This window comes from Barbus barbus (assembly GCF_936440315.1).
Source record: "Barbus barbus genome assembly, chromosome: 44".
NCBI classification, from domain to species: domain Eukaryota; kingdom Metazoa; phylum Chordata; class Actinopteri; order Cypriniformes; family Cyprinidae; genus Barbus; species Barbus barbus.
In genome coordinates this window covers 18,413,162-18,534,001 of record NC_136722.1, presented here as the reverse complement: position 1 = coordinate 18,534,001, position 120,840 = coordinate 18,413,162, and the positions used below count along the sequence as shown (strand labels likewise).

Genomic DNA, 120,840 nt, shown 5'->3' with positions numbered 1-120,840 from the left:
TGCTTTTCACAGTATAGTGTCCCCGTCACTACACTGGGGCGTTAAGACCCACACAGACCACAGGGTGAGCACCCCCTGCTGGCCTCACTAACACTTCTTCCAGCAGCAACCTAGTTTTCCCAGGAGGTCTCCCATCCAGGTACTGACCAGGCTCAACCCTGCTTAGCTTCAGTGGGCAACCAGACTTGGGCTGCAGGGTGATATCGACATGTTTTTACTCCAAATTCACATAACATCAGTTGAGCGTTTGAAATAAGTTCCTTTTGTGATCTGACATGGTTTCATTAAACAGAATGAGGCAGAAATCATGCCACTTTATATTATTACAGTGATAAAGGCTATGTCGATTAGCATTGCATTTTAAACATACTTTATTCATCATTCATTCAAATGCATCATTCATTCATGAAAAATACCCGAGATGGCTGCGTGAGGGCGCTCTCTGGCGAAGAGTATGAATGAAAAGAAATTACATGAATTGAGTATTCGTTATTGCTAAAAAAAATAACGAGTAAAAATAGCTCAAATAATTAAGAACTTCGAGCCAAACATTTGCAAATCCTTATGTTTTTCTTCAGTGTAGAGAAGCGTAATTTTTTTCCCTTTTCTTGCAGCTATATTTATTATTATATTTATTCTTAAATACTCAGTTTTGTATATTATAGTGAAATAGTGTTATTAGAAAAGTAATATTCCTTTTGATTAATGTTTTTATTTATTGGTATATAAAAACACATTTTTTGACCAAATCGTGCAGCCCTACACGTACAGAAAACCTTTTTTTTTTTTTTATAATGTTTGGCCTTTTTTCCAAATAAAGAAAATGTTTGTCTGAAAACCATAAGGTTCGGATTTTGTGTGCCCTGTACAGAACATTAATGTAAAAACATTCAGTGTCTGTAGCACCAGTGCTATATACAAAAAAATTAACGTACAGCCCTGATATGATATTTATTGTTTTTACTAGAGGAAAAAGAGGGGGGGGGGGGGGGGGGGGGGGGTGAGATGTCACTCTTGCCTGTCTTCAAAACTTGAGAGCCCTGGCAAAGGTAAATAAATAACTGATATTTGAAAAAAGTACAGTGGCTTCTTTACTCAAGAAACACTATGTCATAAAGGCTAACGTTTTTTGTGTGTTTGAAGAGCGGATAAGTTAGCATTTGCCGTCTAATAGTACGTTTTAAATATATCCTGTGCATAGCGGTTCATCTTTTATATCATGAGATTTTGGCCAAGTGTATTAAACAACAAGAAAATCTAAGCACCCATATAGCAACAATAAACGTTATAACCATGGGCGGCGCTAGGGAGGGGCTAGGTGCTCCAGCACCCCCAAGAAAAACCAAAGCACCCCCATAAAAAATGAAAGAAAATAAAAACATTTGACTCATTACACATGCATAACTACTACAATGCAATAGGCTACAACGTGATGTGATTTGCAGTCGCATGTAATATCATATATTTTGTTTTAAAGATGGATCGGTTCAATTGTGCCAAGTAGGCCTGCCCCGACTAAAAAAATTTCTAGACAACTAGTCGCACGTTTACATTAAATTGATTAGTATAATAACCTAAACCATCCTTTAATATAGGCATTTAGGCTAGCCTATTCCGCACTCACGCGCATGCATAAAGCTTGCCGCAAAGCACCGGCTAAAGTAATGATTATGAATGCATCGGGGAAAAAGAAGGCATTTGAATTATTTATTAATACGTGATTTCTCAGTCAGTGTCGGCTGGAAAGATGAAGTAGCCGAATGCCATTAAATGCCTGACTCGCCATAATGGGCGTGCCTTTAATAGAGAAATGCATATGGTTGTGACAGTGAGGAAATGTTCCCACTGGTTAATCGTGTGGGAAAAGACAGCATGCGATGATAGAAAGCACATCCAAAAATGACGGGAGTATTTTAAGCTCATTCGCAGGGGAAAAAATAAATAAATAAATAAATATAATTATTGCGCGGGCGCCCCCATGTCATACAGTAGGCTAAACGCGATAACACTCCCACTCCTCAAACATTTGAAATGCGCCTATATAGCAATTTTATTATTCATATAAAAAAATAACAACATGTTTTAGCTTACTATTAATTGCCCAGCTCCCACTCATTGATCTAGCACCCCCTCTGCACCCGCGTTCAGAATTCTCTGGCTCTGGCCCCGCCCCTGCTTATAGCCTGTAAGTTGTTGAAAGCGTAATGTGATGTTGATACACCTGTGACAGACAAAACAGATCTCCATCATTCGCTGGTCAAAAACGTTCATTCCAGCTTGATTGTCATGATAAGTGCAAGTGTTGTGTGTCTGATAAAGCCACAATACCAACTCTTGCGACGCAGGGTTTAATTATTTTTTTTATATAATTCTCCCTTCCTATCTTTGAATAGCCTACTAAACTAGCACCGCCCATTTGAACTTCTACTTAAACTAAGTTAGAAACGTGTGTGGCACCGTTAAGAACAGAAACAGGGAGGAGACTGAAGCAGTCCCGGCGCCATGGGCGGGCAATGGGGGGCCTGGCCCGCCCTGTGAGTCATTAGTGCCCGCCCTGGACGAGCCTGCAGAGTAAAGAAAACTTTTTACTATTCAAACATCAGTTATTATTTATTTACCCTTGCATTGAGAAAAAGCGGAGATCTGTTTCCTCCAGGCTGTACACGGCGCTCAATCTGAAAGGAGGCGGGGTGGAGTTACGAGTAGAGCCCTGCATTTTGGCCTTGGCCCGACGGGCCCCGACTTTTTTATGCCTCTAGGGCCGGGCTTTGGGCCAATTTCCACATCATAGTTCAGACGCGGGCCGGGCATCGGGCCTGTTTTGGGTTTCTCCTTATTTTATATTGTAGACATCCATTGGCGATTAAAAAAATCACCGCGCTGGTGGAAACAACAGGAGACCGTGCCGCGACTGAGAGCAGCTCGATGGTAGTGTCCCACAGCAGCAGCAGGTGCGCAAGTGACTTCAGCACAGATGAAGAGTTCTGCGTTCAAATGCATGCAATATAGGCTAAAGCTTGCTGCAAAACCCCAGCAAACATAACCATGAATGTGTCTGCGGGAAATAGTAAGGAGATATTTGAATTATTTACTAATAAACTAATGTTTTCTGAGTCTGTGTCGCAAGGCTGACTCGCTGTCTCCTCATTAGAGCGCCTTTAGAGAGAAATGCATCTTTATTGATTATGATTAAAATTATAATAAACGAGTTTTTGTTTTCATTTTTTTTATTTCGTTAAGTGATCATTTAAAGCTTTCTATAGATATATGTATCATGTCTGTGAGGCATGTATTCGCTCAGCTTCGGTTCATTTTTGTGAAGCGCTCCTGTTCAAGACGCAGAAAGCGCATCATGCTTGTTTTCTTTGTTTTATAAAAGAACTACCTGTTGTTGGTATTGTGAGTGCATACAAATACAAGTAGACCCTTTACAGGTCCGAATGATGTATTACTCCTACCTTTATCAAAAAATAAATAAATAAATGACGGCGTAGGCTATTTTAATTTAAATAAATCCATGTCCTGCAGAGCAGGCTTTAGCTTCCACTCTCCGCACAAACTTAGATATAGCGCACATTTTTATTATAGCGCAGGTTTAATGTTTAAACATTGTTTTATACTTGAACTGTTTTAGTATATCTATAGATTTTATCTTAGGCAGGTCGTGATGATATGAGAAGGCTAAATTTATCAAACATAGGCTATGATCAGCTCATGCCGCTGGCCACTTGGTCGTTACTTTAAAAAACTAAAACTTATTACGGCTATTTAACGAACAAAAATGCTCCAAACCTTTTTCTAAATTAACTTAATAAAAAAAACAAAACGAAATATGATAATTTTGCCATTACACACAAAACTGAACAATTTTAATTGCCGAAACAGTAGTATAAACTGTTTTAGGAGAAGGGGGAAAAAAAGACGGGCTCGGGTTGGACTCGGGCCAGTAATTCTGATAAACTGTCGGACGTGGGTCGGGCTAGGGCCTAAATTTGAGGCCAGTGCAGGGCTCTAGTTACCAGCTTTCGCTGATATCTTGAGGATCCAATGGCGTTACGAAGTTTTACTGACAAGCTCTTTTTAATCTCCTTGCTGAACGTGATCGATTTCAAAAGCGAAAGTGAAACCAATAAAACAGCGCACATAAGAAAGCGATTGCATGCTTTAGCGAGCGTCAGCGACTCACCCCCCAACACACACACACACGTGATTTGTGCCCCCCTGGAGATTCAAATGCCCCCCTGATGGAGGTGCCCTGGCGCCGGTGTTCTGAAATATTCGGTGTCTGAGATTTTCGGTGACGCTGGGCGGAGCAAACATGAATATTCATGAGTTTCCTGTTTCGCGTTAAAGCGCTACTGAAAATATTGACTGTTTTCAGAATAAGAAATGCTTCGAAGTGTGAAGTTCAGCAGGTATTTAGGCTACTGTTAATGTTGGCACAATAGTTTGTAGATTGTGTCGTATGTTTAATTATTACAGCTATTAATTTGTTGATGTGCCTGAGGATACACTCCAACTTACTGAGCCAACATACATTTTTGTTTCTGTACCTAATTTATTTTAACAATCTTTAAAACTGTTAATAACTGATATAAATGTATCTTTGCTGTGTTGACAGTTTCAGTTGTGATCATTCTGGGGTGATTATTTTTGTTTGCTCAGTTGGTAGCTTATATAACATCAACACAGCTTTAGTAATAAATTCATGTTTTTGTAATATATTTAAATTATAATATACACATTCTTAACACAGTGTTTCAATTGGTTAGAGACATGGTGTGATGATAAAACATAAACTGTTTATGTGGCTATTTAGCATTTATGAATACAATAAAGACAGCAGGTTATTTTGGTGCTAGTTTTAATCGCAAATGTGTGTATAGGGAAGACGATATAACCTAAGCCTTTTCTACCCCCCCCCCCCCCCCCCCCATTTCTATTCTATGCTATTCTATTCTATTCTATTGACTGAATGGCTAGATGACAGAGACCAGTGATGCAGAATTACATGTAATGATCAATTATATATAAGACTCATTTATTAGATTTTGCACTGCTGCGTTGAAGATGGATGAGGCTAAATTCAAAGCACTGACAGACTTTAAAAGATTTGGAAAGATACCTCAGGGTCTTTCCAGACAAGACAAATTTAAGTGAGTGAAGTGACATTCAGCCAAGTATGGTGACACATACTCGGAATTCGTGCTCTGCATTTAACCCATCTAACATGCACACACACAGCAGTGAACACACACACCGTGAACACACACAGCAGTGAACACACAAACACATGAAGCTTTGTATTACATTTACATTACATTTATTCATTTAGCTGACGCTTTTATCCAAAACAACTTACAATTGCTATATATGTCAGAGGTCGCACGCCTCTGGAGCAACTAGGGGTTAAGTGTCTTGCTCAGGGACACATTGGTGTCTCACAGTGGTTTCGAACCCGGGTCTCTCACACCAAAGGAATGTGTCTTATCCACTGCGCCATCACCACCCCATTTTTTATTATATAAAAATAGAAGGTACTTTGGCAAAAGTGGTCAGCACGAAAAAAAGTGCCCAAGAAATTTTTGAAGAGCTCCACAGCAGCCCAATAGGTGCTGACTGTGGCATTAAAAATCCCTGGATGCCATAAACAAGTGCTTTTATTGGCCTGGTATGTCTGTGGACATAAAAAAAAATGGGTGAGTTTAATATGTGAATCCTTCGTCATGTTTTCGTTCATGATTCCAGATTCAAGATTTTTATTCGTCGCATACACAATTATAGAGAGTATAACCAGCAGTGAAATGTAAGGTTCATACATCTATTATTCCATCAAAACTGATTTGATTTTAGGTCAAACACTGTGCTGCTTGTCAAAAAAGACAAGTGCTTCTCTGAAGAACCCAACAGAATATACCCCTATCGTGGTAATTCATGTTTTTATGAAAAACACAAGGAATATTTTTGTTACAGCTATTTTATATAGTAAACATGACTGTTTATTAGGTGACACAGCATTGGGATATTGTGGGGATGGATTTAGTGGGAAAGCTCACACACCAACGAAAGAAGGCTAGTATACCTGTGTGATGGTAGATTACTTCACAAAGTGGTGTGAGGCTTTCCCACTGAAAACCAAAAGTGCAGAGGAGGTAACAGCCTGCATAGAAAAATTGTTCTACAAATTTGGTGCCCCTAAAAGACTCCTAACAGATCAAGGCACTGAAGCCCCCCCCCCCCCCATTATGTCTGGTCCACATACACATTTGTACATAAAACTTAACACCAAATCATTGAATGGCTTTAATGTATTCAGCATTATAACTTCATTTCTTTATAGTAGTAACTGTGCAAATTAATATGTGGTATGTTACTTTAGCTACTTAAATCATGTGAAATGATTTTCGCTAAGTACTACAATCTGTTATTTACCAGCTGAGCAAGCAAAACTAAATTTTGTATTAGATCTTTATGCCACCTTAGATATTTGTTATCAAGTTATCAAACAAAACTTTAAAAGACCCTGGAAAGGGTTTATAACACATGTTAATGGCATATCCTAATGACAGGAAGGCAAATGAATTGCTGTAATCATGAAATCAAACATAACATACACAATATACAATATTGTTCTCATATGAACAAAACTTCAAAAGCTAAAAAAATTAAAAGAAAGATCACTGTAGATCGCCACTGACACTGAAACATATTTACATAACGTCAAACTTTCTGTGCTGTGATGATTCTAGAGTGCGCTGATATTTTCAGTAGCGCTTTAACGCGCAACAGGAAACTCATGAATATTCATGTTTGCTCCGCCCAGCGTCACCGAAAATCTCAGACACCGAATATTTCAGAACACCGGCTCTGGACTGAAGGGATTTAACTAACAGTCGACTGTGACATGTCAGGACGAAATGCTGTGAGTATGCAGCTTAATGCTTTTTGGACAGAAGAATTTGATCCTTCTGGAGATCTAGCCTACCACATGAACTGAATTTAATACGGCATACTGCAGACTATTATGTATAGTACTACGGTGGTTTCACTTTCAATACAAATTTTGGACAAAACGTGTATTTGTGTAAGTGAATATTTTCAAATTCACCGTGGTTCGAAGGTGGTGCAAGTATTTTTGTTCTCTCTCTCATTCAGATACCTCAAATGTGTCAACTTGTTGCAGCCTGCTGTTACGATTCTTACACAGCAACAGCTATTCCTATTAAACCTGTCTGAAGCGATTGAATACATCTTTGGTTCATAAAGAGATTAGTTTAAGAAGATATTCCTAAGAAAATGCAAATAAATATTAATATGATTAAGCATCCATGTTTTCTTACAATTTTGTCAATGTGTCAACTATCTTTGTGCAAAAGTTTTTTTAGTTTTTTTTTTTAAACAGAGCTTTATTATTTTAAAGCTCCCAAAAGTGCACTTTTTCCACAATTTATCTGCCACTCAGAGTATGTAATGGTATAAAGGGAATCGCATGTAATTTGTTCAGTTAAGTAAATAAGGTTACTCGTCCAGATAAAGTCGCTCTAAATGTGTAGGTGGTTTGAAATGTTTTATATCAATCTTTAATTTCAGTTTAAAACAAGTTAAAAAGATTTCCCCCTCAAAAGCCCTATATACTGGTCAAATTAAGTAGGCTATCATCAGGACAAGCAAATCTTATATAACTGGTTTTCTTTAATGGCTATGTTTCATAAATATATTTAAATATACACCTTTTACCTGCAGGTCAACAGGCATCTCGTGGGTTCTCCTGCTGATTCCTTTGAGCACGGCAAATAGAGGTAAGCACTTTACACAAAAGTAATGCAAGTTTGATTTCTTACAGAATTACCACAATTTAATATCAGGTCATATTTATTGTTCCTAACAAATAATTTAAAGTTCTGTTCTTTTTATTGAGGTTTCACAAAGTGTAAGGGCGATCACACAACATTGTTCTGTCTGGACCCAAAGTATCAGATCGAGGGCAAAGCGGAGATAAATGCACTTTGGAAAAAAGATTCTGGTGAAAGAGTGATCTGGAAATATAACGGAGACAGCAAAAAAGGAGATACTTTCATGAACAGGACAGTAAAGTTGAATGATGATTTATCCCTTTCCATTAATGGATGTGATCAGTCAGATCAAGGCATATACATTCTCTGTATCGATGGAAAACAGAGCTGTGAAGTTACGCTATTTGTCAGAGGTAAATAAATCATTTTCCAAATTAATATTTTTATAAAAAAATATTTTATATGTCATTAAATGTGTCATAAAATATGTTTACAGACTCAAAACAATGTAAACAAAAAACATCGACAGGTTTGTAAACTTTTTTTTTACTGTTTTTATTTCTGTAGAGTCTTGCTGACACAGGGATTAATATTTTAGTATTTTTTTATTAAACTGTTTCTTAATGCTTTTAGTAAGATTAATGAATTGAGTGAGCATCATTAAACAAAATTGTTTTTTATTTTCCCACAGAACAACCAATTAGAAGCACTGCATTTCCTAGTATGGCAAACCAAGGTATATAACATTATAAACAATAATTATTTTTGTGAGCCATCACTTTGCTTTCTCAGAGTCTTTACCATATGCTTTTCCCCTCTTTCTGTCTTAGCCGCCAAAGATGAAAGACATCTGCAAACTGAGACCAGTCTGCCTAATACTTACATCAGATGGGTTATTTATACATGTTTATGTTTGGCTGTACTTGTGGTCTTCTTGCTGTTTATTCATGTTATTCGTGCATGCATCCCGAAAGAAGAAACAAGTAAAAATGACAAGTCAGTATCTAAACTGCTCAACAATGATATACAGAGTACCTATGCCGGTGTATGATTTTAAATTTAATGTGGACACAACAGCATATCGTAAGGATGAACATCAGAACCAAAATGTTAGGCTCAAAAAAATAAAATTAAGATTTGTGTCAGGACACGGTCACATTTTCATAATTCTTCTGACGTTAGGACAGAAATGTTATGCCCCAATATTCCTGAATTACATTTATCCACCCTTTTTTTCGATATTGGGCAAATTTTCTCTCTCTTACCGTTTGTGGTTGTATTGTGTTTTCTTGGGGCCCCCAAGGACCAATGATGAGAGCAAAGGCAATGCAACTAAAAACAGAAAGAGAAAGACATTTTGCACAATACCAAACAAAAGGCTGGTCAAATGTAGTTCAGGAATGTTGCCAATATATATCTACCATTGTAGAGTAGTTTGTCAAAATATGAAAACAGTAAATATTTGTATATGCAAATTTTTCTTTAATAAAGAAAATAATGACTATTGTTTTACTTTACTTGCATGTGTTTTACTTATTCCAGCAGCACATTTGTCGCTATGATTGGGGTCTGTAAATTATTTACTTAGTTACTTACATTATTCATTTAGTTATAGGAGGCTGTTTGTTGAAACTGAAACTGAATGAAGACAAGACTTTTCTGTAAATTCCATAGCAGGAGCATGTTTTTACCTAACAGTCCAAAAACAAAGCCCAGCTTTTGTCAGTTTGCACATGACATCTGAATTTTCCCCATGGCCTGCAACAACAAGCATGAAGTTGTTCATTTACAATGAGTTCATCACAAATAAACAATGATTAACCAATTTTTAGGAAATAACTGTGTGACTACATGCTTATTGTTCCAAGCTATGAGGAACAATGTTATCTTTATTCACTAAAACACTTTTCTTTTCTCTTTAAAAAGCACCTTCAAAACCAAAAACACTAATTCTACTCACACTAGACCTAACATGCACACTTCAGTTAAGAACCCAGGTGAAAAACAAGTACACTTCCATAATGTACTTGAAGTGCTCTATTTTCATGCACTAATTATGTACTTAATATATTAAAAATGATCCTTTAGTACTTCTTAAGATAAACTTAAGATCATCTAAGTGTACTCAACTGTGCTATTTTGAGACACCATGAATATGAACTAAAATGCACTTTTAAAATACTATCTTTGCATTTAAAAAATGTATTTAGCTACCACTTGTAGTACACTTGAGCGTACTAGTGAATGAAAGATGGGTTCAAGTGTACAAACATCATACTCGTTCTTTATAGACCATGTTTTTCTATGACATTAATCCGCTGTTTGTTTAGTTTCATGTAAGGGGAAGGGGTGTGTGGTCAAACATCATATAAAAAGCTAAAAAAACAACAACAACAAATGGTTGTAAAACTTATTAAACCAGACTAATTTGTGTACCATCTTTCCTCATAATGGACAAGGAAGGCTTGGGTCTATTTGCTTGGAGTGAATTCATTTTCAAAGAAACACTCACGCAACCCAACATGTAACACTATCAGTCCCTGCATTCATTAACAAGGCGTTTTATTAAAGGTTTTGTGTACCTACATCATAGGATTATGGATGGATATATATATATATATATATAATTTTTTTAAAGCACAAATGTATGATATGGCACCCACAGAGTAATGCCAGTCAGTCACCAAAAGCAGACAACTATGGCATAATTCTAACATTAAAAAATATATGGCATAAATATTTGCCTGCAATAGCAGTATTTCATCAATGTTTTTGTGTTGACAAAAAACGTTAAATCTAAATAGGTTAAAGTTTCAAAACAAACAGATCAAGCAAGTTCTTACAGGAAGGACATTATAAATTTATACTAAACAGGGCATGCTATAAAACGAAAGCTAAACGAACATTTTATTGTTGTTACTGTACATTTTTATATTTAAAATATAATGGCTTAGGGATCTCTTTTAATCTGTTTGATTCCGGTCAACACTAAAGGCTATTGTCTATTGCCTGAGAGTTAAATGACGACTTGTTTATATTATGGGGGAAGTCGTGGCCTAATGGTTAGAGAGTCGGACTCGTAATCGAAAGGTTGCGAGTTCGAGCCCCCGGCTGGCAGGAATTGTAGGTGGGGGGAGGGAATATCCAGCGCTCTCTCCACCCTCAATACCACGACTGAGGTGCCCTTGAGCAAGGCACCGAACCCCCAACTGCTCCCCGGGCGCTGCTCTGTCTGTGTGTGTGTGTGTGTGTGCGTGCGTGTGTGCGTGCGTGCGTGCGTGCGTGCGTGTGCGTGTGCGTGTGTGTGCATTTTGTTCACTACTCACTGCTGTGTGTGTGCACTTGGATGGGTTAAACGCAGAGCACCAATTTCGAGTATGGGTAACCATACTTGACAATACGTCACGACTTTACTTTTACTTTTGACTTTACTTATGCCACTTCTTGGAAACAGAAACTTAAGCTGCCTGGAACTGGCTTTCCTTTAAATCACATGACAGCAATTATCAAACAATACAGATCACAGCAGGACATTTCACACTTGTTTTTCTTTCAGTTTTGTTTTATTTGTTACTTACTCTGACTTTCAAGTATATACACACACACACGCATATACAACTCAAGTCTATTCCATATGTACTGTATATAAACAAGCTGAGATCTAAACACATAGAAATGTGAGGTTACAAAGAGCTGCTTTTATGACTAGCCTGAGATAAAGTATGTCTTTATGTAGCTGTCATGCCCCAATGATATTGTTCAACCCAACAGACTACACAAGTAATGTATAGGTAAAATATTTACTTTTTCACTCTACATACAGTCCAAATATTTGTCTTGGTAAGAAGTTAACCATAACTTTGTTGGATAAATTCTGTCAGAAAGTTGAATACTGCTCATACGGTTGAAATGGCAGCATGCATTCAGTGGTGTGCGAGTCAACCAATAGCGAAATGTTTTGGTCACGACACACCCTAAACCAGAACAGACAAACATCCTTTTCAAGATGATAATCTTGAACAACAACAAGCTTTTTTTATAGTTTAGAAATGTTTTTTAGGGCTGCCTTTTATCATATAAATGACTAAAATACAAGTTGTTCAACTGACATATAAAATGCACCAAACACTAAGCACAAAAAAAACTATGTGTGAGGTGCTCACAATTCAGGGAACCATTTACCACGGCCTAAATAAATGTATGGTTGCAAGTTAAAATGCAAGTTATTAAGCTGAACACAAATGCTTGAACTTAATACTGTTTGTAATGTAAACTCAGATTTCCGCATTAATTGGAAAAACAAATTGTACTAAATTAATAAAATGATCTTGTTAACATTGGTAATAAGGCAGCAGATTTATATTTCTCTCATTCATAGAACTAGTTAAGGAGAAGAGGTGAAAATGTTAAAATTATTTGTGTATTTAAGTGAAGGGAAAGACCTGCTAATATTTAGTGTTATGTCTGACATTTAAAAGTTTAAAAATGTTTCTAAAAAAAAAGAGATAAGGTTTTTGTGGTTTCCGTTGTGCTGAAGAGTAGAGCACATGATGGTAAATACATCGACTGCACTAATGCCAGTAGCAAGTAATATCCTATTTGATTATTAAATGTACATGCAGAGTAAGTTACATTTAACACGTGATATGCTAGCTGTTGATTACATCTGAAAGATCAGATTAACTGATTTCAGAGCCACAAATCCATTAGTTGGATGCGCAACATTATTATTTTTGATTAACCAAATTAATGTTTATGATACAAATGTTAGTTCTTCTCAGTGTCGTTTGTTGGTTGAACATAATTTTATTATAAGTTGTCATAAAATGTTTGATTCAGTCACATTATTATTATTATGAGCCAACATTATTTTTAGAGTTTACAAATTGAGTCTCCCATACACCTACTCCATCTGATCAACTGATAATATTCACACTCACTGTTTGAAAGTGTTTTTTATGAAATTATGGCATCATGCCTGCCAAAATATTAACCATCTCTCAACATTAAAATCACCTGCAAAACAGCCTGTAGTGCACAATAAAATATGGCCTAACACACATAGCTACTGTGCTGCACTCTAGAGGCACATACTGCAAAGTACAGTATCAACAACTACCTTAACATCAACCCTGTAATATGAATAAGGCAATACAATAATAATTATATTAATGTTCATAATTAAAAACAACCAAAAATGCAGTCAAGTCGCACTAGTGTATCACTTACTATATAGGCCAATATTAGCCAAGACTGTTAGCTTCCAACTAGTTGTTTTTTGTTTTGTTCCTGCTGAAATCACCTTAAATTAGCCTAAGCTGGTTTGTTGGTCATAACTGCTCTCTCAGTCTGATTAAACAGATCTAATGGCTGGTCTTAATGGGGTTTAGTCGGTCTGGGAGAACATAGCCATCAAGCTGTTTTTTAAATTTTTTTGGACTGAAACAGCCAAATAAACAGTAAACATTGTTGTTATTTATATCGTAGCTATATAGGTCACACTGTATATATCACTTTATTTAATGTTATTCCTCACGATCGTTCGTTTACTCCCTCCTCTGCTGATTTTCGAACTGCACTAAAAGTCACGCCTTTTACGCTTTCCTTGCTTTTTATATGGTTATGTTCCAATCGTCCGATGATTCTCTAAAAACAGCGAACTTCGAATAGAAGTCGAAGTCCACATGATGATCTTCTCAAGCGAAAATCCACTTCGAAGAGAGCGTGCTCCATGTGTTACAGATGACTTCTTCTTCGATTTTATGGCGGGTAGCACCAACATTGAGGTGCATTATCGCCACCTACTGTATTGGAGTGTGAACCAGAGTTTACCCTTTTTATGTACTAAAAAAAATAAAAAAATAAATAAAATAAATAAATAAAATAAAAAAACTAAATTCTCTTAATCAACTCTGTCCTCTTGAGATAAAGAAATAAACTTTCTAAACCATAAGTAACTATATTTTTAAGCTTTAATTCATCTATTCCCATCTTTCTAAGTTCATTTTCCATTACTTCTCGTTCATTAGTATACTTTTGACAAACACAAATAACATGTTCTACTGATTCCTCTGTTCCACAGTGCTCACATAATCCTGTTGGATGTTTATTTATTATTTTTAAGGTTTTATTCAGCATAGTATGTCCAACCCTTAATCTAGTTAGAATATTTTCCTCTTTGGTGCTTCTTTTAGTTATCCTCACTACTCCTACTTCTCGTTGTATTTCATAAAGATGACATCCTGTATTTCCTGTGTCCCATGTATGTTGCCACTCCTTCGTGATATATGCTTTAATTACTGCTTTTGCTTCATATTTACTAAGTGAAATATTCATGACCTCCTCATTTTCCAAAGCCTGTTTTGCTAAACTATCAACCTTTTCATTACCTTTTATCCCCCTATGAGCTGGTATCCACATAAATATTATCATGATGTTCATCTTCTTAAATTTGTAGAGATTTTCATATATCTCATTTACTATATCCTGAAGACTGTGAGATGTGAATGATTTCAATGATTTTAATGCCGAACATGAATCTGTACAAAGTATAACCTTTTTGATTTGAGTGTCTTCTATCCACTGTAGTGCTGTTGCTATTGCCATCATCTCTACTGTGTATACTGATAAATGATCTGATGTTCTCCTATTAACAGAAATATTTAAGGATGGAATACTGAAAGCAAAACCTGTTCTCCCTGTATTAGGATCTTTAGAGCCATCAGTATATACTGGGACAAATGCTTGATATACAGTTTGTAGTCTATCTTCAACCACAGCTACAATGTTTCCAGATTCTTTCATTAACTCTAGCATATCAAAATCTATGATTACTGCAGGAAACAACCAAGGTGGAGTTATTGATAACGATACTGTAGGAATGTATCTTTTCTGACTTAAAATAATTTCTTTAGCTTCTTTGTCACTATTCCATGCAAAACACCTCTGTTTAGACCTTTCCTTTTCCCAGCATGGAAGGAGTACCTTTACTGTTGGATGGCGGTCTTCTGAATGGCCTTGAAGATTTACCCAGTAGTTCATCATTAACTGCTTTCGTCTGATTTGTAATGGCATTTCACCCACTTCAACCTGAAGAGCAGATACAGGAGTCGTTTTAAAAGCACCACAACAAAGTCTCAAAGCTTGAGCCTGTACCACATCCAACTTCTTCAACAAAGTTTTTGCTGCCGAACCATAAACAATACTTCCATAGTCTAACACTGATCTTACCAGTGCTATATAAATACTTTTCATTGCCGTTCTACTCGCTCCCCACTCTGATCCTCTTAAACATCTCATCACATTTAAAATCTTTTTACATTTAGTGTCAATTTTTCCAATATGTTCGTTCCATGTTAATTTTGCATCAAACCACACACCCAGAAACTTAAAAACTTTAACTTGTTCAATAGTATGTCCATACATCTTTATCCCTGTGTCAATGCCTCTTTTCCGAGTGAACATTATTGTTTTTGTTTTATCTACTGAAAACCTGAATCCCCATGCATATGACCATTTTTCTACTACTTCAATTGCCTCTTGTATTTTTCCTATAATATGATTTATATTCCTTCCCCGTTTCCACAATGCCCCGTCATCAGCAAACAATGAACAGCCAATGTCTCCTTGAACTTGAGAAAATACATCATTTATCATAATTGAAAAGAGTATTGGACTTATGATGTTGCCCTGGGGGGTACCATTTTCTACCATATATCTTCCAGATAAGATTTTCCCAATTCTGACTTGAATAAATCTATCAAACAAAAAATCTTTAATCCAATTATAAATTCTGCCTGTTATTCCTATCATATCAAGTTTGATCATTAACCCCTCTTTCCAAACCATGTCGTATGCTTTTTCAACATCAAAGAAAACTGCCATCACTGATTCCTTATTAACCTGAGCTTTCTTAACATCTGTTTCCAAACATATAATGGGGTCCATAGTTCCTCTTCCTCTCCTGAAACCACTCTGATGAGGTGATAGAATTCCTCTACTTTCCAAATAAAATGCTATTCTCTCTGTAATCATTCTTTCCATTATCTTTCCTATATGTGAGGTCAATGCTATTGGCCGATAGTTCTTTGGATTTGACTGGTCCTTTCCAGGTTTCCTAATAGGAATAATCACTGACTCTTTCCATCCAGAAGGTAACTTTCCTTTTTCCCAAACTTCATTATAAAAGCCTAACAGTTTTATAGATGCCAAAACACCCAAATGTTTTAACATTATGTAGCAGATTTCATCCTTTCCAGGAGATGTTATTCCAGCTCTTTCTATTGCCCTCTTCATTTCTTCCATAGTAAACGGAGCATCCATTGTACTATTAGTTTCCTTCTGCCTCTCAATCCTTCCAGAATAAACTGATTTTGTTAATTCCCTTCCTCTCTTTCCCTCCTCAGTTAGATTGTTTGAGCTATGGATTTCAATGAGTGCCTTTGCTACCATTTCTGCCCTTTCTTCATCCGATGCTGCTGCCTTTTCCCCCACCTTCATAACAGGGTATTTCCATTTTCTTCTGATCCCTCTCATGCTTTTAATCATGTCCCATACCTCCCCCACAGGTGTTGATCTCCCTATTTTATTGCAAAACTTCTGCCAGCTTTGTCTTTTTGCATTCCGTATAATTTTCCTAACCTTTGCTTGCATTTGCTTATATTTAATTAAATTTTGAAAATTATGAGTTCTTCTTAAAGTTCTTAAAACTTTATTTCTTTCTTTAACTACTGCACTGCATTCATCTGTCCACCAAGGGACCACCTTCCTCTTCATTTGTCCATTACTTTTAGGAATTGACTCATTAGCAGCTTCAAGCAATACTGTTTTCAATTTTTTATCAATCTCCTCAATATCTTCATTTAAATCTATTTTATCTATTTCCCGCTCACAAATAAAACTAAACGTTTCCCAATTAGCACGATCAAATATCCACTTCCCTATTCTTTTCTCTTGTGGTTTATTTTCCTGTAGTAATATTCCACAAAATACTGGATAATGATCACTCCCTACTGATGTTTCATAAGTTACATCCCACTCACATATCCCTGCTAAATTATTTGACACCAAAGTTAAATCCAATACTGACATATTCCCTGTGTGCACATCCAGTCTGGTCCTTTTTCCATCATTTAAACAAACCAATTCCTTTTCCTTTTACAATTGTTCAATCACCCCTCCGTTTACATCTGTTTTTGTTCCTCCCCATAATGTACTATGCGCATTAAAATCCCCACAAATCACTCTCTTATTTCCATCCATTCCTTCAATTTGCATTAAATCATTCAGATCTAACTTCTTACAAGGATTATAATAATTAATAATTATGAGCTCTCCTTCCTTTGTCCAGATCTCTATGACTACGTATTCATGCTCATTTCCTATTCCTATCTCTCTAAATGCAATATCTTCTCTAACAAATGTTACACACCCACCCCCTACTCCTTCCCTCCTATCACACCTAACACAATCATATCCAACTAGTCTAAAATCTAAATTTGGTCTCAGCCATGTCTCCTGAATACAAATAACACTAGGTTTGCTAGATAGCTCTTCTATATATTTTTTAAATTCTTGTCCATTGGCCAACAAACTTCTAGCATTCCATTGCATCAAGAGGATCATCATTAATATTATCCAACCCATGCTTGTTCCTGGCTTGCTTGAGAACTAAGATCATTTCTTACTTCCTCCCATGTCAGCCCACTGATATTTAGATGATGTACTGCAGCTTTCACAATTATTTGTATTCTTTCTGTTTTAGATTTAATCTCCATTGTAGCATTAACTACCCCTGCAATGAAAATAACTAGTTTCTTTAAGTCAACCAATACATTTTCTTTATTTACCTGTTCTATTTCCTTTGAGGTATGATTCTCCACTCTGTTTCTTTCATTTCTTCCTTCTCTTGGATTCACCATCCTCACAGCTTCTGCATATGTGATCTTATTCTGAGTTCTTACCTGTTGTATTTCCCTTTCCTTTCTCAACACTTCACACCCCCCATAAGCCACACTGTGATTCCCCCCACAGTTACAACATTTTGGCTGTTCATGATTACACTGCGCATATTCATGATCTTCTCCACACCTGGCACATCTCCTTCTACCTTTACATACCTTGGCTGTATGTCCAAATCTTTGACAGTTGTAACACCTCATTGGCTTTGGAGTGTATTCTCTCACATTATAGCTCAAAAATCCTAATGTCACTTTTTTGGGTAGGAATTCATCTTCAAAATCAAGTACAACATACTCACTGTCTTTCCTCACCCCCTCTCGAGTTATTTGTATCCGTCGAACACCTTTCAGAATTCCTCCTTTTAAGTTTGATTTAATTTCATCCATTGAGACTCCTACCGGGACTCCCCAAATCACTCCTTTACTCCACTTACTTTCCCTTTCCACACGACTTGTATTTATTACTTTAAATTGTCCTATTTCCTTCATTCTTCCAGCCCTCTCCCTCTGCTCTTCATTTCTACAAACAATCAGTAGATTTCCATCTCTCAAAACCTTTGCCATATGTATGTCTCCAATCTGGTTTCGCAAAATAGTTGTCAATTTCACTGGACTCATTGCTGATATTCCCTTCTCCTCACCAAATCTCAGTATAATTTTAAATTTCAAACCTTCTTGATCATTCTCCCCCACTCCTCTTTCAAAACTTCGATTACGCCTGGTTTTCTTTGCTCTAATCTCCTCAAAATTATTTTCTCTTTTTTCCCTCATTCTTCCACTTCCTTGACTTGTTTCCATACTATCATCACTGTCCCACTATATCAGAATCCCCCCACTCTGGTCCATTCGCAACACAGCTGTGCTTACCCGCCACCGTTTTCTTCTTTTCATTTGACTTTCCCATTCTTATTATTTTTCCGCTTTTCTGACCTCCAGTTGATAAACATGCTTTTCTTCCAAGATCATCTGTTAAATTTCCGCAATTTGTTAATTTATAAGTTTTAACCATAAAACTCTTGTAATCTCCCGCCGTTCGTTTCGTTCAAAACCTTACGACGGTTAGACGTCACGTCCGCGTTCACTCCCCGCCGCCAGAACCTTCTTTGCTCCACCGTTACAGCGACGCTGCTTTACACCGGAAGCGACTTGTTACAGTGTGGATGTGAGCGTCTCTTAGCGGCTTCCTATTTCATTTTAATGATATAACGTTAGTAGTTTTGTTTTTGAATTCAATCTGTATTTATCTGTTGCTTGCTACTAACTTACTCTGTCAACATAAGCTTTTAGGAGCGCGAGAGAAACAGAAGATCATGGAGGTTTAATTGTTAAAGTACTGTAGCAGCTATATAATAGCCTACTGGAAATATTGTATAATGTCCAATGTTCTCGTAGGATATTTTTTTTATTGCTCATGATTCTTTTGCATTGTAGGGTCTAATTAGGTTGAGCTGTTACATTTGAAAGATACTATCATATATATGTGTGATATATTCAGACGTCAAGAAAGTCTCAGTCCAGCTCATTTCATTACATATTCCACACAAAAGAATGTTCTTGCTGCCAATTGTTTTTATCATGCTGATAATTTTGTTTATTAAGTTAACATTATCATCTAACATTTAAAATTGGAAATACATTTTTAACAATCATCAACTCTTTCAAGTGTGACTTTTATAAACCTGTTAAATGAATGTAAATGAAATATGAAATAATTAAAATAAATTTACATTCTTTATTGTCTCTATAGCATATACCCAAGTATCACAGTGAAAGTCTTGGATGCAATTATGTTGTGACGGGAAAGACCAGAATCCACAAAACACTTACTGCATAGTATACATGTAATGCACTGGATTCTCATAATTTACATTACTACACAGAATGCACAAGAACATAATATACAGAATATGTTTAAAATTCATATGTTTTAAACACTGTAATGATCCTTTCAACAGTTCCTGTTACAGTATAAGTTACAAAACAGTGAATGAGTATGTTATGTAATGGAGTGCAATATCAGTCTTTATGGGGATAGTCCATCCGAAAAAATTTAAATTTTCATGACATAAACACAAATAGTTTTAAGAAAATAACCATCTCTGAGAATCCAAATCACACAAGTGGATTGTAACCCATGCACGTATGACAGTTAAACGGAAGTGATTGTTAATAGTCAAAAGTTTAAATTATTAGTGTTTTTATTATCTGTTGTTTTACTTCAAAAAAGATTGATTTAACCACTAAGGTCAGATGAATTACTGTCACGGTCACTGTGTGTGGTTTTTAAAGCATCTTTAGGACTCACAAAGATGGATTATTTGCCTAAAAATCGTAATTTGTGTTTACCTGTCCAGTAGAAAGAAATTAACATGCATTTGGGACAGCATGAGGATGAGTAAAAGATGAGAGACGTTTTATTTTTGGGTGAACTATCCCTTTAACAATCATATGCTGTTGGTATGCTAATTCAAGATCAGCATAATAAGAATAAAGAGCAACCTCTTGTGTATTTGTAAACTGTGTTTGTTTTAATCTAGAGCTCCAAAGAAATTAAAATATTTGCATAGTATCAGGTGTCTGAAGATCAAGATCCCAGTCATTCAAAGGTGATCTGAACAAAATAAGATTCTTGTCTGATGGGGGCAATAGATCTCTGGTACTACACTGCATCCTCTGGGTCAGCATCAGAAGTTTGTTTATGGAAAAGTTGCTCCGCTCCCTGGAAATTGAGAAAGATGTATTATAGTCTAACAATACCAGCTGCTTTGAACTCCCATGACACATTTCAAACTTAAAATATTTCAAACAAATAAATACACAATATAATTATTTAATTTTATTTGTATTAGTCTGTAATACCGTTGTGTAACCATTAGATGACTGTATAGCGCTATATATTCATGACTGTGTATACCCTAGTTGCTGGAAACAGATTTCAGTCATAATTATTTGTATGTATTAGGTTTTGCATTTGGATACATATTTATGCATTATTAAAGACTTTTTGTCAAAGTTTGTTTGTCTATTATTAGTTGGCCCTCTGTTGTTTGTTTGAATATTTCATTGTAATATGAACTAATCGAAGCAAATATGATCTAACTGAAGGCTATAACTGTATGTAGATAACCAGGTCCAGAAATGATTGGGCTAAATCAAGGCAATTTACCGTGAGCAGTGTTGGGGGTAACACATTACAGGTATCGCGAGTTACCTAATAATATTGCTTTTTTCAAGTAACTAGTAAAGTAACGCATTACTTTTTAATTTACAAGAAAATTGTAAAAAAAAGAAAAAAAAAAAGTTTCTGTAGTTCTAGACTAAATGTGAATGTGCAGTAATTCATCTCACTCTCAAAAAACTATTTAGTATTCATCAAAATGAATTAAAACAGTGAAATACAAACCTGCGAATATGATGCAAACCTGCAATAATTAAATATGTCAAACAACACAAATGTATCTAATCTAGGGCTGTGCGATTAATCGAAATCGCAATTGAGACGTTGCGATTTGCTAATCGCAAAGCCTGAGATGTGGATGCGATATTACTCTGATCCAGATCATATGCATGACTGCCAGCCTTGAGTGGAGGTCTTACTAACCAATAGAGCGAGCACCTCTGTTCTCCCCGATAAGCACTGCTCTAGCCAACTAAATAAACGCCCACCATTTAAAAAGGGTCAGATCAAAAGTTAGGCAAATTAAAACTAAAGAAAAAAACGTATGTAACTTCAGCTTCGAAATGACAGGTAATTTGCAAGAGCATATCAAGAGCTCCCTTATCAGTTCTGCTTTCAGTACTGGAGAATAAAAGATACTCGTACTGGAAAGTGAATGGATGGCAAGCAATAGAACAACAGTAATTCCTGTTGGAATTTTTTATTGGTTTTTATGGAAATTATAAGAATTTCTGTGATGGTTTCTATTGGGGTTTTTTTTTGGGGGGGGGGGGGGGGGGGGTCAGCAGGGTAACAATACTCATACTGTGCTGCACATTATTGACAACACTGAGCTGAAGCTTGACTTTGCAAATTTAAAATCGCAAATCATATCGCAATCGCAATATGTAAAAAAAAAAATCACAATGAGATATTTTCCCCAAATCGCACAGCCCTAATTTAATCCCATTTTATTAACCAATGTCTTTGATTCTGACCTTTGATGATACAGTTCAACCATACTAATAAAGCAAAAATGACTTTTGATAAACTAACAATTGGGCTTCATTGTTTTTTATTGCTGAAGAGTGTTGAACCTGTCACGGTGCACACACGAGGAGGACACAGGAACACGCAGACGAGGATGCAACTCAAAATATAGTCTTTACTGAAGACATCAAGACAAGACATGGCAGGACAAGGCGAGGCTTACAGACAGGAAACACCAGGGGTAACGAGTAGACCAGACGAAATCTAATAGAACAGACAGGACTAATATACACAGGTAAATCAGACAATTAAACAAACCCGGCTAGACAAGAATCAACCAATGATCACATAGGATGAGGACCGGAAAACAACCAAATAAGGACACAAGAGGCAGGAACACATGACACACACGACAGAGGACTGACAGAACCCGCTTCTCCTGCGTTCTACTTTACAGACGATCAAAAACTCATTAGCCAATGAGAACACACCGCTGCTAGCCCCGCCCCCACAAGAGATTTGTGCCAGAATGGCGAACGAAAACTTCATAATCATAAACGAAAACTTTAGAAGCTAAATGAAAACTCTGGAAGCGTATTTGTAAGCAGATCAACGAATGAAAGAGGAGAAAACAGTTACAAAACATGCAGTGTATTAAAAACAAAGTCAAAAATTGTGTATGCAATTATTTATTTTTTCAGTTTCAAAGACATTTTATTCCGTTTCAGTTTATATTTTCATGTTTCTTGAAAAATAACATTCATTTTAATTGGCACAAAGTTAATAACATATACTGCATAGTTCAGAGTCTTTGTAATGTGTTTAGAAACTATTCTCAGAATTCTCTTTACACGGACTTTAAAGAGGTTAAAACAATTAGGAATGGAATGCATCACAACTTGTGTTGGTATAAAATAAGTCCAGTAGGGGGCATTAAGTCAAATGACATACAGTAGTAATAAGTATAGGCTACATTGAAAATGATCACTGTGAGGGCCAACAGAGGGAGACAGAGAACAGAGAATAAGGTCATAGACAAACATTTTCCTGAAATTGAGAGAGAAATAGTTAAGGCTTCTTGTGAGCATCTTGCTGTTCTCCATTGCTTTTCTTCCTTACATCAGCAGCTTTAAAATGTTTTTAAACGTAAACAATGTCCTGTCTCCTGAATTTGTATGCCATTCATGTCTGCCTCTCCTGCCCTGAAGAATAATGGAGACAGCTAATTACAAAACAGTGGCCATAAACCAGGAAGTTTTTAGCAGTGGATTAAACACAATATTAATTTGCACACAGTGTAATATTTTATCAACATAATGTAGTGTATTCTATAAATTTAGCTCCTGTATAGTTTACAATAGAAGTAGAGTAGAATAGAAATAGTCAATCGTTGAACTTTCTGTTCAGCCATGCTTTTTAAGCTGATTGATTGAAGCTAAATTGACAACAAGTAAAAAATAAAGTTGAGGTAATTCCCTGGTAAAAATATAGAAATATAATTTAATTCTCATAATACGCAAATTCACTGAATTAGATATTAAAATGTTAAAAATGTGATGTCTCTTGGACATAAATAGCAACCTTCTGATAAGGGGGTACGCAATAAGCTGATAAGCACGCTAAGAGTAAATTTTTTTGGACATTTAACAAATTTTGGATTTGGTACCATGATAAACCATGTTTTATTTTTGTTATGTGTTTAATACCATATTTTTAAGTTTTTGGACATGTACAATGGTAACACCATGGTTTTTGAATATGCATCAAGATAACGCCATGCTTTTTTGAACATTTACGTTAATACTGCCATTTTGGATATGTATCAATATGATGCCTCAATTGTTTGGACATTTATCATAATATCATGGTATTATTTTCTTTAGAGTACATTTGAGTACCATGTAAAAGCATAGCATAAATCTCTTATATTACAACCAATATACTGACAAAATATACAAAACAAGGTAGCAGTTAATGTATTTACATGTGTTTGCACATGTACCAAGGTAATATTATGTTTTTTTAGACTATGTACTATGGTAAAAGCATTTTTTTGTGTTTTATATTGTAATGCCGTGTTTTTTGGATATGTATCAAGTTGCTACCATGTTTTTTGGACATGCACTATGGTAATACTGTCCTTTTTGTGTATGTACCAAGGTAATACCACAAGTTTTGGACATTTTCCATGGTAATACTATGGTATTCTTTAAAGTAACTTTAAGTACCACATAAAAACATAGCATAGAGATATGGTAATCATCATGTACCATGGTATATATATCAAGGTGCCACAGTATTACCATCTGATACTATCATGCTACCCAACCCAGCATTTTTGTATAAGTAAACAAATGCCATATCCCCAGTTATAAATAGTATGTACATATTTGTTGTTTTTGGATTTGAGCTTTTTGGGCCATCAATATCAACATATACACTCCTGACTGACCCGGGCACGTACGTCCACTCAGAAAAGAACAGTTTCTCAGTGAGTGGCTTCTGTTACAGCAGGAGATATTGATGAGGCCAAAGGAGAACGGGACAGTTAATAGACTATAATCGTCCTGACTGGTAATCAGAAGGAACTTCTCGCTGTGCAGAAACATTGACAAACAGAGGACTATCTGATAAGTACAGCTGTTCCTAATGGACAACATGTTTTCAAAGACTCCCAGACGCTGTATGTGTGATCAGGGGTCAATGACCGGTCATAACATCCCAAAAGGCCATTTCTATCTCTCTAAAGGACATGCCACCCAGCAACAAATACCAGTAAATAATTTAGACAGCATTCATTTGAAATGCCTGTGTATTTCCATCCAGTGCAGGGATTCTGAAAGCAGATTTGCAGTTCCCAAGAGTATAGTGTGTGGAGGTTTCCACTTCACTGGCTTTTGAGCACACAGGTCCAACACTCATTGGTCGCCACATCCACAGGCTGACAACTCACCTCTTGTCACAGGATTGGATGCATTTCATTTTGGCCTAATACCCATGTCAAATGATTTAGCTGAGGTATAGAGGTCAACAGCACTGATAAGTCGGGACGAATCATGATGGATCATTGCCAAAGTGAAGCATCTGGAGATTCTTCGGGTGAAGGGATAGGGCACAGGTGTTAATTAGCAAGTCAGACATTTGAAGTTGTATAATGTAGGCAAATAACTTTTAATTTACTATGTTCTTGAAGTTGTGACAAAAGAATACATTACCACAAATCCCTTGACAAAACCGTAGCTCTCAAATGGCTTATTTTGCATTTTCTGAGGAAAATATGGGTTGTGCTTGCCCTTGCAAAACGTCTTAGGTTACTTGTGTAACCCTAGTTCCTCGAGGGAACGAGAAGCTGCGTCAACGACGCTTTGGGGAACGCCAACAGCGTAACCGGCTCTGAATACCAATCAAATCTGTCCAGAAATGGGAAGGGATGTCACGGGCGAGGTGACGTAATGACCAGCTGGTACAAAAGCACGTGCGGTGAAACCGGCATCAGCTTATAGAATGAAGCAAGCGCTGGCAGGGATGCCGGAAGTGTGGCTCCGTGACGCAGCGTCTCGTTCCCTCGAGGAACTAGGGTTACACAAGTAACCTAAGACGTTCCTCTTCAGGAACTCGAGCTGCGTCAACGACGCTTTGGGGAACGAGATACCAATGGCTCCAGACTTCCGCACCCCTGCCCTGTGTGTCCAAAAGAGGCGCACAGCTAGGGCAAGAGAACGGAAGAGACTGGAGTGGCTCGCATGTCCAGGCCAAGGATCTGACTAAGGTCAGAGGCGTGGACCAACCCGCAGCGTTGCAGATGTCCTGAATAGGGACAACTGCGAGAAAGGCCTTGGAGGCCGCCACACTCCTAGTGGAATGAGCCCTGACTCCCATCGGCGAGGGGAGGTCAGAAGACTCATAAGCCATGTGAATGGCATCCACAATCCACCGACTGAGGGTCTGCTTGGAAGCAGGCAGACCCCTCTTAGAAGGACCGTAGCACACTAGCAACTGGTCCGTCCTTCTCCACATGGCAGCTCTGTGGACGTGCTCGCACTGGACACATACGGTTTAGCTTCAGCTGGTCAGGCTCCCGAAAGGGAGGAGGACTAAGCCTCAGTGCACCACGGAGGAAACATGTAACTAGGGGTTGTGCGCCCACTGTCAATCCACCAAGAGGGGTGTGGTAAGCAGAAATTGCCGCCACATAGACCTTCAAGGTGGAGTGGGCTAACCCTGCGGAGAGTCGAGCCTGCAGGAACTCCAGCACTGTACCTACTGGGCAGTTAACTGGGTCGAGCTGGCGATCTCCGCACCATGAAGTGAAGAGTCTCCACTTCAGGGCATACAGTTTCCTCGTAGAGGGAGCTCTGGACTGGAGAATGGTCTCAACAACCTCGGTTGAGAGACCAGAGGCTATCAGCTGTGCCCCCTCAGGGGCCACACCCACAGCTTCTATAACTCCAGGCAGGGGTGCACAAGGGTGCCTCCTGCCTGTGAGAGGAGATCCCTCCTGACTGGAATCTCCCATGGAGAGCCGTCGAGGAGGAAAATCAGGTCCGAGAACCATACTCGGCCCGGTCAGAACGGGGCTACCAATAGCAGCCGGTGTCCGTCCCGGCGCACTCTCTCCAGAACTCCGGGGAGCTGAGCAATCGGGGGAAAGGCATAAAGACGAAGCCTCGGCCACGTCTGTACCACGGCATCCAGCCGCTCGGAGCTGGATGACGTAGAGAGTACCAGAGGGGACATTGCGCTGCCCGAGTAGCGAAGAGGTCCACCTGAGCCTGGCCAAACACTCTCTAGATCTGCTTCCCCACCTCGGTGTGAAGCATTCATTCCCCGGATAACAGCCCCTGCCTCGACAGGGTGTCTGCTCCCCATGAGGTACTAACTCAGATGCTCAGAAGGGAGCGGCATGCTCAAGGTGACCCTCTAAGTTGAGGGGAGCAATGCTAGCTCTACCAAGGCAGATCTCTGGAGAGCGGAGCACTTAACTCTCTGCCTGAGAGGGAACTCAAGACACTCAGAAGGGAGCGGCATGCTCAAAGGTGACCCTCAAAGTTGAGGGGAGCAATGCCAGCTCGACCAACCAGGAGAGCTAGGCCTCATAGCCCACACAAGGATCTGGTGTGCCAGCCTGTACAGGGGGCGCGAACCGCAGACCTCCTTGGTGGTTGCTATAAGAGACCACCGATGTGTTGTCGGCTTGCGAACTAACACATGGCAACCTCTTAGGTCTAGGAGAAGTACTTCAGAGCCTGAAATACGGCCAGCATCTCGAGCCTGTTGATGTGCCAGGCAAGATGATGACCCCTCCACCGACCGTGGGCAGGGTGGCCACTCATGACCGCTCCCCAACCGGTGAGGGATGCGTCCGTCGCTAGCGTACGCGGCCACAAGGAGCTCCCAACACCAGGCCCTGGGACAAGAACCAAGGTTGTCTCCACATGTCCAAGGCACGTAGGCACCGCCGCGTGACCTTGATCATGCGAAGCGGGTTTCCCCTCGGGGAGAACCCCTTGGTCTTGAGCCACCACTGTAGGGGTCTCATGTACAGCAGGCCAAAAGGTATCCCGTTGGACGCAGCTGCCACCAGACCCAGCAGTATCTAAACTGCTTGACAGTGAGTGACTGGCCTTCTTTCACCCTCCTGACTTTCGTGAGGATTGACTCTATCCGAGCAGGAGACATACGTGCCTGCACCGTGGTCAAATCCCCACCACCCCCAGATAAGTGGTTCTCTGTAATGGAGAAAGCACACTTTCCTTGGGGTTCAGTCTTAACCCCAACACTTTTAATTGAGCGAGAACAACACCTCAATGTTGAGCCGCCCTCCGCTCTGATAGAGCGAGAATCAACCAAAGGTCGATGTAATTGAGTATGCGGGCGCCCCGTAGCTAACGCGGCGCCCACACACTCGTAAAAGTGTGGGGTGAGAGTGCTAGGCCGAAGGGAAGTACCCGATATTGGTAAGCTTTTGGCCCCAAAAGCAAACCTCAGGAACTCCCTGTGAGTGGGAAGGACGGAGACATGGAAGTATGCGTCTTTTAGATCTACGTGTCAAACCAGTCCTCGGACTTGATCTGAGATACTTACCTGCTATCAGACCAGTCCTCGGACTTGATCTGAGTACTTACCTGAGCATCTTGAACTTCAGTCTTGCAGACTGAGCGGTTCAATTGATGCAGATCTAAAAAAGGGACGCAAACCTCCATCCTCCTTGGAACTATGAAGTACCGGCTGTAGTACCCGGACTCTCTTCGGAAGGAAGACCCACCTCGATGGTCTCTTTCCTTAAGAGAGTATCTACCTCTTGTTCCATTACCAGAGCCTGCTCGGGGCCCACAACGTGGAATTCACCCCATTGAATTGAGGCGGACGAGAATCAAACTGGATTCTGTAGCCTCTCTCTACAGTGCGCAGGACCCATCGAGACACATTTGGCAGTAGTATCCACGCTGCAAAATAGTCTACTAAGGGAACCAGTCTCTCGAGACTGGCCTCTGGTGTAACCCGGAGGGGTGGCGAGCATCTCAGCTCCGCTACGATACCGGGCGGAAGAGACTGAGATATGCGCTCGCTGGAGACCGCTGCGCCCTGAAGCACCATAGGTGGCAGGGTTGGCAGAACGATCTCCTGAGGGCGCTGGGGGGGGCGACGATCGCCGTGCGATCGTCGCTCTACCTCAGCGGGGGCTACCCTCATAAGCCCTGATCCCACTCACATCAGGGCTTCTTGGCCGAAGACGTCTTCGCCTGCTTGGCTAGGAGGTCTTTTACCGCGCACCCTTCTTACCGCCCCAACCCGCTCCCGCGGGGGCACGCTTGCCTATACGAGGAGCCAGCACGCGGCAGGGGCTGCTCTCGCCCAGCAGCCCCATGAGCTAGAGAGCGGCGAGGAAGAAACCGCTGGAACGCCGCCACCTGCCCCCTGAACCAAAAAAGGCCAGGCGGCAAAGTGGGGCGTCCAGAAGGAAGGCCCTGTCACGGCTTACCATAAATCCGACAGGGTCCACCAAAGATGCCTCTCCGCCGCCACCAGGGCTGCCATAGATCGCCTTGACGGTCTCCCTGGCGGCGCGGAGAGACAAATCAACGGTTTTGCGGAGCACACAGATGTGCTCCGCATTAATCCCCCGCCCTCATCCAACTCCTTGAGCAGGTCAGCCTGGCATGCCACCATGATGTGCAGACATAAGCCAGCCCGACCTGCTGACGCGTACCCTTTGCCTTCAGAGACGACGCAGCGTCAGGGGACAGATAACTCGCAAGCGTCTGTTCCACCCGCGGCATCGCTCTGTAACCGCGCTCACTCGTCCCCATGACACTACCGAAGTAACAGAATGAGGGGACGAAGAGGCGGGCCGAAATATTTTCCCTACAACCTCGACACCTCAGTGTGGAGGTCGGGGAAAAAAGGGGCAGGCTCAGATGTGGAGGTGAGTCTGAAACCGCAGAGAACGCAGTATAACCCTCTCTGCGGTTCGACAAAACACTCCACAGGCTCCTCATATGGGACGACAGAGTGGGTGCAACATGCTCGACGCCTCCCATGTCAACCTCCTCGGAGGAAGACGCGAGAAGCGCCGATGCCGCTGCCCGAGGGGAAGAAACCGCCACGCGTGCTTCCGGACTCGGGGAGCGGTCGCGGGATCCGGCAGGTGCGGATGGAGAAAAAGACTCGCTCGTCTCAGATCCCTCTGCCAGATCCCGTTGCGAACCCCACGAACGCAGTCTCCGCTCCACCTTAGCGGAAGCGGGTCAGTGCCGCGGGGAACGCTAGTGAAAGAGCCCTCTCCGGAGAAAAGAGCCTTTCGGGAGCGAAGCACACGCAGAGGAAAAGCCTCGCAGTGCGGACAATCAGCCCCCTCGAGGGCTGCCTCCGCATGCCTCGCTCCCAAGCAAAGCACACACAGACTGTGTGTATCCTCCGTACACAAACAGCGTTTTGCACGGAGGAACACACAGCCCGTATTGCTCCTCACTCCTCTCCCCACTTCGCTTTGACATGTTTTTCAAACAGACAGACAGACAGACAACGGTAAATAGGACTCACCAGTCACAGAGCGCTTCGCTGAATGACAAAAAGCTGATGCCGGTTTCACCGCACGTGCTTTTGTACCAGCTGGTCATTACGTCACCTCGCCCGTGACATCCCTTCCCATTTCTGGACAGATTTGATTGGTATTCAGAGCCGGTTACGCTGTTGGCGTTCCCCAAAGCGTCGTTGACGCAGCTCGAGTTCCTGAAGAGGAACTAACTGCCACAATGTAGGTTGGTGTATGTGGTTGCCAGGGCATTGTTATGCAGTTGCTAAGGTGCGCTGAGTGTTTACCTGGGTGGTTGCTAGGTCAATCCAATGTATGCTGGGTGGCTATTTGGTGTCTGAATATTAGACAAATTAAATATTGATTTAAGGTAAAAAATATATATATATATATATATTATTTTTATATTATTAAGCTTCCACTAGGAAATACTGCAAATTAAAACTATTTAAAATCATTTTTGTTAAAGGGACAATTCACCCAAAAATATATTAACCCTTAAGCCACCCAAGATGGGGGTAAAATGTTGAGGGTAAAAGTTTATTCTACAAATTTATAAATAGAAATTGATTCTGTTTATTCTACTACATCAGTTGCTCACCAATGGATCCTCTGCAGTGAATGGGTGCCATCAGAATGAGAGTCCAAACAGCTGATAAGAACATCAAAGAAATCTACTAGTAATCCACATGACTCAGTCCATAAATTAACATTTTGTGAAGCAAAAACCTGCATGTTTGTAATAAATTCATCATTAATTTGTTTTTAACTTTAAACTATTGGTTCCGGCTAAAATACGAATTCTCTGTCCATAATATTGCTCTGTCCATAAAAAGTCATCTTGTCTGAATCAGGAGAGAAATACGCACAAATGAAGCACTGTTGTTTACAAACAAAAACAGTCCAAAACACTCATATTTTTTACCTCAGAAACTGCAGTTTAAAGCTGAAATGCCTAGATGGATTTGTTTCTTACAAACATGCAGCTTTTCATTTGACAAGACATTAACTGATGGAATATGTGGATTACTTTGTTTATTTATTAGTTTATTTAACAGGGACAATGCAGTATAACATCGCTACAATATCAAGCAGTCGATGCCAAGGCTAGTTTGCAGCCCCAGTCCCTGGTTAGGATTTGTTTAACAACAATCACACAAAAAAACAAGCAAAAGTAAAAAATAAAAATAAAGAGCTGAGACTGTGTACGACCATCAGTGTTCACAAACCTGCTTTTGTTTGAACCACTTTTTCAAATTTCTTTGAAAAATGTTCAAGTCTGTTTGCATTTTTATTTCAGCTGGCAGGCTGTTCCAAAGCAGTGTACCTTGAACTGAAAATGTGGATTGTGCAAATTTAGTAACTCTTTGGTACTGTGCAATTCTGATTAGTTGTCTTAGTGATCCCCTTACTACTCCGTTTTGATATTAGTTGGCAAATGATTTCTGGAGCAAGATTATTTACACATTTAAAAACCATTTTAACAAGAGGCAAATTTATAAAATTTTAAAAACTAAGCAAACTATATGTGACCCTGGACCACGAAACTGTAAATTTTTCAAAATTGAGATTTATACATCATCTGAAAGCTGAATAAATAAGCTATGCATATTACTATTCAAAAAGCAAGTTTTTATATATTTACGTTAGGAAACAAAATATCTTCATGGAACATGCTCTTCAATTAATATCCTAATTAAATTTAGCATTAAAAAAAATGGATAATTTTGACCCATACAATATATTTTTGGCTATTGCTACAAATATACCCCAACGACTTAAGACTGGTTTTGTGGTCCAGGGTCACATATTTTTGTAAAATATTACAATGATGCCATCTATTTGGTTTCTTATCCAAAATGTTTAGTGTTTGTTTATATAGAGACCTAACAGGTTGAATGGTCAGTTGAAAGACTCCAGACAGTCACACAATAAGATAAAGGCAGCGGCTATTTGCAGCGATAGATGCTATTCACACTAAGTGTAAATAGCATATTTTTTTAGTGATATATACTATTTACACTAAGTGCAAATAGCAATGGATTCTATTTACACCGTGAAAATAGCAGTATTTTTTAACGATATGCTAATTACACTAAGTGCAAATAGCTAATGATTCTATTTTACACTATTTTAAAAATTATCTGCACCGCAGTATTGTAGTAATAAAACATTATAAAACAGTACCCAATAATAACATATTGAATGTAAATTATAGTTTTAATTAAAATTATTAAATGGATGCCACCTTATTGGGACAATAAAGCCCTACCTACCCGATACTTTTATTTTCAACTTTTTGATTATTTCCTTAATTTTTATTGAAAATAAATGCCTTTCCGATGCAATATGAGATTTCAAAAGGGAGAAAAAAAGTTCGGCAAAAGGCGGACTCGAACTCGGGTCGATCGTGTCAAAAAGCATGACTTCATAAGTGGGAAATAGGACATTTCTGATAACGTGTGAAGGCAGCATAACTTCTGTGGACTTGAACTTGAAAAGTAGTGTCTATTGATGTCTTTCCGTGGTTGAAACAAGATACCTTCTGATGTTCATTCATGTTTATTTTGCGCTATAACTAGTTAAGAGGTAGAGATGACATGCCGCTTGACCTGAGGCATTACAGCAATCTATCACGACACATTAAAGACCCACAAAACTGTATTTATCGTTTGAATTTCTTAAAAATTAAAATATTTGAAAGCTGAGACTTTGTTTCATACCTAAAGTAACCTCCTCTGTCGTGTCTGTCAGCATGTTTCCTCTTTGCACTACGATCTATTTTTCACTGTGTGAGAACATGATGTGTGGCGTGAGAGCAGCATGGCTCGTCGGACCTAGCAACAGTAACTAAGGGGGACGGGTCTTTGCGAAGGATCAATTGCATGCAAAATTTGTATGTAAATGTGTACATTAACAAACACTGCTAATGAGCATGGGGTAAGAGGACTGGAACATCTCCGCCATGGCAGTGTGCCATCCACTGCTATCCTTTATTCCCTAGACTGGACACCATCATGTCAATGAAAGCTGGACAAAAGGCCTCATCTTCATCCAAACAACTGTTATACTGAAAGCAATGAAACTCCATAATTAGGCTGCGTGAATTACCAAGAAATTTCATTTGTGACATTCTGTCAGTTCGATTGTTGTTATGGAGTTGATGGCACATGTAAACGTTGCATGAAGAAACAGTGCTTTGTAAATGACTTGTGTGGATGTGGAGGTCTGCAGCAGCCTGAAAACGAGAGTTGTTATTCTCTGTTACTTTTTACTGTGCCTCCAAGGAGAAGCATGTTCGCTCCTTTTTGAGGATACAGGAAGGCGATAAGACAACAGACAGCAATAGAACAGGAAATGAATCAAAACAACATCATCTGCTTGTGATATCATCAGTGTTGATGTGAAGCTGATCTGTTGATCGGCAAGGGAGAAGTGTAATCGTATTTCACTGGTCCAAATTTAGCATCTCGTTATTGTTCCCAAGACCCACGGTCATAAAAACAAACCCTACCAATGTTATCTACATTGCACGAGCAAATTATTTTGGCATATTAAATAATTTCAATTAGCACAGTGTAAACTAAATACGTGCTGAAAATTAAATTCAAATTAAATCAGCTACATTAATTGTGCCAAAAAAGAATCACTACAAAGTTGTAAATAAAGATTATTGGAGTGCATTTTACAAAAAACAAATAAATACCATTTTAGTCTTTCTACTTTAAATTTTGCATTTGATTCACTGTTACTTGCTGTTTCTTTCTAATAATTTTGAAATTTACAAGCAAATTTACAGTGTACATCGTAAATGTACAATAAATACAATTTAAAAACAACTTTCACATTTAATGAAAAATCTCAATACAGTTTACAAGAAACATTCAGCAGAAATGTAAAAACTGCAAAAACTGAGAACAATTTTCCAATTAAACAATGCAGATGGTTAAATATATTAAACAAGAAGTGCACAACATTATGTCCTCTGTTTGTACATTTTTTTTTACATAATGCATCTGTCAAACACACCAGATTCTTCACGGACCATGGCCATCTATAAAAATGAAGGCAAACTGTCCTCCACAATAAACTTGGAAACCCACCTTCAATATTTAATTGTCAACTCACAATTCCTTTCTGCCAGCTCTAATTAAAGCTCCATCTTTTCTTCTTCCTTTAACAGTCTGATAATGATGCTGAATACCCCTGCCCGTGGCATCTGTGTCACTTTAAATGAACGCAACCCCAGACGTGGTTTCCCGGGGAACTCTTGCTCTTCAGGCCTGGCTGTAAGAGATCCGATCTCCTCTCCAACCTATTGTGAAGTCTCTAGACCACAGTACCCAGAATCTGTTTGCAGAGCACAGCTCACACTGAAATGTCACTTTCATACGCACTCACACTCGCTATTTTGTCAGTTCACTTGACCTAAATCTGCATCCAACTGTCTACTGGATTAATTATGTTTTTCAGTTGAATGAAAAGAGCAAAGACAGCAGGATTCATTGCAGTGTACAATTTTCCAACCCCTCTGACAATGTGAGGGAGAGCAACACAAAAGCAGAAATAATCAGAAACACCGTCAACACCTTCTATTTAAATTATTGATCAGTGGGATATGAAATAAAAGAGTTTAACAGTAACAGTTTAACAGAGTAATAACAGCGAGTCATGGTTTGGTTTATCACCGGACACATCTTTTTGTGGGCAAAATATTTATGCCACCCACATATTTCATTCATAAGACTACACTGCATCTCCTCAAATAATGAATTACATTCACATGCTAGAATATACATATCTTTGAAAAAGTATCATCTTATATCTCAGTTCATGCTTTTTTATACTGTGGCTTTTCTTCAAGATATAAAAGAGGAAGAAAAAAAATCCCAGGGGTTGTATAATGACAAAATGGCATTATGTAATTATGTAAAAATAGCTCAATATCGGTGCAAGAATTTTTGCTTTTTCTTACAATCACCACTTTTCATTTGAATGCACGTCTGATTTTTACAGTTACATGTTTCTGAAGTAAGACATATTCTCCTGAAATGAGTCCCAGGCTAATGTGGACACCTCTGGCTGTAATTTCCTCTTTATAAAACCTCACATTTGAGTTTGGTATAGAGGTGACCCACTTTTTTCATTCATCCAAGACATGTTGGTGAGGCGGCTGAGTTTTCATGTGTTGATAGCACGTTTTACATGCGTTTTCATGAACGTCTAAGAAAATTGCTGTAGGCCTTAAGTAGCATTTATATAACACTATTATATAATCTGACTTTAACGCAATAAAGAGTTTACAAAAAGCAATGTATATATAATCTGTATTTGCAAAAATGGAATTGTAGTTTTTAATGGCACCAATACTATCCCACTCACAGAGGTTTGGTTTAATGTGCTATTTTGGTGGTTTATAGCAAAATTTGCTATGAAACAAGATTTTGCATTGTATATTGAAATACAGCATTGTGCCTCAGAGATGCTGAATCCTCATTGTGTCTCTTGCATGTCAATCTCATGCTTCAGAAAGCCTAGTCCTCTTCAGCGTAAAGCTTTTGAAAAATACTGAGTTGTTAGCCGAGGGGCAGTGAAGTAAGAGCGTGATTCATTTAGCTCCCCTTCTGGATGTCTCACACCACGGTGGTCTCAGTCTGTAGGAAAGACTGGGCTCTGGAGTTCCGATGGAATTGGGCCATGTTTTCTGTACCGTTTCTGGATATGGATGAACTGTGCAGACGGTAGTCTCGACCGATGTAACGCTTTAAACGTAAACTCCGCCACTTCCTCTTGAGTTCGCTCTGGACCTGCAAAGCAGCCAAATATAACATGTATTAGCATGGTCTTTAGCATTAGCACAGCCACATACAGGGTGATAAGTGAACATGAAAGCAAGATTGAACCCATTTATGCATAAAATATGTGTCTAGTTTTATTGTAATTGATAGGGCACTATTATTGCAAACATAAATGTTTGTAATCTTTCATCAAAATTTAATTAAATTTGCTCTGCCTCAGAAAAAAAATTGTTTTCAACCACAGAGGCAACTTTTGCAAGACCCAAACAAATCATCATACATGTTTATCTCCTTCAACATCCTTTTTCACTCAGAAATACATCACAATACAGAAGTAAAACGGGATGTGAATGTTTGATATTGACTTGAATGTGAAGGAAAACTACTGCTCTGTTCCAAAACCTAGAGAGCTGCCTGAGGATGAGGCATTTTAAGGCATCATATGCATACAAATGAAGAGTGTTCTAACGTTATCATACTGCCTTTTAAAATACCTTGTTTTGACCAAATTCAAAGGAAGCACTGTACGTATCTTTAATAGAGATGCCAATGCCAGAATGCATTGAGACAAGCTCAGTTTAAAAACAAATCAAGGATGGCAGATGAGGTGGAAAAAAAAATGTTGATTATAAAAAAAAATGCTATCAGATACCAAAAAGCATTGTCAAAAAAGTTCAGTCTAATAAATATTTTACCCAATGTGTAGGTGTATTTTTGTAATCTTTAGTTGTTTGTATTCTATACAGTACTATTTGTATTCAATTACAGTTAGGATGCAGTCTTAGAAGTCAGCTGCCTATGTAGGCAGTAAGCTCAGGTTTTGGAATAGTGAGATGCATCAAAGATCAATAAAATTGCAGACTAACCTCACTGTTCAAAAAACAGTACAAAATCGCAACAACCAAGCCCTGTGAAAGGAACACAAAGAGTTCATGTGGTACAACATTGATAAAGCATAATATTATTTTTAAAATTTGGGGTCTATAAGATTTTTTAATGTTATTCAAAAGACAGAAATATTGTGATTTTTTTCTCAAATCTAAAATAAATTAAAATTAAATCATAGTATTTTAATTTAAATGTACTGTTTATATTAACTGATTGTATTTTAAAATGTAATTTATTCATGTGATGACAAAGCTGAATTTTTAGCCATGACTCCAGGATTCAGTGTAATATTTTTGTAGAAAGCATGATACATTTTTCTTTTTTTGCAAGATTCTTTGATGAGTGAAAAATTCAAAAGAACAGCATTTATTTAAAACAGATTTTTTTTTTTGTATCAATATATGTATTTAATGCCATTTCTAATGAATTTAATGCATTCTAAAGAATTTAATGCAATCAAATCAAAACAAAATCTCCAAACTATGGAACAGTGGAAAGTTTAAGTAGATATGAATAATCACTTGTGACACATTTAGGCATATTCCTCACCTGAAAGGATCCCAGACCAAGGTCAAAGAATATTTTATAGTTTTCCATCTCTCCATTTTCATCTATGATGTAAACGAAAACAACATAGTTGATGCCAAAGAGAGGGATCAAGAGAAGTGTGGACTTGGCCAACCTCCTGAAAACAGAAAGAGGAGTAACAGGATTTGGACAGAGTCATTGGGAAGGACCCCTACTGTTATGATAGCTTGGCAATTGTTGTCAAATAGACAGTATATTTTCAAGCAGACAACAGAGAGCTCCAAACTGAAATCTCAACTTTAGGAGAACAAAAAAGGGAAAAGCGCATCTGTGAGAGCCATCAAATAGAGCACAGCCTCTCATGCATTAGCGACAGGGCACTCAAACTCAGAACGTGCCACTCTCAGCAGAACAAAACCTCAGATTGCTACAAATCGCAACATAAATATTTCACCCCCATTTCAATGCATACACATTTTGCAATGCACAATAGATAGTGGAAGACATGGATAAAAATGGAAAGCAGCCATCCATTTACTGCCATTTTTCTGAAATTCATGCTAGAATGAAACTCCTGGTAAATTTAAAAGGGAGATCTCAGCTATGACCTGAATAGCATGTAAGAGGGTTCAATCATGATGCCTGATGCCATGTTTGCAAAATAGAATATTAGTTGGCATCCATTTGCAATACCTGTACTGGGACTGATCATTTCCACCAACATCAGGACACCTCAGTTTCTGGACCAGGATTCGAATGATGCTGATGAACAGAATAAAGTTCAACTGTGGAACACAGAATGGAAGATAATTTTTTTATATATCATTCCTCTTTTATACAATGACATTATCCAGACTAAACATTACCACTGTTCACTGGATCTGATCTGACAAGAACTTCTCAAAACATTCTGTAAGACTTGAACCAGATTACAGGATTATTGCACACACTGTGACACAACGCCTTAAAGGAACAGTTCAACCAAAAATGAAAATTGTCACCATTTATTAACCTTTTCAAGTCATTCTAAACCTACATGATTTGATTTGTGTCCATAAAATGAAACTCTAATAGATCCAGTGTTGACACCATTGACTTTCATTGTATGGACAAAAGTATCTCCACTTTGTTTCACAGATGTAATCATACCAGTTTGGAATGGCATAAGGTTGAGAAAATGATGACAAAATGTAAATTGTTTGCTGAATTATCCCGTTAAGGAGTTGATCTGGCGTTTAAAACGACACTAGAAACACTATTGATAATCTCCAATTTCCATCTTGTTTGAATCCATCAGACAGAAAGTAGAAACAAAAGAGGCCACTTGTTTCTGTTCCTCATAATTAATCCCGCCATAAAAACTAACCAAAACAAGCAGAACACCTTGGCCAAAGGTTCATCAACCAGTGGCATTCTGGGTAGCAGAGAGATGTAGTTACACAGTAGCATGGAGTGCAGAGCTCTGTGAGAGAGTTATCTAAACACCAGAACTGAGCACGTTTGCCAGAAAAACTTATGTTTTATTATTATTATTGCATTCCTAGGCTCTGGAAGACTGAGGAACAGGAACATTTTGACTTGGATGCGTTTGGGCAAAGCTGTCAAACACAGCCATCATGCTGTCCAAAGACATTTGATCTCTTGCAGGTGAGTGTTTAAATGGAAATGGCACAGTGGACACAAGAGAGAGTCTTGGCATTTGTGCTGAGAGAGGCACTTGTGACAGCACGTTTGCTCGCTCTTCCTGACATGCCTGCGCTCACATTCCATCCAGGACATGGAAACTGTTCGTGAGACTCAGCACATCCCCACGTCTGCTTTGCTGGCAGAATCCCTTCCTGCCTGACATAATGCATACAGTATGAGGCTGGTTTCAGGGTTTATAATAGCTGGTGTGAGTTTATACTCACAATGACAGATGCCATGATTGGCCAGTTAATCACCCGCCAGGGAATCGGAGCGTCATTTCTCTCCCAGCATCTGTTATGAGGAGACATCAAAGAGTTACAGTACAAGTGCTTTCATAACAGCGGTTGCAAATGGGAATGTGTTTCATCATCTTCTGCCTCATTTTAATCTCTCAGGTTTCAATATCCGCTATTAAGAGTCTCATGTGAGCTCTGTCACTGTCTGATTATGCTCAACTACTCACCCTGTGTCCTCGAGGTAAATCCTACACACAATCCATGGAATCACAAACACGGTGGGGAATCCTGGAGGAAGGAGAGGGAATGATCAAATATCAAGAGACTTCGTGGTCACATTCATTCATGCATAATCAATGTAAATATAGGCTACAGACAGACAGACAGATAGACAGATAGATAGACAGATAGACATAGCATTGAAGATGGGTCGTGGCTGGATCTTCCAGCATGACAATGTCCCCAAACACACAGCAAGGGCAACTAAGGGGTCACTCCGTAAGAAGCATTTCAAGGTCCTGGAGTGGCCTAGCCAGTCTCCAGACCTGAACCCAATAGAAAATCTATGGAGGGAGCTGAAACTTCGTGTTGCCCAGCGACAGCCCCAAAACCTGAAAGAGCTTGAGAAGACCTATATGGAGGAGTGGGCTAAAATCCCTGCTGCAGTGTGTGCAAACCTGGTCAAGAACTACAGGAAACGTCTGACCTCTTGTAAACAAAGGTTTTTGTACCAAATATTAAGTTCTATTTTTCTATTTTATCAAATACTTATTTCATGCAATAAAATGGAAATTAATTATTCAAAAATCATACAGTGTATTTCTACTTTTGAAATGTGTTTAATTTTCTGGATTTTTTTATATTCTGTCTCTCAAAGTTGAGGTGTACCTATGAAAATTACAGATCTCTCCATTGGGAAAACTTGAAAAATCGTCAGTGTATCAAATACTTATTTGCCCCACGGTAGGTAGGTAGGTAGGTAGGTAGGTAGATAGGTAGGTAGGTAGATAGATAGATAGATGGATAGATGGATAGATGGATAGATGGATAGATGGATAGATGGATAGATGGATAGATGGATGGATGGATGGATGGATGGATGGATGGATGGATGGATGGATGGATGGATGGATGGATGGATGGATGGATGGATGGATGGATGGATGGATGGATGGATGGATGGATAGATGGATAGATAACAGACAGACAGACATAAAGACAGACAGACAGACAGACAGACAGACAGACAGACAGACAGACAGACAGACAGACAGACAGACAGACAGACAGACAGACAGACAGACAGACAGACAGATAGATAGATAGATAGATAGATAGATAGATAGATAGATAGATAGATAGATAGATAGATAGATAGATAGATAGATAGATAGATGGCAGACAGACAGACAGACAGACAGACAGACAGACAGACAGACAGATAGACAGATAGATAGATAGATAGATAGATAGATAGATAGATAGATAGATAGATAGATAGATAGATAGATAGATAGATAGATAGATAACAGACAGACGGATGGACGGATGGACGGATGGACGGATGGATGGATGGATGGATGGATAGATAACATAAAGACAGACAGACAGACAGACAGACAGACAGACAGACAGACAGACAGACAGACAGACAGACAGACAGACAGATAGACAGATAGACAGATAGACAGATAGACAGATAGATAGATAGATAGATAGATAGATAGATAGATAGATAGATAGATAGATAGATAACAGACAGACAGACAGACAGACAGACAGACAGACAGACAGACAGACAGACAGACAGACAGACAGACAGACAGACAGACAGACAGACAGACAGACAGACAGACAGACAGATAGATAGATAGATAGATAGATAGATAGATAGATAGATAGATAGATAGATAGATAGATAGATAGATAGATAGATAGATAGATAGATAGATAACAGACAGACAGACAGACAGACAGACAGATAGACAGATAGATAGACAGATAGATAGATAGACAGATGAACAGACGGACATAATGTGATGTTAGGAAACAGCATCTTTGCTCAGACACCTGCTGAGAAATTGTTACTTGAGTTTCCTGTTGGGATGTGGGCCACTATCTCTAAAAACAAGTAAAGCCGGAGAGGAAATGCTGGTAAACAGAACATGATTAAAGAGGCTATGTTAATCGTCACTGTCATGATGAAAGAGAAGCTTAATGAGGTGTTGATATGATGAGTCTAGCAAGCCACACCCAAGCCTGTCCTCTAGAAATGAATGAAGATCCTGCTCTCCTTTCTTTTGTCTGGAAACTCCAGGGACACAACAACTACAAAGACATACTAATACATAATGTAAGACAAACAGACTGAACAAGACCAATGGCACGTCATCTTGTTCCCTATGCTGTTTTTCCTCTGAGCAGTGAGTGACATCTATTCAGAAGTGTTTGAAAGAATTAAGGAAGAGACATTCAGTGCTACACCGTGAAGAGGTGTGTGTTCTCAAATGATTTTCAATGCATGCATGTGTTCGTGTCAGATAAGATGAAAGCTAAAGCATCAAATGCAGTGGGAAGTGGGAAATCTCTAGGCTTTAGACTCAATCCTTTATTTACTCAAATACCTGCTTATAGGTGAAAACACTGACACAAATAGCTTTAAAAAACGGAAAGTGTTTCCGAAAAGTAACAATTGGTTTTGGAAAACGGAAACAGTTTAAAAAGGTCAGTGTTTCTAATGACGACTTACCCCAGCCAATGAGGAGGTAAATGATGAAGTGCCTGTTTTCAGAGAAGATGACCATCAGTAGAGTATGTAGGTACAGCCCTTCTACCAGCAACCAGTAGAAGTTTGCCATGATGAAGTAGTTGAAGATGATCAGGCTGGCCTTGCAACCAATCTAAACACAAGCACAGAGAACTTCAATGTGCACTACATGTATCTCTGAAATGCCAAAGACTGTGACAAACAAACGTGAGAACAGATTTGGGTTTTTAGGGTCTGTAGTGACAGAAATAACCACCTTTTAAAACCGACGAAGCATAAAATGTGTTTAGTTGACTATGCATGTTTTAAGAAACTGGCTTTTTTTGATGTTAGAATACTGTCTCAAATCCCATTTTATGTGTGCAGACAGCTCAGAGTAAACCATTTGTAGGTGAACAAACATTACTGTTTGTTTGAGGCATCTGGTAGAACAACTTCTGGTTGAACCAATGCTGTGAAGAATGGGAATGAGATTACCTGTTTGACCAAACAATGGAAGACTGACTGACATGGTGTTGAGAAACAATGATTATTTATGTCTTTTTGTGTCACTAATTGTGCAGAAATGATAAAATAATGTTTCTTCAAAAGTTTGGGGTTGGTAAGATTTTTAAATGTTTTGAAAGAAGCAACTTATGTTCACTACATTAATTTGATCAAAAATACAGTAAAAAAAATACAGTTTTCTATTTCATACATTTTAAAGCGTAATTTGTTTCTATGATGGCAAAGCTGAATTTTCAGCAGCCATTAGGCCTATTCATAAACTAATTTAATTTGCTCATTTGATGCTCATGAAACAATGGAAGGACGTACCCATTTTTTAAACCAAAACAATGAGAGAGAATTGAACATTTTTATCTCACAATCAGACTTTGTTTCTCAGAATTGTGAGATATAAACTCAGAATTCTTTTTTCTCACAAATTCAAGCTTACATTATAGAATTCTGAGTTTACAATTCAGCTTTTTCTTGCTTTCTGCTATGAAATAAAAATAAAAAAGGTAATTGCAAGCTTATATCTCACAATTCTGACCTTTCTTCTCTGAATTATGAGTTTATAAGCAATTGCTTAACGTTTATGTGAAAACCTTGATATATTTTTTTGGTTTCTTTGATGAATAGAAAGTTTTTAAAAAGCCGTTTATTTAAAATAGAAATATTTTATAACATTAATTATCCTTACTGTAACTTTTGATTTATTTAAACCATCCCTTTCTGAATTAAATTATTAATTTCTTAAAAAAAAAAATTTTCAAATGTAAATGTACATTTCAACATTAAATTCTATTAATTTACTTGTGGATCTTCTGGATGGATGGATTTACTCACCAGTGAAGGCTGCTTTGTACATTCTACACTCTCGTGGGAAAACAGAATGGCATCTTTGACCAGGACAGCGATGGCCCTCAGTATGAACGAGAAGAACAGGTTCAGATGGATATAGTTCCTGGTGCAGTGGAGTTTTCTGTTGGAGCGAGACAGAGCTGTAAATAAACCTGGCCTCTTTTCTATTTTAATTGTGCTTATGGTTAGTTTGTGAGAAAAATGCAGAGTCTTAAGCACTGTTCCATTCATCACATCTCCAGACAACATCTTAAATTAAGAAATTCATTCCAGCTAGATAAACACTATCGGCTAAAAACCAAGCGCCAAGCATAATGTTTATCCTCAATGTCAAAAAATGTAAAATATAGTCGTTCAGAAGCCTGCCAAATTCGACTCCTCAACGATTACAATTAATATAAGGCAGGCTCATCCATCCATACACAGTGTAGAGTAATATAAAGCAGACCCAACTACTGGAACTATTTAAGGCTCCGTTTCAGACCTGAACAGACAGAGGATGGTGCTGCCGGTGATGAGTGCGATGAGAGAGAGGCTGTGTCCGAGTGTGTAAAGGGTCTTCATCACAGTGTAGAAAACAAGCTGGACAGAAAGAGAAACAAAATTTGAGAAACGCTTTGTATTTGCAATATTTAATTTTTAGTGGGGTTAAGACACCCCACATAAAATTCAGCTATTCCCCCAAGAGATCTAAACCATTATGGTCTATTGCTCCACTAACAAAAAAATAAATAAATAAAAACTAAAAAAAATAATTAAAAGGTTATATGATTATAAGAGGAGTCACGTGTCGTGCTCATGAACCTAGTCGCACTTGAGTAGAGCTCCGTACGTTTGGCCATTTTTGCAGTTATTTTTTTCCCATTTTATTTTAAGTTTTGTTCATTAATTATACTTTCCCTGATGGCGTACAATCAGAAACAGCAGGAGTTGTCTCCCTCGGCTTCTCCGATTAAGAAGAAGTCTAAATTACCGACCGCGAGCGATATGATGGACAAGATGGTGAACACTTTTACACACTTTGAGGACATTCTAAGAACCGAGTTGACGGTGATGCGGAACGAGTTCGCTTCTCACATGTCAGTTGTTCAGTCGCTATGCTCTAAACTGGATCTTCTTACAGGGGAGATGAGAGAACAAAAGAAAGTTGTCGCAGATCACGATAGGCGTGTTGCCGAGCTCGAGCAACAGGTTGTGGACTTACAGGATCGCAATAGGCGCAGCAATCTGCGTCTGTTCGGATTGCCTGAAGGTGGGCTTTTTGAAAAGATCGCTACAGATGTGGCTCCCGTCTCTGGCGGGCAAAGAGATTGAAGTGGAGCGAGTGCATCGCGTGTACACAAGGCTCTCCTCAGATCGCGCTAAACCACAGGTTTTCTTCTTTAAACTGCTGTGGTACACGGACAGGGAGCTCATTCTACGGGCCGCTAGACTTCATGCCCCGGTGAAAACATCCGACAGAGCAACACTGTCTTTCTTTCCAGATTTTTCTCCAATCACCGCAAAAAGAAGAAAAAAAAAATTATGAAGGAGATGAGAGACGCTGGAATCCAGAATTTTCTCATTTATCCTGCAACGCTGAAGGTCATTCTCAATCAAGGTGAACCTAAAATGCTATACTCCCCAGAAGAAGCAAGAGTTTTTCTCAGATCCTTTTCGTCCACCAACTCTCAGTGAACTCCAGCTGGACATTTACTGTCTAATCGGAGAAGAGATGCTCTAAATGGTTGGGTGACTGTGTCTTTCACTGTTCACTTTAATGTTCACTTCTTAATTCATAGTTACTAGAAGCTTTCATTGTGCATACAGTATCGCTTACTGATTATGATGTTATTTTATTTATATTTCTAGTTGTATTCCTTCTCTCTCTCCCTTTTTTTATTTATACTTATTTTTTAGTTTTATTTAATTTTTTTAAATAGAGATACTACCTAGTCAATATGTGACTATGGGGCCAATGTTGGTGCTACAGTAATGTCCAGGTTTTTGTTGATGCCACGGACCACATTAAGAGGTGCTGGCAGATCAGGGATTGTTCTTGGTTTGATCTGCCATAGTTCATGGGAATGTATTTATATATTCTTTTAATAGTGATGGGAAGGGTGGGGGGTGGTTTAATGGTAGACTCAACTGGTTTTATTTTCAAACTTGTATTTTGTCTTATGCAGTAATTCTGTTCGATACCTATGACTGACCTTAATATTCTGAGTTGTAATAGGCCTAAATGGCCCTCACAAACACAGGTTTTCTGGATCTTTTGCGAAGAAGAAAGATTGATATAGTGTTAGTTCAAGAATCCTATTTGAAAGAGGAGGATATACACAGGTGTAATAATAAATTATATGAAGTGGTATTTCACTCATCTTCAGATACTAAAACCAAAGGTGTCCTAATATTGGTGCGGAAGACTTTAAATATTACTATTTTAGACAAAGGCTGTGATACAGATGGTAGAATAACACATAAAAACAATAGTGGAGAATAGGAATATTGTATTTCTTTCAGTTTATGCCCCTTGTACTCCTGACCCTACTTTTTCTCGGTTTTATTAACTTATCTCTTGAAATTTTCAAATTTTCAAATTGAATTGGATGCAGATACGAATTCTTTAATGTCGCATATCCTAGATAGATCTGGATCAAAGGAATCACACTCTCAAGGTTTTTTTTTTTTTTTTTTTTCCTGAATATGAATCTGTCATCTTCTCCTAAGTGTAATTTCTGTAAGCAAAGGATCTTTAGGCAAGTTTTTTTTTGTGGGGAGTGCCCTTCTCTCTCATTTTTTTGGATTCAGATCTCACAGGACCTGTTATATTTATTGGGTACTGAGATATGTTTGACTCAGCACCATTTTTTCATTAATGACTTTTGGGACTTCACCTTGTCCTTCCAACAAAGGTGTTTACTTTTAGCTGCTCTCACAGCAGCAACAATTGCTAGTCAACCGTTGGAGTCCTCCTCACACAACGGATGGAGGAATCTAGACTGTGTGTTTGTTGAACATTGTCTCGATGGAACTCTCAATTTCTTGTGTGCATGGATCTAGTGTGGAAACTGTAAGTTTGTGTCATTCAGCGTTTGATGTTGTGTCATCTTTTCTGGAATCCATGTGAAAATTATTTTATAGTGGGTTGGGGTGGGTTCTGAATTTGGACAGTTGTTTTTTGTTTGTTACTGCTGTTTTAGGAAGAAAATTCAATATAAAGTTAACAAAAAAAAAAGTTATATAATTATATAGGCAAAAATTATGATTATTGTAGGTACGATAAAGCTCTTTGTCTCAATCACTATTGCAAAAATCACTCAATAACATGTCTAAATTTGACTAGTCCAATCGTGTTGCACATTCCTCAGAACATTTAAATTCTGTCATTACCAGCCCACGCTCATGATTCATAAAAATCATACTTTTTTTTTTTCTAGCAGAACAAAATGTCAAAGCTGTCATTTCCATACAACAGAAATGCATTTTATTTGGTTTATTTAAAAACAAAAGTATACTATATATTTGGGTCTCATTTAATTTACATAAAAATAATAAAATAAATTTCAAGTTAAACAAAACCTATATCCCAGACTATGCAAATTTACATACACTGTACACGCAAAATAAGCAGTAGAAAAAAAAAAATCCCCCTTTGGCCATGTTTTATCTTACCAACCTGTTTGAACTACTATCAATGCAACAAAGTCTTTGTTTATAATCATAATTTTTTTTTAAATGTCAGTAGCTATATTAATATAGTACAGTAAGAGTACAGCATACACAATACGTCTAAAAAAAATTCAACATTCCATTTACACCACTCAGCACAGCAGTACAAGCAATGCATTTAAGGCCTATGCCATGATTTTAAATGTGATGAAATAATGTATACATGCTAAATGTGAATTCTCTCACGGATCAAGGATGACAGGGTGACTAATAAGCATGGGAATGGCAAGTTGGCCAGATGGCTGTTTGGTGGTGGAAGAGTATGATGAAGCTCAGACAGACTCATCCCCCATAAACAGCATTCTTTAAGTCTGACTTACAACCTGGCACACTGGAGCCACAGACCCACTCAACAACATCGCCACCAGGAACATTCCTCCTGTGCTTCTTTAAACATAAAGCTCACTAAATTTAGCGTGAGAGGGATATTTTACAACTTTTGGTTTATCTGTCCATTTATAGTGTTTTTGACCGGGTGTGTGCATGTCAGTGTGTTTTTGCTTTTTGATTTGCCTTTAGGGCATTATTACATTATACATTGTTGACTGTATGACACTAAATGACAAAACGTATATACAGTGTTCATTTTATGTATACATAAATGCCTAACAATTCATAACTTAATTTTTTAGTGTAAAATTAGGTGTTGTATGTCACAGTGTACACTACTGATCACAAGTTTGAGGTCAGAAGACACTAAAAATATTAAAGATAGTTTAAAATGAGTTAATTATATCAAATTAATGATATCAAATGATTTTTGATATCATTCTGTAATTGAAATTACATTACTGGAATAAATGCCACATGAAATTCACATTTGTTTTAAGTGGTCTGATCACATAATAATAATAATAATAATAATAAATTACCAAATATCATTTCACACTGTTGTCTTTTTGGTAAACAGGTAAACTGATTTTTGAAAAAACTTCATAAGGGGTAAAATATTTTCTGTTCACATAATGCCTCAATTGGGAAACTCACTTTTATATAAATGATTTTGCCACTATAAATATTGAAATAGTGTATACATAAATTTATCGACATTTTCAGGAACAAGGATTAAAAATATAAAATCTATGAATAGAAGGCAATTGAAAAGTAGGGGAAAAAAGGATGAAGTCATGGTAACAAGTTTCCAAGGGTTTTAATGTATGAAAGCAAAAGCAAAAACAAAAAGACAGAATGTTCATCTAACAAAACGAAACAACTTTAAATCTGACAAACAATCCAAAATGTACCCCAAGTTGACAGAAGTAAAACTGGTGGTTGACATTTTTTGTCTAGTCTTACCACACTAAGCCTGTATTTCACACTAAGCCTGTAATACATCATCTATAAACAACTAGTGATGTGCAGGTTATCAGAGCTGCAGCAGTTAAAAGGAGGAGACAGAAACCAGCCTCTGTGCTGGCTTTGGATGAGATGAGGGATTGTTTCCTTCTTCAGACAGTCTCTTATTTATTGTTATTGATGTGTTATGTGTTTCAGGGAATGCCCATGGAAAACTTCTGGAGAATTTCAGATTAAAAGTGACACTGATATGGCACTTGGACTTCAACATGCGACCCAAGGCCCGGAAAAGGTGAGCATTATTTAGATGATGTCTAAGTAGTCTGTTTAGACTTTAAGGTGATGTGTCTAATCTTTAATTTTAAAATATGAGGTTGATAATCTTGAAAAGTGCGCAGTGCTAGTTGTTGCAATGCTGGCTCAACCAATGGACTGATTTTCAGACCAAGAGAGGATAATATCTGAAAAAACTGTTTGAAAACAGATAATACGTCCATTTGGACACAGAAATTACACGTTTTGACAAATCAAAGCCAGAACGAATTAAAAGCCTCTCTCTGTTCTGAAGAGTACATCATTTAAGTTAAATATAACTGTCACGTCCCCTCTCGGGATACAAGGAGCGAGGAGACGTAGGAGTTCCAATAATCACATTTATTATAATCCAGCAGACAAACAGGGATCATGGGGAGAGACGAACACATCTGACGTGATGACCGGACACAGGGGCTAGGAAACACAGGGCTTATAAACACTAGGAAAACAAGGAACAGGTGTGGACTAATCAAACACAGGGCTAGGGACTAATTAAACTAATGAAAACAAACGAGGACAGGAACAGGAAGGCCAAATATGGGCACGGGAGGAGGGGAAACAAGACAAGGACTGACATTACGCCCCCCTCCGGAAGGCGTGTCCTCACGCCTAACACCATCCAATGGGGAGGGGGGGTGGGCGCTCTGGAGGCCTCCAGGGCGGTGCCCGTTCCAGGGGCCATGGCGGGTCTGGAGACTCGGGAGGCCATGGCGGGTCAGGGGACTCTGGAGGCCATGGCGGGTCCGGGGACTCTGGAGGCCATGGCGGGTCAGGGGACTCTGGAGGCCATGGCGGGTCAGGGGACTCTGGAGGCCATGGCGGGTCAGGGGACTCTGGAGGCCATGGCGGGTCAGGGGACTCTGGAGGCCATGGCGGGTCAGGGGACTCGGGAGGCCAGGGCGGGTCAGCGGACTCGGGAGGCCACGGCCTATTTTTTTCGGGCCCAAGGGGTTCTGTGGCCTTGGCCCTTGGCCCGGCCACACAGGCTGTGACCCTCTTACCCCCCCCCCAAAATTTTCTTGGGGAAGCTCCCCCCTGGGAGCCACAGAGGAGCGGACTCTGTCGGGCGCTCTTGCAGCGCGGACTCTGTCGGGCGCTCTTGCAGCGCGGACTCTGTCGGGCGCTCTTGCAGCGCGAACTCTGTCGGGCGCTCTTGCAGCGCGGACTCTGTCGGGCGCTCGTGCAGCGCGGGGCTGGACGGAACCAGCGGGAACTCAGGAGGGCTGGACGGAACCAGCGGGAACTCAGGAGGGCTGGACGGAACCAGCGGGAACTCAGGAGGGCTGGACGGAACCAGCGGGAACTCAGGAGGGCTGGACGGAACCAGCGGGAACTCAGGAGGGCTGGACGGAACCAGCGGGAACTCAGGAGGGCTGGACGGAACCAGCGGGAACTCAGGAGGGCTGGACGGAACCAGCGGGAACTCAGGAGGGCTGGACGGAACCAGCGGGAACTCAGGAGGGCTGGACGGAACCAGCGGGAACTCAGGAGGGCTGGACGGAACCAGCGGGAACTCAGGAGGGCTGGACGGAACCAGCGGGAACTCAGGAGGGCTGGACGGACCCAGCGGGAACTCAGGAGGGCTGGACGGACCCAGCGGGAACTCAGGAGGGCACGTGCGTGGAGCCGGCACTGGAGGGCACGTGCGTGGAGCCGGCACTGGAGGGCACGTGCGTGGAGCCGGCACTGGCGGGCACGTGCGTGGAGCCGGCACTGGAGGGCACGTGCGTGGAGCCGGCACTGGAGGGCGCTCTGGAAGCGCGGACACTTGGGGGCGCTCGGGAAGAGCTGAGCTGGACGGGACCAGCGGAGATGCAGGAGAGCTGGGCGGGACCAGCGGAGACGCGGGAGTCCACCTGCGAGGAGCAGGCACTGGAGGGCGCTCTGGAAGCGCGAGTTCGCGGGGGCGCTCTGGAAGCGCGAGCGGCGGCGGGCTCGGGAGAGCCGCGGACGACGGCGGGCTAGCTCCGACTCGGACCCGGAAGTCTCCCAGACACCGGTATATTCCTACCCTCCAGGTCAATCCTGTGGTGTCTGGGAGGTCCATGGGGTAGTTGTAACAGGCTCCGAGCCGGAACAGGTGGAGGATGGCCGCGTCGTGCAGATCCGAACTCCGCGCGAGCCCGCAGAACTCCTCTGCGTACTCCACGAAGGGAAGCTCGCGGAGTATCAGGGCGCGGAGGCGGGCGGCGAACTCCATCGCCATGGAGGGAGCGGGAAAAAAGGAGCAAACAAAAAACTTTCAAAAACGGAAAACAAAACGGGGGAAAAGGAGCGCCGCTTACTTTGTGGGTCCGGTCATCTGTCACGTCCCCTCTCGGGATACAAGGAGCGAGGAGACGTAGGAGTTCCAATAATCACATTTATTATAATCCAGCAGACAAACAGGGATCATGGGGAGAGACGAACACATCTGACGTGATGACCGGACACAGGGGCTAGGAAACACAGGGCTTATAAACACTAGGAAAACAAGGAACAGGTGTGGACTAATCAAACACAGGGCTAGGGACTAATTAAACTAATGAAAACAAACGAGGACAGGAACAGGAAGGCCAAATATGGGCACGGGAGGAGGGGAAACACAAGACAAGGACTGACAATAACCTTCATTCTAGTGTATTAAATTAAGTGTGAAAGACAACCTGGTCTAATATGTGTACATTCATCAGGTGATATCACTTGCTGTGAATCCTAAAATGAATACCAGGTGTCCTTTTAAACAGAATCAATACCCCAAGGTTAGAAGATCAATATCCAATTTAATTCATCAGCGGGCTTGTTTTAGTTTCTCTGAAGTGTCCCGGGGCAGGACTTCTTTGAAGCGAAGCAGGACGGGGCTCAAGAAATCAGATTTCAGACAGGTTTGACTCAAGGTCGATCAGTGTTCTTACTAACGCCTTAGGAGGACAACTTTAGTCATCTCTGCTAATTTCCATGAGAAAACTCTGAGAGGATGGGAATGTGCCCTCTGCTACTGTTTCTCTACCCTTCAGGAAATTGCTTTAATGTTTCATTTCCCCCGACACAGGATCAGAATGAAAAACTGCGAACTGTCCCCTCATCACTCAAACGAGCAGCGTAGAGTCATCTGGGCAGCATCCCAAACCGCAAGGCTGCCAACCGTCTTACTGCGGAGCACGTGCTGAACTCTGGGTGATGTCAAAAGTCCATTGGCAATAATTTTGATGGAAAACATTTCAAGGGAGATGTACTGTCTCTCTAAACATTAAAGAACAATAGTAAAACATAAAACAAGATTTTCCTTGTATGGCCCGCTCTGATAAACCACAGTGTGTTTGTTTACTTTAGCCAATGATAACTGAGCTCATTTACATAGGCTGGTTTTGCTACTGTACCATTATATATATATATATATATATATATATATATATATATATATATATATATATATATATATATATATATATATATATATATATATATATATATATATATATTTAAAAATACTGCACGTATCACTGTTTCCACAAAACTATTAAGCAGCATTTCTGTTTTCAATTTTAACATTACTTATAATAAGAAATGTTTCTTGAGCAGCAAACTTCCTGACCCCAAAATTTGAACAGAATGAATGAATAAATGAATTAATGATTGAATTAATAAATAAGGGGGAGGGTGATAAAAGGGGATGTGAGAGTTAAAAACAGGAAATAAATTGTGAGATATAAAGTGAAGTCACAATGTAAAGTTGAAATGATGAAATGCTTAAGAAAGTCGATTATGAGAAAATAAGTTGCAAATGAAAGATATGAAGTCACATAGTGAGATATAAAGTCATAATTACGGTAAACAAAGGTATGAGGGGGGAAAAGTCATAATTAACTTAATTTCTTTCTTTTTTTTCTTTTTTTTTTGACTCTGAAGCGGAAATGGGTTTCCACCAAAAAAAAAAAAAGTACAAGCTACTGTATACGTGAAGCAAATCTGTTGCTCTGCTTTCAGAGATGTCAAATAGGTTGTAATGAAATCCAGTTCAAATCCAATTTCTATGCTGGATCATCCTGTTTTTGTGTCTATAGCCTCAGACAGGCTGATTTGCACCATTTCAAGGCTGCTTCAGTCACGGCACGCATCTCCTTTCAACATATAGCCAATCAGAGCAGGCCGATGTGTCAGCATGTCTGCTCTGATCCTTGGTATCACCTCAAGTCACACTGACAACTCACTGCGCTCCACAGGACTGTTTATCCAGCCATAAGAAGCATTTGCCCTCGCTGCTGGAGATGATGCGTGTCCATGAATGCCCGAAACTACACGCTCATGACAGAAACAAGGAATATAAAACACGCTTGCTGACATTTTTATAGAGAATACCTCTAATAATAGTTGATTTCTTTTCAACTTTCTAGAGTTAAAGCAGATTTGATTCCAGTCATCTTCAAGTATTCACTTTCTCTGAAATACAGTATTCCCCCGGTGCAATTTAATGTCATTTTGGTGTATCACTAAGACATTTCTGCATCATAATTTATTAAATTGTTCAATTTTACATTCAAAATGCTTTGGCTGAACTTTAAGTCTTGACAACTGACTTGTGTTAATCTGAGACATTTTAATACTTATTAGGACATTTATTCATCATAATAACTTAAACGGGGTATAAGATACTTGACATTTGCATTTAAATCCTTATTTAGTTTCTGTGCTAAATGCTGCTCTTTCCCTCAGACGGCTGTTTAAGTTAGTATGTCGGGGAGGTTTCAACTGATTATGTTGGAGACGTTCCTTTCCACGTTTCTCCATACGGCCTCCAACATACTATGTGGCAAACGTTCCTCTCATTCCTTGCATTCTCATGATTGCCTACCCCTGAAAAATAGCAATGATCTATTAAGAGCATTTATTTTATAAATAATGCCATGAAGACTTAATTGGACAGCAAATCTTATGTCAAAACCGGCCATGGGTATGAGTTAAAAACATCTTGTGACTTACAAAAAGACATGTTTGACTAAAGCTTACAAAAATTAGATGGGAAAAATGTCCATTCGCATTCCTATTAAGGCAAGGAGAGTTGAGTTTATAGGACGTCTTCTGATGCCCTTATAATGGCAATGAAGAAAGAACATAACATTGCCAGGTGTTTCACTCGCTACAGCATATGAATAAATATCAAATAAATCACAGTAAGCTCAGTTACAGTTCAGCTCATAAATAAGAAAATCAGTTACTAATTTTCCTGATAATAGAGACAATCCCCCTTCCCTCAAAACTGATTGAAATTAAGTTACAAAAGTTTTATATGATAAATGTTGTTCTTTTGAACTTTCTATTCATCATAGGATCCTGAGAAAAATGTATCACAGTTTCCACAAAAATATTTAGCAGCACAGCTGATTTCAACATGATAATAATTATAAATGTTTCTTGAGCTCCAAATCAGCATAGAATGATTTCTGAAGGACCATGTGACTGATTCAGTTTTGCCATCACAGGAATAAATTACACTTTTAAGTACACTCTAAAAAAAAATGCTGGGTTAAATACAACAAACAAAAACCTTACCATTGCAAACTTTTGAACAGTAGTGTATTTTTTTCACAAAATTACATTATTTATCTGTATTGTTTTTGTAATATTTTCCATTTGACGGTTTAATCTGAGGAGCATTGTTCTTAGGTGTCACAACTTTGAGTTCTGAAGAAAATAATAATTTTTAGGAATCGTGCACATCACGTCTTTTCTTTAGTACATGGTTTGATTTGAGCAACTAACACTTACTGTACATCAGCAGGTGTCTGCTTATAATTCTGGAAATTAGATTTAATTATTGTATTGTAATTATGTTTTATTTCAAAGTTTCTTAAGTTACCGGCTAATTGGCAATCCTTTTTTTTTTTTACTAACATTTAGTGCTTGATGAGTGTTAACTACAGGCCCTGTAATATGTGAATTAATATAAAGTAAAACTCTAAAAACATAATTTGCTATCTAACCACCAAATATATAACACTTGCAGAACATATTAATGAAAACTTCCCAGAATCCTGTGAACTCCAAATGATTCGGTTCACTCCTCTGCTCTGGGGTCTGTCTTGACATTGCTATGGTTCACTTCCTGCAGAGATTCCCTCCATTCCAGTACGTGATTATTCAAATCTCTAAAGCACAATCGCAGGATGAAACAATACATTTCACGGGATATTAGCTGTTTCATTTTGAACTGAGAGAATCTAGTTTTGTAATAAGACCAAACGTTACATGTTACTGGACATTTATATTTTTTTTAATATTCTGCTGCCATAAAGGAACAAAAGCACCTCTCTGTTCTGATTCTTTTATCATCTGCTCTTTTTTTGGGCTCTCTGGGACTCTTTTCAACTTCAAACGCATCTAAAATCATTTGTCTCTAAATTTGGGATCCTGAGAAATATAATATGGAGAACAATTTGGTTGAAAGCCCATGAAAATACACTTGAGCCAGCTGCTCGCTTTCTTTTAAAACTCTAGTGCTTTCTATGACTGTTTGTCTCTGGCAGACACACGCATGAACACACACATGCACATGCACGCACTCCAAACGCACACAAACACGGTCTCTGCCCCAAAGCTAGTCCCAGCTGGCATAGATTCAGGCTAGATAGTGGGCACTAAAAGGTTCAGGGTCCTGAAGTGTCCTCAGATTTTTCTGTGGTTGTAGCACATGTGGAGGGAACAACAGTGCCTTTCAGACAAAATATCTTCCTTCACCACTGCCATTCATGCGTAGCTCCTTCAGGATGGTTAGCACAATGATCCTAAACACTGTGTACAATCAAAAGCCCCATACTGACAGGATCTTTTTTTTTTTTTTAAGACGTGTGTGTTTAAAGTAAATCTGGAAAACATCTGACTAAATTTAGTCACTCACCTTGGTTGCATTCGGGGTGGGCTCAAAGCAAACGCTGCGGATGCTGGGATACACGTCGGACCAGCCTTCCATAGTGCAGTTCCTGCTAATGATGCCTAGAACACACAGACATCGCGTCGTTAACAGCCAATTTATCAGACTGATTAATGGTAATTTAGACTGACAGCCAGCATTAGTGAGTGTTTTGGTAAGTAACGCTTCACAACGGTGCATATTGTGGAAAGCCCAGAGATATCAGAGAAAACTAAACACAGAAATAAGCTAATCAAAGAAATTAATCAAGAATAAAGCTCAACACAGCCTGCCAAGAAATGTTTCACCTGAAATTAAAAGGCAAAAACATTTAAAGAAAATGATGCTTTAATTTAGTATCACTGTATTTTTGCCATTATTTTTATGCTAATTAAATGTATTTCATTCCTCGATTACTTTTCTACCTTTTTTTAACTATTTAAACCAAACATACTGCATATACACAAACATTCAAAGGTTTGGGGTCAGCAAGAATTATTTTTTTTTTTCTTTTTAAGAAATTAATTATTCAGCAAGGGTGCATTAAATTGGTCAAAATAAACAATAAACATTTACAGTGTTGCAAAATATTTCTGTGCTGTTATTTTGAACTTTCTATTCATCAAAGAATCTTGAAAAAAATGCATCACAGTTTCCACAAAATTATTAAGTGACACAGCTGTTTTCAACATTGATAATGAGAAATGTTTCTAGAATGATTTATGAGGGATCATATGACACTGAAGACTGGAGTAATGGGTGCTAAAAATGTTAAATTTAAATAGCAAACAGTTACTTGGTAAACATAAGGGATTTTAATAAAAATCAACATTATTAACATTTTAAACTCAAGGCAGTAAAAAAAATGTTGTTTACACTGAACTCTATTTATTCAGCATGGTAATATAAACTATTTTCAAGTTATGTTAATGAGAATATAAGCATGAGACTGCTCATAATGAGAATAAAGGGTTTGAATATGCATTGAATACTGCATGCAAAAATGTTAGGCTTCTTTTTTTTCCAAGCAAAATATAATTTCTAATATTTTTCCTTTTGATTGTAGAGTGAAGAGACTCCTTTTTTACTGTGCCTTTTTATGTGTTTTTTTTTCCAGCTACATGAGTTGCTCTCGCTCATTATACTTGTAAATCCATATGGCACCAGTGATAATGGAATAGCTTTGCACATCACTGATGCATTCAGTCAAGGCTGAGAGGCAGAGGCTGAGTGTGAAGTATAAATACAGAATATCTGTGTTTCATGCATTAAAGTGTCTGCGTGTAGGCTTGCTAATACTCTCAGTAATGAAACAACAGCCTCCTACACATTGCATTGCATCAATGACCACCATTACACCTGAAGAAGAGCAGCTGGCAGGCTAACAAAGAGTACATGAATGTACATTTTATTTATTACAAAAAACAATGATCTCATTTATAATTCATCATTATGAAAACGTATTTTTGCAATTTTGTAATGTAAAAATGTAAAATGTAAATTAGATTAGTCCAACGCTTTTCACAAAATACTGTTAACAATTCTTTATTTACAGAGTAATTTATGGAAGTCCATTTCTGCCATGGAATAAAAAATTCTAATTAATTGTGACTTCTTATCTTACAATTCAGATTTTTCTTCTCAAAATTACTTGATATAAAATTAGATTTGTAAAATATAAACTCGCAATTGCGAGAAAAAAAAATTGTGAGAAAATGATTATTACCTATTATTATAAAAGCAATTATCTTTTTTATTTTGTATTCTTTATTTATTGTTTCTTGTGGTGAAACAAGCTTTTTTTTCCCAGAGATACTTTTTTCAAACATTTTTCTCAGAGAAAAAATTGCCATCAGTTTTAATGAGAATTTAATAGATTACAAAAAAGGAAATCAGGGAGAGGACTGTTCTTTCTCACTTCAGAAATGTAACACACATTGGACTCGGTCAGTAGAACGCTGACCTACAAAAGCCAACTAAGATAATTCTGTATATTTACTACCATCTATACTGTATGATTGTGAAAACACTTCAAGTGCGACTACTTCTAATGTGTTACTCAGAGCTTCTTGTGACATGAGTATGTTCTATATTTTAGGACTGAGAGGAAAGCAGAATTAATATTTAATGGCATTTCATCGGGCCAAATATGAGGGCGAGCACAACTACATCACTGTAGAGCACTTTGCCTTAGAGAGAGAATGTAAACTCTCCTGACATGTATCAACATGGAGATTTATTTTTGTTCGTGTCCAGCCTGAAACAAATCCCCCAAATACACACCCAGCCATGCTGATCAGAACACACGTGTATACAGACACTCAAACACACACACAAGCCCAACAAAAAGGGCTGTCTGTACAAACAGACAGGTTCAGGCTTTATAATAAAAGTGCTAACTGACCCATCTTTGAAAACCTGGACCACCTTATTCATCCTATTCACAGCGATCCGCTAATGTACGTCATCATGTGAGCTCTTATCTTGAATTCAAATAGTCAGAACGGTAATCAAACATGCATTTGTCCAGGAGCATAAGTGCTTTGCTGGAACACAATGCAGGACTGCTTTGCTGCTTCGAACTGCCATTCAGGGACACAAAAGCAAGCGCGCAGAGCTTTGTGCAGCACAAGCCTGACAGATAGCTACTTTCCATTCTGCGCATGGCACAGCAGTCCAAAGCCCTCACATCGTCTAACATGAAATTAGCAACATAGAAAGGATACATGTGGAGTCATTTTGAAGTCCTCCAGAGGCCTACAGTAGAGAAAACAGGTGTACTGCAGTAATGTAACCCAAGGTTTGTTTGTTGTAGTTTTTTATGCAAAGGACCCCTATATTTGACTATAAAAATTTTTAAATTGTAATAATATTTCACAATATTACATTTTTAATCAAAAAGAGCCTTGATGAGCATAAAAGACTTCAAAAGAAAATAATAATAATAATAATAATAAATAAATAATTAATGAATTTTGGGAATTCCCCAAAAATGGGTTTTTTATATTTTATTTTATTTCAGTGAAAGTTTCAAGTAACAAAAAAGTAACAATACATTTTTAGTAACAAAAATTGTTTTATGTTTTAAGTTAATTATATGTTACTATTTATTATAATTTTTTTTAATCATTATTTTTTATATTTTTTGCCTTTAGTAGTATACAGTGTACTCTTTATTACAGCTGCTCTATTTATCATATATAAATAAACCTATTAATATAAATTTTAAAATTGTGCAGCGCTGTTGTGCTTCAGAGGTCCCTAATTTCAGTTCTGGCTTGCAGACATTTCCCGATCTCGTCCCCCTCTCACTCTCCCTATTTGCTTCCAGTCCACTTACTGTATTGAAATTAAAAAACAATAGAATAAATATGTGAAACAATAAATATGCCTCACAACCCTCAGTATTAAGGTAAAAGCTGAAAGTGGAAAAGTGCAATGTGTATATATATTATTTATTTTTATTTTTTTCTCAAAACTTGCCCCCAACTGAAACTGAAACCCCCATGATGAATCGTACATGAGCTCAGTCGAAGAAGAGGAGAGGGCTGAGCCATTTACTGCCCACACAACCCCTGAGGCACCTGAATTTACCTCGTACAATGAGAACAAGTGAGACAGATATATATCTGTTCTACCCCTTACAATCCATTAACCTCTGTCAAATGATTGGAAATATATCCCTCCGAACACTGGGTTCAGAAAGTGCAATGCATTGCTTTTTGAGAGCTACTTTAGGGAAAAAAACTGCAGATAATATCTGGGGTAACAGCTAATGGAGCATAAATGATGCTGATGATGATGACAATGATTCATCTGTGAAAAGTTCAGCCATACATTAGAAAGCTTGATTGTAAATGATAATCGTGTGCTATAAAACCACAGGTCAGCATGTGTTTCCAGATGTTCTGGGCTAATTTGGCTCCTTAACTCCGTGGATATCCAGCGGCACCATGTGTTCATGTGTTCCTGCATGACCTCTCTGAGCCAGCAGGTTAGAAAGCTCACAAGGGCTGGAAATAGCCTGATTGGGGAATCAGGGCTGTATGTGCTCCCACACTCTGGAGCTTGACAGACAACTTCTCTGTAGGGAAGAAAGGGTGTGCTGGTTCTGTGCCATCGGCTCGGGTCCACGGGTCAATGAGCATGTCCGAGCAGAAGGGGAAAGACATGATTCACTCACTCCAGCCTTCAGTCTACTCCCTTACTCATTAATTTACTCACACTCACATTTGCACGCTCACAATCAGCACAGTTCACTCTTTCATTTACAAAAAGCTGGCCTTCAAATTGAAAATAAGAACAGTATATTACTTATCTGCTTTGTGCACATACGAGCAGAACTAATCGTAAATTTCATAAAATAGGGTTTTACAGCTTAATGCCACAGGAGGACCTGTTTAGGTTTGTATATGCACTGGTGAAACCCTTTGGAGAACATCTAGACATCTGTTCATAAAGGACAGCTCTCTGAGGTACTTACAAAATGGAACCTGAAAGTTCTTGAAAGACTGTCAACAATTTCTTCATTGTTATATTGCATGGCAGGCCAAATGAAAGGCCATCACAGGCCCTGTTTGGTCATAATATCTTAAAAGGGCAACAACCAAAACTACACACGTGTAACAACCAAGTGTGTAACAACCAATACTACATATTTTTAAATTTACTGGTATCAGCTGATTTTGGATCTCAGCATCATGTTAAAATGGATAAATGACAGTTTGCAAGAATTAAAGACAAATTTACCATCTCTGGTGAACAAATTTTTTAGGGCAGCGGGGCAGGTGTTGATGACCACCTCTCCAATGTCGGCATGGTGCCAGCAAGAAATATTGTCCCACATCCCCCTGCAACCTGTAAGGATGTAGAAATAGAAAACAATATAAAAGCTCAACATATCTGGATCTTAAAATTTAGCAAAATTAGTGCAGCAATGCACGTGAGAAACTTGACATGTGTTTGACAGGATCCTGGGAAAATGTTTAGTTTGGGATAAGATCCGCATTCATTGACTAATGTTCTTGAGAGTCTATCTGCTCTATGTGTTGAGTGTATTTGAATATGTTTTCTCTTTTACCCTAACCCTACAAATAGCACCCGAGTTTGCCTTTCATTTAGCATAGGTTAGGTACTACAGTACAAGCAAAAAAAAAAAAAGGGGAAAGTCACTGGATCTCATGAGACCGGTCCACAGGGACGGGACGGATACCAGCATCTGCGGTTAGATGAGTGTGTTGTGAAGGTCTGGACATAAATAGAAAGATGGTCAAAGAGGTTTGACAATGACATCACACCACTATACATCATCATCTACAACTTCAAACGCTCCAGACATGCAGTTCTTTATGTACTAAAGGAATGATTAACCTAAAAATTTTAAATTCTGTTATAATTTACTCACCATCATATTGTTCCAAATCTGTATAATTTTTTTCTTCTTCTGTGGAACACTATATAGCACATTTGGATTTGGAATATAATGTACGAGTCATATAAATCACTTTTATGACACATTTATAACGCTTTTTAGATCTTGAGAGACCAGTCGCTCATTCCCTGTCTTTATATGGAAAAGAGTGGGCAGTATAAAGTATTTTATAATATTATACACTACTGTTCAAAACTTTGGGGTCAGAGCCAATTTTATCTTGTGTTCCAAAGAAGAAGAAAAACGTCATGCAGGTTTGGACTGTGAATAAAACCGAATTTAATTTTTTGGGAACTATTCTGTTAAACAGCTGCATCTTCTCTGAAACAGCTGGTAGTTTCTGAGGGAAAATAAGGAATCTAAACTAAGAGAAAATATGTCGCTCATCAAGCATTGTTTAAGACACAGTAAACATTGCCTCTGATTGGTCAGTGCTCAGTCCACTTTGGCCTTTTATGAACTATCAGAAATGTGGGATACATTAAATGGTCCAAACAGCTATTCTGCAGTCATCTCCAGAGGGATTTGTCACTCATTTCGCCAGTTTGAATAGTCAAGTCCTGTGTGCATGTACTGCCAAATAATTACCATTAATTGGAACATCTGTCTGCTGATGGACACCATACAACTGTCAAAATGGCAAACACAAGCAAAGCAGGGTCGTTCCCACACTCTAATTTTATTCTGAAGTGGAAGCAAAGCATAAAGAACACACAACAAACATTTACAAATAAAGAAAAGATTGTCAATATATCATGGTGCACACAACGGGGAGGAACGAGGAACACGAGACGAGGATGTAACTCAAAATAACGGTCTTTAATAAATCCAAGGCAGGGCTGACACACAGAAACACCGGGAGGAACGAGTAGACCAGACGAAAACTAACTGAACAGACGGGAACTTAAATACACAGGATAATCACGAATATAATCAAACACAGCTGGGACATAATTAACTGATAATGACACTAGACGAGGACAGGAAACAAACCAAATAAGAACACAAGAGGAAAACACCTGACACATGACTGACACTATAACTGCATATTGATAGTGAGTTTGGCTTCTTCTTTTAAATGTAGTTGTTTAATATTAGAATTGACAGATAAATAAGCAAATGACGAAGATGGTCCCCCAGGGTTATTGACTGCTGGTTGTGTGATTATGGCCAATGACCAGCGATGATAGCTGGCAAAAAGCAGGAGGAAATGTTCAAAAGTCCTTTGAAACAGGCATTAGTCATCACTGAAATACACCCTGAATTCTGGAAATGTTGGGACTTTTTTAAATTTGAATAAAATGAAAACTAAAAGAATTTCAAATCACATGAGCCAATATTTTATTCACAACAGAACATAGATAACAATAGCAATTGTTTAAACTGAGAAATTTAAAAATCTTATGCACAAAATGAGCTCATTTCAAATTTGATACCTGTTACAGGTCTCTTAACACTTTCTGAAGTGTTGGTGTTGGAATTTGGTCCCATTCTTGCCTGATATAGGTTTCCAGCTGCTGAAGAGTTCGTGGTTGTCTTTGACGTATTTTTCATTTAATGATGCGCCAAATGTTCTCTATAGGTGAAAGATTTGGACTGCAGGCAGGCCAATTCAGCACCTGGACTCTTCTACTACGAAGCCATGCTGTTGTAATAGCTGCAGTATGTGGTTTTGCATTGTCCCGCTGAAATACACAAGGCCTTCCCTTAAATAGACGTCGTCTAGAGGGGAGCATATGTTGCTCTAAAACCTTTCAGCATCCATAGTGTCTCCCAAAACATGCAAACTGCCCATACTGTATGCACTTATGCACCCCCATACCATCAGAGATGCTGCCTTTTGAAATGAATGCTGATAAAATGTTGGAAGGTCTCCCTCCTCTTTAACCTGGAGGACACGGCGTCCGTGATTTCCAACAAGAATGTCAAATTTGAACTCGTTTGACCATAGAACACTTTTCCAGTTTGAAACAGTCCATTTTAAATGAGCCTTGGCCCACAGGACACGACGGCGCTTCTGGACCATGTTCACATATGGCTTCCTTTTTGCACGATAGAGCTTTAGTTAGTAACAAAATCTGCAGGTGGTACGGTAAATTGTGTTTACCGACAGTGGTTTCTGGGAGTATTCCTGGGTCCATTTAGTAACATCAATGACAGAATCATGCCGATGAGAGATGCAGTGTCGTCTGAGGGCCCGAAGACCACAGGCATCCAACAAAGGCCTACGGCCTTGTCCCTTACGCAGAGTTTCTCTGAATCTTATGATGATGTTATGCACTGTAGATGATGAGATTTGCAAAGCCTTTGCAATTTGACGTTGAGGAACATTGTTTTTAAAAGTATTCCACAATCGTTTTACGCACTCTTTCACAGATTGGAACTTAATTAGTTGCTAGATGTTCTCCCAGCTGAATATTTTCAAAATATCTTGATTTTTCAACCCTTTGTTGCCCCCGTGCCAATTTTTTTAAGACCTATAGCAGGCATTAAATTTGAAATGAGTTAGTGGATAAGTGTAAAATTTCTCTGTTTAAACATTTGTTATGTTCTATTGTGAATAAAATATTGGCTCATGTGATTTGAAAGTCTTTTAGTTTTCATTTTATTCAAATTTAAAAAACATCCCGGCATTTCCAGAATTCGGGTTGTATCTGGGTTTTTAAAAGCTTCAAAATAAGATCTGAAAGCTCTCATCATAATACTATGAGTATCTTTGTTCCGTTAAAAAAGTGATATATCTTCTATCACTTCATCCAGGCTCACTTAGATCAATTTGGTTTGGTTAAATCACTTTATGAAATAAAATCACATACAAATGTTTGGTGTTTTTAAGATTTCTCTTTGAAATAAATTAATACTTTTATTCAGCAAGGATGCATTAAATTGATCAAAAGTGGAAATAAAGACTTATAATGCTACAAAAGGTTCTTTTGAACATTCTATTCATCATAGAATCCTAAAAAATTTATAAGGCTTCACAAAAAATATCAAGTGGCAAAACTGTTTTTAACACTGATATTGAAAATGTTTCTTGAGCACCAAATTAGCATTTTAGAATGATTTCTGAAAGATCATGTGGCACTGAAGACTGGAGTAATGGATTCTTAAATTCAGATTTGCCATCGCAGTAATAAATTACATTTTAAAATAAAATAAAAAAACAGTTATTTTAAATCGTAACAATATTTCATAATATTACTGTTTTTGATCAAATAAATGCAGCCTAAGATACTTCTTTCAAAAACATTAAGGTTATTGTGAGATAAAGTTTAAAATAAGAAAGTCAAGAAATGAAGTCACAGTTGTGAGACAAAGTTACTCTAAGAAGGAAACAGGCTTCCATATGTGGGTCATGTCCAATCCAGACAATATAAATATCTAATTTAACATTGACCTTAAAAGCTGCAACTCAACCACTATCAGCCAGCAGTAAATGTGATTCTACATCTGTCAGAGCAAACACTGCATGCCAAAAGAAAAACAACGAGACATTAACTGATTATGTAGCACAAACAATGTGGCGAGAGCTCATTCACATTTCTTTCACTGTATTGTTTATTGGGAACATGACACAAATACACGCAACACTACACATCTTTCAAAGATTCTAGTGAATGCTGTTTCACATTCTGGCCATTCAAATTACTGCACATAACAGATACTGTAAGTACATTTAGAAGATGATGTAACATGCGCGTGCACTCACACACACACTAATACAGTACCTTTAGTGTGCGGAGGCAGCTCGTCAGCCAGCATGCCCAAACATTCCTTCTCAGCCATCTGCAGCTCATACAGAAAGTGACAGTTTGCATGTCTCCCGCTGACCTTAGGGGGCAAAGGAAAGAAAATCAGCCATATGATCTCAATGCTACTGCCTTCCAAGTAGTAACAAAAAAAAATAAATGTCTAAGTCAGTGTTGTTTTTGGATCACTGAGATACTATTATAGTTTTTATTTTGGGAGCTTTTTATGCTTTTTGTATTTGGATAGGACAGTAGTGATGACAAGAAAGCATTGGGTGAAGAGAGGGGAGTAGGATCGGCAAAGGACCTTGAAATGGGAATTGAACTCAGGTCACCTTGATCGCAGTTGCACTGCATGTCAACGCACTAACCACGAGACTATAGTTTTTATTCATATTTCGATTTTTTATAGGTATTTTTGGGTATTGTTCACCCAAAAAAAATTATTTGAAAATGAAAATGTACTCATTCTCAAGCCATCCAAGATGAGTTAGTTTCTTCTTTAGAACAGATTTGGGAGAAATTTAGCATTACATCACTTGCTCACCACTGGATCCTCTGCAGTGAATGGGTGCCGTCAGAATGAGAGTCCAAACAGCTGATAAAAACATCACAATAATCCACAAGTTATCCGCATGACCCTCAAAGCCCCTGGAGAAAGCAATATTATATACAAAAGGACTGACTCCAGCTATTTTAGCTGGAAACAAGAGTTTTAAATTCAAAACAAATTGATCAATTAAAATTTCAAAAATTTAAATTAAAAAGTTTATCACAAACACATAGCTTTTAGAAGTCGTGTGGATTACTTGTGGATTATTGTGATGTTTTTATCAGCTGTTTGGACTCTCATTCTGACGGCACCAATTCAGTGCAGAGGATCCAGTGGTGAACAAGTGATGTAAAGCTACATTTCTCCGAATCAGTTTGAATGAATAAATAAACTCATCTAACATCTTGGCTGGCCTGAGGGTGAGTGAATTGTCAGCATATTTTCATTTTTGGGTGACTTATTCTATGTCTACATAGCTTTTATTCTTTTTTTCAGATTTAATTTTAGTTATTTTATTACATTAAGTTAAACTAAATAAAAATGAACAATGTAGACTTTGCAACTACATAAAAAAGTGACAAATAACTTATATTTTATTTCAGCTAACGTTTATTTTATTTCAAGTAACATTTTATGGTTTTAGTTTTAGTTCTAGTTAACTATAATATCCTGGCCTCAATAACAATACATATTTCCATAGACATGCACCCTAAGCTTAGGGATCTACATAAACATCACAAGGTTTGTCACTTGAATCAGTACTTTAAGTAAGGTTTAAGCTAACTCAGTTAAGACAGCTTTCTGGTGACATCATCTGAAATAACTGATCAGCACAGTTGGACTCAAAGCTGTTGTGATCAAAGAGCCGCCACAAAGCCTGTTCAACTGATGGGACTAAAAATCCTCTATTATAAGAACTGTAATAATATCAAGGGAATTAACCAGAGTCACATTAAGTCGTCAGTTAAATATCTCATCAGTTGGTGTTCAGCCATGGATTGTTTTTGCTTTATAAACATGGAAAAAATAATTTTGAAAATACAGGATGTTTTTAAAAATGTAAAATACAAGCATTCTGTTTGACATCAAAGAGACTAAGAACATGTATTTCTAAAAGAATTTGACATTTTTAAACCTGAATGTTTTTAACGCAAAGTCACCGTCTTATGTATGTGTTTGCAAGCTCTTAGTCACTTTAGCTTCAGGTTTTTCCAAGTGAACAGCACAGAGACAAATCAACCTCAGATCAGAGGAGGACATAAACTTACACTTTAAGTCTGTCATTGTTCATCTCTTTCAAAATCTTGAGCTACATCTTTGACAGGAGCAGTCGCACTCATACAAGCTGGGCTTTCTTCCCTAAATATCACAGCTAGCAAGATCGCCACGCACACTAATGATATGACTGATTGTATCAGGATTATTCTGGATCATTACTGTCAATGCAAACGCATGCTGGCTGAGATTAACTCAGGCTGAGAGCAATTACAGCCAAGTCGAAAACACATTTGACATTCTCACCAGGTTTTTTTTTTCCACTTATTTCTCAGCTTCCACTGACAGAGAATGAATTCAGTATGTGGATTACAAAAAAAAACCTCTACTAAAAATATCCTAATGAGCTCCTTTTGTATATCATATTTTAATGACATTTGTGAGGAAAGTGCATCACTTGTATCAGTACTGATAGTCCATTGTCCTGGTTTAGCAGACTGAGTCCCGTCAGCAGCCGGTCACCCGGGCACATATCTGATTCATCTTTCTGCTTCATGGGAATTGACATGTTTTTCAAAAATAATTTGTTGGGAAAACGAATAGAGGCTTTGTAGTTGAAAGGGGAGCATCTGGTGCAATAAACATGTAAAACAGCTCCACCTGAGATTGGCGCTTTCTAAAAGTAAACCAAGTGAGAAGATGCAAGTAACTAAAATGTCAAAATGAGATGAATATTTCAGATAATCAGATAAATGACACTTATAAAAGCTCTAAAAGATGTTTCAAGTAAACATTGCTAACATTTATCTGAATAGGTCATTTTAAATACCATATAGACAAGACTGTGAGTTTATTTTGTGTTTACTTTCTATATAGACAAATACACTAATGTTAAAAGTTTGGATCGGTAAGATTTTCTTAACATTTTTAAAAGAAGTCTCTTCTGCTTACATTTACATTTACATTTATTCATTTAGCTGACGCTTTTATCCAAAGCGACTTACAATTGCTATATATGTCAGAGGTTGCACGCCTCTGGAGCAACTAGGGGTTAAGTGTCTTGCTCAGGGACACATTGGTGTCTCACAGTGGATTCGAACCCGGGTCTCTCACACCAAAGGCATGTGTCTTTTCCACTGCTTACTAAAGCTGCATTTATTTGATCAACAATACGGTAAAAATAGTATTATTTCTGTCATGACAACTCTCGGAGGGATTGGCATGGTAATGTACATGACAATGTTAATGTATTTGGTCTTGGCGGGAATAGATCTGCTACCCTGCTACTGCAGAGCAAGTACCGAGACTTGCTACTGCCAATACGTCCACAACATCCTACTGTGAGCATGTAGGAAATACTGCTGCTGCACATATAACACAAATGAATAACCCCATATAGCATACATGAATCACCTCGTAGCAGATCTATACAGGTGGAGCTGGGGAAGGTGGAAGGTTTCTGAAGTGCGCTGTCAACTGCTACAGCAAACAAAAGCCAGATATTTGAATATTGAGCAGTGAGCTCATTGGCTACTGATACAGGAGAAAACCAATCAGCTGTGCCATGTGATGATGTCACTAGGTCAGACTGCGTTAGACCTATCAGACTGCGCCATCTAGCGTTTCATGCAAGAACTCTGTATTTGTTGAATATTATTACATTTTAAAATTACATTTGAAAGTTGTCTATTTTAATTTATTTAAAAATATAATTTATACATGTGATGGCAAATCTGATTACTCCAGCCCTCAGTAGAAATCATTCTAATATGCTGATTTGCTGCTCAAGGAATTTTTTTTATTATTATTATTAAATGAAAAAATTTAATATTTAATGTGTCTTTGCTTAGTGAAGTATGAATTTCGTGTATTAAAAGAAATATATAAATAAAAAGGAAAGTCAGCGCAATAGCCTCGTGGGCAGCACATCGACATGTAGCGCTGTTGCGTTTCGGGACCTTTCCTGATACTGTCCCCCCTCCCTCTCCAACTTCGCTTCCTGTCTAACTACTGTCCTATCAAATAAAGGCGATAAAAAACCCCGCCAAAAATAAATCTTTGAAAAAAAAATTAAATAAAAAGGAAAGATAACAATTAGTTGATCTTTTGTGACAACATCCCATATCCAAGCTAATGGGGTCTATCAATTGGGTAAGTTGTCACAATGGAACTTGCTGTTAAAAATCCTATTATTGGTTTTTCAGATAAATTTAAACATTTAAAAAGTAAAATATTTCTGAAACATAAAACAATAAGTGAAATGTTACGGTTACTTTGGCCTCTTTCATATATAAAATAGACTGAGGTAAATTGTCACAAAGGAGGTGTAGCCCTTGTGACAACTTACCCCATCTACTTTAGTAGCCACAACATTTACAGTCACATTAGAGTGGCAGCATGTCCAGTGCATTTTCCTCTTTAAACAAAGATGACCTCTGTAATGTACCTCAGTCAGTAATGTCACTCAGTCACCCTATTTGTTTTCAATATCCTTTTGCATCCTTCTGTAGTGCTGTGCATGTGACACAGTTTCCTGCTCGCTCATGTTTAAACCCCACTGGAGCAACTGCCAACACAAACTCATTTCCATGCATTTTTTTAGGACAACACATTTATTTGAAGGTCATGTTGGAAATTTGCTTACAATGAAATGTGGTTACTAATCTTTTATTTTTGCTGGAAACAATGAGCATGTGCAGCACATACAGGATCTGGTTAAACTGGATTGTGAGTGGTTAGTGAATAAAACATGGTTTTGCTCTGAACTGTTCAGGTTTAAACCTACATATTTACATATTTATGAACATATTTATTATCTCTTCTCTTGCTTGACAGTGTGTTTCTGTGCTACTCTGTTTCTCTGCTGACAAAGTCAAGATGACTTAAGCTGCACGAGGAGAAGCTGGATTCTGGCGGACATTTACTTAACTGAAGTGGGTCAGCTGGAAAGCATGAAACTTTGCAAATGTCATCATCTGATTATCTGAGAACGTGTGGTCTCGTGTTTACGGTGAAAAGCAGTTGTGCAACTGTTATCAGTTTGCAAGCCAACTTTTCATTTCTCACACTAGAGCATAATGCATTGCTTTAAAAGTAATTAAACACTCTCTCAACAAGAATAGGTCAAGAAAAAGCGTTCTGAGATTGTATTGCTTTGTTTAAACAGTTGTGTTCCACACAAATAGCTGTGTTATTACTATCATAAACAAAGTAGAAATTCTTTAAAGAAGATTTTTTTGTGATTACTCACAGTATTTAGTAGATATAGACCTCCTGGATTATCGTCGTTTTTATTGTTCCAAAACATAAAATACTATCAGAATAACGCATAGGATAATTATTATTTTTATTATTATTAGGATACCATTTACATTTTTCTTGTTTCATGAATCATTTTGTGCTTTGTTATTTTTTTTAAATAAAAAATTTTTTTCCTGAGTACTCAAATAAAGTATTTAGTGGAAAAAGATCTTCTGGATTATTCTAGTTTTTGTACAGCATAGGAGGCTGATATTTTTTTTTTTTTTAAGAGGAAAAGAAAAAAATACATTCTTTCTGCCACTAAAACATTGTATTTTTCAGATCCACAAAAGCCTGTCACATAAATACGATACAATGCCATGAAACCCCAGGAGGACGAGGAGTAGCGAAATAAAAAAGGGCATTAAATGTTGCTGTATGAAATTGGTCAGGGATTGAATGGATTGAATTCTAATAGAGCACAACCACACACAACTTCCTCTCAAAGCTTTGATGGGATATCTGTGTAATATGTCTTCAGAATCTGACGATGCCTCTTGATCCATGGACTTAAACCTAGTTTTAGGGATTTTGGGGAGCAGAAATTCCATGAGCTTTCAAATCACTCTAAATTAAAAAAAAGCAGTACAACAACAAAATGTTATTTTATATAAATATAAGAATTGCTGCATTCAAAACAATTACGTTTGAGTGCATTCTCAACACTAATCCATGAGTGGAAAACATATCAAGGACAGTCATCTTGTCTCGTAATCCCTGTAGAAGACAAACTACACAGATATACACGTTACATTGGAATTCTCCAGCAAACTAGCATTGAGTTTGTGTTGCATGGTGCATCTGTGCCTCTGGGGACGCAGCCATATGGACACAGAGTGTTGCACTTTAATTAAGGTCATGAAGAGATACTCAATGATCTACAAGATAAGTAACTGATTAATGGACTTTTGAATAGATAAGCTTTGGCTTATTTAAAATGAGATTAACAACAATGGCTTGTAAACAATAGCTTATATAAATTATGGTGCATCGTTTTTCCTGCATCTAAACTATTTATTTTTGACCTTGGTCTTTACACTAAAAAAAATATCTTGTTTGTGATTGGGATTGGGTATCTTTCCCGAAGAAAAAAACTAAACAGCCTTAAAACAACATAAATTAACCTTAGGAGTAAAACTGCATGAGATAATACGACTTGTTTTCAGAGAATGTATCTCGACTTGAATATTAGCCTAGTTGTTGTTTATTTCACTTGTTTTAAGCATAAAAACCACACAAAATGTATTTTATTTGCTCATTTGTATCATATAATAGCCATTTTGTTTCATGTATGAGATATGATGACTTGTTTTAGAGAGTGTACCTTGAATATTTGGTGTTTTTCACTTTCTATGCATAAAATGCATTGCATTTATTTTATTTGCTTGTTAGTGTATTTAACAGAATATCTGTGCCGTAGATACAACGTTTAAACTTTATGAGACTGTTTATAGGCTTTATAACTGTAAAAGTGCATTAGAAGAACAATGTTTAAAGTACTTTTAAAGCATTTTTGCAAGCATTTTAAAATGTTTAAGGAAACTAATTGACATTTTAGCTGGGCAAAAAAGCTTATAGGTTTTTATTTGTCTGCAAGCCACCAGTTATGTTCTACACAGCAAGAAATTGAGTAGCTCGTGCCCTGATGAATCTTTTCGTGAAACCCCTTTGGGCGAAACACCTGAATCACCACAGAAATCTTGTCTAGAATAGCCCTGACCCAGTTCTGATCGTTGCTTTAAAACATTGTGTTATGTGTTATGTTTTTAACATATTTGAGAGACGCATTTAAATTGTAATTTAATTTTAAACTGTATAAGAGTGATCAGCACAAGCAGGAATGAAAGCAATGCAAAGAACAATAAAACAGATGTACTTAGAATATAAATTTTGCCTTTTTAACTCTAATGGCCTGCTTCCTCTGCAAAAAAAATAAATAAATAATTAAAATAATTTTCATGGTTACCTTAAATTGCACATAAAAACAGATTTTTTTTGCTGAAAACCAAAGAAAACGTGACTTGATGCCAGTTTTTACTCAATTAATATTTCTCAGAAAAAAACGTTTAGAATTTGTAGACTCATACCTTACAGTCTTTGCTACAAAAACAATATTTAACATTTCCACCACTAGTGCCCAGGAAAAAAGTAAAGCAACAAAGAACTAGCCAATGTGTTATTCTTCTGAAAATCGCTGGTTTTGACAATTTCTAACTAAACCAGTTTACGGTTAGCAGATTTTAATGATAGCTCTAGCAGGGCTGAGATCAACCTGGCAAACCACCTTGTACCAATAAAAACGCTATCATGATCCAAAACCAGTTTGACCACTGTAAGCTGATAAAAAGTAAGCTGACTTTCATGGTTTGTATAGCAGAGCATTTGCATAAAACAATAAATATAACATAAAATACGTGACAATCCGACGTGACCTTTATGTAAAACGCTGAGAACATTGTTCAACCCCTTAGTTTAAATCAACATTTTTGATAGTTTACCTGAAACCTGCTAGCGTGGTTTTGGTGTGTTAACTTAATATAATAGTTTTGAGGACATCGTTCAAACACGTTGTATTGGTTTTAAACTAGGTTTGAAACCAATATATAAAACCAAAAGTAAAGAAAATTCCAATATGTTGTAGTTTTTTCACTCAGATTTCATATTTATAAGATTTATCATGACAACATTTCCCCCCTATTGACAGTTGAAAGCCGCACACCTGAGACTAAGTAACTCAGAAGTACTGGTGCAGGTAAAGTAGGTTTCTTACCGCGTGCGCGTGCCAAACTAAGAGAAGAGCCAAAGAATTCACGAGGTTCATCTTCATTTCTTGCTGGTTTCATAAATAATATCTCTCTTTAGCGTAAGTTCCGACCAGCCCTCAGCATCAAGAGCGGGAAGTCATCCTTCAAGGCAGAAGAAAACAAGCCACTTGTGCCAAGATGCCCGCTGAAAACCCTTGTGAGCGCGCAGAACCCATGTGCAGCACATGAGCGCGTGAGCGTCCGCTGAGGGGAGGCTGATGATCCTGTTCCTCCTCCTTTAGATCGTCAGATGAGCCTTATGCACACATCTCCCACTGCCAGCATGTGGACAGATGTTGAACTGGCATTCATTTCAAACACTTTGAGTGTTTATCTGCTTTGAGGTGACTCAAATTGGGGTGAGTTTGATGATTATGGGCTAAATAGGGCTAGTTGTAACACTTTTTACTCCAGTAAATATTTCTCATAGTTTTGAAAGTTGGTCTCTGTGTAGACACATACTTTAAATCATTGACTCCACAAAAGTGATGGAACATTTCCACTGTTCAGGACAAAACATAGAGGTCACTGAGCACATGTCGACCTTTATAGACAACATGCCCCAATTCAAGTAGTCCCTATCGAACCTGCCTTTAAACAGCCTTTAATGGCTTATCAGCACCATTTAAACAGTAAAACAATTGTGTTTAATAAAATAAATCATGAAACAGCAATATGTAAATATCCAACTATTATATTTAATAAACGTACACTAAAACACGTGATGACTTGCATCAACTTGACAGAGGACAGAATTCATAGATATTTTTAATTTAAAACCTACAAAACCACTCTTACACAAATAACATTTTGATATCTTTACTTGTTCGGTTGGGTAGGTGTGAAAAAGCGCAGTTCATCTGGAGAGAAGAACAATCGGATAACAAGCATGAATATAAGTGTTTAGTCTTATTTGGATTCTAACAGGCAATGAAATATATATTTTCACTTTTTTATTTATTATTTTGGACTCCAAAAAATTGTGCATCAAATCATTTGCTAATTAGTTCTAATGAGAAAATAAACTAACTTCGGCCTTCTTAAAGGGGAAGTCTTGTGGGTAAACCTGTGAATATTTTGCTCTCATCTATAAATGTCAAACCACAAGGTATGTTCCTAGATGTGATGAATTTAAAAGAGTGATTGACCACATGCAAAAACAAACTGCACAAATCCTTTCTATAAAGTGTAAAAAAGATGCTAGACACATTACATTTTTAATTCATTTTTGTGCTTTTCTAGTTTTACTATTTCACTTTTTAAACTCCACTGAAAAAACTGAGGATTTCAATTATTTTCTTTGTAAATATTTTCGCAAAAAATTACAAAGGAACAGTTAGTAACACACTGAATTAAATGTGGAATTTTGCGGTACTCTACAAAGACTGACGCTGTTATTTCTTTTAAAACACTCCAATAATTTTTGTTTTATTACTTCAAAAAATCATTTTACAGTGAATGAATTGAACACTGATGGACCATTCATTTGGACCTGATGGATTTTATGATTAATCATTTATATAACTGATTATTTCAAAACAGAAAATCTATATTTGAAAGATCTACCCAATAAATGACGCCCAAGACAACGTCAATGTGTGTAACGGGTCACTTGAGCTAAACAGCAGCTTAATAAATCATAACTTTCTCAGCATTGAAGCACAGTTCCAGGAAATCACCTCATTCATAAGCATTGTGTTTGTTCTTGGTCAGGTAATGTGATTCTATGAACATCATGTGATGGAAATATGTAAATCAGAGAGCAACCATTAACCCTTTGACTGTTTCCACTGTCTGAGCTGATGGGAGAAAGAGAGTATCAAACAGAAACACGGAAATATGTGAAAAAGATATGTCTTGACTGTTATATACCTTTACACTCTTAAAAAGAAAGTTTCCAAATGGGGTTTTAACAGTGAGAAGAAAGAACCATTTTTAAAGGAACAGTTCTCAAAATAACCATTTTTTCTTATTGTAAAGAACATTTTAAAAATCTAAAGAACATTTTTCCATTATACGGAACAGTGGAAAGTGTCCATGGATTGTTAAAGGTTCTTCATGGAACCACAGTTGTATTTGAGGATAATGTTCAAAAATGCATGCAATATAGTTTGAGAATTTGCTCATTACTGACTTTGTAGTTATTCTGGAGATATCTGGCTGGGCTTTGACATGACAGTGACCTCATCTGGTTGTCCTATAGGGCTAACGTGACACATTATAAATCATCCTATAATAAGCTTTGGATGAAACCATCCCAAATGTGATGTTTGACAATGCATTTTATTCAAATGCTCACCAGACGTTAGCCAGACCGATAAGAACACAATTTAATCTGTGTATTTTGAGGTCTGTCAAACCCCACAGGAGTTTATGATGTCTGAATTAATGCATTTTCATAAAATATGAGTAGCAAGTTTTATTTCGCAGTAAGCTGGATGATCGTAGACAATGTGGAAAGATGAGCAGAAGACATTACCCTCTTAAATCCAGACCATCTGCACTGGAACATTTCACAAAGGAAAATACTGACATGTAGTTGATCATCATTTATGGCTTTTTCTTCTGGCGTATGCTTTTGCGTTTCCAAAAAATGCACCTTGCGTCAGATGCGTATATTACAATAAAACCCAGACAGGATTTCTCCTTCTATGGAGATTCAATGGTGGAGCATTTCCCAAAAAATCTGAGAAGGAAAAATGAGCAGAGAATGCACTGAATAGAGTCTAGATAAAGGCCTGCACTGATAGTTCCCACAGATAGTGGACTGATCCATGCCATTATAAAGAGATTCAGCTCAGACAGGAATCTGAAATTTGATATTACACTGCTAGTTTCAGCTTAAAGGAATAGTTCACCCAAAAATGAGAATTAGCTGAAAATATACTCACCCTAAAGCCATGCAAGATGTAGAGTATTTGTTCCTTCACTGAAATTGATTTGAAGACATTTAGCATTACATCACTTGAATCCAATGGATCCTCTGCAGTGAATGGGTGCCGTCAGAATGAGAGTCCAAATAACTGATAAAAACATCACAATAATCCACAAGTAATCCACACGACTCCAGTCCATCAATTAACGTCTAAATTTCTTCAAATCAATTTCAATGAAGGAACAAACTACTCTACATCTTGCATGGCTTTAGGGTGAGTATCTTTTCAGCTAATTCTCATTTTGGGGTGAACTATTCCTTTAAGCTTTACAAAAGCATCAACAATAAAAAAAAAGGCCTTTGCTTAAGAAAATATGACTGTTGTGATGTATGGAACAGAATTATTTAGTGTCATCTTAGTGTTCTCATTCCTGGCAAATTCTTTCTTTAAAAAAGGACCTATTATGCAGACTCTGCCAGAGTAACAGAAATGATTTGTCTAACATTGAGATGTGTTTAGACTTCATTATTTTTGTTGTGATATTAAAGAGGGGGAAAATGTAAGCACATACGGATCCAAATAAATTTGGCCAGAACTGTGAATATTTGGGTTCCCAGCAGTTGAGGCCTCATAATGGTAAAGCAGCTGAATACTTTCCATTTCTATGAAATTACCTATGAATATAAGTTCAGATCAGCTCATAGAGGGACATTTACATGGATAATTTAAGTTCAGACTATGCAATCACTGCCTTTCATCCTGTTATGACATAACATTTTAAAATACCAGAATTGTTAAATTCATGTTGGACAATGAATTATTAGTGTACATTGTCAGTAAAGCCACAAAGAGCAAAATAACACAGTTATACTTTCACTAACAACTTTAAACCAACATGGAAAAGGTGACAAAAAGAAACAGTATTTGTTGTGTACAGTATATTCATCATTGTTTATAGGTTGCAGACATGTTGGTGTCGGTCTATGTGTGTTAATTTAGCACCATCTGCTGGAGCGTCTTCTTAAGGTCAATAAGAATTATTTTAGGAAAATCTATTTATCCCATCAACTCCAATCCCAAGAAATAACAGGTCTTATAATATGATTTTTGTGACCTTATTAAAACAATGCAATTATAGTGAAGCTTTACCAATTGCCCATAACAACTTTTACAACATTACATACAAGAATATAAGGAAATAAACTTATTAAGGCACACTTCGCTGTGAAAACTATTTTGATCATGAGCATATATTGAGTTGCTCGTACAGTTTGTATACAATTATTATTATTATTTTAATTCTTACTCAGATTGTAGCATCTAGTCTACTGCAATTGTTAAACTCAACTTTGCTCAACAATTTTACCTAAAATGTTAGACTGAACAAATTGTTACTCAAAATAAGTTTCTTTAATTTATAGGAAATATACGGTGGCCGAGAGAGCTCAAAGCACTGAAACTTCAGAAAACACATGCAAATAGAAAAAGCACCAGCAAATCAAGAAAACATCTTCATCAATTTGACAGCAGGTGCTGCAAATGCTCACAACACAACCAAATAATAAAAAGAATTATTTGCAGTGCGTTTCTTTATTTGTTTGTGTTGTGAGCATTTTCAGTGCGTGTGTTGTCAAATTGACAAAGTTGTTTTCTTAATTTGCAGGTGTTTTTTTTCTATTTGCAGCGCATTGAGCTCTTTCGGCCACCATAGAAATATGTTTATCAACTATGTCAAAACAATATTTGGTCCAAAGCCAGTCCCTAATTACTGAAGTCTAAATGCGTAAACTTTTATTTTGCTTTAATTTCAATTTTTACATTTTGTGTTAACTTTAACTTAATTTTAAAGTTTTATTCGTTTTGTGTTGTTCATTTTATGTCTACATTGGTTTTATTAATTTGTATTTATTAGTTTTAGTTTATTTAGTTTTATTTATTTCAATACTTTAACGAAAATGAAAAATGTTGCCAACTAGCTGAAATAAAATACGTTCAAGTTTTTAATGTTTTTATGTGATACTAACCCTGATTCAGACATATTTCAAATTTTAGTAATAGGTTTGCAAACCAATAAACTACATTGAAAATTAAACCGCTCATATAATATTTGATCATCTGTCCCTGCAAAGCCCCAAAACATGCTATAGATATATAATAAATACATTTCTGAGAAGATGTGCTCATCATATCAAACGGAGATGTTACATTATATAAGTTAAGTTCTGCTTGGAATGTTACATTTGAGAATACACAAAAACTACTATTGTGTAGTAAGGCTTGGAATAAAAGAGCTTCAAGGTGAGAGAAGCAAACTAAAGCGCGCAACTCCTGCGTCCTGCCACTAGAGTTCTCCCACAGCCTGTGACTGTATGTGTGTGTGTTTACCCCCTCCGAGCTCTCAACTGTGGCTGGGCTCCTCCAACCAACCACAATTCTGACATTTAACTCCGGAAACACAAATGTAACCAGCACTGCGTTACATCCTAAAGTGAGACTGAACGGCGAGGCGTTTGATCAGCGGTAAGTTAGCGCGTAAACCGGGTCGAGTTCATCACATTCGCAGCAAAGAGGAACAGAAAATCCACTCCCAACTGGTTGGTTTTGTCTAGAAGCGAGGGAGGGATATCAACATGGCGTCCATGTAGCTCACCAACCAACAAGAATGTCTAGGCACCTATGAAGGTTTTTCCCTCCATTTGCAATTTGATTGGGTTATTAATCGCGATTCTTTAAGGTGCGATTACATTTAGCGCGTGTCAAAAACAGCTCGCGCGTTTACTTTGCCATCTAGTTTATAGTTTTGCGACTCTTCGATACCCGTTTGTTATTTCTTTCAGCTACTGTGACCGAAAAGCGGGACCTGCACTGTGTTTTATTGATCACTGATAAGACCGACAGCTGTCAAAGTCATCGTGGCTTTTGAAATTACGTTATTTTGATCGTTTAGTTAATATAATCGGCTTTTAAATGCTTTTACGCTGTGCATTCCAGCACTCGGGTTGTGGATCACATGAGCTGTTGTGGGCTCTGTAGCCATCTGCGGGGGTTTTAAAATCACTGGCAACATTTCGTACGCTGTGACAGTGTGAACAAAAGTTACGATTGTCACAAAAACTTGTAACGTTGCTGTAGTAACATTCGATCAGGAAGCGATCGGTTCCCATCCTTTCTGCGCATGTATTGCGCAATAAAGCGAACAGGTCTCGCTGGTGACATTAAAACCGCACTCAGTGAATTATTATGTTAACTAAAAATGTGGATGCATAAATAAATGAATAGTATTTAAATGATGCAAATACGCATGTGGTGAATATTCTAGATATGTCAAGGCTTTCACGAAAGCTGTTTTATTCTACATGGAGTGGGTCGCCACCTCATGGGTGCTGCCATGTTAACGTCACGTGACCAAGTTGCTAGTAATTATAATAACAATGTTTTACTGCATATCGCTTTCAGCCAAGGTGCTTTAAAAGGGTAATAACAGCCAGGTTTGTATTTGGAATTCAAACTTAATGCATCCAGGCCAATAGGAGTCAGTATAACCGCAACAAAAACTTCTAAACATAAAAAGTGCACTATTCAATTTGTTGTTAAATGCAAATGACTTTTTCCTATTATCCCCTCATGAATAATACTATAGTGTTACATTATATCGTTGTACTTGTGTTCTTTCCACACATTGAGGTGTTTATTGAAATTAGAACATTTATTAACCAAAGCTTTATTTACATAATGTAAAAATAGGTGTTAGATTAATGTCTTTACCGTCAAAACTATTATTTATGTAATTTAATTAATGAGTGTCTTGTTTGTATTCTTGGGAACTCATTAGAATAATCAATAAAAGTGCAATTGCAGCCTAAAAGAAGTTTCAGCTCTTCATCCTTTATATATATATACAGTCCCCTCCATATGTATTGGAACAGAAAAGACTAAATTGCTCTGTTGGCTGTGGAGTCAAGACATTTGCAAATATGATTAAAAGATGAATATGAGACAAAACTACAGAATGTCACATTTTATTATTAGCCATTTCAACACGTGTTTTACCAAATAAAAAGAACAGCACTTTTAGAGTTCATCCCACTCATTGATGTGAGCATAAGTATTGGGACAGTTGAACATAAGGCAGATATAAAAGATTAAAAGCTATTATTTAGTTGCAGATCCCTTGTGCACAATCACAGCAGTGAGTCTGCGACCCATAGACATCACCAGACTCTTGGTCTCATCCTTTGAAATGCTTTTCCCAGCCTTTAATGCAGCCAATTCCAATTGTTGCTTGTTTTGGGGAGTTTCTGTCTTTACTCTCCTCTTCAGCTGGTGAAATTCATGTTTAATCAGATTTAAATCTGGAGATTGACTTGGGCAATCTAAGACTTTCCATTTCTTTGCCTTATAAATTCCTTGACTGAACTGGCAGGGTGTTTTGGGTCATTGTCCTGATGCAATATGAAGCACTTCCCAATGAATCTGGTGGCATTTCTTGAATATTGGTAGGGAAGATGGTGTTGTACCCTTCCAAATTCATTCTGCTACTGTCATCATACATTAAGTCATCAGTAAAGTTGAGAGGGCCTGTTCCAGAGGCAGCCATGCGTGCTCATGCCATGACACCACCTCCACCATGCTTTACAGATGAGGCTGTATGCTTGGGATTATTTGCTGTTCCCTTTTTTTCTTCACATTTTTGCTTTCCCATCACTTAGATAAAGGTTCATCTTAATCTCATCGGTCCATAAACACAGTTTCAAAACTCTTCTGGCTCACCTTTGTGCTTTTTTTGCAAACTCTAATCTTGCCTTTCTATTTATGGTGCTGGTCAGAGGTTTGCATCTTGCTGTGTAGCATCTGTAATTCTGTGTCAAAGTCTCCTGAGGACAGTAGATTGTCAGAGCATCACCCCAGCTTTCTGGAAGTTGTTGGTGATTTTACAGACACGTCTTTTAGGGTTCATTTTCACAGCTTTTATGATTTGTCTGTCATCAACTACTGTTGTTTTCTCAGCCGATCAGGTCGTTGTTGGTTGCTGGTGTCGCTGGTGGTTTCCAAACTCTTGATTTCTCCATGCCCTTTGTTTTTGCTATAGCTCTAATTGACTTCCTCTTTTCTTTTAGCATCCAAATCGCTTGCTTTTCTCTCAAAGTCAGTTCCCTCGTCTTCATCCTGGTTTGTGTGTGTCATCATCGAATGCAAGATTCAGAATACAGAAGTAATGGATATAACTGATACGACACATTCCCTGCTTTTAATATCTGAAGAATTAATGCAACAGGACACAGCTGATCACTTAGGGTGCTTTCAGACCTGTAGATCGTTTGCTTTGTTCCGAAACAGGGATTAATTTGTTACATTGTTGCATTTTCTTCTTGGTTCGGTTCGCTTTCACACGGCAACATTGCAAAGCGTACCAAACTGTGTTTATGCAAGTCACATGTGAGTAAAGCTGTCCTCTTATTGGTCAGAGTTAACTTGTTTATGTTCCTCTGCGTCATTCATCAAGATTGATATATATATATATATATAATGCAGTTACAGCCAGAGGGAATCGAGGCTTCGTCAGGACAGCATTCTTGTAATGCGCAGAGAATTTAATTAATAGTAATTAAATTACACAACATTTTAATATGAAGAGGTGCTCTTTGGTTTTCAACTGCAATAACAAATATTCTCACTAACAAAATCAAAGTTTTTTTTTCTGGGTACTCAAAGCGCTTGACTGCTAGACACAAAAGACATTGACTGCTGCTTTTTATATAGCATATTTCCCGTTATGAATTATGATAACGCTTGGTCCGTTGGGTCGGATTGCTTTCTCATCACAAACGAACCGTTCCAGGGTTCGTTTGAAAGCGTGCCGACACCACCTCTTCAAGGAGGTCTCTGTACGCTTGTTTGGTCCGCTTTTGGTGCGTACCCGAGTGCGATTGCTGCTCTCTCACCTGCCCAAACGAACCGCACCAAGAGGGAAAACGAACTCTAGTGCGATTCAACCGAACTAAATGAGGCAGGTGTGAAAGCACCCTTAGAAAGACCTGTGAGGCAACTGTTCCAATACTTATGCTCACATCAGATAGAGGGATAAAACTCTAAAAGTGCTGAACTTCTTAGCTGGAAAAACATATATGTGTTGAACAGTGTTGGGGGTAACGCATTACAAGTAACGCGAGTTACGTAATAATATTACTTTTTTCAAGTAACTAGTAAAGTAACGCATTACTTTTAAATTTACAAGAAAATATCTGAGTTACTTTTTCAAAAAAGTAACGCCAGTTACTTTTTGGCAGCGGCTATTTGCACTAAGTGTAAATAGCGATAGACGCTATTTACACCAAGTGCAAATAGCATATTTTTTTAGTGACAGATGCTATTTACACTAAGTGCAAATAGCGATGGATTCTATTTACACTATGTTAAAATAGCAAGATTTTCTGCTATTTATACTACTTATTGCAAATAGTGGCAATTATCGGCACCTCAGTATTGTAGTACATTATAAAACAGTACGCAATAATAACGTACTGAGTGTAAATTATAATTTTAATTCAAATTTATTAAATGGATGCCACCTTATTGGGACAATAAAGCCCTCCCTACACCTACCCTAACCCTACCCGATACTTTATTTTAAACTTTTTGATTATTTCCTTAATTTTTATTGAAAATAAATGCCTTTCTGATGCGATATGAGATTTGAAAAGGGAGAAAAAAATGTTTGGCAAAAGGTGGGGTCGAACTCGGGTCGATCGCGTCAAAAAGCATACGCCTTACCATCTATACCACTGAAACTGATGTCAAATTAACTTTTTTTATTGTTGACTAACCCAATCACACGTTAGTGGGCGGAGTTAGTGTAAATGGCCTTTGCCAACAAGATGGGCTATTTGCACTTAGTGTAAATAGACACTCCGTTACTTTTTCCCCATTTATTGACTGACAGTGCGCTGTGTGAGCATGCTGTTACTATAGATCTAAATGTGAATGTGCATGAATTCATCCCACTCGCAAAAAACTGATTTAGTATTCATCAAAATGAATTAAAACAGTGAAATGCAAACTCAGAATATGACGCAAACTGCAATAATTAAATATGTTAAAGAACACAAATGTATCTAATCCCATTTTATTAACCAACGTCTTTGCTGCTGACCTTTGATGATCCAGTTCGACCATACTAATAAGCAAAAATGACTTTAGATAAACTAACAAATGTACTTCATTGTTTTTTTTTATTGCCGAAGAGTGTTAAACCTTCTCATCCTGAGTTTTACTTTACAGATGTGAATTTACTTTTCCTTCACAAGATACAGGGCTTTTACATTTGTATTAATGTAATTTCTTGTATTAAAAACAATCAAGCCCTGCTCATATTTAAAAAGTAACGCAAAAGTAACGTAAAAGTAACGTAACGCATTACTTTCCATAAAAAGTAGCTAAGTAATGTAATTAGTTACTTTTTTAGGGAGTAACGCAATATTGTAATGCATTACTTTTAAAAGTAACTTTCCCCAACACTGGTGTTGAATCACCTAATAATAAAATGTGACATTCTGTAGTTTTGCCTCATATTCATCTTTTAATCATATTTGTAAATGTCTTGACTCCACAGCCAACAGAGCAATTTTGTCTTTACTGTTCCAATACTTTTGGAGGGCACTGTATTTTTATAAATAGCTATATTATGTAGCTATAACTTACAGTATGCACAACAGCAATAAATGTGACAGTCATTTTTATCTGTTCTTCGTGCCACATAGAGACCTAAAATACTGCAGACAGACTGCAGAATGAATACTGCTGAGGGTTTTTATTATAGAACTGGATCTGCTTTCTACATGTCATTTTGACTCTGTAAATCTCTGCTATTCTGTAATGATAGTGAGAGAAACGTGTCGTCTTCAATATCTTTTGACATCAACACAACAGTTTTTAAGAGTTTTATTAGAAAGATTAATGTTTAACTTGGTTAGTGTTTGTATATGACGATCCTGAAAGAATTTCCGCCCTAGGTTTACATGTGGTTATAGTTGCAGGAGCTCTTTATAAAGAGAACTGAGAGTTTAGAGTCCATTTAAGATGGAGAATTAATGATGAAGTTATGTTATTCATTGGTGCCATATTCTGTGAAGATCTATTGTTTGTCCACAATGACAAAGATACACAAGGAGAGGCACTCTGTAGAGAAATGGTGTGTAATTTGATGCTGTCTCTGACAAAACTAACAAATATTTGCATTTTGCTGTTTTATATGCAAGCACCTAAGCTCTTCAGACTGTACTTTGCTTATTGTGGGAAGCGTGCGTTTTTGTTCAAGGACTTGTTCTGGTTGAATTATTCTAGGTTGGAACTGGCCACAATGTCGAGGGTGGTGAAAAAGAGGCAAGCGGACCCCAAGGTGGTTCAGTATGTCTGGTCGGCCATCGAAGTCATCCGCAATCAGAAACAAATCGCAAACATGGATAGAATCTCAAAGTAATTGCTTTAATTCTTCTAACTTTACTAATAATATCAATGTATGCATTTGAATTCATGTCTAAGAGATGGTGTTGCATGTTTTGGTGCAGATATTTAAGTCGTGTGTATGGGATGCACCCTAAAGACACGGCAAGGCAGCTAGTTTTGGCTGTCAAAGACGGTCTGGTGGTGGAGACGCTCACAGTGGGCTGCAAAGGCTCCAAGGCCGGGATCGAACAGGAAGGATACTGGCTTCCAGGAGACGAGATGGTGAGACATAAACCAGAGCATGTCTATTTTAAACATAACATACTTTTATCTACATGCTTCCTAGATAAAAATGTTAAAGGTAAACATGGCTTGGTTTTACTACACATTAATCAAATGAAATAAAGAGCTCAAAATGTAGATAAGCTGCTGGCGTTAACACAGCCATGCACTTCTTAAGACCATCAGTAAGACATTTGATTAGTTACTCAGCTTACATGGAACAAAAAAAAGCAACAAAAAAACGAGTTGATAAAGTGACTTTGACGCTCAACAATGAGATAATAGCTGTAAACTTCCTCCGTATGCACTAGTGATGGTAGATGCTGATGTTTCAGTGACTTTAAGACATTCTTCTGCTGTGTGAGAGAGCATGTTTGAAGGAAGCACTGTTTTTTTTTTTTTTTTGGGTATGGCTTATAGCTAGGAATATACACTCCTGTCCTAGGTTTCATCAGCTATATGTGTGGCCCTCATTAAAAAAAATAAAAATAAAAAATCACTAATATTTGCTTATTTGTGTGAAAGACCTTTTTACATACACTCATATTCAAAAGTGTGGAGTCAGTTTAAAATAAATAAATGTTATTCAAATGAATAAATTTTGACCGTAAACACTTTTTCTTATTTCAAAGACATATTGTTCCTTTGAACCTTCTATTCATTCAAGTATCCTGAAAAATATATATATATCTCCACAAAATATCAAGCAGCAAAACTGTTTTCAACATTGATAATAAGAAATGAGCAGCAAATCAGTTTATTAGAATGATTTCTGAAGGATCATGTGACACTGAAGACTGAAGAAATGGCTTCCATCACAGCAATGAGTTACATTTTAAAATATAGTCAAGTTAAAAAAAGTTATTTAAAATTTTAATAATATTTCACAATATTACTGTATTTTTGATCATATACGTAAATGCAGCCTTGGTGAGAATAAGAGACATCTTTCAGAAACATTTAAAAAATCTCACTGACCCCAAAGTTTTGAACACTAGTGTATGTAAAAGCATATTTATGAATTTGAATATTAGCAGTGTAGATGAATATTTATGTTGTTGTGTGCTGTATTCTGGTATATCTCACACCAAACACCCACCCGCGAGTCCCTAACACGGAGCGCCTGTGGTTAGTTTCAGCCAAACCCAGCTCTTAGATTAGGATTTTAAACTATGTTTTTTGGATCACTTGCAATCGCAGGAGCAGATGTCAGAGGGAAGCAAGGTATGTTCACGTCCAGTTGCTGTAATTTCTTTAATTGACAACATAATCTGCCCTTTAGTTAATAATATGTGTAACCTGTGCATGGGACAGCAGCTGAATTGAAGGAGCTTCTGTGTAGCCTTAGACTTAAAATTTTACATGAAATTTAAATCAATAATGCACGTTCTATTTAACAGTCAATCAAAATATGATGATAACACACACTGTTTATACTGGTATCTGCAGATATGCTGACATCAACAAGCTTCGTTTTACTTCAGTGCTGTGCTGTGTGAGGTTTTGTGTGCCTTGTTTTGTCACTGAATGCTCATTATTAGTGATTTCTCTCTTCTTTAGCCCTCTCTGCCTTCTGAAGCTCTTTTCCAAGATGTGCGTATGCTTCACACACATTAATCTTACATGTTTTCAAATCAAGATTGTTTTTTTGCAAGATTTGTATGTCAATGTCAAGACCAGTTCGGTGTCAGAACCAGTTAGACCTGTGTTTGCCAAGTTAACAAGCTGTTTACAAGGGATAAAGACCAGTGTCAGCAGTTAACTTATCCATTCAAGGACAATATTTGCACATTCAGAGCTGATTTCTGCATTTTTTTATATTTATAAGTGCTTGTTCTGTATATGCGTAAGGTATTTAATTTATTAACAGAAATTCTTGATCTGAATAATTAGGAATCTATATTTGTGAATTAAAAAAATATTGGATATTTAAAGTGAATTTTGTCACTCTATTAGCAGTTTTGCTTCAAACCCCTGTTAACTTCTTACACTGGTTTAGACCCATTTTAAAGGTAAGAATAAAAACTATTTGCAGACAGTAGCTGCATTTTCTGAAGTAAAGCTTTGGTTAAAGAATGCAGATTTTGTACTGTATCCAGAAAAGTGAATATGGTGGAATGGCTCTGGTGTGTGTTGGTGTGTATTGAGGTGTGTGCAGTAGATTGATGATATTTTTAGAGGATAGCATTAACATACAGTCAATGTGATCGTGGCATGTGAGAATGTGATTGCTCACCATTTCTTTTAAAGAACATTTTGTCATGTTTAAGGTTTGATTTAAATGGCCATTTAATTCAAATATATGGTGGTATTTTCTTTGCTTTTATAGTATCTGAAAGTGTTTAAACAGACTTGATCCAGGTGTTAACTAATTCCAGTGTAAAGCATGTATTGTTAATAAGCATGTAATTTGAATTTGAATCATAAAAAATAGTCATGTAAATTGAACCAAAATGCAAAAATGTAACATTCTTATGCTCCTCTCATAATATCAAACATATTATACACCTATGATCTTTTGATTAACTTTGTTTCATTATTATAACTAATGAGTGGGTTTTATATTTTTGCTTTCTTGGTGCTTTGGAAAAACTGCTAATTATTGAAGAGCAGCCCTCATACTCTGTTTTCTCTTAGCTTCAAATGTTGATAAAAAATTATATATACAGTCCCCTCCATATGTATTGGAACAGTGAAGACAAAATTGCTCTGTTGGCTGTGGAGTCAAGACATTTGCAAATATGATTAAAAGATGAATATTAGACAAAACTACAAAATGTCACATTTTATTATTAGCCGTTTCAACGCGTATGTTTTACCAAATAAAAATAAGAGCACTTTTAGAGTTCATCCCACTCATTGATGTGAGCTTAAGTATTGGGACAGTTGAACATAAGGCAGATATAAAAGATTAAAAGCTATTATTTAGTTGCAGATCCCTTGTGCACAATCACAGCAGTGAGTCTGTGACCCATAGACATCACCAGACTCTTGGTCTCATCCTTTGAAATGCTTTTCCCAGCCTTTAATGCAGCCAATCCCAACTGTTGCTTGTTTTGGGGAGTTTCTGTCTTTACTCTCCTCTTCAGCTGGTGAAATTCATGTTTAATCAGATTTAAATCTGGAGATTGACTTGGGCAATCTAAGACTTTCCATTTCTTTGCCCTTATAAATTCCTTGACTGAACTGGCAGGGTGTTTTGGGTCATTGTCCTGATGCAATATGAAGTACTTCCCAATGAATCTGGTGGCATTTTCTTGAATATTGGTAGGCAAGATGGTTTTGTACCCTTCCAAATTCATTCTGCTACTGTCATCATACATTAAGTCATCAGTAAAGTTGAGAAGGCCTGTTCCAGAGGCAGCCATACATGCTCATGCCATGACACCACCTCCACCATGCTTTACAGATGAGGCTGTATGCTTGGGATTATTTGCTGTTCCCTTTTTTTCTCCACATTTTTGCTTTCCCATCACTTAGATAAAGGCTCATCTTTGTCTCATTGGTCCATAAACACGGTTCCAAACCTGGCTCACCTTTGTGCTTTTTTGCAAACTCTAATCTTGCCTTTCTATTTTTGGTGCTGGTCAGAGGTTTGCATCTTGCTGTGTAGCATCTGTAATTCTGTGTCAAAGTCTCCTGAGGACAGTAGATTGTCAGAGCATCACCCCAGCTTTCTGGAAGTTGTTGGTGATTTTACAGACACGTCTTTTAGGGTTCATTTTCACAGATTTTATGATTTGTCTGTCATCAACTACTGTTGTTTTCTCAGCCGATCAGGTCGTTGTTGGTTGCTGGTGTCGCTGGTGGTTTCCAAACTCTTGATTTCTCCATGCCCTTTGTTTTTGCTATAGCTCTAATTGACTTCCTCTCTTCTTTTAGCATCCAAATCGCTTACTTTTCTCTCAAAGTCAGCTCCCTCGTCTTCATCCTGGTTTGTGTGTCATCATTGAATGCAAGATTCAGAATACAGAAGTAATGGATATAACTGATACGACACATTCCCTGCTTTTAATATCTGAAGAATTAATGCAATAGGACACAGCTGATCACTTTGAAAGACCTGTGAGGCAACTGTCCCAATACTTATGCTCACATCAGATTGAGGGATGAAACTCTAAAAGTGCTGAACTTCTTAGCTGGTAAAACATATGTGTTGAATCACCCAATAATAAAATGTGACATTCTGTAGTTTTGTCTCATATTCATCTTTTAATCATATTTGTAAATGTCTTGACTCCACAGCCAACAGAGCAATTTTGTCTTTACTGTTCCAATACCTTTGGAGGGCACTGTATATATAGATAATATTTTAATAAATTGGATGGAATATATTTAGAAATATAATAAAACCAAATTGACATTTTGCATGTCGGTGGTGCTTTTACTAATGCTATATATTAGTAGACTCTTGGGGCTCTAGTCACACATTTTAAAAACATTTCAGAGTAAGAGGCCTGATCTTAAGTCTATTTCGTCAAGATCTTGTTTTCAGGTCATGAAAAGATTAATTGTTTCTGGATTGGTGGTCTTGTTCCCAGGAGCTTGGTGGTGGCCCAGGTGGGCGGGGATGTGCATTACTATAATGTGTGTGTTTCAGGACTGGGAAGCAGAAAGTCATGACTGGTACTGTTTTGAGTGTCATCTTCCTGGAGACGTGCTAGAGTGTGACGGCTGTTTCCGCGTCTACCACCTCCGCTGTTTGTCTGAAGACCACCGGCCACGGGACACAACCTCCCACTGGCAGTGCGGCATCTGTAGGGTGGGTATAGAGAGACCCTTAGAAAACCCAGCTCAGTTTGGATTTAAAATTCTGACTGAAATAGACTGAAACACTCTACATTAATATGCCAAATTGTTATGCTGTTTGGCAACAGCTTATAGTTTAGGATATTTTTTTTTATTTGGAGAAAAAATATGATTATTAGAAACATCAAATTTCATTATTAAGTGAATTTTATTCTGATTATTGATAGAACTAGAATCTGTCAGCATATTAGAATGATTTCTGAAGGATGAAGATTGGATGAAATTTAAGACGGAAATTTAAGAATATATTAAAATATATTCAAATAAAAGTCATTTTAAATTGTAATAATATTTCACATTGATACTGTTTTTTGCTGTATTTTAGATCAAATGAATACAGCCTAGGTGAGCATAAGAGACAAAAAAAAACTTTTGAACTTGCAGATTTGAAATGACTATTAAACCCCCAAATGCATTTTAAGAATATGTTACATCAGATAATGCTGTGGTTGAGTCATTTGTTTCTTGTTGTGATTTTTACTAACAGGGCAGTAAAAGGAAGAATTTGAACAAACAGGAAATGACAACATGCCTGAAGTTCATTCTTGGACGCATGAAGGAAAGGGTGGGTTTCACACTTTCACTTCTCACTTTTTCCTCTTTAAATCATGTAGAAATCAAGCCTGTCCCACACATGTATTTTCTGTTGAAATGTGAAACAGATTTCTTCCATCTGATCTTCTTTCAGGCTGTGGACCTGCACAAGAGAGGCAAGGAGTTCAAGCAACCCATGTACAGAAGACTGATCCACACACCTCTGGATGTGGATAACATACAAGAGGTACGCAGACCAAACACTAGTAGAAACAACTCAAAGATCATGTCCCATCAGCCTCTGCATGTTCTCGTGTATCTTCTGTTCCCTTACAGAACATCTCAGAGGGGAAGTACAAGAGCTTTGAGGAGTTCAGGGCTGACGCTCGGCTTATTGTTCACAACACAGCCATTCTGCATGGAGGTGAGACGTATGAACCACAGTCATGAGTGTGATTTATGAAACCGCTTGTGTGCACTTCACTCAAGTGTCAACTTGACCAATTCCACATTCTCTGTCAACAGTCAACAGCGATCAGACCGAAATTGCAAGACTTCTCTACAACGACACATGCCACGAGGTCAGACCAAGCAAACAGTTGGAATTTTAAGCTTGTTTAAGGCACTTGATAAACATAGTTAAGCTTTGCCGTTTCGATTTTTGACAACATTCTTATGTTAATGGATAAAAGATTTTGTGCACTTTTTGAACAATGAATTACGCAATTATTTATTTGTTCCAGCTGAACGAGTTACTGCTGTGCAGACACTGCTTCTATCTCTCGAACGCACGACCCGACAACTGGTTCTGTTACCCATGTGTAAGCACAGACGCGCACACTCTCATTCCTGCAGATTTACATGTGATTTGTGAATGTACTTAAGGATGTTTGTCTGCGATCAGAGTCCGACTCATGAGCTGGTGTGGGCCAGGATGAAGGGCTTTGGTTATTGGCCTGCAAAGGTGATGCAGAGGGAGGGCAATCAGGTGGATGTTCGCTTCTTTGGTCACCAGCACCAAAGGTGAGCCTCAGGTTACATTAGGAACATGCACAATATTGAATTTAAAAGAGCAAACATAAGACTTCAGAAGCTTTATTCTAAACTAAACAAGATTATTGACTCAGAACTACAGCTGGGTGATATATCTCATATTCACAACATATTTGCAATAATCAAAGAAAAAAGTATTACACGTTCCAAAAAAAATATTAAGCAGCACAAGTTTCAACAATGATAATAAATCAGCATATTAGTATGATTTCTGAAGGATCAAATTCAGCGCTGCATCACAGAAATAAATTATATTTTAAAATAGGAAACCCATATTAGAAATTTCACAATATTACACTTTTTTTTTTTTCTGTATTTGATCAAATAAATACAACCTTGATGAGCATAAGAGACCCCATTTAAAAATCATTAAAAATCCTATTAAGCCCAAACTTTTGTATGCAGTGTATGTGTGTATATGAATAATAATGTGTGTATTAATGTCAAAAGTCTAAAAATGATTTTTGTATCACCCAGCCCTACTGAAATCTAGATTTGACTGACTTAATTGTAGACCTGGTGTAGATCTGTATGTGGGCAAACTAGCTTGTGAAACCAGCAGGCTTGTGTCTGTTTTGCTGCAGAGCATGGATTCCTTCCGACAACATCCAGGAGATCACAGTTAACGTGCAGCAGCTGCAGGTGAAGCGCAGCTCGGGGTGGAAGAAGGCATGTGATGAGCTGGAGCTCCACCAGCGGTTCATGAGGGAGGGCCGAACCTGGAAGGGGAAGCTGGAAGAGAAGCATGACAGGTCGGACAGGAACGAAAGACAGGAAGACAGACAGGAAGAGGCGGAGTCAAGTATCTCCTCCACATCCAACGAGCAGGTGAGCACTTTGAATTTTGAAATAAGCCAGATTGGCTTTGCTTTATTTAATATCTGTTTCTCTTATGTTTTTGACAGTCAAAAGGCAACCAAGAGCCCAAAGCTAAAAAGAGCCGCCGTTCCCAAGTAGCTGAGCCCAAAGAAGAGGTTTGTAATGCAATGCGTTTATTGAACGAGATGTGATATAGCTAAATGTGTGTACGTCACCTTTACCATCTCCTGCTGTTATATCAGGAACCGGAGCCTGAGATGGAAGCCGTCAGCTCAAGTCAAGAGATCCCAACAGCTGTTCCACATCAACCTGAGCGTATGTCCGTCTCCACCCAGACCAAAAAGTCTGGCTCGCCTTCCTCTTCTTCCTCACCAGCTCCTCGCATGGTACACCGAAGCACTCAGACGGTCAACGAGGGCAGCTGCCAAAACATGTGCCACGACAAATACACCAAGATCTTCAGCGACGTTAAAGAAATTATGAAAGCGGAGAACAAGCGGGAAACTGAACGCGTTCTGAAAGAGGCTCTGGACAAGGTGAGGAACGTTCTTTCATTTTGGACTGACATCTGGCTCCCTCTTGTGGCCAGATACAAGATACCCCTTTTCCTCCAAGAAAGCCACCCTTTTTGGTGGAAAAAGGGGAAAATTGCAGCAAACTCAGCAATGTGGTCGTCCTTACAGTTGCGAGTGGAGATGGAGGAAGAGAAAAGGCAGGCGGTGAACAAAGCGGTGTCCAACACGCAGGCTGAGATGGAAAGAAAGTGCAAACAGGTGAAGGAGAAGTGCAAAGAGGAGCTCATGGAGGAGATGAAGAAGATGGTAGCTCAGCATAAACAACTTATTTCCCAGACCAAGAAGAAGCAGTGGGTGAGTGAACTTTCAGAAGATCTTATGTGTGTGTAGATACAAATTGTTAGAACCACCGGACAGTCGAATCATATTGCATTCAGGTCCATTTTGACAAGGAAGAGAAAGTAAAAAATGCTTAGTTTATGAAAAGCTGTCAAAACTATGAAAATATACATTTAATCTTTAATGAATATTTAAAAATATATTTTTATAAAAAGATGCAACCATACCTGGTTTATTCAGATTTTTTTATGATCTAAGGACACACTTGTAAAATGTTTTTAGATTTCCTTGTATTTTGTGAATGCTTTTGAACTGAACTTTGTTAATAAACATTAATATTTGCACCCCTACTGATGAACCATTGCAGCATGGAAAATTATGTTTATTTATTACAAAATTAACATGTAGGTTTCAAAAATGGAGACTGTTTTTGAGCAGTCAGATTATTTGTTCTTATTAATTTAATGTAATATATTCAAGTAAATTTTAAAATGTCAAAGAATTTCTCAATTTTTAATGAATAAAAAGTCGGTAAATGTAGTAATGCTGTAACATTCAAAACTTTGTATTTTTGCACATTCCCTCATTATTGAAAAGTTACTGATCCGATTCAATATTTGCATTAAAAAAAAGTTATGAATGTTTTATAAGCTACTGTTCCACCAGGTATAAACAGACACTGGAATGAAAAATAGTATGCAGACTTTGAATGCATTATGATTGCTAATATTACAAAAATTAGGTAAAATTCATTCAAATGTGACTCATGGTCTGTTAAAGAGCATCTCCTCCTGGCAGCTTCAAAAGTATTTGAGCATTATTTTTCTTCTAAGATTTTTTTCCCCAGAAGCCCTAATTTACCCACTATATTATTGTATTTACAATCTATTTATAGCTTTTACGTGTTGCTAGGAGATGAGAAATGGTTCTCCAGCATATTACTCACCTGAACTCCAAAATTGTCTTCTGGGAAAAATTGCAGCTCTGAGGGCAGAATTAGGAAATAAATGTCAATAATGTGTCTGGGGTTGTATTGTACCTCTGTAGATGAACTCAGTTGGTTAACCTGATTAATGACACATTGCGAAAACTATCACCACCCGTTTTTTTTGCTGCTCTCGGCTCTGACACAATACCTTGTAGGTAACCACGATTTTGTCCAGTAGAACGTGATATTGCTATAATGTTTATATCGTTGTAACATCCGTGTATCAAACACGGATGAATGAGAAAAAAAGAGCGGGATGACATTGATATTAAAACGAGTTGATAAAAGCACATTATGTTCCGATAAAGAACTGCATTCGTCACTCGCAGTCTCGCACGCTGACAGGAAGCGTTCTTTTTGCGCGTTTTGCTGCCTGTTAAAGCATGCGACTTTCTCTTTCGCTGCATGTTGAGACTGAACTGTGAAATATACGCAATTATTTCAAAATGTCAGTCTTGGCAAGTATTCACGTAAACACAGTGGGTTCTCTTTCATCATCTCGTGTCCGAGATCCACCTATGGGAAGGGCATCCGCCCCTGACCTCTGCAGAAGCATCCGATTGCACCAAGTCTGGCTTGACAGACAGGAGCGCGTGCCCAATTCCAAGTAAGAAACCACCCCCTTACCTAACGCATAAAGGGACCTGCACGCGCTACCCTTCCACAGTTGATATTCGCTTCTCGCGACCTCTGAAAAAAATTCACTAAACAGTCTACAGGAGGACATATCTCCGATCAGCCTTCGCAAGGCGTGATTTTCAGGCTATTACGGTTAGTCGCTGTTTGTTTCTTGGTTTGCAAGCCACCCACGCTCGCGACCTCTATTTTTCTCAGGCTACCCGCCTGCTTCTACGCCTTTAACTCTCTTCAATGGATAAGGCTAAACCCTCCACTCCGGCTAACCCTTCGGACTCGCAGTCGCGTGCATGCCCTGCCGCCTGTGGTTCTCTCATCGCCACTAGGGATTCTCATCCTTTCTGCGTGGTGTGCATGGGGTTTAAGTACGCGGAAGAAGCTCTTTCGCTCCTGGAAAACTGCAGCCATTGCTTCGCTCTTCCGAAGAAGCTTCTTCGTCGCTGGCTTAAGGTTGCTTCTACCCAGAGCGCAGATGATCAATATGATTCGGATGTCGGAGCGTGTGAAAGCGTTGCATCCCTGGGGGCCTCCCAGGGCATGCCTGCTCTCAGTTGGGCTGACCAGTCTGACGAGAGTTTACTTGAGGAAATCCTGCCTGGCATTTCCTCACTGGAATATGAGCCACACGGCTCAGGCAAGGACGAGGATCCCGCTTTACTCGAGGGCTTGGACGACGAGGATACCATTCTGTCTGCCCAAGTTCCCCCGGTTAGCGGCTCTGCTGTGTTACAGCACGCTATACTTCTCGAGGTGTGTGAGCTAGCGGCCGCTCGTCTCAACGTCAAATGGCTGGCTCTCCAGAACGCAGCCAATCAAGTGAGGGATGTATATGACGGTAAACTCCCAGGGCCCCCACCCGGCCCTAGGAAACAGCTCTTGCCTATACTCCCTGCCTGCGTGAAACGCATGCGCCACTACTGAATGGACCCGCTTGATCTTAAACATGGCTTAATGGGTCTAGAGTTTAAAGACATGGCATCGTGTGGTCTGCCCCCCCCACCATCGAACCCTCGATTGCCAGACACCTTAACGATAAGATATATTTCGCTGCGGCCGCAGCTAAATAAACCCCCCAACTCTACCCCTTCGGAAGGGAAGAGGAAGAGGAAGAGGCCTACCTGAGGTTCATTCTCGGGGGTCTCTTGGCCTAGGTTCTCAGGCTGCCAACACATTGGACCCAAGTTTGTTTTTCTCCCCCTCCACCCAAGAAGAGGAAGTTCTCAACCCGAGGGCCCCCTTTTCCCTCGTTTGGGTGCCCACCCTCAGTTCACTGTGAACAGGCCACAGGTTCAGGTGTGGCCCACAGAAAATTTTCCCCCTCAGTTTCCAGTTCGAAGGCTGGTGGGAAATTCACTGATAAAAAGTGCTCAACTACTGTCACCTCACAGTTTGCACAAATCACCTCTCACACACTCAATAAAGGCTCTGTCCCCTTTGTGTTTTCCGAAACAAAAAAGCACAGTTGGAAAGACGAAATCTCCTCTCCTCTCGAGAAGGGATGGCGGTCTGCGTGGTACTTGAGCAGACAGGGGTTTTACTCTCTGTATTTTCTGGTCCCCAAGAAGACTGTGCTCTCTGTCCTATCTTGGATCTAAGAGTGTTGAACAAACATTTGAGGAAATACAATTTCAGAATGTTAACACACGGCTCTCTTTTCTACGTTCTATAAAAAAGAACAACTGGATTACACCGGTCGATCTGAAAGATCTCTGCGTCTCATGGCTGCGGCTACCCATTTCCTGACTCTGGGCCTTCTGAGAATGAGGGCGTTCACGAAGTGGGTTTTATCTCGTCATCATACAGGTGGTACTTTCTGTTGTTAAGGGCGACCCATGTCCCGGGCGTCCTGAACAGGGGCACAGATCTGCTGTCGAGGGGGAACCCACTTTACGGAGACTGGTGCCTCCACCCTCAGATAGTGAGTCTACTATGGAAGAGATTTGGCCAGGCAGCCGTCGATCTTTTCGCCTCACGCGAAAAAACCCATTGATTTCATATCAGTGCTCAGTCTCTGATATTTTGGGGGTTTTGCAAGACCTTATCGATGGTGGGAAGTCTTTTTCCACTGTTAAGGTCTATGTAGCGGCTATCGCTGCATGTCACATTGGGTTTGATGGCACTACAGTGGGGCAACATCCCCTTATTCGTAGGTTTATGAAGGGCGCCAGCCATTCCCTTCCGTTCACTAGAAGAGCAGTCCCAGAATGGGACCTCTCCATGGTGCTGGAGGTGTTGTCTCAAAAACCTTTTGAGCCCCTGGGAGATATCTCCATTAAGCTTTTGTCTTTCAAGACAGCTCTGCTCCTGGCACTGGCTTCCACCAAGAGTGTCAGTGATTTTTCATGCACTCTCAGTTCATCCCTTGTGCACTAAATTCTCTCTCAGTGGATACAGGGTTTTTCTAAGGCCTAACCCTGCCTTTATGCCTAAATGCTTTCCAGCATTCACCTGTGAGGTGATTGAGCTTTCTGCCTTTCATCCTCCCCCTTTCTTTTCTGAAGAGGATCAGAGGCTGAATGCTTTGTGTCCTGTTCATGCCCTGAGGGGTTACATCGATAGGACTAGTCCTTTCAGAAAAAGCGACCAGCTCTTTATTTCTTGGAGCCCCCCCCCCCAAACATGGGGAATTCCATTTCTAAGCAGCACCTCTCTCACTGGCTCGTAGAAGCTATCTCGTTGGCGTACGAGTCTAGGGGAGTGCGGCCCCCAGGGGGTCTCAGAGCACATTCCACGAGAGGCATGGCTGCCTCTTGGGCCCTGTTTAGAGGGGTTTCCTTGCAGGACATTTGTGCCGCTGCAAGCTGGGCCTCTCCACATACATTTGTCAGATACTATTGGCTCGATGATACCCAGACCCCAGTAGCTCATTCTGTCTTAGGTGTGGGTTCTTCTTAGCCTTGTGCATTTACACCCGTCACACCTTTTAGCCTGGGTTATCCAGCCTGGGTTATTCATGTCTTTTAAGCATGCCATCCATACCCCCCCCTCAAAAAAAAAAAAAAAAGGGAATATGTATATACATTTCATATTCCTTCATGATGTGTATTGTCAGACTTTAGGTGTGCATGTTACCACATGGCATTCCTTTATGGTCAATGTGGCTTGTGCACTTCGTGCGGGGTTGCTGCTTTGTGACGTGTCGTGCACCATCTTTCCAGGTGACCATCCTCTGGCTGTCAGGGCCTCACTGTGAGTGTATTGGGCAACCGGGGAGCTGTCCATATCTCCCATAGGTGGATCTCGAACACGAGATGATGAAAGAGAACAATAGGTTACTGTTCGTAACCCCGGTTCTCTGAAACATCGAGTGCAGAGATCCACCAAGTTTGCCCCGCTTGCTGCACGAGAAGCGAATATGCTCACTGAGGAAGGGTTGCGTGTGCAGGTCCCTTTATGCGTTAGGTAAGGGGGTGGTTCCTTACTTGGCATTGGGCACGCATTTCTGTCTGTCAAGCCAGACTTGGTGCAATTGGATGCTTCTGCAGAGGTCAGGGGCGGATGCCCTTCCCATAGGTGGATCTCTCCACTTTATGTTTCAGAGAACCGGGGTTACGAACAGTAACCTATTGTTATGCCTTAAGTGAATGTAAAGTTGAACGTAAAAAGTCAAAAGGGTTGTGCTTCCGTCTGTTAATAATTAAACACTCGACTGGTTTTGATTTAATAATTTTTTTAAGCTTTAATTAATGATAAATGCATTTAATTCACAATGAAAAAATAAAAATGTGTTGTCTAATTGCTTAAACCTTTTTCTTACATTACTTAGTCTGGTATTAGTTTCTGCTATCAGATTGTTACATTTTATTGAAATTGTAACTATTTCTAGCAAAATAACTATATCGTGACATTGTTATAATGAAATGACAAGATTTAGGTCATCCACACCCAGTTCTAAACATAACCTCTCAAAATAAGAGTTTTGTGGCTTTTAGTCCATGTTAGCTTTGAGGTTAATCTGCTAGTGTGCTCCTAAACATTGACACAAACTCATTTTTTAGCAGATAAATGTACTTTACTGGGAAAACAAACCTAAGATAATGATGACTCATTCAGCACTTCACAGGTTTTTGTCCAATCAGTTGCTTTCTAGAATGAGAATGTCCCCTTCAACAGATAAGCAGACTGTATTTATTTATTTTCAATAGGAAATGCACCATAAGAATGATGATCCATGATTATATTTCAATGAACAAAACTCTTGTGTGCAAGTCTTGTAGCATCTCATTTTTCTCTTTATTCCGTCTTTCAGTGTTATAACTGTGAAGAAGAGGCGATGTATCACTGCTGCTGGAACACGTCGTACTGCTCCATCAAATGCCAGCAGGAGCACTGGCACGCCGATCACAAACGTACCTGCCGCCGGAAGAGATGAGCTGCAGCTGGCCACGCCCTCCTCTCAAATCCACCCATCCACGAGCCACGCTATTGGATAGATTTTAGCACTCACCACCCTCCCCCTGCCCGTGGATTCTTGATTTTTAGCCAGCATTTTAAACCCCAGCTCTTAGAACACTTTTACCAGAACATTTTGCCGAGTTGCGGTGAACGCTAACAAGGCAGCCAGCGCGGGACTTCACGACCCTTGTGGAGATGGTTTTATGTTTGGATTGTAGCGGTATCTCATTGCGTATTCCTTTTTGTTTTTACCCTTTTATTTGCTGTATGACGGAAATCAGCCTTGCTTGCATACAGACTAGCTGAAATGTGAAGTACTAGTAATCTTTTTAAACTCAACTTAATCTGAAGCTATGTAGATATTTTACTTTTTTATATAAGCGAATCATGTCCGCCTCCTGCATTGAGTGAAGTTGGTGCTTTTAAACTCGACGGTTGGTTTTTATTAGTGGTTGTGATGTGTCATTTTTTGGGAACAGGGTTTAAAGATGGCAGGTCATGTCTGTCTGAATGATACAATCTTCCATTAATGAATATGCACATTTCATGGTTACACTTTTAAATAGGCCTTTTAATTTTTAACAAAAAAACTAATTTATGTGCTAATTTTGGGGTCCATTCCTGTAGCTTAACCCCCGGTTTCATAGACAAGTCTTAAGCCTAGTCCCAGACTAAAATGTAAGTATGAGCTGTTTCAACTGAAAGAAACTTGCACTGACTGATCTTAAAATATATCAGTGCCTTTGTATTGTCTCAAGATGGACACCAGTAATGTGTTTTTCTAAGGCACGTTTATAAAATTCACTTCAATGTCCTAATTGAACTATGGTCTAATCCTGGCTTAGTCTAAACCCTGTTTGTGAAACCAGGCATAAGTGTACTAAATCTTTGCAGAGTGGGATCTTTAGTGAGGTTTGTAAAGGTGGGCATATTTGTTACCAGTGCTCCCAGATAGAATGAAATTTATCACGATCGCGTTATATAGCAAAATTTAATCAAACTTGAGATTGTACAGAGATCAGTGTAATTTAAACAATCATAAATGATCGCTATAGGGTTTTATCATTAAAAATGACCTTTCGTGGCACTTTTTGATCTAAGAAAAAAGTTAAAAGGATAATTTACATAAAAATTCAAATTCTGCCAACATTTATTCTCCCTCAAATGGTTAAAACCTGTATGGCTTGCTTAAATGCTGGTCCACATCCACTTTCATTGTATGGAAAAGAGCAGCTTGGACACTTGGCGAAACGTCTCCTTTTGTGTTTTTCGCCAGAACATCAGTCAAACCGGTTTGGAACGAGATGAGGCTGAGTAAGAGACAAAATTCGAATTTTTAGGTGAATTATTATTTCTTTAATTATTGCAATAACAAATTTTTAAGTACAAATGAGGTCAGATCTATCTTTAGAGAGTTTTTGAGATTTGTCTATGTCGAGAACCAATCAGCTGAAGGATTTCGGGAGCACGAGGTTCTTCTCTAATGTTTTTGCACAGATCCATATCTGCGTGAACTTGTATTCTGTTTCTCTCTGAAGTTCTGGATGCGTCTTAAATCACGTCTGATACATTTCTCCTCCTTTCTCCCTCCCTTCCCAACCTCACTGTTGCACTACATGTAAATAACTGTTTGCCGCTAACCGAGACTGATGACGTTTGCACGTTAGCATATGTACATTTCATGAACACATTAACTATGTATTTGATAAAGTCGACCTGTAATGGAAAAAAAAATATTTGTGATATAACGGTAATATGTTCCATTCCAGTGTGCATGAAACCAGGTTGTGTGTACCTTATTTTGGGCTCTGCGTTAATCTACGTTCTTGTGTGTCATCGGTGATGCAGTATGTCTCCTTTTTGGTTTTCTAGGGTAATTTGACACCACTTTGTAATTGCAAGTAACCCTTTTTTAAAATTTATTTTTTAACTTATATTTATGCGGACAGAGTAATGACTACTGAGAATTTCCGACACCCAGTGAGAAGTCTGCTATACAAACACCTGTCTTTCATGTGCACACGAATTAAAATGTGGTGTAAACGTTTCCCCATTTCTTGCATTACATTATGTAACAGTACTATGTATAAATAAAACATATCAACCGGTGGTAGTTTTTTTTTTTTTGTCTTGCAAATTTAAAAAGACAAATTTACCAATCAAAGCACTTTATTGCACCATATTTTGTGAACGTAGGCCAAAGCAGGCTTCTATAAAAGTGTAATTTAATACCTTTAATCATGTGTACAAAACAGAATTTCAAACACACCTGCACCATACAAAATAAATTTTGTTTTTTGTCTTTTTTTCTCTAACCAACAATATTTACATACACCATGCAGACTCTCTCACATAAGTCCAGATTTCCAACAAAAAAAGGGAAATAACTTCACAGGTTGAAAGTTATGTGCACATTTTTTTTCTTTTCAGAATGGGGAAACATTTCTGCTTGTATGGAAATGGCAACACTAAAGCTTCTGAACAGGTTAAGACTTATTTCCTTCATTTTTTAAAAACAGACAAAATAATAATAATAATAAAAGAACATTGCATCGTCACTCTCTGAATAAGTGTAAACTCAGTTCCCATACACAGTATTGACGTCTATGACACCGATTCCAAAGTAAATAAACCAAGACCTCAATGAGGCCAGAGGGTGCTGATATCTGACTGCAGTAGATCTCCACGATTTTGCCTGACGCCTGCCGTATAATCGCCCAGGCAGGACGTGGAAAAGAAAAGAATAAAATCCAGAATAGGTCTACTCGGTTTTGTCATAGCGATTTAACGGATTGCCAGCGCTATGAAAACGCGTCCCTTCTAATGCAGCTGGTACAATGAAGAATGATGGCACGCTTCTTTTTCTCTCTTCGCTATTGTTTGCATTATTATAGCCAGTCGGTCATGTTTCATGCTTTGCCCATATTGCATGTGCCAACAATATGCCGGCATTTATTTAGCATGTATTTCCCACATAAGCCGATTAAAAACAAGAGCTTAATCCATGTCACGTGAGCTGATCGGGGTTGAAAGTAAACTGTGTGGCATTAAAGTAAATGCTGTTTTAGAAATCAAACGCTCACGAACAGTATCCGTGATGTTTGAGCGGTAAACAAAAACGCACTTGTGCCAATAAATAAGGATGCAATCACAGAAAAATTCAATCCAAGCAAATAAAAAGAACGTAAATTGCGGCGCGGATTTGAGTCATAAAAGCAAATGTAAACTAAATTCCAGGCACATTTTTAGGGGTCGTTTTCTCTCGGAAAGGACGCAGCGATTTAATTTAGTAATTCACAAAACTGCAGGTTTGACATCGTCTCGAAAGCCCGTTGATTCTCTCTACAACAGACACCATGCAACTGGGAAGTACTGCATTACAATGTTTCATTGGTGATTCGTAGATCTTATTTTTTATATATATATATATATATTTCTTTTTTATATATATTTGTATGTATATTTATACATAGACTTGATGTGATACTACTCACTCAAGATGATACAATGTTTTATATCAGCAATATTATTTAATGAGGAAAACATTTCCAAATGTCTTCGCTCATCGATTCTAAAAAGAGCAAAATAAATAAGAACTATTATCTGTACATAATTACACAATATCAACCGACTTTGTGTTCACCTTCAGCTTTGTACAATGATATTAAACATGGAGGAATCGAAAAAGCAGGGGAGTTTTTTTTTTCTTCGTTTTTGCTTCCTGCTGTTCGAGAACATTTACAAAGATGGAAAAACTAAAGCGGCAGGTTGCTGAAAGACGGCTGCAATGTAGTACAAATGTAACAAGTTGTTGTACCTTTTTTTAAATGAACGAATGGCGTCTAGAGTGTCTGATATCACGTCTACTTTCAACAAGTTACTCCAAATAATCGGGGAACCTAAAACGCACATTTCGCCACAGTATGCAGATATTTAAAAACACCCTTCGCTCGTGTAGGGCGGAATAAAAATGAATGATGCCGCAACACTTTATGTGAAAACAAAGCGACGCGCGCACACAAGCAGAAGCAGAGGCGATTCGTCTTCCCTTCAGGAGACCGAATCCTTCTGCCAATATGTTTTGCCGTTTGGCTTCGTTATCGCTTCTCAAAGTTTCTCCCAGTAAGAGTCCATTTGCGGAAAATCACCCAACCGGTCACACGTGTGCACTCATGCTACATGTTATATGCCACATAAATGGGGTCCAGCTGATCGGCTAGAAAGCCGTCTCGCAGGTGCATCCTCTGTTTCTCTCCGCGAGAGTTGATGGGAATAACGCCGATGTCCACCACCACCACCACGCCCACGATCAGGTAGTGCTCCTCCAGGACCGCGTTGGTCACCAAAGGAACCAGGTCCAAAGCTTCCTGTTCTGAACCTTCCAGCTCCACGACCACCACCAGCAGGTTGGTCCAGGGAAACACCGCACTGAAACAAACAGATCAGTTCATTTCAAACATTCATTAGTGGCCACAAAGTGATAAAAAAAAAAAAAAAAATTCTCTTCAATGTCAACTAATCATTTGAGAGGACAAAATATATCTTAACTAATCGGAACATAAGTGATGTTTAAAATACTCCTGCTGATTGAGATTTCGCTGATATAATGCCTTATAATTCTTGATGGTGACAACTGATAAGTTTTATGTATTAAAGTTTATTAAAAAATAATATATAATACATTTAAATGTCTTATGTTTTAAATAGTCTCTTTAACAATCTAAAAAATGAAATGCATTCCATTTTACTTTAAAAAATAATACATTTAAATGTCTTAATCTTTAACCATCTAAAAAATGAATATACATTTTTAAACTTCACTTGTAGAATTTAAAATTATTCATTTATATTGGAGTATTTTATTTAATTTTAATTTAAATAAATTATATTTCATTTATTTAGACATAATAGTATAAATAGTAAAAAAGTGCATACATTAATTTCACTTTGTTTTATTTTATTAATTTAGACAAAATAGTATAAATTTTACTAAGTGAATAATACTAAGTGTATTAGTTTCCGTTTATATAAACAAAAAAGTATCAACAGTACATATTTGAATAATCAAAATTAAACTGAATTTTTTTCATTTAGACAAAATAGTATAATTGTTATACAATTTAATATCAAAATAATTTAACTGTTTAATAAATCTTTTAGACAATGTATTTAGAGAAAATAGTATAGATAATATATATTTTAATATCAAATCAGTTTGACAGATTTTATTTGTTTTATTTAGATAAAGTATGAATATACATTATAATAATCATAAATAAACATTTAAAAGTTTTAATATTTTTTATTTTAGATGAAATAGTATAGATATATAATATACAGTATAGTATCAAAATAAATAATATAATACATTTCAAATAAATAATAATTTTGACAAATTTTAATTTTATGCGGTTAAGTTTTTTTTTCATTTATTTAGATAAAATGATACAACTCTGAATATCAAAATACATTTCACTAAGTTTAGTTTTAAGTGTTTTATTTTTCATTTATACCAAAGACTATAGAATAAAAAAAAGAGACTTTGTTTATACATAATAGTATAAACTGTATACATTTTAATCTCTAAATAAATAAATGGCCAAATTTTAATATCAATACATCCTTAAAAAATAAAATAAAAATAGTACTTAGGAAGTGAGAAGGTTGTACCATTCCATGATGCTCTTGTGGGTGCGTATCACAGAGGTCTCTATGTCGATGGGGTGATACCTCATTCCTCTCAGCTCCATGGCTTCATCCAGAGCGCCCACTACATACAGAGCGTCATGCCGCTCTGAAAACACCAGAGGATGTTAGTCTTCTTAAGACTACCAGCAGTTAAAAACCAAATAAACAAGACTAAAGATGCATAATCACCTCCACTTGCATCTGTGAGTTCGGTCCTGCGGAGGAAGCCCAGGTAGCCGGTACGTGCCCATACGGTCTGCGTATCTCCGAAGCTCAAGTGTGAGTTGAAGTGATCAGACTGCAGGGCCTCATCGCCGTACACCGTGAAGTAACCGCTGCCGTTATGGACACAATGAACCCAGATCTAGAGACACAAAACAGACCAGGAACACATGAAGTCATAAAGAGCCACAGATGATTTCGACTTGATATTTATCCTGTAATACAAACTCACCTCCCCTAGATGGGAGTCTCCCAGTGGGCCCTTGGTTTCAGGATTGGCGATGATGATTCGAACTCCAGGTAAAATCTGGTGGAGGATGAAATTGAGATTCAGTAATGTAATAATTCCAAAACACACAGCCAGATGGAGTTGAACTGAAACTGTTGTAAAGCGCCCTGCAGGTACCTTTCCAGACTCCATGAGCGGGAGACTGTGTGGGGAGCCTCGCTCGACCAGCCGCACTCTGAGGAATAAAACAAGCAGACTGTTGCTTTCCTGACAAATGATCAATTATCAGCTGAGAAACAAGTGTGGACACGACTAATGACATTTTCAAAAACAAATTTGAAACACTCCTGAGTAACTAAAATTAGATTTCAGAGTGAACATGACTAAAATAACACAAGAGAAAGATGCATATGCATACAGTACAAAACAAAACAAATGTGCAGATATACAGCAATCACAACAATTTTCATGTGCCAGTTTTTTTTTAACTACTCTCTTTTGAAAAACTTTTGAGAATTTATTAAATATTTTTACAATGTTTGAAAGATTTTACAAGATAAGCCTTCTAATCTATTTAATTAAAAAATGAACTTAAGATATTAAAGTGACAACAGATTTACTGAATTTCAAATTACAATCGCAGGTCAGAAATCACAACTTTATTTGTGGTTATTGTATTCTACCAACAAACACTTCTGAAAAGCTTTTACTTGAAAAAACTTGACATAATTAACATTAATTAGGGTTAGGGTTTAAAAAGATATGTTGTTGACGAAGTAAATATTCTCAGGATAATATTTTAAATACTTCAGTACAAAAACATGTTACCTTTATAATATCACACTTAATATTTCTCACAATGTTTGAAAAATATAACATCACAAAGTATATTTAATGGAAATTCAACACATAAGCTAAATGTAACAGATGAATTCAACAAAATAAATATGAATGAGTAAATATATAATAATGGAATTTCAACAACTAAATTGTTTCTACTTCATAATTATGTGGTAATTCCAAATTTTTGGGAAATTCAGTGAATGAAATACTTTACAATGAAAGGTACTTTCTCTAATTTGATTATTTTGTTTATTTGCTTAATACACACATAATAAGAAATGAATAAGAAATGCCTGGCAGCTTTACATTATGCTACACAACATAAAGACAAAAAAGTACACTTAATTTGCTATTGTATGAAAAATTATATTATTTATTGCATCATTTTATCAGACATAATTCATACTACTCTCCAGATATCTCCTTCAACACTGTTCAATGGAAAACCTGTATTGTTGACCAGTATTCCAATCACAGCCCACTGGACTCATTTCCATTGTCTTTGATTTCTCTTCATTAAATCTCTCACCTGTCGTGTCGGAGAGCTCTCATGTCCACGTACACGGTAGTCGGGTCTGGTCCTGATGTCCCCTGAAACGCATATCATGAAGCCATTAATCAGGGGATACACACTAATACAGTTTATACTGCACAGAGAACTATACTATATACTATATCAACTAGCTATGAGTGATTTCTCTGGGGGAGGGGAAGAACTGGTCAATTTCCTCTAAGTCAACCAACTTCAGCTGTTAACTAGTTAGTAGCAGAGCCTAGAGATGACAGACTGAAAAAAGTGAAAAAGGAGTTTGAGGGGGAATAAAAGGTGAGACAAGCAGCAAACAGAGACATAAACAACCTCAAATTTAAACCATCACCCTGAAAGGCACACGGTTATAAATGATGCCTTGAACGGAGGCGTTTTAGAGAGCAGAGCGAAAAATAGGAATAGTTTATGAAGGCGGGATGACAAATGTGTGGGTGTTTGTGAAGCAGAGAAAAAGACGGCTGGAGATGAAAGCTGACAGACCCTTCAAAGATCTGAATGTTTGCTTGCGGTGAAAGCACCCCAGTATTGCAGATCTTTCACCACTGGGTGGACGGCAGAGCGTTTACCGGCTGCTTTATAAACTTTGGTCTGCCTTAAGGCTCTCTCAGACTCCCATCAGGGCTTCAATGCTCCTCTCAACACAAGCGTAATACACTGCTTTGACCTACGCATGAAAAGTGCAGCAGATAGTGTCATGGACGGCCAAATTTGGGGATTTCTGCCTTTATATTATAGACTAGGGGTAAGAAGTTTTTCTTCTGAACCACTAGATGGCATAATAACTGACCGTAGCACTTCTAAACATCCATGGTTCACTATGCACCTGGAAAATTTGGCTGGTCTGACAGCAACGACTTGATCTAATATTTAATGTGAGAATTATAAAGTTACCAAATATATTTGGAGACAAATTTTCAGTTTTGTAAATCAAGTAATTAAATTAACTGTTTTTTTTAATTAACTGAAGAATATGTAAAAGTACAGGGTTTTTTTTTTTTCGGGTAAAAAATGTCCCATTGCTGGGGCTAAAGGCACAATTATTGACATGATAATAAATATCTGACTTTTTCATTTGCTGACATGACATGGTCAAATTTAATTGGTCAATATAATTTATTAAGCTACAGATAATCACCAAATTTATAATGAAACCATCATATTTAAAAATAATATTAATCATATAAAATAGAATGTATTGTTTCTGTAAAGCCATATTCAATTACTGAGGTCTCTTTCAAAAACTCTAAGAAGCTTTTAGAATCTGTTTTTTTATTACATTTGTCTTTATTTTTAAAATGATCTAATTTTACTTACAGCCTATTTATTGAATTAAATCAAATTAATTTTATAAAAAAAAAACAGAATATGGTCAAATATTTGTTGCAGTGGTTGTATTGAGTAAAAACATTAGTTTAACTGAAGTATTTATATCAATACTGGGGGCCTTTTGTGTTGACTGTGTGTTAAAAGGCCCCCCTTGCCGCCTATGTGTTTATATGATTTTTTTCAACAAAACAAACTTATTTTATTTCTTTACCCATAAAATGTGTCAGTCAATGTGCAATGTGAGATTTTAGTTTTTTTGTGTTTTTTTTATTATTTTAAACAAATTAGTATTGATCAAATTATAATTATTATAAGAATTTTAATACTGGTTCATCCCTATAGCAAACAAAACCAGCTATATGCATGTCTTTTTCGGTCATAAATTGCTTTCAGAATGTCAATAAAATTGCATAAATTGATATATCATACAGCTTGATATACAGGATCAGTCTCTCTTCCATTTGGATTTTCCTTATGTCGGGTGAACTGTCCAGTAATCATTGTCGACACTTAGCAAGGTCAGCAGCAAACAAGACCAACTGTCTGAGCACGTCACGTTACATCGTCTGAACTGCACATCGCTCCTTAGAGTTTGCTGCATTTGAGGACCGTCGACGTGAGTCATGTGAAATGGCCTTTATGGAACAATACAACTGAGAAATGAACAGACAGAATACAAACAACTGCTGCTTTTGAGTACAAGCTACAAATGAACACTCATCATTTTGATCAAATGAACGCAATTATTTTTCATGACTGATCATTACTGCACTTGCAATGACTGTTCATTATGAGGCACTTCGACGCCCCAACTCCATCAGAAAGAAAAATATCTAGAATAGAGTGCTGCAGTGATGACGTATGAACACAGACGTATCACCCTGGTCCCTTGACAAAACCCCAATAGGACTTTTCCAATGGATTTTAGATTATTGCAGAAAATAAGCTCTGTGACCAACAAACGTTTGATTCTTACATGTTTTGCTCATCATGATAATCTTCACAAATGAACACGACTTATGAATTTTAAAGCCTAAAAACATTCACCAGAAGTAAAAAGCTAAATGTAGGCTATAAACAAACTACACAATGGTCGCCTGACTTCAACATCACAACTATTAAGCTTCTCTTTCAGTCTTTATTTAAACATTTTCCCTTAAATGCTGAATTAGAATAGTTTGAAAGAGTGCAATTTCACCTATTTGGTATATCTCTTTCTTGGTGTGAAGACGTTTCAAGGGCTAGTTCACCCAAAAATTAACATTCTGTCATTAATTACTCATCCTCATGTCATTTCAAACTCGTATTCATCTTCGGAACACAAATTAAGATTGAAATGAAATCCGAGAGCTTTCTGACCCTCCATAGACAGCAACACAACTGACAAGTTTAAAGTCCAGAAAGGTAGTAAGAACATCATTAAAATAGTCCATGTGACAGTGGTTCAACTGTAATTTTATGAAGCTACGAAAAGTGTGCAAAGGTGCGAAAAAAAAAAAAACCCACATATTCAACAATTTCATCTCCTCCGTCTTCAACGTGCGTTCACAAGAGTATCATAACGCATGCGTGATGCTGCTGACACAGCGTTCTAACATAGAACCTCCAAGTCTCTCATCATCTGTATATTCTGGTTCAAATCAGTAATGTGCAAAAAAAATGCAAGTCACCCTCTCTGTCAAAATCTTCGGACATGTTTACGAAGACTGTTTTATTTACAGCATGTGTCTTCCTCTGCTTGTAAACAAGGCGCAGCACATCCGGGTTCTACGTCAGAATGCTCGTTCCTGTGTCGGCACACGCATGTGTCGTGGTACTCTCATGAATGCGTGTTGAAAACTGACACGAAAGAGAAGAAATTGTTGAATAAAGACGTTATTTTGGTTTTCTTTGTGCACAAAAAGTATTCTCGTAGCTTCAGAAAATTAAGGTTGAACCACTGATATCACAAGGACTATTTTATCGATGTCTTTACTACCTTTCTGGGCCCTGAGAGTGGTAGTTGCGTTGCTGTCTATGGAGGGTCAGAAAACTCTCGGATTTCATCAAAAATATCTTAATTTATATTCCGAAGGTGAACGAAGGTCTTATGGGTTTGGAATAACACGAGGGTGAGTAATTAATGACAGAATTTTCATTTTTGAGTGAACTATCCCTTTAATATCCCAGACAATCTTCATAGTCCCATTTAGCCCCTTCTTAGCAACTGCCTTTTTCAAGACAAGTCAAAAGTTTTAAAAAGCTGCTATTTTTTATGTATTTTATGTCAGAATAAAATGTGAAAATATCTTGGGCTTGTGTAAGCCTCAGACTTAATTTCAGGTCTTTTAACCATTGACTTTGGGACAATGAAACCTGAAGTGATAAAAAAAAAAAAAATGCTTGTTTTCAGGTTTTGTCCAACAAAAACAAGTCATTCCTCCAGCACTCTTTTATATGTAGTTCACAAACAGAAACAGGCCAGCAGAGGTCTCCCTGTGTCTGAAGCAAAACAATCGCCTCTGTCGACAAGACACGGTCCTTAGAGACGCATTTCAGATCACTGACTCACATAGTGCTGCTGGAGTCTGTGATATTTCATGTTCCGAACAAAGCCCCTTGTGTTTGTGATGTCACGGCAAAACAATGTGGCGGACGAGGGAGGGGGAAGCACTATTCCACCTAATGTCCGTGATTATAGAGCTCTACGCTACAGGAACACTACTAATGACTGCAGCTGCAGAGTAACAAGCAACTCTTAACCCCAGCATAAGTCCAAGTGAGCGGCAATCTCACACGGGGAGGGTTGGATCTCACTGCTCTGAGGTAAGATCAAACCGAGGGCATCTTTCCTGTTCAAAACTGAGTCCAGGAAAGCAGCTCATTAGGTCAGCCATTAGTCTGATAAATTAGTCACACTGATTGGGACGGATCCAGCCGATCACTTCCACTACATTAGCAAAAGCCACACACCGCAAGGATCAAGAGCCGAGCAGCTGAGGGGTAAAAAAGCTAAAGTCGGACCCCATTCCACACCCAGCGCCAGATCGAGCGGGGAGCGTTTGGACTTCCCTACCTGATCCGCAAGCTTCCCGAGCCTGTGGGGCTACAACAGCCAGTGAGCAGATGAGAGACAGGGAGAGAGTGAGGAAAGAGGAATATGGGGTGAAGATTTATGGATGTGACAAAGAAAAGGAATAAATATGAAATACAAAAGGAGGAAGTGAGAGCCATGTGGGACAAAAGAACAAAAAACAACATGCAGAGTGTCAAAATAATAAGAAGTGAAGATATTATTGATCTATATTATTTTTCTCGACCCACACAGTCTTATATGTAAATATAATATTTACAGTTTTATATACAATATACATACATACACGATCACGATCAATACCGGTAAATTGTGATTTTATATTTACATTATAATTAGATTATACAGTTGTCAACATTTGAAGTGGATCAAAAAAGTGAATCAAAGTTGTCCTAAGACAAGAACGCATTTTGGTTTTAGGTTTTAGGACGACTTTGATGAAAGGTTTTGATCCATTTCAAATGTTGACTATTGTAATTATATATTACATAATAATATTGTAAGATTTCATTAATTTTGACTTTAGTTGAACTCGAAGCTTCTCATTTTTGCCTGTGAGCTTGTTCAGAGTATTTTATGATTTAATGGTCATTAGACTCCTAGGTGTAAAATAATTCTTATCTCTAGTATGTAACCATAGAAACATCTGTAGTATAACTGAGTGGTGTGGTGCTTTTTGCCTGGTAACAAAAATTCTTCATGAAAGCAGGTGGGTGGAAGTTATAACTGCTCTTATTCTGAAACGAACTCTCCCAGAGTTCACATCAGAGTCTTGTGTTAGAAGGTTTATTTCATGATCTGATTGTACATTAATGCATAGATACTTACCAAATAAATAAATAAATGAATGGGCATGAAATTGGGCATGTGTATTATATTTTACACAGTACTATTTAAACATTTGGGGTCAGTAGGGGTTTTTAATGTTTTTGCTCACCAAGGCTGCATTTATTTGATTAAAAATAGCAATACTGAATGAGCATATAAATAATATACCAGCATTATATCATCAACTGGCCACTCTATTCAGCAGCAGCTTTGGAAAACCCCATATCAGTTGACAAGTACTATTTTTGACATGTGTTCTACTTATAAGTTTACTTCAGCGGTGACCTGATTTTACCTCGACAACCTCAGGATATCCAATAATGCTGCACTACTCTCACTTGGAACACAAACTAAAGGCACAGTGAAATCCTCTCGCAAAGTCTGAACACTAATCCCGGCTGCAGTTGGTTTGCTAAAGCAACGCTGGGATTGGGATTACGGCCCAATCTCTGCCTCTTGTTTTCTGGTCAGCACTAGATTAACTGCTGACACACTCACTAACCTGCAGGCAGATAGCCAGGTTCACTCTACATCCGAAGGAAGTGCTGACGGCTCGCGGGTGCAGGCCCAGGTCTTTAAAGAGCTTGGAGAAGGACTGGGTGAGGGCTATCCTGGGCCTCTCCTCAGCGACAACCACACACGTCCTCACGCGGGACAGGTCAAGTCCACGGGACTTAGGGACAGGACAGAGAAAGACAGAGAGAGGGCAAATAAGTCACCAACCTTTAAATTTTGTCAAGTGTAACTAAAACATTTGAGTGCCATTAAAAAATTAAACAATTATATAATAGCATTTTTAAAACATAAAACATAAATACAGCAGCTTTAATAATTATTATTTTTTATCAATAATAATACAGTAAAATATGTGTTGTTGATATCAGCTAATAATTCAGTGAAAAGTATTATTTACATATTATTTATAAATATATTACATTGTATTTTAATGATTTATTTATTATTATAAATATTTATAAATATATTATATTGTATTTTAATGATTTATTTATTATTATAATTAATATATAGTAATATATTGTTTAACATATGTAAATATAAATATTAATATATTTAAATAACTTCAAATATATTTTTATATTAATATCTTTAAACATTTCAATGATTCTTTCTTATTAGCTGAAGTTGTTAAGGCTGTGTTATTATTATAATAATTACAAAATATATGATATCATTATAATCCTAACTATAATCAATCAGAAAAAATATAATATAATATAATTTATAATAAATAATAATAATTTTCCTTAGAATAACATGCACTAAAAGTAAATAGGGTCAGTTTATACATAATATTCATTATAATGTTTTACTTTAAGCTCCTTTTAAAGAAGAGCTGAAGGAGCTGAAAAGACAAAGTCTGGGTAAAAGAAAACATTTTCACAGTTCTACTTCATTATACCAAAAAATGTCAAATTTTTCCTCCTCATTGATCGTTGTAATGTTAATAAACTGTGCTCGGCTCCAGACTGCAGTTAGTAACTATGGCAATCTCAATGACTAAATCAGAGTAAATAAAACAAGATTTTACAAGACAGGCTCGCCAGGAGGCATGGACGGCCTTTCCTTCACTAACTCAGAACAGACGTTAATTACACACAGCCACACCTCCTGAACACAGAACACTCACACACGCAAGACCACCAACAATCACCTTCTGTCACTGCCGCAAATATAACATGAAATCTAACCAAAAATGGCTTCAGAGCTTCTCTGAAAGGAAGGAAAGGAAGCGAATGATTGACACTTTAGAGAGAATCTGGTACCTTGAGGGATTCTGTCTGCAGGCCCAACCCCTTGGTGCAGAGCTCCATGACGGAGTACGAACAGAACGTGTCTCTGACCCGAAACTGACTGACAGCCAGCAGCCACAGAGCGGGGTTCACCTCCAGCTCGGACGGGGGAATCAAGATGGACTGATGCCCTGAATACACACTTCACCCAGTGGGAAGAGACAGAAGAAAACACAACGTTACCACCACACACAAAAAAAACCTGCCCACCCTGACAAATAAGACACACTGGGAGAACAACACATCAGTCAAGCGAGACAGGAGCTGAGCACACACTTTACTCTACAGGAAACACAGCACAGCATAAAAACACACACTCGTGTGAACGCAGCACAAAACCAAGATTTTTCAAGGAAGCAGTTCAATACTTGTGCGGCTCGTCTGCCTGCAGAGCGTTTCGGCCATCAGTGTTTCACTGATGCAACTAAATGACAGGGAAATATAAAATACTCCAATGATGAACTGTAACAGCACTATTGAATTGTTACATATCCGAACAACTGAAAGAAATCTGTGCATCTGTGGCCACGTTTTGAACTGTTGCTCACTTTTAATTACTGTCATCATTACAGCAACTGACTCATAATTGAGTGAACTTGAACTTTTGTGAAAGCAATATTCATTCTTCTGGGAAAAAATACGTTTTATTTCATTTACAAGTGGTGAAAATTGCATGTAACTTTAAACAGCCAAGATTAGTGATTAAAACCTCATGTATATAAAGTATACACGATTAAGTCTTGTAAAAAGAAATTTTGCATGCTCAGAGTCTAGTTGGAAGATATTTTAAAAAAGAAAAAAAACTGAATAAGTGCAAACTAAAATAAGATATTTTATGCATTTTCTTTTCTTATTTCTTAGTAAAAACAAATTCAGAGAATAAAATAGAACTGTTTATATTATTATACTATATTTGTGTTTTTTCTGTAAAGCACTTAAGTAAAGGTTCTCCATAAATATAAAAATAAATTAATAAAGTTTATTTCAATTAATTAAAAATAATGTACACTGCGGTTCAAAAATTTGGGATCAGTAAGATTTTTCATGTTTTTTAATAGTCTCTTATGCTCATCAGGGCTGTATTTATTTATTAAAAATACAGAAAAAAAACCCTGTCATTTTGTGAAATATTATTGCAAATTAAAATAAAAGTTTGTTTTATAATATACTTAAAAATATAATTTATTTCTGTGATGCAAAGCTGAATTTTCCTCAGTCATTACTCCAGTCTTCAGTGTCACATGATCCTTCAGAAATCATTCTAATATGCTGATTTATTATCAATATTGGAAACAGTTGTGCTGCTTAATATTTTTTGCAGTTATACTTTTTTTCAGGAGACTTTGATGAATAAAAACAGCATTAATATAAAATAGAAATCTTTTCTAACAATAAAAGTCTTTACTATCACTTTTTACCCATTTAACACATCCTTGCTGAATAAAAGTATTCATTACTTTCAAAAAAAAGAAAGAAACAAATTTACTGACCCCAAACTTTTGAACGATAGTCTAGATTATAACACAATATTTCTATTTTGAATAAATGCTGTCCTTTTTTATTTTGTTTAATAAAAGAATCCTGAAAAAGAATCACAGGTTCCAAAAAAATATGAAGCAACACAACTGTTTTCAACAATGATATAAATCAGCATATTAGAATGATTTCTGAAGGATCATGTGACACTGAAGACTGGAGCAATGGCTGATGAAAATTCAGCTTTGCTCTACAGGAATAAATTCTATTTCAAAGTATATTAAAATAGAAACTGTTATTTTAAATTGCAATAATATTTCACAAAATTAAAAATAAAAATCTTTCTGATCCCAAACTTTTTAATGTTAGTGTATATTTTAGAATTTATTTTGTGCATGTCCATTGTAACTGTAAATACAATTATTGCTTGTTTTTACAAACCAGGGGATGGAAATAATTTTCTTAGGAAACGGAGCTAAACTTGTATTGAACCCTAAACATTCCTTTGAAAAAGACAAATCAACAAAACTGCGCACACGATGTGAATGAGTTCATAAAGATGCATTGTTTCCTGCTGAAATCTTGTTGTACATGTTTTTCCATGTTTGGTGTGACCAGGCCTTTAACCTGCTCTATTAGGATGATTGTGATTGCGTCAGGCAACGTCTCTCACCTGCAGAGGCACCAGAGGACAAAGCCGAGGCCACAGTATGGATCCAGGCAGATGGCCACCTCACGAGAGGGATACAACTCACACTGGAGCTTTATAGAGCGGCAAAAGGCACTGGTGGCTGTGTGGGACATCTGAGAAGACCCATAAAAATATAATAAATTAAAATACATATATAATTAATACAGTTAACTAAAACTAAAACCATGATGTGTCATGCAACTGTGCTTTATTTTATTCATAATGAGTCAGTGCGGACTCATCAGGTTTTTTTTTTTGTGGGCTGCCATGTGGAAATGCTAGCAAATATAAATGTATAGGGTTGAACAGGACTTCTGAGGGACTGAACAGATAATTTCTTAGTCAAAAGAACAAAAGATCTACACAATAATGGGTGGTCTCTGCAAACACTCATGGCTCCTATGACATAATAGTGGCTGCCTGTTCAAAACCTGGTTTTCATCTCTAAACAATAAAGAAGAAAAGTTCCTCTGTGCATATGACACCTGATCTCACCAGCGGCTAACTGAGAGGGTTTTATGTCTGTGAGATGAGTTTTCAAACGTTTTCTTCCTGTTTTTTTGTGTTGGGGAAATAAAGAGCAGGGGTTTCTTATTACACACAAAAGGGGATGATTAATACGCACCTTTACTCCTGCAAGCATCCCGGTAGTGGAGACGCTGAAGTCCAAGTAAGCCAGTGTGTCTGGATTGGAGGGTTTGTAGAGCTGAGGGGGCTTCTTCTTTGGCAGATCATCTGGAAAACATGTTAGATAATAAATAAATGTTCATTTAGATATTAAGAAGCCATCTGATCTTTGACCCACTCTCACCTGTGTCCAGAACAATAGGCCACGACCTGACGTCCACTGCGGCAGACGCCTCCTTTGACTTCAGGAGCTTGGAAATGACCTGTGTGGTCATCACACAGGCTGATCGGCTCACCTGAACACAAATTTATGCATTAGCGGACATTTTTTTTCCATATCAAAGTATATTAGGAAGGATTTCAGGTCAACACCCACTTCCACAATCATTTTCACAGTGGGCAGGGTGGTGGCGATGTTCTGCGGGTGTGGGGGTCGCACTGTAATTGGTACACAGCCAGCATACAGGCATCCGTAAAAGGCAGCGATCAAATCAATACCTGTGAATTAAAAATGTGTATATGAGTAGATTTGAACTTTTTATCCTAGATTACAGGTCTTAAATTAACAGCTAAGATAATTTCATTGGGACTCTTACGTATCAAGTATATTTAAAGGGACAGCTGAACAGCTGACGGTAGCCATTGACTTCCATAGTATAAAAGAAAAATATTATGGAAGTAAATATCTACCGTCAACTGTTTGGTTACCAACAATCTTTACAATATCATCTTTCGTGTTCAACAAAAAAAGATACTCATACAGGTTTGGAACAACCTGAGGGTGAATAAATGACAGAATTTTTATTTTTGGGTGAACTATGCCCATGAACTATCCATTATATCTGGTGTCTCGTGTCTTAAACTTAGACATCTTTACTGAACTAACCATTGAACTGATGCCACATAATTTGAGACCCCCGGGTATAATAATATGAATAGGGACTGATCACAGATTTAGAGTTGTAGATGTGTAGCTGTTGGTGTCGTACCAGGCGGGTACACCAGCGCAACGTGATCACCGTCCTGCAGGTGGCCTCGCTCCATCAACATGGCTGCTATCTTCTCCGCCCTCTTATGCAACTGAAGACATGTCAGTGAGCTCAGGACTGTTCCCTATGTTCACACACATACACAAACAAGTCAGTTTCTTCACAGTTCTCAATTCAGGATGAGTTATCACAACTTTTCTATGGAGGGCATGTGGTGTTCAAAATAGCCTGCGTCTGCGATGATAAATGGCCACATATTTAGTATATTAAAAAAACGTATCCCTCGAAAAACCAGGGCAACATCATTTATGAAACCAATTCCTGCTCCCTAGAGTGGGGAAATGGTGCAGAAACAAAAGAAAACATTTCTTTGTAGGACCACACTTCAAAACAAGTTTAATGTTTAGATGACACCTTCTTAACCAAGAATACTAGTGGTATTCTTTAATTAAAAGCAGTTTTCTTAAAAAAAAAAAAAAAAAAAAAAAAAAAAAATCAACTTAAAAATATGCAAGAAATATATTTTTTATTAAATAGATATTTTTATATAGTTGAATATTTTGAAAAAAATAATAATAATAATGTATTAATATTATATATATATATATATATATATATATATAGTATGCATGCTGTTCTTTGAACTTTCTATTTATCAAAGAATCCTGAAAAAAAAAGGTTTCCACAAAAATTACAATAACAATAATAAGAAATGTTCCACCAAATGAGCATATTAGAATGATTTCTGAAGGATCATATGACACTGAAGATAAGATAGAAGAATATATTTCAAAGAAAATATATCATATATAATATAAAATACACATCATACCCTTGAGCTGAGGAGGGTGAAGAGCACATGATCTGGAGTGGTCTGGGCTCTCCACTGCAACACCTCAGACAGGAAGAGGAACTATGGGTGGAAAAAGGAAGTCCGAGATGATTATTACAAAATCCAATATATTTAAGTATTTAATGGAGATGATATATTATTCCCAAAGTGCCATATCAATATTCATAAGTTGAATCAGAAAATGTTAGTTTGTTTTAATTGTTCGCATATGAGTAGGTGGGGTGTTAAACAAGCCTGGTTCAATCTATTGTTTTGCCAAATGCAATATTATAAAAGTAACATGACATTTAAAGAGTAACTGTTTAACACAGGATGCTTTTTTGCAATTAGCAAGACCTGTTAAAGTCATTAGCAGGCGTCGCTGGGTGTTATCTGAAGGTTGGAAGTGAATGCAGTCATGTGTTACCTCATCTCCCATGAGTTATTCTCACATCGGATCGCATTCCTCCTCTTAGAAGAATGAAAGAAAACTATTTCCATTCACTCAACGGGCCCGATTTTCATAGGCATGAATGGATGGAAGCAACGAAAAAAACCAACAACACAAGCTTGGGGGTGTAAAAATGGAAAACAGTCATGTACGGCTGTGTTTCTTTGAGCAGTGCAGATGGCGAAGGTAACATTTGTCGGTGTCAGACAGCGCATACCCATGCAGGGCTGGAAGGGTGTGAAGGAATGAGCGAAAGAGAGAGGATGAGGAAGGCATGCAAGTGGCAGCAGCCAACAACTGTTGCGGCACTGTGTGTGCGCATTTTTGGGTCTGTGCACATGTTTGTTCGAATGTGTGTGAGCATATGTGGTTTGTGTGTGTGTCCGACAGCTGTGTGTGTGTTAAGGTTACGGTGTGGTGCACAGCAGACATGCCGACGAAATAATGGCTGCCATCTTTCAGCCTGAGAGGGCAGCGTAATGGATTGTATTTGCATTGAGGTGGTTGACTGACAGCACAGCAAAACCAAAGACATCAACTCAACACTAACAGCACAAAAAAAACAACCAAACCATCCCTCCCAAACAGAGCCCAGTGTGCAATAATTATTTTAATGGAGTACTTTACATTTTCTGCAAAATCCTAACTTTCAAGAGGCAAAAAGGGAACGTTTTAGAAGCACAAAATTGTCAAGTTCTGGTTCGGTGACATAATGTTTTAACAGTTTCCCAGAATGCTCTCTGTAGGGGTCGGGTATGAAACGAGCCCGGCTGAGAGCAAGAGGTCTGACAAGCTGTCAGGGGTCAGTTCCTCTACCACAAATCTAGTTGGGACAATTACTGCGTGCCACACAATGGGTCCAAAATGAACACTCAGTGGGTGCCAAATGTGTGTAATAAGTTGGCCAGTAACTTTATAAGAGACTGCAACATGTTTAAGTCGAATTGTAAGATTGATTTTCTGACTCTCGCTGATGTAAGTGACACATGAGATTCAAATCCACACCGGCTACTAAAGAAAAACATCTGTTGTGACTCACTCATCGTCAAGAAACTTGGAAAATGTACTATCAGAGGTTTAATTAAGAGGCCTAAAATTATCCATGTGGCAATACATGTGAAACATTCCTAACATTAAGCCACTAAAATGAAAACACAGGGAGGAACATCACAATCTGTCTACACGTTTTTATGACAGCTGCAGGAGAATGACTCATCTCATATTTTATGCTAAGAAAATGACTAGAGGGAACAAACAACTATTTTTTGTAAAATAAGCAAGAAAAAAGAAAATTTTACTGCCTCCTTTTTTAAAAGTATTTAAAAGAAATAAAACGTATGCATGTACAGTGTGTGTGTGTGTATTAGTGCTGTCATACGATTAATCGCATCCAAAATAAAAGTTTGTTTATATATGTGTGTGTACTGTGTATATTTATTATGCATATATCAATAGACCCACATGCATGTATATATTTAAGAAAAATGTTATATAAATGTATATATTACATATATTTATATATGATATAAATGACATGAATATAAATATATACATGTAAATATTTTCGAAACATATGCTGTGTGTGTGCGTATTTATATTTACATAATAAATATACACAATACACACATACATTATGTAAACAAAAACTTTTATTTTGGATACGATTAATCGCGATTAATCGTTTGACAGCACTAATATATATACATATACACACACACACACACACACACAAATACATATATATATTTATATGATTAAAAAAATATATGCATTGTATTTTTTATTACCTTTTATCTATCTGTCTATCTATCTATCTTTCTTAACTTGTAAATATTCTCATTCACTGGCATTTTTTCTCAGTTTTGGACCCGTGTGCTACATAGCCTCTGAGAGCAATTATAAAACAGCTTAAAGCAGCTTATATCACTCAGTATCAGTTATTTAAAATGTACTGAAACACTGCTTTTAAGGACAAATATGTGCTTATTTTTGTGTCTATTCTTGGCTGGATGGGACTCTGTTTGCTGGAGGTGAGGAATGAATGAGAGGGAAGGGAGAATGAATGATGGATGAAAATCGAGGCCCCATGTTACCACACACACACCTTTCTTGCCTGATCATTGTCTTCGATCTGGCCCAGATCTCTGCCACTGGCCTGAGCGATCCTCTTCCCCGAGACCAGGTTTCCTACCATCACAGAGGCGGGTCCAATCTCTGCAGGAGCCAGCAGAGGAAGATCATCACAAACAAACAGACGACAACACACACACAGCTTTTCTGACAGTTCTAATTTTGTACGACATCCAAGGTGACCTTGCCGCAGACAGACCTGGCTGTTTCTGTCTGGGTTTGGGCAGGTTGGTGACGCAGGTGTGAGGGCACATTAGGACGTTACAGGGATGCAGGGAGCCTTCCAAAAACAGCTGCTTGGTCTCCGACAGGTGGATCCCTCCCAGAGGAGTTTTGGGAAGGGTGTTAGCGGGCACCAATGCCAAGCAAAACACCCCGACGTTGTGGATGCTGTCTATCGCCTGCAGAAAGAGATGTATTAGATTGTCAGCTGAGGTTTATAAATAGAGTTTGCAAGGAGCCGAGAAGAGACTGCCAGCTGAGATCTGATGCAGCCGCTGACTTTTACCGATGCCTCAGGGAGAACCAAATTACCAAACGGGAATTCAGAAAGTGGAAGGGAAAAATACCATATTTGCAAGATTAATGACCTACAACAAAAGAGTGGAATGGAACCGTCAGGGTGTGTGGAAATGAAGGCCAGCCTGCGTGCCTGAGTGCGTCTTGTTATTTTTACATGCCAGTAAAGACTCGTAAAGTGCTGACAGAAACTACACAGGTCAGCAGTAGTAAGATCTCTAATTCAGTTTGGATGGGGGTTATGTAGCGATTAAGGTGACTCCCGCCAGACTGGACGGGAATAGCGAGTCACTGCTGTCCGAATTGATCGGCAAGGGTGGGTATAAAAAGGACAAATACCTGCAGCACACGACTCATCCACTGGAAGCTGTCCTCCTCTGTGGAGTCCGGCCGCTGCTCGGCTACGACCACAATTCT

General features: G+C 38.0%; 4 protein-coding genes across 6 annotated transcripts in view; 2 read left to right on the top strand and 2 right to left on the bottom strand.

Moving 5' to 3' along the window:
• Nucleotides 1–6,798: 6,798 nt before the first annotated feature.
• Nucleotides 6,799–9,309, top strand: LOC306862968 (uncharacterized protein). The gene is made up of 6 exons (XM_079406088.1): nt 6,799–6,922; nt 7,744–7,799; nt 7,919–8,206; nt 8,290–8,322; nt 8,485–8,529; nt 8,624–9,309. The coding sequence occupies exons 1-6, from the start codon at nt 6,918–6,920 to the stop codon at nt 8,842–8,844; spliced, it is 648 nt and encodes a 215-aa protein (XP_079262214.1). The 5' UTR covers nt 6,799–6,917; the 3' UTR covers nt 8,845–9,309.
• Nucleotides 9,310–33,765: 24,456 nt separating this feature from the next.
• Nucleotides 33,766–72,698, bottom strand: LOC306863223 (vasoactive intestinal polypeptide receptor 2-like). Its single transcript, XM_079406463.1, has 13 exons — nt 72,417–72,698; nt 64,558–64,660; nt 60,148–60,255; nt 55,387–55,481; nt 43,672–43,769; nt 43,173–43,308; nt 41,823–41,973; nt 39,301–39,361; nt 39,059–39,128; nt 37,842–37,933; nt 37,170–37,305; nt 36,599–36,640; nt 33,766–35,741 (listed from the first exon to the last, which is right to left on the bottom strand). The coding sequence occupies exons 1-13, from the start codon at nt 72,471–72,473 to the stop codon at nt 35,568–35,570; spliced, it is 1,323 nt and encodes a 440-aa protein (XP_079262589.1). The 5' UTR covers nt 72,474–72,698; the 3' UTR covers nt 33,766–35,567.
• A 4,995-nt stretch (nt 72,699–77,693) lies between these two features.
• On the top strand, nt 77,694–100,247 carry LOC306863027 (zinc finger MYND domain-containing protein 11-like). 3 transcript variants are annotated; one of them, XM_079406176.1, is made up of 17 exons: nt 77,694–77,846; nt 83,667–83,798; nt 83,891–84,050; nt 85,251–85,274; nt 85,611–85,643; nt 88,592–88,812; nt 89,347–89,424; nt 89,548–89,640; nt 89,730–89,817; nt 89,919–89,974; nt 90,137–90,214; nt 90,298–90,416; nt 91,031–91,274; nt 91,352–91,420; nt 91,508–91,801; nt 91,949–92,134; nt 97,993–100,247. In XM_079406176.1, exons 6-17 carry the CDS (start codon nt 88,621–88,623, stop codon nt 98,113–98,115), a joined length of 1,620 nt encoding a protein of 539 aa, XP_079262302.1. In that variant the 5' UTR covers nt 77,694–77,846; nt 83,667–83,798; nt 83,891–84,050; nt 85,251–85,274; nt 85,611–85,643; nt 88,592–88,620; the 3' UTR covers nt 98,116–100,247. The 3 variants fall into 3 exon arrangements, with proteins under 3 accessions (XP_079262302.1, XP_079262300.1, XP_079262301.1); XM_079406174.1 differs by having other exon boundaries at nt 77,696–77,846; nt 88,651–88,812; XM_079406175.1 differs by having other exon boundaries at nt 77,839–78,008; nt 88,651–88,812.
• A 1,407-nt stretch (nt 100,248–101,654) lies between these two features.
• The window catches only part of LOC306863028 (disco-interacting protein 2 homolog C), a 113,718-nt gene continuing 94,532 nt past the window's right edge, over nt 101,655–120,840 (bottom strand). Inside the window, exons 21-37 of the mRNA XM_079406177.1 lie at nt 120,763–120,840; nt 120,104–120,305; nt 119,879–119,988; nt 117,324–117,404; nt 116,492–116,615; nt 115,879–116,000; nt 115,687–115,798; nt 115,501–115,610; nt 114,858–114,988; nt 112,682–112,850; nt 111,400–111,570; nt 105,650–105,711; nt 104,455–104,512; nt 104,281–104,355; nt 104,016–104,190; nt 103,809–103,932; nt 101,655–102,566 (exon numbers count right to left, since the gene is read on the bottom strand). The exon at nt 120,763–120,840 is cut by the window's right edge and continues 37 nt beyond it. Coding sequence (XP_079262303.1) covers nt 102,314–102,566; nt 103,809–103,932; nt 104,016–104,190; nt 104,281–104,355; nt 104,455–104,512; nt 105,650–105,711; nt 111,400–111,570; nt 112,682–112,850; nt 114,858–114,988; nt 115,501–115,610; nt 115,687–115,798; nt 115,879–116,000; nt 116,492–116,615; nt 117,324–117,404; nt 119,879–119,988; nt 120,104–120,305; nt 120,763–120,840 — 2,157 coding nt within the window. The 3' untranslated portion in view covers nt 101,655–102,313. The remainder of the gene's footprint in view (nt 102,567–103,808; nt 103,933–104,015; nt 104,191–104,280; nt 104,356–104,454; nt 104,513–105,649; nt 105,712–111,399; nt 111,571–112,681; nt 112,851–114,857; nt 114,989–115,500; nt 115,611–115,686; nt 115,799–115,878; nt 116,001–116,491; nt 116,616–117,323; nt 117,405–119,878; nt 119,989–120,103; nt 120,306–120,762) is intronic.

Bases quoted from the DNA above. Each gene is read 5' to 3' on its own strand.
- LOC306862968 (XM_079406088.1), top strand. The intron at 7,800-7,918 runs GTAAGCACTTTA...CTTTTTATTGAG, and splicing joins TTTGAGCACGGCAAATAGAG to GTTTCACAAAGTGTAAGGGC. The intron at 8,207-8,289 runs GTAAATAAATCA...ATATGTTTACAG, and splicing joins AGTTACGCTATTTGTCAGAG to ACTCAAAACAATGTAAACAA.
- LOC306863027 (XM_079406174.1), top strand. From the start codon at position 83,683: ATGTCGAGGGTGGTGAAAAAGAGGCAAGCGGACCCCAAGGTGGTTCAG. The intron at 85,644-88,650 runs GTGCGTATGCTT...TGTGTGTTTCAG, and splicing joins CTGAAGCTCTTTTCCAAGAT to GACTGGGAAGCAGAAAGTCA. The intron at 90,215-90,297 runs GTAAGCACAGAC...GTCTGCGATCAG, and splicing joins ACTGGTTCTGTTACCCATGT to AGTCCGACTCATGAGCTGGT.
- LOC306863223 (XM_079406463.1), bottom strand. From the start codon at position 72,473: ATGAAGATGAACCTCGTGAATTCTTTGGCTCTTCTCTTAGTTTGGCAC. The intron at 60,256-64,557 runs GTACTGTATTAG...ACATCCTTACAG, and splicing joins GCTGCCTCCGCACACTAAAG to GTTGCAGGGGGATGTGGGAC. The intron at 37,934-39,058 runs GTGAGTATAAAC...TGTGTTCCACAG, and splicing joins CAATCATGGCATCTGTCATT to TTGAACTTTATTCTGTTCAT.